The sequence below is a fragment of the Somniosus microcephalus genome, chromosome 2 (assembly GCF_052327205.1).
Source record: "Somniosus microcephalus isolate GS21.2 chromosome 2, FLI_Smic_1.0, whole genome shotgun sequence".
Classification (NCBI taxonomy): domain Eukaryota; kingdom Metazoa; phylum Chordata; class Chondrichthyes; order Squaliformes; family Somniosidae; genus Somniosus; species Somniosus microcephalus.
Window position 1 is genome coordinate 356,774,876 of NC_140988.1, and position 144,179 is coordinate 356,919,054.

The following is a 144,179-nucleotide window of genomic DNA, read 5'->3' on the forward strand; positions in this document are numbered from 1 at the left end:
ACCCTCTCCAAAGCTATCACATCCTTCCTGTAGTGTGGCGACCAGAACTGCACACAGTATTCCAGCTGTGGCCTAACCAGTGTTTTATACAGCTCCATCATAACCTCCTTGCTCTTATAGTCTATGCCTCGGCTAATGAAGGCAAGTATCCCATATGCCTTTTTTACCACCTTATCCACCTGTTCCGCCGCCTTCAGGGATCTGTGTACTTGCACACCCAGATCCCTCTGACCCTCCGTCTTGCCTAGGGTCTTACCATTCATTGTGTATTCCCTTGCCTTGTTAGTCCCCCCAAAGTGCATCACCTCGCACTTTTCCGGGTTAAATTCCATTTGCCACTGTTCCGCCCATCTGACCAACCCATCGATATCGTCCTGCAGACTGAGACTACCCTCCTCGCTATTTACCACCCTACCAATTTTTGTATCATCCGCGAACTTACTGATCATACCTTTTACATTCATATCCAAGTCATTAATATAGACCACAAACAGCAAGGGACCCAGCACCGATCCCTGTGGTACCCCACTGGCCACAGGCTTCCAGTCACAAAAACAACCTTCGCAAAAACAACCTTCGACCATCACCCTCTGCCTTCTGCCACTAAGCCAGTTTTGTATCCAACGTGCCAAGGCACCCTGGATTCCATGGGCTCTTACCTTCTTGACCAGTCTCCTGTGCGGGACTTTATCGAAGGCCTTATTGAAATCCATGTATACCACATCCACTGCGTTACCCTCATCCACACGCCTAGTCACCCCCTCAAAAACTTCTTTTGTTTCTTTTATTCTTTTGTCCGATCGCAGCCCTACCTCCGATCTATCTTTTCTTTCCAGTTTTGAAGAAGGGTTCGACCCGAAATGTCAACTCAAATTTCTGTCCACGGATGTTGCTTGACCTGCTGGGTTTTTCCAGCATTTTCTGTTGTTATTTTGAGTAGACTAGGCCTATATTCTCTAGAGTTTAGAAGAATGAGAGGTGATCTCATTGAAACATACAAAATTCTTACAGGGCTTGACAGGGTAGATGAAGGGAGGATGTTTTCCCTGGCTGGGGAGTCTAGAAGCAGGGGTCACAGTCTCAGAATAAGGGGTCGGCCATTTAGAACTGAGATGAGGAGAAATTTCTTCACTCAGAGGGTGGTGAATCTTTGCAATTCTCTACCCCAGAGGGCTGTGGAGACTTAATCATTGAGTATATTCAAGACAGAGAGCGATAGATTTTTGGATATTAAGGGAATCAAGGGGTATGTGGATTGGGAGGAAAGTGGAGATGAGGTAGAAGATCAGCCATGATCTTATTGAATGGTGGAGCAGGCTCGAGGGGCCGAGTTGCCCATTCCTGCTCCTAATTCTTATGTTCTTATGTAAAAGTACTTCATTGGCTGTAAAGCGCTTTGGGACATCCTGAGGTAGTGAATAGCTATAGAAATGTAAGTCTTTTTTCTTTCACAGCTGAGGAAGATCAAAGCAAGAAAAAAAATGATTGGCTCAGTGGGCTTGGACGTGGAATATTGTATAAAATCCAAAGGATTTATCCCAGCCAACAGACGAGAAAGCCCAGAGAATTACAGCTCAGCTGTGGGATCCCCTCCAGCATCACGTTGTAAAAGGAAGTGAGAATCCTCGATTGCAGCGAGAGTTCAGGGCTCCCCATCTCCTCACTCCTTCAGACATCAGCCAGGCATCCCTTCGGAAGCCTTTTGAGGATGAATTATGGGTGGAGTTGAATGTCCATCCACTCAATGGCTGCCCCCTGGACCCTGGCCAACTTTCCGGGACCGTGGCCATTTTAATGTTTTGGGTGGGCGGTAACTGCGGTGCTCTTGTGGCGCCTCCTTCACGTGAGGGGGCTATTTGCGGTGCTGCTGGGCACCGTTTTGTTGGGTAGTTTGACAATCATGTCAACCTGATGTCTGCACTGTGCTGTCGGACACCACCCTCTTAATTACAGCCCACTGGTGCCCACTGACAACTAACCCATTAGGGTAGCCTCGAGTGCCACTGTGGCATATCTGCCCCCCCATTCAAAGGCTGAGCCTGTGCCAGATCCTTCTAATGATGGCTCTTCCCGAATCTTTACCTCATAGTGTTTGCAGATGTTTTGCGAGGAGAATCAGTCCTTGTGTAAGGCATTAACCATTACATTTTACAAGGTAATATTAAAATCACTTACGAACCTTTTTACAGAAGCCCTGTTGAATAAAAAGTATTTTTTTAAACAAATCATCTATGCACCTAGGGCCTTTTCATCTTGGTTTTCAATAAATGGTGGAGCCAGGCCGAGAAATTGGATTGCGCCCGAATCTGGCTGCGATCCCGGCGTTGTGCATGCTGGACGGCACATCGCATGAGGCCGGCGGCAGGACCGCGGCAAATTGGCCTGCCAGCCTCGTTCGTTTATCACCGTGGACATCATTCGCTGTCCCAGAGTCTGTTCACCGGTCGTGGCGGGGGGTGCAAATTCTCTGGGAGCCCAGTAATTTGACCCAGTGAATTCCATTTTTCAAAAGATTTAATTTCAGGTTTGGTGGCATTGCAAAATGCCTGGGCGATATCAGTGAACCATGTGTACACTGCACTGGATTTATACTCCACGTGGTGTCAAACCGAAGCGGCGTGAGACGATCCGCTCCAGGGATTCTCACTCCGGAATCCGCTCGGATCCTGACTCCCAATTCACAACACATGGGATTGGGGGCAAGGTACTGACTTGGATAGAGAACTGGTTGGCAGACAGGAAGCAAAGAGTTGGAATAAACGGGTCTTTCTCCGAGTGGCAGGCAGTGACTAGTGGGGTACTGCAGGGATCGGTGCTAGGACCCCAGCTATTCACAAAATATATTAATGATCTAGACGAGGGAACTAGGTGTAATGTCTCCAAGTTTGCAGACGACACAAAGCTGGGTGGGCGTGTGTGCTGTGAGGAGGATGCTGAGAAACTCCAGTATGATTTGGACAGATTGGGTGATTGGGCAGATGCATGGCAGATGCAGTATAATGTGGATAAATGCGAGGTTATCCACTTTGGTGGCAAAAACAGGAAGGCAAATTATTATCTGAATGGCAATAGATTGGGAGAAGGGTAAGTGCAACGAGACCTGGGTGTCCTTGTGCACCAGTCGCTGAAGGTAAGCATGCAGGTGCAGCAGGCAGTTAAGAAGGCAAATGGTATGTTGGCCTTCGTAGTGAGAGGGTTTGAGTACAGGAACAAGGATGTCTTGCTGCAGTTGTACAGGGCCTTGGTGAGACCACACCTTGAGTATTGTGTGCAGTTTTGGTCACCTTATCTGAGGAAGGATGTTCTTGCTATGGAGGGAGTGCAGCGAAGATTCACCAGACTGATACCTGGAATGGCAAGAATGACGTATGAGGAGAGATTGGGTTGATTGGGCTTATACTCGCTGGAGTTTAGAAGAATGAGAGGGGGTCTCATTGAAACTTATAAAATTCTAACAGGACTAGACAGACTAGATGCAAGAAGGATGATCCCAATGGCGGGGGAGTCCAGACCTAAGGGTCACAGTCTACAGATAAGGGGTAAGCCATTTAGGACAGAGATGAGGAGGAATTTCTTCACCCAGAGAGTGGTGAACCTGTGGAATTCTCTACCACAGAAGGCAGTAGAGGCCAATTCATTAAATATATTCAAGAAGGAGTTAGATATATTTCTTAAGGCTAAAAGGCTCAAGGGATATGGGGAGAAGGCAGGGACAGGGTACTGAATTTGGATGATCAGCCATGATCTCATTAAATGGCGGAACAGGCTCGAGGGGCCGAATGGCCTACTCCTGCTCCTATCTTCTATGTTTCTATGTAACACCATGCTCAGTGTGGGTGCGGAAGCTGAAATTGATTCAAACCCTGTGCTAAACTGGCTGTGTATCGGAACCTTCAAATACCCATTTCTCTTTTTTTTTGATCTGATTTCATCAAAACGTTTGGGCTATTTATGTTCTGCTTGGTCAACTGTGCAGGAGTTATCATTGTAGCGATAAAATTACTGAAACTCCTCTCACATTGCAGCATAGTCAATGATTATGAATTGGAACAGCCCCATAAATCACAGCCAGTTGGCGTGGAGCAGCCTGCATGTGGCGGATACATGATTTAGCATTTGTCCAGCAGAGCAGGTAGATTACACTGCAGTTCCAGTGCGGTTTTATTTGCCAAACAGTATTATTACTGCAAATTGCTGGATACCTCTTATTTGAATCAGGCCCACTTTTTAACAACGGGTTTAATCGGTGCTGTAATCCATTTAGCGTTGCGTTTAATTGGCCCCCTTCGCCTGCTCGAAACCTAAACTTCTTATTTAGCAGAAAGGCTTGTGCGGCGCTCTTTGATTTAATTGCGGAAAAAAAAAGACAAATTCTGAGTTATTAAAACCTCAGTCGGGTTTATAGCCAAGTCACAAATTTACCATTGTATCTCCAGGAAAAGAATCAGGATGGATTATTCACTGCTGGCTGGATTCGGATGAGCGGAGAGCAGGAAATTGCAGCCCAGCAGAACCCTCCCCCGCCCCCGGGGAATTTTCAGGTCTCGGAGTTTCAGTGCTCCTGCCCAGTCACCAACTAATCTGTGCCTCGACCGTGCTTGCTGCTGGGGCTTTATGGCTTGTCCAATTCCCTTCCTCACCTTGTGAGCAAGAGCCCAACAATGCATGCCTGCTGCATACTAATGAAGGCATTTAAAAGTGCTGATATTTATCATCTGGCATTACAAGAAAGCAGCTGGCTACAATTCCAATATAAAGGGACAGAAGTAAATAATTGTGAACTTTTTTTTGGCTTGCTCTTCAGTTAGTGTTTCCCATAAAAAATATTGGCCTAGAAATTCACTTTGGGCCCGCCAGCTGGCGTGCGCCCAAAAGTTAGCGCTGAGCGCGGAGCCAGTTGCGCCCATCAGATATTCAGTTTTTGCGCCCCAAGTCGGAACCGGGCGCTATTCCAGGGTGTGCCCGCCCCCGCTTGGGGCGCTGAAACTGAATTTCAGCGCTCTAGGCGCCGCTATGCCACCCGCTGCGGAGCGGCAGGCTGCGGTACTGCAGGCCTCCTCCTTCTCTTAAGGGGGAGGTGCCTGCAACGGGGAGATCACCACTGGATAGTGCCGGCAAATGAGCCCGGCACCATGGAGAAGTGCCGGGTTCACAGAAAGCAGCCGGCAATGCCGCGGGGGGGGTGGGTGGAGGAGGCCGGGGAAGGAGGTGCGGGCAGGCGGCCGCTGAAAAAGCGGCCGGCCGCACCTCCACCTTAAAGCGCCCCACTAAGGCTACAGGACGGCCCCGTTTTCTGATCGCTGTTTGCGGCCGCTGCGGAAGAGGCGGCCGCAACTAAATATGGCGGTCGGGCCGGTAGCGGGGCGGTAGCGGGGCACTGCGCACACCGATGACGTCATCGGTGGCAGCGCAGCGCTACTGGCTAACGCCGCCATTACCGCAGCGCTGAATATCGGCGACAGCTCAGCAAGTGGCGCAAAAGCCCTCTTTGGGCGAAAACTGGGCGCAAAGCCTACTGAATTTCTAACCCATTAACTTTAAAATATTTTAGCCCTGTTCTATATTTTTTGTGTGTTTTGTGGAGGTTTTTACAAAATAAGAGGAGCAGCAGAACCAGTGTCTTTTAAAAATGTATTCTCAGGATATGGGCATCACTGGCAAGGCCAGCATTTATTGCCTATCCCTAATTGCTCTTGAGAAGGTGGCAGTGGGCCTTTTTTCTTGAACCGCTCCGCTGCAGCCTGTGTGGTGATGATACTCCCACAGTACTGTTAGGGAGGGAGTTCCAGGATTTTGACCCGGCGACGATGAAGGAACGGCCGATACATCTGCAAGTCAGGATGGTGTGTGACTTGGAGGGGAACTTGGAGGTGGTGGTGTTCCTATGCGTCTGCTGCCCTTGTCCTTCGAGGTGGTAGAGGCCTCAGGTTTTGGGAGGTGCTGCCGAAGAAGTCTTGGCGAGTTGCTGCAGTGCATCTTGTAGATGGTACACACTGCAGCCACGTTGGTGGAGGGAGTGACTGTTTACATAGAAACATAGAAGATAGGAGCAGGAGTATGTCATTCGGCCCTTCGAGCCTGCTCCGCCATTCAATGAGATCATGGCTGATCATCCAAGTTCAGTACCCTGTCCCTGCCTTCTCCCCATATCCCTTGATCCCTTTAGCCTTAAGAAATATATCCAACTCTTTCTTGAATATATTTAATGAACTGGCCTCCACCGCACTCTGTGGCAGAGAATTCCACAGGTTCACCACTCTCTGGGTGAAGAAATTCCTCCTCATTTCAGTCCTAAATGGCTTACCCCTTATCCTTAGACTATGACCCCTGGTTCTGGACTCCCCGGCCATCAGAAACATCCTTCCTGCATCTAGTCTGTCCAGGCCTGACAGAATTTTATAGGTTTCGATGAGATCCCCTCTCAATCTTCTAAACTCCAGTGAGTATAAGCCCAATCGACACAATCTCTCCTCATACGTCATTCCTGCCATCCCAGGTATCAGCCTGGTGAATATTCGCTGCACTCCTTCCATGGCAAGAACGTCCTTCCTCAGGTAAGGTGACCAAAACTGCACACAGTACTCAAGGTGCAGTCTCACCAAGGCCCTGTACAACTGTAGCAAGACATCCTTGTTCCTGTACTCGAACCCTCTTGCTACGAAGGCCAACATACCATTTGCCTTCTTAACCGCCTGCTGCACCTGCATGCTTACCTTCAGCGACTGGTGCACAAGAACACCCAGGTCTCTTTGCACTTCCCCTTCTCTCAATCTATTGCCATTCAAATAATAATCTGCCTTCCTGTTTTTGCCAGCAAAGTGGATAACATCACATTTTATAGTGCATTTGCCATTTTTCTGCGCAATCACCCAACCTGTCCAAATCGTACTGGAGTTTCACGACATCCTCCTCACAGCTTACCCTCCCACCCAGCTTTGTGTCGTCTGCAAATTTGGAGATATTACATCCAATTCCCTCATCCAGATCATTAATATATATTGTGAACAGCTGGGGTCCTAGGACCGATCCTTGCGGTACCCCACTAGTCACTGCCTGCCACTCGGAAAACGACCCGTTTATTCCAACTGTTTGCTTTCTGTCCACCAACCAGTTCTCTGTCCAAGTGAATACCTTGCCCCCAATCCCATGTGCCTTAATTTTGCACGCTAATCTCTTATGTGGGACCTTATCGAAAGCCTTCTGAAAGTCCAAATACATCACATCCACTGGTTCTCCCTTATCTATTTTACCAGTTACATCCTCAAAAAATTCCAGTAGATTAGTCAAGCATGATTTACCTTTTGTAAATCCATGTTGACTTTGTCCGATCTTGTCACTGCTTTCCAAGTGCTCTGCTATTACATCTTTTATAATAGACTCTAGCATTTTCCCCACTACCGATGTCAGGCTCTTTTTCTCTACCACCTTTTTTGAATAGTGGGGTAACATTAGCTACCCTCTAATCCATGTGTACTGCTCCAGAGTTTATCGAGTTCTGGAAGATGACCAGCAATGCATCTACTATTTCTAGTGTCACTTCCTTAAGTATCCTGGGATGTAGATTATCAGGCCCTGGGGATTTATCGGCCTTCAGTCACATCAATTTTCCTAACACCATTTCCCTACAAATACTGATTTCTTTCAGTTCCACCCTTTCATCAGACCCTCTGTTCCCCGGCATCTCTGGGAGGTTATTTGTGTCCTCCTTTGTGAAGACAGAACCAAAGTATGAATTTAGTTGGTCTGCCATTTCTTTGTTTCACATTATAAATTCCCCTGATTCTGACTGCAAGGGACCTACGCTTGACTTCACCAATCTTTTTCTCTTCACATATCTATAAAAGCTTTTACATCAGTTTTTATGTTCCCTGCAAGCTTACTCTCATATTCTATTTTCCCTTTCTTAATGAATCCCTTTGTCCTCCTTTTTTGAATCCTAAACTGCTCCCAATCCTCAGGATTATTGCTTTTTCTGGCCAATTTATATGTCGTCTCCTTGGATCTTATGCTATCCCTAATTTCCCTTGTTAGCCACGGTTGAATCACTGTAAGGGGTTTTAGATCGCAGAGGTTTCTCTCTCTAGAGGCCTCTCTCTCTTGCACAGTAAAACCTTGAGTGGTTCGACCCACTCGCCCCTTAGATTCTATACTCTGGACTTTGGGGCAGGAACTACAATGTAGAGAAAACTCTTGTAGACCAAGTTTGATGAAACAAAATGGAATTTTATTGCATAATGTAAAACAAATCAAATGCAAGCAAATAAGAGAGTACATGGGAGGGGAAAACACAAACAAATCATAATGACATAATACTAACTAAGGCAAATACAGGCATTTTATACTCTATAAAGATCATCATGAAATGGGGAAACACACGGAACATCGAGGGGCAACAACTCATGTTAATTATACCCTTAAATGTCCACCCCCTTAAACCTATCTAGATCTGATTATGAAGGGCCAGAAACATGCTCACCAATCCAACTAGGAAGTGTAAGGTTTTGAAACAGGTCTGCGTTTGATCCTTTCAGGCATCCCGTCTCCACGTGGTTGGTGGAGCCCCAGCGAGCTGCGCCATACCTCTCTCCTGAGGTGGGGGTCGGGGACGGCTGGACACGGCTGGTCTGGATGTCGGCGGGGTCGGGGATCGTCTGCTCGACCCCGGTCAGAGGAGCCTCGGGCTGGCCCCCATCGTTTCTTCTGTCGTTTTTTATTGCCTCTTCTCCCGAGCCGGAGTGGGTCGATGGCCTCCCGTTTCGTCAACGGCCCGGGGTTGGTCGATGATCTCCCGATGTTTTACCCCGGGGCGGGACGCCGGCTCGAACCGTCTTCTTCTCCTTCTTCTAACGATGACGCCACCATGATGGTAGCACCACGATGGCCGCTTTTTCTTTCTACCCCTGGGTTCCCAGATATACTTCTCATCAGAAGCCCTTATCTCGCGCCAAATCAGGTTAGTCTTTTGTTTTATTTTTGGCGGGCAGGAGCACAACGGGGTAGTTATTATATTTTAAACTGTACTTGGATGGCCGGTAAAGGGCCATCTCTGGTCTGGAATGACCTTCATTGTTTTTAATGTCCTGGTGATGTCCTTAACGGGTCCTTGATGCTCTTCTCATGAATATGAAACTGTTCCCTTTTGTCTGGGTAAACATTTAGATGGCCTTTATCTACAGGCCGATCTTGACTGGATCTGCATCCAATCTATATGTATATGTGGGTGTCTGGTTTCGTTCTCTCAGAAACGGCTTCCAGAACTTACTGTGGGCTGAATCCACAAAGCCGTCTGAGGACTGCAGGAACCATTTTAAAGTGTCCCAATAAGTTGGTCATGGGGTCTGGTGGCCATTTTGAATGCCCCTTTTTCCTAGGCTTCTTCTAAAACAGTCTTTAAAATCATGGCCTCTTCTGCCATTCGACCCTTTATAATATAAAGTTCAATTTTGCGAATCCTACATCACCTTTTTTGTTTTATTTTTATGCCAAACTGGGATGAACAAATTCTGTAGCTCATCCATTCGGTCTTTGAATGTTTGCCATTGCCTATCCACCGTCAACCCTTTGAGTGCCATTCCCCAATCAATCCTACCCAACTCGCTCCTCAGACCATCGTGGTTTCCTTAGTCTCTGAGTCAACTACTTCATTCTCCATCTTAATGAAGAATTCGATCATATTATGTTCGCTCTGACCCAAGGGGCCTCGTACAACAAGATTGCTAATTAATCCTTTCTCGTTACATAATACCCAGTCTAAGATGGCCTGATCTCTGGTTGGTTCCTCGACATATTGGTCCAGGAAACCATCCCATAAACACTCCAGGAATTCCTCCTTCACAGTATTGTTGTTACTAATTTGGTTGGCCCAATCTATATTTAGATTAAAGTCACCCATGATGACTGCTATGCCCTTATTGCACGCTTCTTTAATTTCCCTTTTAATGCCATCCCCAACCTCCGCCTTACTGTTGGGAGGTCTATATACCACACCCACTAATGTTTTTTCCCCTTAGTATTTCTCAATTCTACCCATACAGATTCCACATCATCAGAGCTAATATCCTTCATTACAATTGTATTAATCCCTTCTTTAACCAGTAATGCTACCCCACCTCCCTTTCCTTTTTGCCTATCTTTCCTGAATATCGAATACCCCTGGATGTTGAGTTCCCAGTCTTGGCCTTCCTTGAGCCACGTTTCCGTAATCCCAACCAAATCATATTCGTTTACCTCTATTTGCGCAGCCAATTTGTCCACGTTATTACAAATGCTCCTCGCATTAAGACACAAAGCCTTCAGGCTTGTTTTTTTAACGCTCTTAGACCTATTAGAATTATTATTTACTGTGGCCACGTTTGATTTAAACCGTTGATTTCTCTGACTGCCACTTTTGTTTTTCTCCTTCCTATCTTTTGCTTTTATCCCTGTTTCCCTTTCCTCTGTCTCCCTGCTCAGGTTCCCAACCCCCTGCCATTTTAATTTAAACCCCCCCGAACAGTGCTAGCAAACCCCCCTGCAAAGATATTTGTCCCGTTCTGGTTCAGGTGCAACCCGTCCGACTTGTACAAGTCCCACCTTCCCCAGAAGCAGGCCCAGTGATCCAGGAAACTAAAGCCCTCCCTCCTGCACCAACTCTTTAGCCACGCATTCATCTGCTCTGTCTTCCTACTCCTATACTCACTAGCACGTGGCACCGGGAGTAATCCAGAGATTACAACCTTTGAGGTCCTGCTCTTTAATCTGCTACCTAGCTCCCTAAATTCTTGCTGCAGGACCTCATCCCTCTTCCTACCCATGTCATTGGTCCCAATGTGAACCACGACCTCTGACTTTTCACCCTCCCCCTTCAGAATGCCCTGCAGCCATTCAATGACATCCTTGACCCTGGCACCAGGGAGGCAACAAACCATCCTGGAGTCACGTCTACGGCCACAGAAACGCATATCTGTTCCCCTTACGATGGAATCCCCTACCACTATTGCTCTCCCACTCTTTTTCCTCCCTTCCTGAGCAGCAGAAGCACCCCTGGTGCCAGGAAGTTGGCTGCTGCTGCCTTCCTCTGGTAAGTCATCCCACTCAACAGTATCCAAATCGGTATACCTGTTTGAGAGGTGGTGGATGGGGTGCCAATCAAGCAGGCTGCTTTGTCCTGGATGGTGTTGAGCTTTTTGAGTGTTGTTGGAGCTGCACTCACCCAGGCAAGTGGAGAGTATTTCGTTACACTCCTTACTTGTGCCTTGTAGATGATAGAAAGGCTTTGCGGAGTCAGGAGGTGAGTCACTCACCACAGAATACCCAGCCTCTGACCTGCTCTTGTAGACACAGCATTTATGTGGCTGGTCCAGTTCAGTTTCTGGTCAATAATGACTCCCAGGATGTTGATGTTGGGGGACTTGGTGATGGTAATGCCATTGAATGTTAAGGGGAGGTGGTTAAGCTCTCTCTTTTGTTGGAGATAGTCATTATCTGACATTTTATAGCACAAATGTTAATTGTTACTTATTAGCCCAAACCTGGATGTTGTCCAGGTATTGATGGATATGGGCACAGACTGCTTCATTGTCTGAGGAATTTCAAATAGAGCTGAACACTGAGCTATCATCAGTGAACAGCCCTACTTCTGGCCCTATGATGGAGGGAAGGTAATTGATAAAGCAGCTAAAGATAGTTGGGCCGAGGACACTGCCCTGAGGAACTCATGCAGACTGCTGTTCCAGGCCTACAATAAAGAAATCTGACTAATGTTACAGTGCTGTCTCCAGGAGACGTCCTTCAACAGAGTTTACAAGATACTAAGCATGTGCATTGTTTGTGTGGTTGTGTATGACGGCATAGGAGTAAGTGGAGGATGGGATGAGACAGAAGAACTGGATGGTACTAGCCCATAACTTCAGCCTCGCTTACCCCTTGATGTTCCTATAGGCAAGGTTGTTCAGGGTGGTCTCCTTCAAGGGAATCAAAGGCTTATCATTTATGAGAACTGATCCTGTTTGGCTCTATTCCATTGTATTGAATGCCATCTTGCCACTCAAGCAACAAAGTAGTCATGTTGGAAATTGAAGGAGTATCTGCAAAGTGACAGACCTGTGCTGAAGCTACAGCCACTCCTGAATGACTTTGCATTATGTAGCTAGGTTGTGTTATAATGCTTTTTACGTGTGAAGCCCTTTGAAGATGTATGTGCCTAGAGTTTCAATTGTAAGTTGCAGCTGTAATACCGGGCGTGCGTACTGTTCTTTAAGAAGGTCGAGGGCACCCTCATAGGTAGTCGCATCTTGGATGAGCGAATAAGCTTGGTGGTTCACCTTGGAGGTCAGAATTTTTAGTTTGTCGCCATCGTTTTGAACAGAATCAACGGAGGCTTCTAGGAAAAGTTCAAAGCATCGCAGCCAGTGTGCGAACTTGGTAGATGCATCCGCCTCTTGAGGGTCTAGTTCCAGGCATACTGGTTTGAGGATTTGCTCCATCGGAAAAAAATTTAGCTAATAAAATTGATGCGCTATCAATTACTGCGAAAGAATGGAAGTTAAGTGAGTAACAAACAGGCTTTTATTAGCTAAAGAACGAAGGCATGCCTCTAGTGGTCGACCGGTCCTGAATGCCTGGGGGACTGCAGAGCAGCCGCCTTTATACCAGGGCATATGGGTGGAGCCAGGGGTGGAGCCAGCTGAGGCATGCACAGACAGGTACAACAATGGGCAAGAGTGAACAACAGTGAAGTGAACAACAGTGAAGTGAACAACAGTGGTTTACCACAATGATCAACAATGAAAAAGCTGTATGGTTGTCTGAGGCTTAGTATGGACCAGCAGTAAATATGAAACAGGTTGCCCAGCAATGAAGCAGTCCGTGCCCATATCCATCAATACCTGGACAACATCCAGGTTTGGGCTAATAAGTAACAATTAACATTTGTGCTATAAAATGTCGGATAATGACTATCTCCAACAAAAAAGAGAGCTTAACCACCTCGTAGTGTGGATCCTGTACCTGGTAAATAGAACTACTGGGTAGGTTTACCTTATCAGCTTCCATAAGGTGTACCATTTTCTTACATGTCTGCTCCTAGGTCTTGTGAGTAGTGCACACAGTGTTGATCCTGACCTCCTGCAAGAATGCTGCCCTGGGTTTGGCAAACAAAACAACCTGCCACGTACCGCCCTCATTCAGCAGTACCTCCACTTTACCAGTACCTAAACAGGTGCAAAGCACCACTCCTTCCCAGAACCCACTGATTCCCTTTTCCACCAGCCATTTTCATGCCTCAAACAGCTTTTGACAACACTCAAACACTGAAAATATTTCCAGCCTATTTAAAGACTGGCACAATTTTTGCTCTCATATGTGGTTACATACTGTTCAATTTATCCATTATCTTTTCTGAGCAGCCTTTATTGTGCTCCTGTTCTCTCTAACCCACACGCCAATTGTAGCCAAGTTGGCACCTTGTTCTTGGCTTCTAGCAATGATGCTCTAAGTTGGCTGAGTGAGGCCGAAGAGTGGCCCAGAGATAATTTCCTCTTCAAGTCTCGCCCTCTCTTTGTGGGGAAGGAAGTACAATGTATGGCTTGGGTAGAAACTCCGATGAATGGTAGATCAAACCTGCATTCCCGAATTGCTATTTGGCACTGTCCATTGGTATTGCCTGTCATGTTCTTCACTCACCATTTAACCTGTCCAACAACATAGATGTGACTGTGTTGTATTTTTCCAGATGGAACCCAGATCAGCCAGTGGCAGCAGCACCTTTAATAAGCCAACAAAATTAGGTTAATTTTAAGATTGCCTTCGCCCCATTGGCGGCCGTGCCTTCAGCTGGCTAGGCCTAAAGCTCTGGAATTCCCTCCGTAAACCGTTTTACCCCTCTCTCCTCCTTTATGATGCTCCTTAAAACCTACCTCTTTGACCAAGCTTTTGGTCACCTGTCCTAATATCTCCTTGTGTCAAACTTTGTCTAATAACGCTCCTGTGAAGCTCCTTGGGACGTTTCACTATGTTGAATGCGCTATATAAACACAAGTTGTTGTTGTTAATTGTGTGGCAATGAGGTACTTGACCCTTTAAAGCCAAGCAGAAGTTCCTGCAAGCAGTCCAGAGGAATACAGTAAATAGTTAGTCAAAGTTTTCCTGGAAAATGGGCTCAGAGAATCTACAGTAAAGCACCTGATTGATGAGGTGCTTAAGTACAGGACAGCTATACTTGGCATTAGTTACTGTGTCCCCACTTCCACCAGTAATTGCTGTGTTTGAAATGTAATTGCAGCAATTAGAAGAGAGCATTTGATGGAATGTAAAACCCTCTTGGCTCTGTGTAGACTCGGACATTTTATGAATAGTTGGCTGGAGGTTACTGTAAGGGCCTATTAAAATGCAAGACTACCACTATCCCTTGCAGCTCATGTAAGAATGAATAGCTGGGGCACATAAAATAATGTGTCTCTTCATTTTCAACAGATACATCTACTGGTAGTATCACAAGTAACAGCAATCGGTAGGAACATTACAGATTTACCCACAAACAAAATCTAGCTTTTTGCCATTTTACATCTAATTGTCGATGTTTGACTCTGTTTTCAGTTCTGAGTTTAATAGTTTATTTTCTAACTCCCCAGCGTGGAGCTAAGCCATACATAGGCCGATAAGGTCCCAGGAATCTGGGTATCACTGATTAAAACCGCCATTTATTGCCCATTGAGTCTCCTGTGAACTCAAAGACAGAAAGCATCATACCGTCAAGCCACTTAGCACAGGCTACACTACTGGTCATATTTACTTACAAGTAAAAATGATTCAAAAAAGGAAAGACAAAAGCAAATTATTAAACAGCATAATACCTGTATAAGAGAACCGAAAACAGTACCCACAGGGTTAAAAAGCCTTTTCAGAATGCTGGTTTAAACTTTTCTTACATTTACTTTGAACGGAACAATTTATTGGATGAGTCTTGTCCCTTGGTATACAGTATGCAATTTTAAAGTATAATTTTCAGGATGTGATGATGCATGTGGAATACGTGAGCTGCAATCTCCTGGTTAAATCACATCTGGAGTTCTGGGCACCGCATCTTAGAAAAGATATAGTGGCCTTGGAAGAAGTGCAGCACAGATTCACCAGAATGTTACCAGGGCTCCCCAGTGTAGAGGAGACTGCATCCTGAGCAGCGAATACAGTATACTAAATTGAAAGTAAATCGCTGTTTCACCTGGAAGGAGTGTTTGGGGCATTGGACAATGTGAAGGGAGGAGGTAAAAGGGCAGGTGTCACATCTCCTGCGCTTGCATGGGAAGGTGTTGTACTCTGAAAGGGAGAATTTGGATTTTGGTCATATTCAATAGACGGTGCCGTGGGAATGGGAGGGGGTGTTGAAGAGTGGACCAGGGAGTCACAGAGGGAACAGTTCCCTCAGAATGCTGAAAGGGGAGGGGCAGATGTGTTTGGTGGTGGCAGCTCACTGGATGTGGCGTAAATGGCAAAGGATGCTCTGTTGAATGTGAAGGCTGGTGGGGTGAAAGGTGAGGACAAGGGGAACTCTATCGTGGTTCTCGGAGGGAGGGGAATGGCGAGAGCAAATGTGCGGGAAATGTGACGGACTCGGTCGAGGGCCATGTCAACCAAGGTGGAGGGATATCCTTGGTTGAGGAAAAAGGAGGAAATATTGGAAGCACTGGTATGGATGGCATCGTCAGAACAGATGTGACAGAGACGGAGAAACTGAGAGAATGGAATAGAGTCCTTACAGGTAGTGGGGTGGGAGGAAGTGTAGTCCAGGTAGCGGTGGGAATCAATGGGCATATAGTAAATATTCGTCGACAGCCTATCCCCAGAAATGGAGATGGAGAAGTCGAAGAAGGGAAGGGAAGAGTCGGAGATGGACCATGTGAAGGTGAGGGAAGGGTGGAAATTGGAAGCAAAATTGATGAAATTTTCCAGTGGGAGCAGGAAATGACAACAATACAGTCATCAATGTACCAGAAAAAGAGGTGAGGTGACGGGACCTGAGTAGGACTGGACTAAAGAATGTTCCACGAAAAGGCAGGCATAGCTAGGACCCATACGGGTTCCCATAGCAACACATTTTATTTGTAGGAAGTGAGTGGAGTCAAAGGAGAAGCTGTTCAATGTAAGAACAAGTTCAGGCAGGCAGAGAAGGGTGGTGGTGGAGGAGGCTGGTTGGGCCTCCTTTCAAGGAAGGAGCTGAGGTCCCTCAGGCTGTCCTGGTGGGGGATAGAGGTGTAGAGGGATTGGACGTCCATTGTGAAAAGAACAATTTACTTATTGTACTTTCAATTTAGTATATTGGATTCGCTGCTCAAGATGCAGTCTCCTCTACATTGGGGAGACCAAACACAGATTGGGTGATCGTTTTGCTGAACACCTCTGTCAGTCCATAAGCGTGACCCTGAGCTTCCAGTCGCTTGTCATTTTACTTGTCCGCCCCACTCCCACTTTGACCTCTCTATCCTCGGCCTCCTACACTGTTCCAATGAAGCTCAACGGAAGCTCGAGGAACAGCACCTCATCTTTGAATTAGACACTTTACAGCCTTCTAGACTCAACATTGAGTTCAACAATTTCAGATCATAACCTCTGCTCCCATTTTTTTGGACGACAGCTGTTGGCGACTCTGCTATTGCCATTTGCACCTCTTCTAGACCCACCTTTTCTTGCTTTGCTTGTCCCATTACCATTCCCTTTCACCTTGCCCCATCATCCCTTTTGTCATTTAATCTCTCCTGCCTTCCACCCGATCGCAGACCTTCCCTTTTGTTCTTTTCTCCCACAACCCCCCCTGCCCCCCCCCCACCCCACCCCACTACTTGCCCCTTTCCCCATCTCGGTACTTATTTAAAACCTGTTACATCTCTAACTTTGTTTCTGTCTCCACAGATGCTGTCTGACCGGCTGAGCATTTCCATTTTTATTTCAGATTTCGAGCATCCGCAGTATTTTGCTTTTACATAAACTAGGATTGTATTCCCTGGAATATAGAGGTTAAGGGGTGTTTTGATTGAGGTTTTTAGGATATTGATAGGGTAGATAGAGAGAAACATTTTCTGCTGGGAGAATCTAGGACAAGGGGACATAACTTTAAAATCAGAGCCATGTCATTCAGGAGAGGAAACACTTCTTCACACAATGGGTGGTAGAAGTGGGGAACACTCTCCCACAAAAAGCAATAGATGCTGGTTCAATTAATAATATTAAATCTGTGATCGATAGATTTTTGCTGGCCAAGGGTTTTAAGGGAAATGGGGGGAAAATTCAGTTGGTTTGCGCCTCCCGTTAGCACCTTAAGAGGGTGCTAATGGGGCGCAAAGCAACTAGCGCCCGGGCGCGGCGATGTTTGCGCCGCTCGTGAAATTAACCAGACATTTTGTGGTGGCGCTAAACACTACCGCCACGATCTCCTGCGCCGGCAGATCGTGACGTCAGTCGAGTGCGCAACACCCCGGTAGTGTCCCGGACTGGATATTGAGTGGCGCCCTCTGCCTTACCGCATGCCGCTAGCAACGGCAGGTTGAGCGGAGCGTTTTGCAGTCAGGAAGGGACTGAGGGAGCGCTATTTAAAGGCGACCACTTCTTGCCTTTTTTTGTTGGTGACATTTTTGCACCACGCATTCTGAGAGAGAGACTTCTGGAGAGATTCAATGCTGTGTGAAGGAGTTTTGGGTACTGAGCAGCACTTTGCAGGTTGATTTTGATTTGCCCTTCCTTGTATCGATTTAGAAGAGATTGTGGGGGCTGCATTCTGAGCTCTTTCCCTGGGCCTCTCCATTGTTCTTTCCAGCAGATTTAATGTACATGTCTCTCCAGGCAGAGATTCAAGGCTGCAATGAGCAGGATGTGGATGGAGAGCAAAATCAACCCTCCCCTTTAAGATAAAAACAGAAAATGTTGGAGAAACTCAGCAGGTCAAGCAGCAGCTGTGAAGAGAGAAACAGAGTTAACGTTTCAGGTTGATGACCTTTTGTCAGAACTCCCCTTTAAGAACTGGCCGGCGCCAGTGTGTCTGTGCTCCATTGCTGACTGACATCACATGAGCTTCGCCAGCGCTCTGAGGTAGCGCCTCGCTCCTCGGCCTTTGCGCCTTAAGACCGGTGTGAAGCGCCTGATTTAGTGCTCCAATCGCCTCCAGTGGTGATAAAAGCCAAGTTTGCCGTCAGAGGTGATAATTAGCGCCTGGCACTAAACGTTGCGCACGGCCGATAATGGCGACCCAAATGGGGTGATACTGAATTTTTCCCCCATGGAGTCAAGGTGGATGGATGGAGTTAGGATACAGATCAGCCATGATCTCATTGAATGGCAGAACAGGCTCGAGGGGCAGAATGGCCTACTCCTGTTCCTTTAAGTCTAGCAGCCTCAATGGAGACATTTATTCCTCTGATTGCCTTTGATTTAAATCTATTTAATTGAGCAAGTCAAGCAATAAAATAACAGTCTTCACACCTTGGCTGATAATTCAATAGAGGACATTAACTGTTTTGTTTCCTATCCTGCACTTTCCTACATTTCGATGAGACTTTTCTTGCCCCATGACAACAACTGGAAATTTAATATTAGTCTGGTAAACACTGTATCCAATTGCATTTTCATGCTGGCCCTGTTTACTAACTAATTCAAAATCATCTGCTCGTCCATGATGGAGCGCGTCTTCAGACCACCATGTTGTACTTAGTAAAGGTGCAGCCTCCATTTTAAACCCTTGCTTTTTAAACTGTGCGAAACCAAAATCAGAATATCATATTTTTGTCACAGATATCAGGGAAGGTTTTTTGAAACAGATAGTATCAATGAGCTTAAGATGCAATAAGATGTATTCCTGGAGAGTATTACATAGAATATACATTGCAGAAACAGGCCATTTGTCCAACTAATCTGTGCCAGCGATTACACTTCACACAAGTCGTACACGAGCAGGAATTGAGAGTGAGAAGCGTACATCGGGGGCTAAGATGCATCAAAAAGTGTCAGGCTTGTTGGGCCTAATATCGATTCCCAATTCCTAAACAGAAGAACATAAGAAATAGGAGCAGGACTAGGCCGCTCGGCCCTTTGAGCCTGCTCCACCATTCAATAAGATCATGGCTGATCTTCTACCTCGACTCCACCTTCCTGCACTATCCCCATATCGCTTGATTCCCTTAGTATCCAAAAATCTATTGTTCTCTGTCGTAGAGTCATAATGGCACAGAAGGAGGCCATTTGGCCTATTGAGTCCACGCCGGCTCACTGCAGAGCAATCCAGTCAGTCCCACTGCCCCGCTCTATCCCCGCAGCCCTGCAAGTTTATTTCCCTCAAGATAGAGTCATAGGGGGCGATTTTGCCAGCCCTGGGGGGGCGGGTATGGAGGTGGTACTGCTGGGAAAATGGCAGAATTTAGGGGGCGGGTGGCAAACCCGCCCCCAACCCACCTCCGTGCCATCTTCCCAGGAGGCGGGTTGCCGCCCCGCGCTGGGTCCTGTCTCCTTGGAGGCAGGAAGGGATTAAAGCCTATTAACTGCCTGTTAACAGGTAGAAAATAGGATTATCCCGTTTTTGCCCTCAAGTGCGGGCTTCCCGACGGCATCAAAACCTGCCAGGGTCACCGAGGCGAGTACTGGGTCAGCGGGGGTCGGGGGGGTGCAAAAGTGTGATGTGAAGGTAAGTTATGGGTGCAAGAGCATAGAGGTGAATATTTGAGGTAAGTCCTAAGTTTTTAAAAGTGTACTTACCTTTGTTTCTTCCTGCAGGTTTCAGTCTGCTTCTATACGGAGAGTCTCGCACCCTCCGTGTTGCAGATGAGAGATGTCCATTGCATTCTCAAATGCAACAAACATCTCAATTCTGTATGCAAGACCTCATCAAACTGCAGAGATTGTCACTGATTGACAGATGACACGTCATACGTTGACGTGCTCTGCAACCGTTTTTTCCCTTAATTGGGTGGGCTCAACAAGGTCAATCAAGGGAAAATAGCGTGGGTTGGCCACAACTCAATGGAGGCGGGACTGAAACCCAACAAACAACAGTCCCGCCTCCAACTCACCTCCATTCACAAAATCACCCCCATAGAGTCATAACGGCACAGAAGGAGGCCAACAACTGAGCATCCACAGCCCTCTGGGGCAGAGAATTCCAAAGATTCGCTACCCTCCGAGTGAAGAAATTTCTCCTCATCTCAGTCCTAAATGGCCGACCTCATCTTCTGAGACTGTGACCCCTGGTTCTAGACTCCCCAACCAGGGGAAACAACCTCCCTGCATCTAGCCTATGAAAATAAAAACATTTTACATTCTTATGATTTTAACAACATAGGAACATAGGCTACATGCACCTGCTCTGCTATTCAATTAGATCATGATCTATACGCTTTTCAAGCATTATGGCAGTAGCAGCGCATGAAACTTTATTTACCCCTAAGCTCCTAACACATAAGGACAGATTTTCCTCTTCAGCACCCAAACGTAAGAGCACGATGGGCAGAAGTACTCAACCCAAGTTTGGATATAAGCTACCCATGAATTTCCGTCTTGACTTTAATGGATAGAAAATGGTGAGGCGCCTGTGCCTGAATTTGCCAAGGTATCTGGGTTCTCAAGCAGAAAATCTGCCCCAGTGTGTCTTATGTTGCTGCCAGTGCTAACTTAAGCCATTTAACCATCAGGCATTAAGGAACGAAGTGAGCCAGAAGTGAAACTTGGAACCGCGCACCCCGCAATCGTGACAACAGAACTGACTGGACAATAGTGACCAGGGGAGCAAACAAGTAATTCAAGGAAGTTTGGATTCACTGAGCAAGCGGGATACTTTAGCGTATACTGACGCTATGTTAGGTGGCACAGTAAGTAGTGTAGGTGGGATGGGAGCAGAAAGTTGCAAAGTGACATTGATAGATTAAGTGAATCTGCAAAACTGTGGCTGATGGAGTTCAATGCGGGAAAGTTTGAGGTCATCCACTTTGAACCTAAGAAAAATAGATCAGAGTATTTTCTAAATGGCGAGAAGTTAGGAACTGTGGCTGAGCAGAGAGATTTATGGGCCCAAGTACAGGAATCACTAAAAGAGGACAGGAACAAAAAATAATTTAAAATGCTAATGAAGCGTTGGCCTTTATCTCGAGGGCTGGAATACAAAGGGGTGGAAGTTATGTTACAGCTGTACAGAGCTCTGTTTAGACCCCATCTGGAGCACTGCATTCAGTTCTGGGAACTGGCCTTGGAGGAGATGCAGCACAAATTTTATTTTTTCGTTCATGGGATGTGGGCATCGCTGGCAAGGCCAGCATTTATTACCCATCCCTAATTGCCCTTGAGAAGGTGGTGGTGAGCCGCTTTCTTGAACCGCTGCTGTCCGTGTGGTGAAGGTACTCCCACACTGCTGATATGGAGTGAGTTCCAGGATTTTGACCCAGCTACAATGACGGAGCAGCGATATACTTCCAAGCCAGGATGGTGTGTAACTTGGAGGGGAACTTGCAGGTGATAGTGTTCCCATGTGCCTGCTGCCCTAGTCCTTCTAGGTGATAGAGGTTGTGGGTTTGGGAGGTGCTGTCGAAGAAGCCTTGGTGAGTTGCTGCAGTGCATCTTGTAGATGGTACACACTGCAGCCACGGTACGCTGGTGGTGGAGGGAGTGAATGTTTAAGGTGGTGGATGGGGTGCCAATCAAGCGGGCTGCTTTGTCCTGGGTGGTGTTGAGCTTCTTGAGTGTTGTTGGAGCTGCACTCATCCAGGCAAGTGGAGAGTATTCCATCACACTCCTGACTTGTGTCTTGTAAATGGTGGAAAAGCTTTGAGGAGTCAGGAGGTGAGACACTCACCGCAGAATGCCTAGCCTCTGACCTGCTCTTTTTGCCACAGTATTTATGTGGTTGGTCCAGTTAAGTTTCCAATCAATGGTGACCCTCAGGATGTTGATGGTGGGCGATTCGACGATGATAATGCCGTTGAATGTCAAGGGGCGGTGGTTAGACTCTCGCTTGTTGGAGATAGTCATTGCCTGGCACTTCTGTGGCGTGAATGTTACCTGCCACATATCAGCCCAAGCCTGAATGTCATCCAGGTTTTTCTGCATGCGGGCATGGACTGCTTCATTATCTGAGGAGTTGTGAATGGCACTGAACACTGAGCAATCATCAGCAAACAACCCCACTTCTGACCTTAAGATGAAGGGAAGGTCATTGATGAAGCAGCTGTAGATGTCCTGGGGCTGTGATGATTGAACTCCAACAACCACAACCACATTCCTTTGTGCTAGGTATGACTCCAGCCAGTGGAGAGTTTTCCCCCTGATTCCCATTGACTTCAGTTTTACCAGGGCTCCTTGATGCCACACTCGGGTCAAATGCTGCCTTGATGTTAAGGGCAGTTACTCTCACCTCACCTCTGGAATTCAGCTCTTTTGTCCATGTTTGGACCAAGGCTGTATTGAGGTCTGGAGCTGAGTGGCCCTGGCAAAACCCAAACTGGGCATCGGTGAGCAGGTTATTGGTGAATAAGTGCCACTTGATAGCACTGTCGATGACATCTTCCATCACTTAGCTGATGATTGAGAGTAGACTGATGGGGCGGTAATTGGCAGTGTTGGATTTGTCCTGCTTTTTGTGGACAGGACATACCTGGGCAGTTTTCCACATTGTCGGATAGATGCCAGTGTTGTAGCTGTACTGGAACAGCTTGGATAGAGGCATGGCTAGGTCTGGAGCACGTCTTCAGCACAATAGCTGGGATGTTGTCGGGGCCCAGAGCCTTTGCTGTATCCAGTGCGTTGAGCCGTTTCTTGATATCACGTGGCATGAATCGAATTGGCTGAAGGCTGACTTTTGTGATGGTGGGGACCTCGGGAGTAGGCCAATATGGATCATCCATTCGGCAATTCTGGCTGAAGATGGTTGCAAATGCTTCAGCCTTATCTTTTTCACTCACGTGCTAGGCTCCGCCGTCATTGAGGATGGGGATGTTCTTGGAGCCTCCTCCTCCCGTTAGTTGTTTAATGGTGCACCACCATTCACGACTGGATGTGGAAGGACTGCAGAGCTTTGATCTGATCTGTTGATTGTGGGATCGCTTAGCTCTGTCTATAGCATGCTGCTTCTGCTTTTTAGCATGCATGTAGTCCTGTTTTGCAGCTTCCCCAGGTTGGCACCTCATTTTTAGGCACACCTGGTGCTGCTCCTGGCATGCTCTTCTACACTTCTTATTGAACCAGGGTTGGTCCCCTGGCTTGGTGGTAATGGTAGAGTGAGGGATATGCCGGGCCATGAGGTTACAGGTTGTGGTGTAATACAATTCTGCTGCTGCTGATGGCCCACAGCGCTTCACAGATGCCCAATTTTGAGCTGCTAGATCTGTTCTGAATTTATCCCATTTAGCACGGTGGTAGTGCCACACAACACGATGGAGGGTGTCCTTAGTGTGAAGATGGAACTTTGTCTCCACAATGACTGTGCGGTGGTCACTGCTCCCAATCCTATCATGGGCAGATGCATCTGCGACAGGTAGATTGGTGAGGACGAGGTCAAGTAGGTTTGTTCCTCATGTTGGTTCTCTCACCACCTGTCGCAGGCCCAGACTGGCAGTTATGTCTTTCAATTCACCAGAATGATACCGGGGATAAAAGGGTTAAATTATGAGGGCAGGTTGCATAGACTAGGCTTGTATTCCCTCAAGTATAGAAGATGAAGGGTTGATCTAATTGCCGTATTTAAGATGATTAAAGTCGATAGAGAGAAAATATTTACTCTGGTGGGAGAGTCCAGAACAAGGGGGCATAACCTTACAATTAGAGCTAGGCTGTTCAGGGGTAATGTCAGGAAGCACTTCTTCACATTTTTTCTCCCCTTGTCCAGTCTCTTCCCACCTACATCCGTGACTCTTCCAACGCCCGACGCCACTTTAACAGTTTCCAGTTTCCTGGCTCCAACCGTCTCCTTTTCACTATGGACGTCCAATCCCTCTACACCTCCATCCCCCACCAGGACGGCCTGAGGGCGCTCCACTTCTTCCTGGAACAGAGGCTCGACCAGTCCCCATCCACCACCACCCTCCTCCGCCTGGCTGAACTTGTTCTCACATTGAACAACTTCGCCTTTGACTCCACTCACTTCTTCCAAATTAAAGGTGTTGCTATGGGGACGCACATGGATCCCAGCTATGCCTGCCTTTTTGTGGGATATGTGGAACATTCTTTTTTCAAGTCCTACTCAGGTCCCTTCCCTCACCTCTTTTTCCACTTCATTGATGACTGTATCGGTGCTGTTTCCTGCTCTCACCCTGAACTAAAAATTTTCATTCACTTTGCTTCCAATTTCCACCCTTCCCTCACCTTCACATGGTCCATCTCCGACTCTTCCCTTCACTTCCTCGACTTCTCTGTTTCCATCTCTGGGGATAGGCTATTGATAAACATTCACTACAATCCCACTGACTCCCACAGCTACCTGGACTACACTTCCTCCCACCCGCTTCCTGTAAAGACTCTATTCCACTTTCCCAGTTTCTCCATCTCTGCCGCATCTGCTTTAATGATGCCACTTTCCACACCAGTGCTCCCGGCATGTCTTCCTTTATCCTCAACCGAGGATTCCCCTCTACCATGGTTGCCACGGCCCTTGACCGTGTCCGTTCTATTTCCCGCACTTCTGCTCTCACCCCTTCCCCCCCTCCCAGAACCACGATAGGGTTCCCCTTGTCCTCACCTTTCACCCCAACATCCTCCACATTCAACGGATTATCCTCCACCATTTCTACCATCTCCAGCATGATCCCATCACCAAACATATCTTCCCCTCACCTCCCCTTTCAGCATTCCGAAGGGACTGCTCCCTCCGCGACACCCTGGTCCACTCCTCTATCACCCCCAACACCCCTTCCCCTTCACCCGGCACCTTCCTGCGCAAGCACAGGAGATGCAACAGATGCCCTTTTACCTCCTCCCATCCCACTGTCCTGGGCCCCAAACACTCCTTCCAGGTGAAACAGCGATTTACTTGTACCTCTTGCAATTTAGTATACTGCATTCGCTGCTCACGATGTGGTCTCCTCTACATCGGGGAGACCAAACGTAGATTGGGTGACCACTTTGCGGAACACCTCCATTCAGTCCATAAGGTTGACCCCGAGCTTCCAGTCGCCTGTCACTTTAATTCTCGGTGTGGAGATGCCGGTGTTGGACTGGGGTGAACAAATGTAAGAAGTCACACAACACCAGGTTATAGTCCAACAGCTTTATTTGAAATCACAAGCTTTCGGAGCACTGCTCCTTCATCAGGTGAAGTGGAGAGATGCATAAAGACACAGCTTATATAGTCAGGGAATAATGCCAGATGATTACAGGTAATCTTTCTAACTGCCATTTATCACACCTCGGCATAGAGATAATCACAGCAAACAAAGGTGTGAATGGTGTCCAAACAGGTCAGTCAGGAAAACATTACATCAAAGAATAATGAGGTGGGGTCACAAGGGGTCAAATGTTGCAGATGCTGGGGTCTGTATGAAAAACAAAAAAACAGACAAAAGACATTTTTTTTTGCTGGAAATCACAGCAGGTCCGGCTGCATCTGTGAGGAGGGAACAAGCCAACGACGACTCGAGTCTGGATGACCCTACGTCAGGTGGGGTTACATGTAGCGTGACATGAACCCAAGATCCCGGTTGAGGCCGTCCTCATGAGTGCAGAACTTGGCTATCACTTTCTGCTCAACGATTTTGCGTTGTCATGTGTCTCGAAGGCCGCCTTGGAGAATGCTTACCCAAAGATCAGAGGCTGAATGTCATACTGCGACAACGGATGAATGGACACCGCGCAACAATCGCCAGGCAGGAGTGTTCCCTCCCAGTTGGGGAACACTTCAGCAGTCAAGGACATTTAGCCTCCGATCTTCGGGTAAGCATTCTCCAAGGCGGCCTTCGAGACACACGACAACGCAAAATCTTCGAGCAGAAACTGATAGCCAAGTTCCACACTCATGAGGACGGCCTCAACCGGGATCTTGGGTTCATGTCACGCTACATGTAACCCCACCTGACGTAGGGTTATCCAGACTTGAGTCATCGTTGGCTTGTTCCCTCTACACAGATGCAGCCGGACCTGCTGTGATTTCCTGCAAAAAAAAAGTCTTTTGTCTGTTTTTTGCTTTTCATACAGACCCCAGCATCTGCAACATTTGACCCCTTGTGACCCCACCTCATTGTTCTTTGATGTAATGTTTTCCTGACTGACCTGTTTGGACACCATTCACACCTTTGATTGCTGTGATTATCTCTATGCCGAGGTGTGATAAATGGCAGTTAGAGAGATTACCTATAATCATCTGGCATTATTCTCTGACTATATAAGCTGTGTCTTTATGCATCTCTCCACTTCACCTGACGAAGGAGCAGCGCTCCGAAAGCTTGTGATTTCAAATAAAGCTGTTGGACTATAACCTGGTGTTGTGTGACTTCTTACTTTAATTCTCCACTCCTCTCCCACTTAGACCTCACTGCCCTCGGCCTCTTACACTGTTCCAATGAAGCTCAACGTAAGCTCGAGGAACAGCACCTCATCTTTCGATTAGGCACTTTACAGTCTTCTGGACTCAACATAGAGTTCAACAATTTCAGACCATAACCTCTGCCGCTACCCTTTTTTTCCCATTTATTTTATTTTTATTTTTTATTTTTTTCTCTCTCCCACATGGCAGCTGTCTTTCATTCTGCTAGTGCCATCTACACTTCTCTAGAGCCATCTTTTGTTTCTTACCTTGTCCCATTACCATCTCCTTTTGCCTTGCACTATCTCTTAATCTCTCTTAATGTCTCTTAATCTCTCCTGCCTTTCATCCTATCACAGACCTTCCCTTTTGTTCTTTCCTCCCCTCCCCCCTTTCCCTGCCCCTACACTTGCTTAAAATCAGTTCCATCTCCAGCTTTTTCCAGTTCTGACGAAGGGTCATCGACCTGAAACTCTGTTTCTCTCTCCACAGATGCTGCCTGACCTGCTGAGTATTTCCAGCATTTTCTTGTTGTATCCGTGTGTTAATAGAGACACTGAAGGCAGGAGTTGGTTTCACAGGTGTTTACTGAACAAAGTCTGGAGGTGAACTAACTGATACAACACAATATACAGGCTTATATAGCCCGAGTGGCCATTACCGGCATTACAGTACACAGGGGGCTCTTAAAGGCACATACACTACAATTCCTCCCCTTTTAGCCAACCGGTACATAGTATTTTAAGTAATCATTATTACATGTTACAAGAACAATAATCTACACATTGCTGCAGTTAATCAATTACAAGTCAGTCTCTCTGGGGGCTTCCTGACTCGGTCCGGATAATGCCTCGGTGGTGTAGTAGTTTCTGGTGGTGTAGTAGGTTCTTTTGGCAAGGCTGATTCGGCTTGAATACCAGTGTCGGGTTCATCTGGTTCTAGTATCACCGGATCGGAGGTAGATACTATGGGTATCTCTATTTCATCATTAGGCGTAGAGAGTTGTGGTGTAGGTTGTCCCTTTTCAGATGACTCTATGATCTGGTCAGCATGGCGCCTTATTATGCTTTCTCCAATGTCCACGGTATACATCAGCGGTCCTAGTCGTGTGCAAATAGTTCCAGGCTGCCATTTCTCGGTATGGTAGTCCCGGGCCAAAACTTGTTGACCTATCTGGAAGGTTCTAGTTGGCCTTTCATTCATGCCTTGAAATTGCCGGTTCTCCACGTCCCTTCTGATGTTTGGCTTGATCAAATCCAGCCGGCATCTTTGGTTTCTATTGAAAAACATAATGGCGGGAGTTTGGTTTGTAACCATATGCGTTGCATTCCTGTATGCAAACAAGAAGTTATCTACCTTATGCTGAAGTTTTATGTCTTCATTACCCATGGCCTTTATGGCCTTCTTGAAGGTCTGGACAAACCTTTCAGCCAATCCATTGGTGGCGGGATGGTATGGGGCAGACGTGTAGTGCTTAACCCCATTGTTTTTTAAGAACTTCCTGAATTCTTCGGACACAAATTGCGGTCCATTATCAGAACAGATCTGTTCAGACAGCCCATTCCTGGCAAATATGGTCCTTAATACTGTGATGGTTTTTTCCGTGGTGGTGGAGGACATCTTTATTACCTCCGGCCACTTGGAGTGTGCATCAACTGCGATTAAGAACATTGAGTCCATAAATGGACCAGCAAAGTCGATGTGCACCCTTTGCCAGGGAGGTGAGGGCCACTCCCATGGATGTAGAGGGGCTTGTGGTGGAGCATTTTGGACCTTCTGGCATCCTAGGCAGCTCTTGGTCATTTCTTCGATGTCTCCATCGATACCTGGCCACCATACAAACGCCCTGGCTAGGTTCTTCATTTTCACTCCACCCAGATGCCCCTCGTGAAGCTCCTTTAGCACTTTATCCTGGAGTTTGGGTGGAATCACCACTTTGGATCCACACATCAAGGTTCCTTGGCACACTGACAGCTGTTCTCTTCTTTGCGAGAATGCTGGCAACAGTGGTTCGCCATGTGCTGGCCATCCTTTCACTGTTAAATCATAGACTCGTGAGAGAGTCGGGTCATTTCTCGCTTCCCTTTCAATGGCAGAATTTGTTACTGGTAGACATTCGACTATGGTAGAGTGGAACATCTCCACTGGGTCTACTGTAGGTGCCTCTTCTACCATTGGCAACGGTAGGCGCGATAAACCGTCAGCATTCCCATGCTGTTTTGATCCTTTGTATTCTATGTCATATTGGTGTGCCCCTAGAAAAAGGGACCACCTCTGTAGCCTTTGCGCTGTCATAATGGGAACACCCTTTTTAGGGTTGAATATGGAGATGAGGGGTTGATGGTCAGTCAACAAGGTAAATTTTTGTCCGTGTAGGTAATGGTTGAATTTCTTCACTCCCCATACCAGGCTGAGTGCTTCCCTGTCGATTTGGGCATAGTTACGCTCAGCTGAGTTCAATGAGCGTGATGCAAAAGCTATCGGCCGTTCCGAGCCATCAGCGAATCTATGCGATAATACCGCTCCTACGCCGTAAGGGGATGCATCGCACGCCAGTCTGATTGGCAGTGATGGGTTGTAATGAGCCAAAACTTCCTTGGACGTGATTAAGTCTTTGCATTTATGGAAGGCACGTTTACAGTCTTCGCTCCATTTCCAAATTACTCCTTTTTGTAGCAGTTCATTAAGAGGGTGCAGAAGAGTTGATAAGTTCGGTAAAAATTTATGATAGTAATTTATCAATCCCAGGAACGACCTTAATTGTGAAACATTTTCAGGTGCTGGGGCTTTTATGACCGCTTCAATTTTTTCAGGTGACTTATGCAACCCTTCCTTATTAATTATGTGGCCACAATATGATATTTGTTTCTGGAAAAATTCGCACTTGGGGCGATTTGCTCGTAGGCCCCGTTCTCTCAGCCTAGTGAGCACCTGCTCCAAATTGGCAAGGTGCTCGTTGTCGTTTTCTCCTGTTACAAGGATGTCGTCTAGGTAGCATTGAGTCCCCGGAATCCCTTGGAGGACTTGCTCCATAGCTCTTTGCCAGATAGCTGGAGCTGATGCTACTCCGAAAACCAGTCGATTGTACTGGTACAGGCCTTTGTGTGTATTTATCGTGAGATACTTTCTAGAGGCCTCTTCAACCTCCATCTGTAGATATGCCTGTGCCAAGTCAATTTTGGTGAAACGTTTCCCTCCGGATAGTGAGGCGAAAATATCTTCTATCCTCGGAAGGACCATGTGAAGGACCGGGTTTACAGTCACCTTGAAGTCTCCACAGATGCGAATTTTTCTCTGTTCTTCAGATTTATCATTATTCAACGTTTTCTTCATGACTGGAAAGATGGGTGTTGCCCACTCGCTCCAATCTATCTTGGATAATACACCTGCCTTTTCCAAATTCTCCAGCTCTGCCTCGACTGCTGGACGAATTGCGTATGGCACCGGCCTTGCCTTAAAAAACTTGGGAATTGCCGCATCTTCCACTTTTATTGAGGCGGTGATGCCTTTCAAGGTTCCTAGTTTCTCTTGAAACACTTCCTTGACGTTGGCCAAGATGTCTTTTAATCGTTCAGGTATGACGTCATCATCATTTTTTTTCTTACTGGTCACCGTCAGTGCCTGAGTGGAGTGCCAGTCTAAATGTATCTTCCTGATCCATTCACGTCCCAACAGCGGTGGACCACCATCTTGTAGAACGTATAAATACAACTTCTGTATTTCCTTGCCGTTGTATACAACAGGCACCCTTATTTTTCCTTTGGGGTATACTTTCTGCCCCGTATATGTTTTCAAGATAATGGATGTGTCTTTTAAAGGTATATGCGGAAATAACCGCTCGTAATCCCATCGATTTATGACGGTCAGAGCTGCTCTTGTATCTAGCTCCATTTTAACTGGGGACCCTGGTATCGTGAGGGTAACCCAAATGGTCTGGTAATCTTCTTTGGCAATTACATTATGTAATTTGAGACAGCTTAGTCTCTTGTTTCCGGAGTCGCTATCGCTCTTCTGGTCTTCGGAGCTACTGTCCGTCATCATTTGTACCTTTCTGTACTTTTCTTTATTGAATTTGTTTTTCCTGTCCGTGGATGTTTTTTGTCCAGATCGGCATACCCGTGCAATGTGTCCAATCTTTCCGCATTGCCTGCATGCTTTGTCCTTGAACCAGCAGTCCCTCTGGTCATGGGTGGACCTGCCGCAGCGATAACATCTCTCGAAACCCTGTGTCATTTCATGGGTGCTGAAGTCCTGTGTCTTTTGCTGTATCTCTGCAGATCCTCTTGCGGCTGCTTCGTATGATACAGCCATACTGAAAGCCTTGTCCAGTGTCAAATCTTTCTCAGAAAGCAGCCTTTTCTGTGTTCCTTCACTTAGGAGACCGCAGACGAATTTGTCTCGAAGCGAATCTGCCAGTCCTGCCCCAAATTGGCAGTGCTTTGATAGCTTTCTTAATTCGGTGAGGTAATCAGCGTTACTTTCATTCTTGTGCTGATTCCTCTTGAAGAATTTGAATCGTTCCGCTATCAGCAGCGGTGTTGGGTTTAAGTGCTCCTGTAGGGTATCAACAATTTCCTTAAAATTCTTGTCCTTTGGCTTGGCTGGAGTGATTAAGTTTCGTAACAGCCCGTATGTCTTTGCGCCCATTAGATTTAGAAGTACTGATGCCTTTTTATCATTTTCTATTCCATTTGCTGTGCAATATACCTCTACTCTTTCCACATATGTTGTCCAATCCTCTATATCATTATCAAAAGCATCAATATTGCCAGCCTTAGGCATCCTGGAAAAAAAAATGGCGCTTCCCGCTGTGTGTTATATTGAGAATTACTACACAGACCACAAGAGTAAAATGTAACAGGTCTTTACTAGTCGAAGGTCAGGGCAGAACTGCCCATTAAATCATTACACAGCACTTATATACTGGTGTGGTCACCACCGGTATTACAGTATACAGCAGCCAAGATAAAGTAGTGCAACTCTTAAAATAGTTCCCTTAAAGGTAGAACGGTTCTCTTAAAGGTGGAACGGTTACATACACTACAATCCTCCCTTTTTAGCTTAACAGTATATGTTTCCCATTAAACATAACATCATAACATATATACACAACTTCATGTAAAAACAGTTCACAGATTCAGTCTCTGCGGTGGCGCCTCCTGCGCTTCCTGACTCGGTCCAGATAACGCCTCGGTGGTGTAGTGGTTCTCGGTGGTGTAGTAGGTTCTCGTTGCTGGGGTGACTCATGTAATAGTCCTTCACTGGACTTAACAGCTTGAACTTTCGTAACTTCAGAACCAGCATTGCTGACTTCTAAAGGCTCGAGTACCTTGGGAAGTTTTTCTACTTCCAGACTGATTTGGCTCAGTTCGGAGGAACCACGTGCGTGACCTGGTAGGGGTGATAATGGTTCAGATGAGTCATCATCTTCTGCTTCTTTTCTATTGTCTTCTATTTCCTCCATCACTTCAGCTTTTGCCTCTGCCAATTTCAATTTTTCATCTGCTAAGTTCAATTTTTCATCTGCTAATTTCATCTGCTCAATTTTTTTGTTCTGACTGTAAGCTTTCCACTTGCAGCTTCAGCTTTTCATTGGAAAACTTAAGCTGCCTCATCTCCTCCATGCCCAGCTGGACGTTAGCCAGCTTTTGTTCCAAATACAGACATCTCTCCTGAAGAGACTTCTTCATGTGTTCAGCTTCATCCTGCTTTTTCTGGGCTTCCTGCAAGTCTTTTACTAATGACATCACTTGTGATTTCAATACTTCAACTTCATTCGGAGATTGATTGTTCGGACTATTCAATCCCTCTACTGGAGCAGCTGTTTCAGCGTTCTGTTGTTCTACATTGACGTGAGTCAGCGTACTCTTGGCATCCAAGGGCTGCTCTGCTGCAATCTTCTCAGTCTGTGTTGCAACCTCAGCTGTTTCAATAACTTTTGAGAGCTCCGAAACCCTTCCCTTTGAAGATTGAAGCTCGTGTTCAAATTTTTCCAATTTCAGAGTCTTGTCCCTCAGCATATGAAGGAGTTGGCTGACCGTTAACTCTCCTGACATCAGACGTTTCCCAGTATCGTCGTCATGTGTTTTTGACGTATAGGCTGCAGGGCTGTTTGTAACCTTGCACTGGGGGTCCTTTGTTGCTTTTAATTCGCCATCATCCGCAGCCTCCACCGTTCGAATTTCCACAAATGAATCGTCCGGTGATGCTGCACCCAACTTCAGTAGGAGCTCGGAATTCATGGCAACCAAATCAGCCTTTTCTGCCTGCAACCTGCTAACAAGCGCCTTCAGTTGCTGAACATCTTGCTCCACCAGATTAGAGCACGCACCTTCAGAAACCGAATCAGCTTTGATTCGTTTGGCCTCCTCGCGCAGACGGTTTGTGTGTTCCTGCTCCATTTTCTCCATCTGCTGCTTCTGCTGTCTTCCCAGATTCTCCAACTCTGTGTCAAAGAACTTTTTCTTTGCATTCATCTCTTGCTCAAAATGGCGAATCATTTGTTCTAATTGCTGTTGTAGTTTGAAATTGAGTTGAGTTCGAGCCCGGTGTTCCTCAGAAATGTGCATGTCTGTAGGCTGGACAGACTCAGAATTCTCTGTCAAACTATATTGTTGTTGTTCAGTGGAATTCTGTTCTGATACTTTGTTCTCTTCTGAAGCATTTATGCACTCCTTCGTTTTTCCATCATTAGTCTGCAAGTCCATTTTAGACTTGTCTTTTGCACATGGGCTGGTCTTACCATCATCAGTTCCAGAGTCTGAGCTGATTGTCTTCACCGAGTTCTCACTCTCTGCTTTGTCACTGTCACTGCTGCATATGCCCTCATCCAATATACTGGACAATCGTTCAGGTTTGACATCTTTTCTGTTTCCGGAATCTACCGTCATTGCTTTTAGGGAGTGCCAGTCCATATTTATTTTCCTGATCCACTCCCGTCCCAGAAGTGGTGGACCTCCCTCAGGTAGTACATATATGTCCATTCCTTGGTGTTCTTTGCCCTTGTGTATCACCTTGACTTTTATCTTTCCGATGGGGTATACTTTTTGCCCCGTGTATGTCTGCAATACTATCTCCGTATCCCGTAGGGGAATATGTGTGAATAACTTGTTGTAATCTTGCTTATTCATGACTGTCAACGTCGATCCGGTGTCCAATTCCATATTCACGTGGACTCCTGCTATCTGCAGTGTGACCCAGATAGTTTGTCGGTCAGCTTCCTTACTCACATTGTGAACTCTCAGACTACCCAGTTCCTGGCTGTTGGAGTCTGAATCCGAATTCTGTTCATCCGAACTCTTCTCAGCCACCTTATGTACCTTTCTGCACTTTTCCTGCGGTGACTTTTTGTAGCTGGTCTTCTTTCCTGACCGGCATACTTTAGCTATGTGACCAAGCTTGCCACATTTTCTACATTCCTGGTTTTTAAACCAGCATTGGTTCTGATCGCGTGTTGTCTTCTCACAACGATAACATTTCGTTGTACCCGAAGCCATTTGATCTACGCTGAGTACCGCTGCCTTCAGCTGCATTTCCGCAGTGCCTCTCGCTGCGGCTTCGTGCGATGCTGCAATAGTGACAGCCTTATCAAGTGTAAGATCATTCTCTTCAAGTAGCCGCTTTTGTGTTCCTTCTTTCGACAACCCACACACGAATTTGTCTCTCAGTGCCTCTGTCAGATTTTCCCCAAACTGACAGTATTTCACTAGCTTACGCAGTTCAATTAAGTACTCCGCGTTGCTTTCCTCTTTCAGTTGCGTTCTCGCATAAAATTTAAATCGTTCCGCTAACATCAGCGGTGTGGGGTTCAAATGATCCTTCAGGACAGCAACAATATTAGCGAAAGTCTGATCCGCCGGTTTAGCTGGTGATAGAAGATGCTTCAATAGCCCGTATGTCTTTGCACCCATTGAGTTTAGTAAGGTTAGTGCTTTATCTTCATTTGATATTTTATTTGCCTTACAATATATCTCTATGCGTTCTACATACGTGGCCCAATCTTCCACATCGGGATCGAAATCGTTGATGTTACCACGCTTAGGCATCCTCGCAATCTTCTTGAGAACAAAAATAAATTTTTCTTTGACTTTTTTTTTCAAAATGGCGGTTTCCCGCGCTTGTCTTCTTCCCCGCCTACTTTCAAAATGGCGGTTTCCCGCACTTGTCTTCTTCCCCGCCTCCGAAAATGGCGGCTTCCCGCATTTGCCTTTCTCTCCCGCTGGCTGTCTCTTGTCACTCCCGCTCGCTCGGTCTCGGTCTCCCTCGCTCGGTCTCCCTCGCTCGGTCTCGTTCTCCCTCGCTCGCTCGGTCTCCCTCGCTCGCACAGTCTCCCTCGCTCGCTCGGTCTCGTTCCCCCTCGCTCGCTCGGTCTCGTTCTCCCTCGCTCGCTCGGTCTCGTTCTCTCGCTCGGGCTCTGTCTCTCCCGCTCGCTCGGGCTCTGTCTCTCCCGCTCGCTCAGGCTCTGTCTCTCCCGCTGGCTGTAACGGCGATTGCCGTATTGCTGCGTTCGCCCTCCCCAGCGGTTTTCAATCGTGCCTCCCAGCCCCTCTTGCAGTCCGGTCCTTTCCCCCCCCCGGCTGCGGCTGAGTTCTCCGCGGTTTAAAAAAAAAATTCTCCCGCGCCTTGCTGTCCCGGTCGCTGCGCCTCGCGGCCTCGGTAGCTGCCCGGCCTGTTTCACCGGTCGCGGTCGAGCTTGCTCTCGACCTTATATCCTCCGATCTTCCCTCCCCTATTTCACAGCCAACGTGGCCGACTCGCTGTTCGTCGCTGATCGGCTTACCCACCACCGTGATAGAAGGGATGATCCTGCCTGTTGCTGATGGAAGGCTTCGTGTTAGAATTCTTCCTTTGCTCTGCAGACCCGAGTCTTCTCTCAGCAGAATGATGAGGGCGGATGCCTCTTCTCGACGCCCGTTAAACTGCCTTGGATGTATCTCTGCCGCAGGGTAAGATCGTACTCGTCGCCACTGTTAAGTCTGTGTGTTATATTGAGAATTACTACACAGACCACAAGAGTAAAATGTAACAGGTCTTTACTAGTCGAAGGTCAGGGCGGAACTGCCCAATAAATCATTACACAGCACTTATATACTGGTGTGGTCACCACCGGTATTACAGTATACAGCAGCCAAGATAAAGTAGTGCAACTCTTAAAATAGTTCCCTTAAAGGTAGAACGGTTCTCTTAAAGGTGGAACGGTTACATACACTACACCCGCGCTTTTCTTTCTTTCCTGCAGAAAAGATATGGCGCTTCCCACGCTTTCCCACCGCTGCTGCTGCTGACAAACGCTGTTTTCCGCGTTTTAAAAAAAAAAATTATTTACAGGTGGAGACTCGTTCCCGCTGGACTCTCTGGGACTTTTCCCCCCCTCTGCTAGGTCCGAACGCCGACCTGCTTTGCAGCGCCGGCCGTCTCCCGAGTGCTCCCCCCCGTCTGTTTCTGCTTGCCTCCGCCTTCGCCGCTTGGCCTCGCCGCAGAGCCAGCCGCTGGAGCCCCAGCCCGCCCAGGAAGGATTATTGCAGTACCTGCCACCAGCTCGGCTAGCTGGTGAAACCACAGTTTTTTTTTTCTTGCTTTTCTTCGACTTTGGACGTCTGAGGAATCGATGTCCTTGAGGTGCTGCCGAATTGCAGGTAAGTCCGTTTCCAATTCGTCGCCACTGTTGTATCCGTGTGTTAATAGAGACACTGAAGGCAGGAGTTGGTTTCACAGGTGTTTACTGAACAAAGCCTGGAGGTGAACTAACTGATACAACACAATATACAGGCTTATATAGCCCGAGTGGCCATTACCGGCATTACAGTACACAGGGGGCTCTTAAAGGCACATACACTACATTTCTGTTTTTATTTTAACACATCTTCACACAAAGGGGTAGTGGGAATCTGGAACTCTCTGCCCCAAAAAGCTGTGGAGACTGGGGTTCAATTGAAAATTTCAAAACTGAGATTGATAGATTTTTGTTAGGCAAGGGTATTAAGGGTTACGGAACCAAGAGATAGATGTCAGGACACTCCACGGCACGTTCTGATAAATGCAGATGCGCACGGCGAAAATGAAAGCGGTGAGCTTAAAATTCAGTAGATATTTATTGTACAGGAAACTTTCGATTTACCGGCACCTAAATAACCGGAAATCTCGGTTAACCGGCAAAATTCAGGAGTAGGTTCAGGTAACTTTTATTACTTGCCGTCCTCCATTTGTTGCTGTGCAAGGGTGTGGCTGCAGCTGTTGCTAAGCTACAGAGACGCTTGCAACTTATGGCCATTGTTCTGAAGCTAAGCAACAGGGTTTGTTGCTTTATACGGAGCTCTCAACTCCGTATCTTTTACTATAGCATTCGGTTATCCGGAATTTTTAATGAACCGGCACCACGTCGGTCCCATCCGTGCCGGATAAAAGAAAGTTTCCTGTACATCAGTAGCTAGATAACTTATTCAAAAGAATTTTTTTTTTTAACATATTGTTTCATTTTCTGTAACTTTGATACAAGTCTCTACTTATAAACTCGTTAGGCTACTGAGTAATATCATTAGCATTATAGTGGAGAAGCATCCCTGAACCACAGTTACAAAAAAAATGTTGTATAGCAAGACTGCATGAAAGACTTTTAATTACAGTAAGAGCCACAGGAATTCAGGTCAGAATATGGGACTGGATAAGAAGTTGGTTAAAAATAGGAACCAGGCGAAGAGCAGATGAAGCAGCGGGAGAGGGTAATGTCAACTTGGCAGGTGCTGTTGATTTGAGCTCTGCAGGGGCCAGTATTTGGACCCCTGTTGTTTCCAATCTATATAAATGATCTGAATATCAAAACCAAATATAAGCCTGTGAGATTCGTTGAGGGCATTAACTTAGGCAGAGTAATAGAAGCAAAGGGGGCAATTTTAACCTCACGCACCTTGCAGGAGAGCGACGGGATTGGGTGGAACACTGGATTTACACCCCTCCAGATATTCCTCCCCATTCACTTCAATAGAGAGTACAATCCGGCGCGGTGTAAAGCCTGCGTAGCACTCGAACCCGTCAGCTTCCCGACTGGTGGTTTAGGTTAAAATTGACCCTAAAGGGTCTGGGAGAGCGTGTCGGAGTCAGAGGCTGGGTAGAGGAGCTGGAACCTTGGGTCCTTTTTGTTCGATGGAGAAATTTGATGGGAGGGGACAGGTGCTTCTAGTGTCTGCCCCTCCCCACCCACCCCTTGCTGGTGTCATAAGAGTGGGTGTGATCGGCGGGATGATGTCACCCGCCAGTTCCGCCTCACTCGCCCCCTCATGCCAAGTCCGCCTGCCTGCCAAAACGACACCCACAGTGAGGTCCACATTGTTGGCCTCCTTATATCTGTCAATCGTATACTGATCACTTGCCTTTCGGAAAGGAGCAACGGGGGGCAATTTTAAACTAATTCAACTATTGGCAACCGCGCCTTCAGCTGCCTAAGCTCTGGAATTCCCTCCCTAAACCTCTCTGCTTCTCTACCTCTCTATCCTCCTTCAAGCGAGAGCGGGACCTGTTTCTGGCTGGGGCGGAGATCACCTCTTACAGAAGGTGGGTGCTGCAGGGAATTCAGAGCCAGAGTGATCTCCTGGACTAGTTTCGATCGCGTAGGTGGGTCGGAGAGGAATTTCCCAAATTTTTTATCCCCAAATGGGCCTGGATTTTTTTTTACCTGTTTCTTTTGCCTGTCCCAGGAGTTCACATGTTTTCAGATGGGGTGGAGATTATAAATTGTGATACACAAGATATCGCAATTGTGTGGGACAGGTTGGATGGGCCAAAGGGTCTTTACCTGTCCGTCATTGTTCGTATGTATAAGTCGTTCATTAAAGCCTGCCTCTTTGACTAAACGATTGGCCACCGGTCCTAATAACGCCGATGTGACAGTGTCAAATATTGTCTGATAACATTCTGCGAAGGCGCTCTGTGACGTAAGAAAACTACTAGGCACTTGGTCTAAGCGTTAAACAAAGTGTTATGAATCTTATGATCCATGAAGAAAGGCTCATGAAATAACACTGGATGGCCAGCTGGTGGCGCCGTCCAAGGAGTATAAATACTCGGGCGTGGGACCAGCTTTCCCAGGACATTTTGTAAACAGGAAATAGTGAAAGATAACTAGACCTCCATGTTCTGAAACAAGTTGATTAAAGCCTTGCTTTATACTCAAACCAAGTGCGTAGTGAGTTTTATTACATCACAAAGCTTTAATCAACTGTTTTACAACATGGAGGTCTAGTTGTGTCCTTCACTAGTTCCTGTTAAGAATGTCCTGCGCAAGCTGGGCCCGTGCCCGAGTATTTATACTCTCCCTGGACAGCACCACCCGCAGGCCACTCAGTATTATTTCATAAGTCTTTCTTTCATGAATGACTGATTCATGTCACTCTGTAAATGCAAGTTGTTGGTGTTGTAACTCACCTGGCGGAGAACTGACCGGATCGAGTGCAACGCTGGTTTTACAACCCACCTGGTGTTGCACTTCGTTAAAGTCAACGGAAAGCAATATCGTGCAAAACCAGCGTCGCACACAATCCCGTCAGTTTTCTGCAAGGTGCATTAGGTTGAAATGACCCCCGTCGCTTATTTTGAACAATCCTTCGGTCTTCCAACAGAGTGGGGCACACACTCGGGGCGCGGCATAAATGATGCAGTCACACGCCTGCACCCCCCCCCCACCCCGCCAACCCCTCTACTGCAGGTGACCCCCAACCCTGGGATTTAGGATGGGAAATCAGGGTTGAGCAGTCCCTTCCTGCCATTCTTCCGGCCACAGAGTGGGCCCCCGGGAACTTGAGGCCTAGAGAACTTTAGCAAAAGTTTGGCAGGGCTTCGATTGATCGTGCAATGGGGCAACCAGTGACGAATGAAATGTCACGCTGACAGTTGAAAAGTACGGCAGAATCCGCTGGTAGTGATCACGGCTTAAAGGGGTCAATTTTAATGCAGGGCAAGGCTCCGCACTGGGAGCCTGCAATTGGAACATTTACCCTGCAATGATCGTGCAGATATAATAAATGCTAAAAGCCCATTTGTCAAAAGCCATCTTTGTTCACTTGGTGCATTTCCCATGGGTTGCACTGATCAGTTTTATGTTGGGATCCCTGCTGTTTTTCCCTGCTGAAGAGCTGCTCCGTGCTTCAAACAACTGATTCATTAGTTGCTCAGCTTCTCCTTCTCGGCGCCTGCTCTCAGGATCAAAGCTGAAGAGGGACCACAGCCTCGCTGGACGGGAGGGCGGGTCAGAGAATCGGGGCTGCGTCCCCCGCTGTCCTCTCTCCGATTCGTGCTGCAAGAGCACGACCTCACTGCATTGATCCACAAATATCAGCTGCTTATATTAGGAACATTTAGCCCCAAAGAGCCTGTTCCTCCCATTCAATGAGATCATGGCTGATCTGTACCTCAACACCATATTGCACATTGGTCGAAAATGTCTGCATATCAAAAAATTAAACAAAATTGGGAGTAATGGTGTACTCATGACTTGTATGGGGAGATTTTCCTGGGTGCAATGAATATCGGAAAAGTGGACGTGTCGGAGAACACACCTGATGTTCCTTTCATGAATTCATTGGTTGGGTTGCTCTACAAGCATGTGGTCCTACCGGCCCAATTTTCTGATATTCACTGCACCTAGGGCAGAACCAGAAAGATCTTCCCTTTAATATGATGTAATCATTAAAAAGTAAATAGAATGCTGGGATATATTTGGAAAGAAAAGAAAGAACTTGCATTTATATAGCGCCTTTCACGACCTCAGGATATTCCAAAGCTCTTTACAGTCAATGAAGTACATTTGAAGTGTTGTCACTGGTGGAAACGTGGCAGCCAATTTGCGCACGGCAAGGTCCCACAAACTGCAATGAGATAAATGAGAGAATTTTTTTTTTTTAGCGATGTTGGTCGAGGGATAAATGGCTCGGACACTGGGCGGAACTCTCCTGCTCTGTTCCAACAAGTTTGTCTCACCTTCAACTTCAGTGTGATGTATTACTATCTTCTACACCAACCATCCTGTGTTTCTCTTGAATGCAACCGTCAATTTAGTGGCAATTAGGTTTGGGAGTGCAAATTTGCAGAATCGATACTATGGATGCTAAAAGTGCTGGTTTGTACTATTTGAAGAAGAGCAGGGAGTACGCCCCATGTCCTGGCCAATATTTGTCCTTCAACATTTTGACTAACCTCCTGTTTGTGGAACCAGTTTCAAAATATCCATGTGGATATCAAGAAACAGCTGAGTGCACTGAATACAGCAAAGGCTGTGGGCCCCGACAACATCCCGGCTATCGTGCTGAAGACTCGTGCTCCAGAATTAGTCGCGCCTCTAGTCAAGCTGTTCCAGTACAGCTACAACACTGGCATCTATCCGACAATGTGGAAAACTGCCCAGTGATGTCCTGTCCACAAAAAGCAGGACAAATCCAATCCGGCCAATTACTGCTCCATCAGTCTACTCTCAATCATCAGCAAAGTGATGGAAGGTGTCATCAACAGTGCTATGAAGCGGCACTTACTCACTAATAGCCTGCTCACTGATGCCCAGTTTGGGTTCCGCCAAGACGACTCAGCTCCCGACCTCATTACAGCCTTGGTCCAAACATGGGCTAAACAGCTGAATTCCAGAGGTGAGGTGGGAGTGACTGCCCTTGACATCAAGGCAGCATTTGACCGAGTGTGGCATCAAGGAGCCCTAATAAAACTGAAGTCAATGGGAATCGGGGGAAAACTCTCCACTGGCTGGAGTCATAACGAGCACAAAGGAAGACGGTTGTGGATGTTGGAGGTCAATCATCACAGCCCCAGGATATCGCTGCAGGAGTTCCTCAAGGCAATGTCTTAGGCCCAACCATCTTCAGCTGCTTCATCAATGGCCTTCCCTCCAGCATAAGGTCAGAAATGGGGATGTTTGTTGATGACTGCACAGTGTTCAGTGCCATTCACAACTCCTCAGGCCAGTATTGGGAGCAGTGAGAGCGGAGGTTCAGTGAGTATTTAAACTCACTTTTGTGGGCTTTTTTACAGAGGCTTACCAATCTCACAGACCGGCAGCAGCGTTCCAGAGCCACGTCACGATTTAAAATGTGACGCGGGCAGGAGGAAGCAGCTGATTGGGTAAGTACTTATACAGGTAGACTACCCTTTATCCGAAAACCTCGGGACCAGCCGTGTTTCGGTTTTCGGAAAATTTCGGATTTCGGAAGGTGAGCGAAAACACTTCGGTTTTCAGAGTAATTCAGTTTGCGGGAGTGCGGATAAAGGATACACTATCCCTTATCCGAAAGGGTGGGTGTCGGCGGGGGGGTCGGGGGTGGGGGTCGGCGGGGGGTTGTGGTCGGGGGGGGGTCGGGGGTGGGGGTCGGCGGGGGTGGGGTTTGGCGGGGGGGTCGGGGGTCGGTGGGGGTCGGGTTCGGCAGGGGGGGCGGGGGTCGGGGTCGTGCGCACGACTTACGCTGAGCGATTTCGGTTTTCAGAAGTCATGCTTTGCGCCACTTTCGGCTTTCAGAGGTTTTCTGGTTTCGGATGTGCGGATAAAGGATGGTACACTTACGCTGAGCGATTTCGGTTTTCAGAAGTGCGGAAAAATGCTACACTATCCCTTATCCGGCTAGGCCTGTAAGTCGTGCACCACTCTGGTCATGTCGTGCGCACGACTTACGCTGACCGAAAAAACCTTCGGTTTTTAGAGGGTTTCGGTTTTCGGAAGTTCGGATAAAGGGTAGTCTACCTGTACTACTCTATAGTTTGACAGTTAAGGTTCAAAGTTTATAAAGTTTAGAAGGTCTTAATTTTGTGGTTATAGTTTCTAAGGTCTCTGTTGTGTAGCGGGGAGTGTTAGGAAACAAGGGCCCTTGAGTACATCATTTAATTGTAGTATAATTGGTGGTATTGATTTAATTTAAATTAATTAAAGGGTAAGTTATGGCAGCAAAGCTCGGCCCTGTGGCATGCTCCTCCTACACTATGTGGGAAATCAGGGACACTTCCTGTGTCCCTGATGACCATGTGTGTGGGAAGTGTATCCAACTGCAGCTACTGGCAGACTGCATTGCGGCGCTGGAGCTGTGAATGGATACATACTGGAGCATTCGCGATGCTGAGGACGTCGTGGATATCACGTTTAATCAGTTGGTCACACCGCAGGTAAAGGCTGCACAGGCAGGAAGGGAATGGGTGACCGCCAGGCAGAGTAGTAGGCGCAGGCAGGTAGTGCAGTGGTCCCCTGTGTCCATCCCCCTCTCAAACAGACATACCACTTTGGATATTGTTGGGGAGGATGGCTTTTCGGGGGAAGGCAGCAGCAAAAAACTTCCTGGCACCATTGGTGGTTCTGCTGCATGGGATGGGAGGAAATAGAGCGGGAGAGCTATAGTGATAGGGGATTCTATTGTAAGGGGAATAGATAGGTGTTTCTGTGGCCACAAACGAGACTCCAGGATGGTGCGTTGCCACCCTGGTGCAAGGGTCAAGGATGTCTCGGAGCGGCTGCAGGGCATTCTGGAGGGGGAGGGTGAACAGCCAGTTGTCATGGTGCATATAGGTACCAACGATATAGGTAAAAAACGGGATGAGGTCCTAAAAGCTGAATATAGGGAGTTAGGGGGTAAATTTAAAAATAGGACCTCAAAGGTAGTAATTGCAGGATTGCTACCAGTACCACGTGCTAATCAGAGTAGAAATAGATGGATATTTCAGATGAATACGTGGCTAGAAGAATGGTGCAAGGGGGAGGGATTCAAATTCCTGGGACATTGGAAGCGATTCTGGGGGAGATGGGACCAGTACAAACTGGACGGTTTGCACTTGGGCAGGACTGGGAGCGATGCCTTAGGTGGAGTGTTTGCTGGTGCTGTTGAGGAGGGTTTAAACTAAAATGGCAGGGGGTTGGGAACCTGTGCAGGGAGACAGAGGAAAGGGAAGAAAGGTTAGAATCAAAAGACAGGAAGGAGAAAAGCGAAAGCGGAAGTCAGAGAAATCAAGGGTATAAATCAAACATGGCCACGGTAACCAATAATTCTAAAAGGTCTAAGAGTGTTAAAAAAACAAGCCTGAAGGCTTTGTGTCTTAATGCGGGGAGCATTCGTAATAAGGTGGATGAATTAGCTGCACAAATAGATGTAAACGGATATGATATAATTGGGATTACGGAGACATGGCTCCAGGGTGACCAAGGCTGGGAATTCAACATCCAGGGGTATTCAATATTCAGGAAGGACAGGCAAAAAGGAAAAGACGGTGGAGTAGCATTGCTGGTTAAAGAGGAGATTAACACAATAGTAAGAAAGGATATTAGCTCTGATGATGTGGAATCTGTATGGGTAGAGCTGAGAAATACCAAGGGGCAGAAAACGTTAGTGGGAGTTGTATACAGACCCCCAAACAGTAATGCCAAGGTTGGGGATGGCATTAAACAGGAAATTGCAGATGCTTGCAATAAGGGCACAGCAGTTATCATGGGTGACTTTAATCTACATATAGATTAGTCTAACCAAATTAGTAACAATACTGTGGAAGAGGAATTCCTAGAGTGTATACGGGATGGTTTCCTGGACCAATATGTTGAGGAACCAACTAGAGATCAGGCCATCTTAGACTGGGTATTATGCAATGAGAAATTATTAATTAGCAGTGTTGTTGTGCGAGTCCCCTTGGGGAAGAGCGATCATAATATGATAAAATTCTTCATTAACATTGTAAGATTCGAAATTTTCAGCAAAAATCACGCAAGAAAACCAGATAAAATTAGACTGTTTATTGACCAAAATAAGCTTGCACAGAAAAACCTTTGATAAAAGGGCATACAAAATGGCCGCCGGGCCTCGTGATCAGTTTTCTGGACCATTTTATTTCTGTTACTGCAAGCCAGACAGGCTTGTGGATTGAAGACAGTAAGCCCGCGAAAGCCAGTATCTGGGAACCGAAACTCAGGGAAACAGCATACATATTCAATGGATTCTAAGTACAGGATGGGGCCCATCAAGATATGGGCGGACAATGCAAAAACACTTATACCCATTTATTGTACAAAAGAAAAACCGTTTAACAGCCATCAAGGAAAATCTCCGGACCGATCAATATGCAAACCGAGTCGCGTTGACAATGTAAAAGACATTAAAAGACATTATCGGCCAGGAAGGCCAGTTAAGTTATCACCGGCTCCCGTTACAAGACAAAGCGCCCCTGCAGAGATTTCTGCCCGCCAAAATTAATACAAAGACAGGACTATGATTTGGCGGGAGATAAGACTGTCCCAAAAGAGTATAACTATGGATTGAAAGTCCATCTAAGTTACTTCTTCTTCTTCTTGGACGACTTCAGACTTCTACTTCTTCAAGAAACAGCTTCTTCTACAAGGAACGAACGGATGAACAAAGGAAGGACGGTGCCAGGATCGGCGCCTCTTCTACCTCGGTAGCTTCGGAATCGATGAAGACGCTTCATCTTTTTAAAGACGTTTCGGACGGACAATTTCGGTGAAAAGACAACGTGGTCGGTGTTCAGCCAGACAAGGCTCGGCCACGACGAGAAGACGACGAGGGTGGCCCGGGTACTGGGGTCGGGAGATCATCGACGACCCAGGCCGAAGGAGAAGAAACCCTCTGGAAAACCGACGATCCAGGCCGGAGAGATTCTCCCATGTGCAGGCAGTTCTTCAACAGCCTGTAGCTGATGGTCTGCTCCATGAACCCAAATCCACAATAATGGATCTCAACCTTGACGAGCGCTCATCGAGGCTGTGTCTACCCCGCCGCCTCGAGAGAGAGAGAGAGAATATCGACTGCGCCAGAAGTTTCCAAATCCACGTGACGACGGAAAGCGGTGCCAAAAGGCTGCGAACCCCCTTTTTCGCGATTTTGAGAGTGGTGAGCATGATCCCAAGTTCCCCAGGTCGAAACTTAGTTTAGGTATAGGGGAGGGAGTTAAGGGTAATTGTAATGTGTTTTCCCTTTTACGATGTGCCGTGTGTTCCCCATTTCCATAGAGTCAAGTTCATAAATTTGTGCATGATTGTAGTTAGTTTAATCTGTGCCTATGACATGTATTTTGTAATGCTTCAAACTGTTTAAAAATAAAAGCATCCATTTCGTGCTATTCAGCCTGGTCTATTGAGTCCTTTCTCTGCAGTACTGTTCTCTGCATCTAAGTCCAAGGTCTAGAACCGTAGGGGGAGTGGGTCGAACCACTCAAGGGTAATTATTGCACAAAGCCTGGCAGGAGACCAGAACGAGCAAGAGAAACCCCCTACAACATGGAGAGTGAAGTAGTTGATTCAGTGACTTGGGTACTGAATTTAAATAAAGGAAACTATGATGGTATGAGTTGCGAGTTGGCTAGGATGCCTTGGGGAATGTTTATTGAAGGGTTGACAGTGAATAGGCAATGGCAAACATTTAAAGATCGCATGGATGAACTACATAATGACTCAACATTGGCTAACAAGGGAAATTAGGGATAGCATAAGATCCAAGGAGAGGACATATAAATTGGCCAGAAAAAGCAGCAAACCTGAGGATTGGGAGCAGTTTAGGATTCAGCAAAGGAGGACAAAGGGATTAATTAAGAGGGGAAAAATAGAGTATGAGAGTAAGCTTGCAGGGAACATAAAAATCGACTGCAAAAGCTTCTATAGATATGTGAAGAGAAAAAGATTGGTAACGTCAAATGTAGGCCCCTTGCAGTCAGAATCAAAGGAATTTATAATGGGGAACAAAGACATGGCAGACCAATTAAATACATACTTTGGTTCTGTCTTCACAAAGGAGGACACAAATAAACTCCCAGAGATGTCTGGGAACATAGGGTCTAATGAGAGGGAGGAACTGAATGAAATCAGTATTTATAGGGAAATTGACAGGATTGAAGGCTGATAAATCCCCAGGGCCTGATAATCTACATCCTAGGGTACTTAAGGAAGTGGCCCTAGAAATAGTAGATGCATTGCTAGTCATCTTCCAAAATTCTATAGACTCTGGAAGAGTTCCCATGGATTGGAGGGTAGCTAATGTAACCCCACTATTTAAAAACTTGGTAGAGAGAAAATTTGGAATTGTAGACAAGTAAGCCTGACATCGGTAGTGGGGAAAATGCTAGAGTCCATTATAAAAGATGTAATAGCAGAGCACTTGGAAAACAGTGACTGGATCGGATAAAGTCAACATAGATTTACAAAAGGTAAATCATGCTTGACTAATCTACTGGAATTTTTTGAGGATGTAACTGGTAGAATAGATAAGGGAGAACCAGTAGATGTGGTGTATTTGGAGTTTCAGAAGGCTTTCGATAAGGTCCCGCATAAGGAGACTAGCATGCAAATTAAAAGCACATGGGATTGGGGGTAAGGCACTGACTTGGATAGAAAACTGGTTGGCAGACAGGAAGCAAAGATTTGGAATAAACGGGTCTTTTTCCGAGTGGAAGGCAGTGACTAGTGGGGTACCGCAGGGATCGGTGCTAGGACCCCAGTTATTCACAATATATACTAATGATCTAGACGAGGGAACTAGATGTAATATCTCCAAGTTTGCAGACGACACAAAGCTGGGTGGGCGTGTGTGCTGTGAGGAGGATGCAGAGGAACTCCAGCACGATTTGGACAGGTTGGGTGATTGGGCAGATGCATGACAGATGCAGTATAATGTGGATAAATGCGAGGTTATCCACTTTGGTGGCAAAAACAGGAAGGCAGATTATTATCTGAATGGCAAAAGATTGGGAAAAGGGGAAGTGCAACGAGACCTGGGTGTCCTTGTGCACCAGTCGCTGAAGGTAAGCATGCAGGTGCAGCAGGTGGTTAAGAAGGCAAATGGTATGCTGGCCTTCAAAGCGAGAGGATTCTAATACAGGAGAAAGGATGTCTTGCTGCAGTTGTACAGTGCCTTGGTGAGACCACACCTTGAGTATTGTGTGCAGTTTTGTTTGCATTATCTGAGGAAGGATGTTCTTGCCATGGAGGGAGTGCAGCGAAGCTTCAGCAGACTGATACCTGGGATGGCAGGAATGACATATGAGGAGAGATTGGGTCGATTAGGCTTATATTCGCTAGAGTTTGGAAGAATGAGAGGGGATCTCATTGAAACTTAGACAATTCTAACAGGACTAGACAGACTAGATGCAGGAAGGGTGTTCCCGATGGTGGGGGAGTCCAGAACCAGGGGTCACAGTCTAAGGATAAGGGGCAAGCCATTTAGGACAGAGATGAGAAGGAATTTCTTCACCCAGAGAGTGGTGAACCTGTGGAATTCTCTACCAGAGAAGACAGTTGAGGCCAATTCATTAAATATATTCAAGAAGGAGTTAGATATATTTCTTAAGGCTAAGGGGATCAAGGGATATGGGGAGAAAGCAGGGACCGGGTACTGAATTTGGATGATCAGCCATGATCTCATTGAATGGCGGAGCAAGCTTGTGGGGCCGAATGGCCTACTCCTGCTCCTATCTTCTATGTTTCTATGTTTCCTCAGGTAATGAAGCAGTCCCTGCCCGCATGCAACAAGGCCTGGACAACATTCAGGCTTGGGCTGATAAGTGGCAAGTAACTTTCGCGACTCAGAAGTGCCAGGCAATGATTATCTCCAACAAGCAAGAGTCTAAACATCACCCCTTGACATTCAATGGCAATACCATTGCTGAATCTCCCACCAGCAACCATTGACCAGACACTTAACTGGACCAGCCACATAAATACTGTGGCAACAAGAGCAGGTCAGAGGCTAGGTATTCTGCGGTGAGTGTCTCACTTCCTGACTCCCCAAAGCCTTTCCACCATGTACAAGGCACAAGTAAGGAGTGTGGTGGAATACTGTCCACTTGCCTGGATCAGTGCAGCTCCAACAACACTCAAGAAGCTCAACACCATCCAGGACAAAGCAGCCCGCTTGATTGGCACCCCCTCAACCACCTTAAACATTCACTCCCTCCACCAGCAGCGTACCGTGGCTGCAGTGTGTACCATCTACAAGATGCACTGCAGCAGCTCGCCAAGGCTTCTTTGGCAGCACCTCCCAAACCCACGACCTCTACCACCTAAAAGGACAAGGGCAGCACACGCATGGGAACACTACCAACTCCAAGTTCCCCTTCAAGACACACATCATCCTGACTTAGAAGTATATCGCCGATCCTTCATCGTCGCTGTGTCAAAATCCTGGAAATCCCTCCCTAACATCACTGAGGTAGTACCTTCACCACACGGACTGCAGCGGTTCAAGAAGGCGGCTCACCACCACCTTCTCAAGGGCAACTAGGGATGGGCAATAAATGCTGACCTTGCCAGCGACGCCCACATCCCATAAAAACAAATAAAATAAAACCATGCTATACACAAATTGACTGCTAAATTTGCCTACAAATCTACACTGACTGCACTTCAAAAAAAGTTGTTGGTGTGAAGCGCTTTGGAGGTTCTTGAGACAATGAAAGGCATTGTATAAATGCAAGTTCATTCTCTTCTATGTTTGATAACTCTGGGTGTCTTCAGCAAATATGTAGAAGCTGACCAGATGTTTCCAGATGATATCGCCAAAGACTGGTACATAAAAAGGACAATCTCATCAAAGATGACCAAGATTGAGACTAACCAAGCTCATTTATCATAGAACCTTTGTCCAGTGGGAAGTAAATAAGGGTCTATCCAACCATTGAGGTTTGGATTTAAACTCAACAACAACTTGCAATTATATGTAGAAAAACGTCCTAATGCGCTTCACAGAGGCCTACTTAGCCAAAAATAGATACCGATCCAAAGAATGAGGATTAGGAGTGGCCAAATGTTGGCCAAAGAGATGGGTTTTAAGGAGTGTCTTAAAGGAGTAAAGAGAGGTGGAAAGATTGAGTGAACTCCAGAGCATGGGGCCCAGATGGCTAAAGACACGCCCGCCAATGGTACGGACTCAGGTTCCTGAGGTGAAAGTAGAGTCATATTCATAGAGTCATAGAAATTTACAGCACAGAAGGAGGCCATTCGGCCCATCGCCTCTGTGCCGGCCGAAAGAACTCTCCAGCCTAATCCCACTTTACACTCCTGGCCTGTAATCCTGTAAGTTACGGCACTTCAAGTGCATATCCAAGTACTTATTAAATACGATGAGGGTGTCTGCCTCTACCACCCTTTCAGGCAGTGAGTTCCAGACCCCCACCACCCTCTGGGTGAAAAATGTTCTCTTCACCTTCCCTCTAATCCTTCTACCAATTACGTTACATCTATGCCCCCTGGATATTGACCCCTCTGCTTAGGGAAATAGGTCCTTCCTATCTATTCTATCCAGGCCCCTCATAACTTTATGGACACGACTGCTGCCAACGAGCTGGAAGTAGTTGCGCATGCGCAGTTCCAGTGAGGAATAAAGAAGCGAATAAAGAAAAATCTTGTTCAGTTGTAGTTTAATTTATGAATAGTGTGAATTGTAGAATTTATTCAGGTATGAGCCACTTGTTTGTGCACTAAATTGTGGTTAGTCAGAGTCAGTAGTTTTCAGGTGGGGGCTGGTTTTGACCCCAGCACTGTCTATTTTGTCTACGGGTAGTTGGGTTTGTTAATATTTTGCAAATTACTGTTCTGAGACTAGGAGCAACCGGAGATTCCTGTAACAGTCGTAGGGACGGTAAGATTGGGAATCTCTAACATTAATGAAACTTTATTAGTGATACATAGATACATAGATACATAGAAGATAGGAGCAGGAGTAGGCCATTCGGCCCTTCGTGCCTGCTCCGCCATTTAATGAGATCATGGCTGATCCTTTAATTCAGTATCCCGTCCCCGCCTTCTCTCCGTAACCCTTAACCCCTTTTGCCCGTAGAAATATATCTAATTCCCTCTTAAATATATTTAATGAGCTGGCGTACACTGCCCTCTGTGGCAATGAGTTCCACAGGTTCACCACTCTCTGAGTGAAGAAATTCCCCCTCATCTCTGTCCTAAATGGTTTAGCCCTTATCCTTAAATTATGTCCTCTAGTTCTGTTCTCACCCGCCAAGGGAAACATTCCTTCTGCATCCAGTCTGTCTAGACCTGTCAGAATTTTATACACTTCTATGAGGTCCCCTCTCAATCTTCTAAACTCCAGTGTGTACATCCCTAAACTACATAGTCTCTCCTCATAGGTCATTCCCGCCATTCCTGGTATCAGCCTGGTGAATCGCCGCTGCACCCCCTCCATGGCAAGAACATCCTTCCTCAGATGAGGCGACCAAAACTGTACACAGTACTCGAGGTGTGGTCTCACCAGTGCCCTGTACAGCTGCAGCAAGGTATCCCTGTTCCTGTATTCTAACCCTTTTGCTATGAAGGCCAGCATACCGTTTGCCTTCTTGACCGCCTGTTGCACCTGCATGCTCGCCTTCAGTGACTGGTGTACAAGAACACCCAGGTCTCTCTGTACTTCCCCCTCTCCCAATCTATTGCCATTTAAATAATAATTTGCCCTCCCGTTCCTGCACCCAAGGTGGATAACTTCGCACTTGTCCACATTATAGTGCATCTGCCATTTATCCGCCCAATCGCCCAGTCTGTCCAAATCGCTCTGGAGCTTCCTGGTCTCTTCCTCTGAGCCCACCCCACCTCCTAGTTTAGTGTCGTCTGCAAATTTGGAAATGCTGCATCCGACTCCCTGATCCAGGTCATTAATGTAAATTGTGAACAGCTGGGGGCCCAGGACAGATCCCTGTGGTACCCCACTTGTTACTGCCTGCCATTCAGAAAATGAGCCGTTTATTCCAACTCTCTGTTTTCTATCTGACAGCCAGTTCCCTATCCACGCCAAAACTTTCCCCTTTATCCCATGAGCCTCAATTTTCCATGCTAATCTTTTATGTGGGACCTTATCGAAGGCCTTTTGGAAGTCCAGGTACACCACATCTACTGGCTCTCCCCCATCTATTCTACCAGTTACTCCCTCAAAAAATTCCAATAGATTAGTCAAGCACGATTTACCCTTTGTAAATCCATGTTGACTCTGTCCTATCCTGTCCCCATTTGCTAAGTGCTCCGCTATTTCATCCTTAATGATGGACTCCAGCATTTTGCCCACAACTGATGTAAGGCTTACAGGTCTGTAATTACCTGCTTTTTCCCTACCCCCCTTTTTGAATAGTGGGGTAACGTTAGCTACCCTCCAATCCATCGGCACTGTTCCCGAGTCTAATGAATTCTGAAAAATCATCCTTAGTGCATCCGCTATCTCTAGGGCCACCTCCTTCAGTACCCTAGGATGCATGTTATCAGGCCCTGGGGATTTGTCCACCTTCAATCCCTTTAGCTTCCTTAACACCATATCCTTAGAGATATTGATTTGCGTCAGTTCCTCCTTTGCCAATGTCCCTATTTTTCCCGATATCCCAGATCCTCCGTCTGTTGTGGTGAACGTAATTTTTTAATTTGGGACCTGACAGTTTTGCGCAGAATGCTTCTGCACAGCTTCCGGTAGCTTTCGGTTCGTTGTCAGGAGTCACTCCGTAGTTTTATACACCTCAATTAAGTCTCCCCTCAGCCCCCACTGTTCCAAAGAAAACAACCCCATCCTATCCAATCTTTCCTCGTAGCTAAAATTCTCCAGTCCTGGCAACATCCTCCTGAATCTCTTTTTTAAAATTTTTATTCGTTCATCGGATCTGGGCGTCGCTGGCAAGGCCAGCATTTATTGCCCATCCCTAATTGTCCTTTAGGAGGCGGTGGTGAGCCACTTTCTTGAACCGCTGCAGTCCGTGTGGTGAAGGTACTCCCACAGTGCTGTTAGGGAGGGAGTTCCAGGATTTTGACCCAGTGGTGATGAAGGAATGGCGATATATTTCCAAGTCAGGATAGTGTGTGACTTGGAGGGGAACTTGGAGGTGGTGGTGTTCCCATGCACCTGCTGCCCTTGTCCTTCTAGGTGGAAGAGGTCGCGGGTTTGGGAGGTGCTGCCGAAGGAGCCTTGGCGAGTTGCTGCAGTGCATCTTGTAGATGGTACACACTGCAGCCACCGTACGCCGGTGGTGGAGGGAGTGAATGTTTAAGGTGGTGGATGGGGTGCCAATCAAGCGGGCTGCTTTGTCCTGGATGGTGTCAAGCTTCTTGAGTGTTGTTGGAACTGCACTCTTCCAGGCAAGTGGAGAGTATTCCATCACAATCTGTACTCTCTCCAGTGCAATCACAGTCATCTAACCAATTGCATCATGCAGCTCACCTGGAAATAGAACCTACTTTTTAAGCTTCACCTATCAATCCAGCGACGAGATGACAGGTTCATCACAAACTACCACTGACAGATTCAAGTGCCACGCACCCCAAAGGTTTTAACCCATGATCTTTAGGTTGATGAAGCACCTTCCTGGGAGGCACCTTTTGGACTACTGCGCCACTTCCTAATAGCAAACCACAAGCATCCCTCATCTGTCCCTGAGGCTTTGAAATGAATTGCGAGTAAAAGTCCACAAAGTTACTAAGTGGCAGGTTGAAAGGCCCAGACGCTACACTTAACAATCTAGAAGGTACGGCAGGTTGTCATTTCAGGCAGCAATTATTCCTACATTGTTAGTGTCAGGAATGTCTATTATGTCTGGGATGATTGATGTATTTAGTGACTCCTTTGCAGAAACACTTTCATTTTGCAGCATGGAATAAGGCTGTGCCCTTATAATGAGAACCCCTCGAAGAGTTGAATGCAATTTTCAGCGAAGCCAGCAAACATATTACATTAGAGTTTTGAAGAGAAAAATAAACAACTTGTGAAAGCCCTGAATGCCAGCAGTGCCGTAAGTTAGCTTAATTTCTGCAATACATAATAAGAAAGACTTGCGTAGAAATTACATAGAATGTACAGCACAGAAACAGGCCATTCAGCCCAACTGGTCCATTCGGCCCAACTGGTCCATGCCAGTGTTTATGCTCCACATGAGCCCCTTCTTCATCTAGCCATTTGAGAACAACCTTCTATTCCTTTCCCCTTTGTGGTTATCTCGCTTCTCCTTAAATGCATCTATGCTATTCGCCTCACCTGCTCCTGCAAGTTTCACATTCTCACCACCCTCTGGGTAAAGACGTTTCTCCTGAATTCCTTATTGGATTTATTGGTGGCTATCTTATATTGATGGTCCCCAGTTTTGGTTTCCCAACAAGTGGAAACATCTTCTCTACGTCTACCCTATCGAACCCTTTCATAATCTTAATGACCTCTAGCAGGTCACCCCGCAGCCTTTTCTTTTCTGGAGAAAAGAGCTCCAGCCTGTTCAATTTTTTATGAGGCGGGGTGGATGCAGATTCAATAGTATCTTTCAAAAGGGAATTAGATATATTGGAAAAGGAAAAAGAACTGTAGGACTATGGGGAAAGAGCAGAGGAGTGAGACTAATTGGCGAGCTCTTTCAAAGAGCCGACACAGGCACGATGGGCCGAATAGCCTTTTTCTGTGCTTTAAGATTCTATGATTCTAACAGTGCCACAGAAATTCTCCTGCTGCCTGCCGTATCTTAGCCATGAATGGCATTTACGGTGTTGGGATGTTTTACCACGTCAGAGGCATTACAGAAATGCGAGTTGTTGTTGATGTTGTTCCGTCAATTTTCCAGGGTTTCCGCGGCTCTTCCGGCGAAGATGCGGCAGACGATTAGGACAACCTCTGGCATCTGCTGATTTAGTTGATGAGCCATAAGGCCGTGATCTTACCTGAAAAGGCGAGTAGGGAGCGGGTCAGCTGACTTGCGGGTTCCAATCCCGTCCCCAACGACGCCCGATGCACAGACGCTATTTTGTGTCAATTGGCCTTGTTAAGCCTCGCCCTGCGGGCTTGCCGGCCAAGTAAGAGAAAGCTGGTGTCAGGTGACATCAGTTGATGACATGTCATCTGCCGGTTTTCTTAAAGGGGACACGCTCATTTTTGTTTGACAGGTGATGTTTCAGTGTTTGACAGCATTGAGGTGCTGCAAACACGGCCAATCACTGTACAAAGAGGAGCCCTTTCACCCAGGCTCTCCAGAGACTCCCTCCTTAGGATAAAACAGATGGCAGCTGCAGGTGAGGTTACAGAAGCGATCTGTCATTGGTGAGAGAGGTTCTCCCAATGAGGTAGGACTACACAAACACTTCAAACCTTATTACCTACAGAAAAGTCTAAATACATTAAAAATGATTTTCCCAGCGTTTTCTTACCTCTGAAACTCACCAGTTCACCATTGGATCCTTCATACTACTTCTGCAGCTGTCATCAATGAAGAAACACTGCAGCAGACTCACAACACGCCACACTTACCTGGCGTGGTGTCCGGAAGTCGGGAAGTCCTCAGCCGACCTACCAAAATTGGAAAAAGCCTCTTAACTGCCTATCAACTACCTGTTAACAAGCAGTTAAGTGGCTATAATCCTCTTCCTGCCGCTAGGAGTCGGGTCCCTGCGCAAATTGGGGACCCGACTTCTGGGAAGATTGTATGGAGGCGGGTTGGAAGCGAGTTCAGTACTCGCTGCCAATCTTTTTGATTTTGCCAGCAGCCCCGCCTCCAAACTGCTAGATCCGTGTATCTTAAGGTTGTGTCCTTCAATAATCAGACAACAGACTGCAGGGAACAATTCAACAGGTGTTTACTGACTGAGGATTACTCTAGAACTAACTATACAGATCACTACTCAGGGTTTATATACAGGTGTGGTCACTGCCGGTACTACAGTATACATGAGCTGTAAAAAGTAGTTCTCCCCTTAAAGGTACATACATTACAATTCCTCCCCTTTTAGATTAACAGTACCATAACACTCATTTAACAGTTAAATATCAAACTAATTACAATTAACACTTTTAACATGCAACATTAGCTGAAAATAGTCTATTTATAAATTCAGTCTTTGGGGAGGCTTCCTGATCCTTTCTGGATAGCGCCTTTCCCGAGTGTCTTGCTCTTGGTGTGGAGGCGATTCTGGCCCCCTGTCGTCGGTTGGTTCATCAGCTTCCGATGCTACTGTTTCTGGGGTAGATGCGACCTGTATGTCGGGTTCATCACCAGATACGTATCGGCGAGGCATGGGGTTGACTTGTTCCTGTGACTCTAGGATCTGGTCAGCATGGCGTCTCACGATGCTCTCCCCAACGTCCACTGTGTACATTAGTGGGCCCTGCCGTGTGCATATCGTTCCTGGCTGCCATTTTTCTGTTCAGTAGTCGCGGGCCAAGACTGGTTGCCCTACATTGAAGCTCCTTGTTGGCTTCTCATGGATGTGCTGGAATTGCTTACTCTCAACATCTCTTCGTACGTTTGGCCTGAGCAAATCCAGGCAAGATCTTAACCTTCGGTTAAAGAACATCATGGCTGGGGCCTGGTTGGTGACTGCATGTGTCACATTCCGGTAGGCGAACAGGAAATTGTCCACCTTGTGCTGCAGCGGAATGTTGTCATTGTACATAGCCTTTATTGCCTTCTTAAAGGTTTGTACAAACCTCTCAGCCAATCCATTTGTGGCTGGATGATACGGGGCAGATGTGTAATGCTTTACCCCATTCCTTTTCATAAATCTTCAAAACTCTTCGGACACAAACTGTGGTCCGTTATCAGAGCAAATCTACTCTGGCAAGCCGTTCCTGGCAAAAATGGTCCGTAGGACTGCAATAGTTTTCTCCGTGGTGGTGGAGGACATTTTGATCACCTCAGGCCATTTCAAGCGCGCATCCACGGCTATTAAAAACATTGAGTCCATGAATGGACCAGCAAAATCAATATGCACCCGTTGCCATGGAGATGAGGGCCACTCCCATGGGTGTAGAGGGGCATGTGGTGGTGCATTTTGGACCTTCTGGCATCCTGAGCAGCTCTTTGTCAGGTCCTCGATTTGCTGATCGATCCCTGGCCACCACACATAAGCCCTGGCTAGGCATTTCATTTTTACCCCTCCCAGATGACCTTCGTGAAGCTCATTGGGCACTCTCTCCCTTAACTTGGGTGGAATTACCACTCGGGATCCACACATCAAGGTCCACTGGCATACTGACAGCTGTTCTCTTCTGGATGAGAATGCTGGCAACAGTGAGTCGCCATATGCTGGCCATCCCTTCAACGTCAAATCATATACCCGAGACAGTGTCGGGTCATTTCGGGTCTCCTTCTCTATACCAGCGTTAGTTACTGGCAAGCATTCAATTATATTCGAATTAAATATTTCGACAGGATCCACTGCTGGTGCTTCCTCCGCAGTAGGCAGTGGCAGGCGTGATAGCCCATCAGCGTTTCCATGCTGTTTCGTGCCCTTATGCTCGATTTCATTTTGGTGCGCCCCTAGAAAAAGGGACCATCTTTGTAGCCGTTGCGCAGTCATCACCGGAACGCCCTTCTTTGGATTAAAGATGGAGACAAGCGGTTGGTGGTCAGTCAGCAAGGTGAACTTCTGCCCGTGCAGATAGTGATTGAACTTTTTCATTCCCCACACTAGGCTGAGGGCCTCCCTGTCAATCTGGGTGTAGTTACGCTCGGCTGAGGTTAGTGATCGTGACACAAAGGCTATTGGCCTCTCTGAGCTGCCCGAGAATTTGTGCGACAGCACCGCTCCAATGTCGTAGGGTGACGCATCACATGCCAACCGAATTGGTAATGCCGGGTTGTAATGGGCCAATACCTCTTTCGATGTGATTAGTGTTTTGCTCTTCTGGAAAGCTCGTCTACATTCGTCACTCCACTTCCATGGCACCCCAGTTTGCAGTAGGGTGTTCAGTGGGTGTAGTATTGTAGACAAATTTGGCAAGAACTTATGGTAGTAGTTTACCAGCCCGAGGAACGACCTCAGTTGTGACACATTTTCCGGTGCTGGAGCCTTGACTACTGCCTCAATCTTCTCTGGGGACTTATGTAACCCCTCTTTATCAGTAACGTGGTCACAATACGAGATCTGTTTTCTAAAAAACTCGCATTTGGGGCGGTTAGCTCGGAGCCCATATTCCTGCAATCTAGTGAGCACCTGCTCCAGGTTGGCAAGGTGATCACTGTCATTTTCGCCCGTGACCAGGATGTCGTCCAAATAACACTGGGTCCCTGGGATCCCCTGCAGGACTTGTTCCATTGCCCTCTGCCAAATAGCCGGAGCTGATGCTACCCCGAATACCAGCCGGTTGTATTGGTAGAGACCTTTATGGGTGTTGATTGTGAGGTTTTTTTTGATGCTTCTTCTACCTCCATTTGCAGATACGCCTGGGCCAGATCAATCTTAGTGAAGCGTTTCCCTCCAGATAGCGAGGCGAAAATGTCTTCAATCTGCGGAAGTGGATATTGTACGTTGTGAAGGACCGGGTTCACTGTTACCTTAAAGTCCCCACAGATGCGAACCTTCCTTGGTTCCCCAGGCGTGCTACTCAATGACTTTTTCATCACAGGGACGATGGGTGTAGCCCACTCGCTCCAGTCTACCTTGGAGAGTACACCTGAACGTTCCAGACTCTCCAGCTCTGCTTCGACGGCTGGGCGGATCGCATAAGTTACCGGTCTGGCCTTAAAAAATTTTGGGCTTGCGTTTTCTTCAATTTTAATCATCGCTGTCATGCCTTTTAGTGTTCCGAGTCCTTGCTGGAACACTTCTTTCGCGTCAGTTAGATTCTTTGACAGTCGCCCAGGTGTGACGTCATCATCCTTTTTGTCAGCCACAGTCAGTGCCTGTATGGAATGCCAATCTAGCTGTATCTTCCGGATCCATTCATGTCCTAGTAGTGGTGGTCCTCCATCTGGCAATACATATAGGTCCATTTTTGGTGTTTCCTTGCCGTTATATATAACGTTCACCCTTATTTTTCCTTTGGGGTAGACTTTTTGCCCCGTGTACATCTTCAAGACAATCTTTGTATCTCTCAAGGGTATATGTGAGAATAGCCGCTTGTAGTCCCTTCGGTTTATGACTGTTAGGGCTGATCCTGTGTCCAATTCCATTTTCACTTGGACTCCTGCTATCTTGAACGTGACCCAGATAGTTTGGTGATCCTCCGTTTTGATCACATTATGTAGTTTCAGACAACCCAGCTCCTTGCTTCCGGAGTCTGTATCACTTTTCTGTTCGTCTGAACTACTCTCCGTCACCTTATGTACCTTCTTGTACTTCTCCTGTGGCGATTTCTTGCTGCTGGTTTTCTTTCCCGACCTGCAGACTCTTGCTATGTGTCCTACTTTTCCACACTGTCTGCACACTCTGTCTTTGAACCAGCAATCATTATGGTCGTGTGTTGTTTTGCCGCAGCGATAGCACTTCACTGTTCCGTATGACATTTCATTTGTGCCATATTCTTGCGGTCTCCGTTGTATCTCTGCAGCGCCCCGTGCTGCTGCTTCATGTGATACTGCAATGCTGAAAGCCTTGTCCAGCGTAAGATCCTTTTCTGATAGAAGCCATTTCTGGGTTCCTTCACTTTGAAGCCCACACACAAACTTGTCCCTTAAAGTATCTGCTAGTCCCGTTCCAAACTGGCAGTGTTTCGATAGCTTGCGCAGTTCCGTTAAATACTCAGCATTACTTTCATCTTTATGCTGGTTCCTTTTGTGAAACTTAAATCTTTCTGCTATCAGCAGCGGTGTGGGGTTTAAGTGGTCCTGTAGGATTGACACTATGTTTTCAAAATCCTTTTCTACTGGCTTCTCTGGGGTAACTAGCTTTCGTAGTCAGCCATACGTTTTTGCACCCATTGAATTCAACAATACCAGCGCTTTCTTGTCATCTGGCACTTCATTCGCCTTGCAGTATACTTCTATGCATTCGACATATGTCATCCAATCTTCGACTTCATTGTCGAACGCTGTGATACTGCCACTCTTCGGCATTTTTGGGTGTGGTTAGACTGGCTTAAAATGGCGTCTCCCGCGCTTTCCTTTCTTCCCCGCTGTGGCGTAAAATGGCGTCTCCCGCGCTGCTGCCAACGCCGCTCTCGGCGGTCCTCGTGGCAAATGGCAACGCCCTGTGGGTTTCGTGCGCTGCTCCTGCGCTGCTGCCAATGCCGCTCTCTGCGGTCCTCATGGCAATGGCAGCGCCTTGCGTTTTCCTGCGCGCCTCTCTCCCCCATTGACGCTGCTCGGCCCTTGGACACCGGCTGCGCTCTGCTCTCTATCGTCTCTCTCCCCCGTTGACGCTGCTCGGCCCTTGAACACCGGCTGCGCTCTGCTCTCTCTCCCCCATTGACGCCGCTCGGTCCTGAACACCGGCTGCGCCCTGTGCGCTCTGCCCTCTCTCTCTCCCCTGTCGACGTTGCTCGGCCTTTTTCTGTGCCGCTCGGTCGGGCTCTAGCCCATCACTGTCCGGGAAGGGTCTGCGCAGTACCTGTTGCCAGCCCGTTTCGCTGGACCACCGTGACTGGAAAGCCAAGCCTGGCTCTCGACAGCCTCCCCTGTGATGCTCAAATCTCCGCTGGATGACTGGGCGGTTGCCCGTGGTCGACACCCGTGCTTGTGGACTCGACCTTCTTCCACTGTTCTCCAGGAGCGAATCCCTGGGAGGTGATGCAGAGTTGCAGGTAGGTTCGAACTTGTTCATCGCCACTGTTAGATCCGTGTATCTTAATGTTGTGTCCTTCAATAATCAGACAACAGACTGCAGGGAACGATTCAACAGGTGTTTACTGAATGAGGGTTACTCTAGAACTAACTATACAGATCACTACTCAGGGTTTATATACAGGTGTGGTCACTGCCGGTACTACAGTAAACAGGAGCTGTAAAAAGTAGTTCTCCCCTTAAAGATACATACATTACACAAACCTGACCCCTGAGCACCGGCAAAATCGCCCCCATAGAGTCATAGAGTCATAACAGCACAGAAGGAGTCCATTCGGCCCATCGAGTCCATGCTGGCTCTCTGTAGAGCAATCCAGTTAGTCCCATTCCCCTGCTCTATCCCCGTAGCCCTGCAAATTTATTTTCCTCAAATGCCTATCCAGTCTCCCCTTGAAAACGTTGAGTGTCTCCGCTTCCACCAATTCCGTCGGCAGTGAATTCCAGATCCTCACCACTCGCTACATAAAAATATTTTCCTCACATCCCTCCTGTATCTCTTGCCCAAAATCTTAAATCTGTGTTCCCTAGTCCTTGTACCATCAACTAATGGGAACAGCCTTTCCCGTCTAGCCTATCCAAACCCGTCATAATCTTGTACACCTCTATCAAATCACCCCTCAACCTCCTTTGCTCTAATGAAAACAAATCCAGCTTCTCTAACCTGTCCTTGTAGCTAAGATCCCCCATCCTCGGAACCATTCTAGTAAATCTCCTCTGCACCCTCTCAAGTGCCTTCACATCCTTCCTAAAGTGTGGTGACCAGAACTGGATGCGGTACTCGCAATGAGTCGGTATGGTGGCAGCTGCGAGTTCATTGTCCCACGGGGTGAGAGGTGGGTGGGTGGGAGGGTGCGGGGGTGGGTTGTCCCACGGGGTGAGAGGTGGGTGGGTGTGGGGGTGGGTGGGTGGGAGGGTGTGGGGGTGAGTTGTCCCATGGTGTGAGAGGTGGGTGGGTGGGAGGGTGCGGGGGTGGGTTGTCCCATGGGGTGAGAGGTAGGTGGGTGGGAGGGTGCGGGGGTGGGTTGTCCCATTGGGTGAGAGGTGGGTGGGTGGGAGGGTGCGGGGGTGAGTTGTCCCATGGTGTGAGAGGTGGGTGGGTGGGAGGGTGCGGGGGTGAGTTGTCCCACGGGGTGAGAGGTGGGTGGGTGGGAGGGTGCGGGGGTGGGTTGTCCCATGGGGTGAGAGGTAGGTGGGTGGGAGGGTGCGGGGGTGAGTTGTCCCACGGGGTGAGAGGTGGGTGGGTGGGAGGGTGCGGGGGTGAGTTGTCCCATGGTGTGAGAGGTGGGTGGGTGGGAGGGTGCGGGGGTGAGTTGTCCCACGGGGTGAGAGGTGGGTGGGTGGGAGGGTGCGGGGGTGGGTTGTCCCATGGGGTGAGAGGTGGGTGGGTGGGAGGGTGCGGGGGTGGGTTGTCCCACGGGGTGAGAGGTGGGTGGGTGGGAGGGTGCGGGGGTGGGTTGTCCCATGGGGTGAGAGGTAGGTGGGTGGGAGGGTGCGGGGGTGGGTTGTCCCACGGGGTGAGAGGTGGGTGGGTGGGAGGGTGCGGGGGTGGGTTGTCCCATGGGGTGAGAGGTAGGTGGGTGGGAGGGTGCGGGAGTGAGAACTCTGTGCCAGGAATTCCCAGTGACCCCTGCTGGGAGGGTGCGGGAGTGAGAACTCTGTGCCAGGAATTCCCAGTGACCCCTGCTGGGAGGCTGCACATATCGAATCTTCAAATGAAGCCAGGATTTGGTTGTCTCCATGACCCTCCACCCCGCACCACTTCCACCCAACCCTCCCTCCATGAGGAATTGCTAGCTGACAGCTCTAGTGTGACGCATGAAGACTGGCTACTTGGGTGAGGTACCAGTGCCCATGGACACGGAAAGGCAGCTAGAGTCAGCAGCCTCAGGAGAGAAGGAGACAAAAAGAAATGTACTTATATATATGGATGTTGATCAAAAGAATCTGTGTGGTTCAGAGTAGTAAGGCTGTAGAAGGTTTACTTCGCCTCTTGAGATAAGCCCACTCACCATATTTTTCATACAAATACTTGGAAGACTCATTGGACCAACTGTGTTGTGCGGGCGTGTGTGCAAGTGATGCAGCAGTAGAACAACACAGGTGAGACTGAGGTGTTGTGACAACGTAGCATCCAAATGTTAGTACAGATGCTACATTTATTTTTAGCTTGTTTAATGTGAATTTTGTGCGTCTCAATGTGAGGTATGTTGACGCCTGACGCTGGTGCCAATTGCCCAAGACAGAGAGTGTTCCATTTTTCCCCAGCACTAACTTCCCTCGCCTCGAGGAAGGCAAAAAATTCACTTTAAAAAAAGTCACTGAAATGTTTTTGTTTCTTTTTTAACGAAAATTGATTACTCTGCAGTCAAGTGTAAGGTTAAAAGAAGCAGCAAAAAGAAATGGTAACGGCCCCTGCCAGAGGCATTTGGTGAGCACTGTAATACTGCTACTGCCCATGGTAAACTTGACTGAATCTATAAGTGACCAAATGTACCGACAAGCTTTGAAGCAAGACACTTCTTAGCTAAAAAAACATGGGCCCAGAAATTCGGGTCAGAGGTTTCCCGCGGGTGCAAGCCTCCGACCTGCACTTACCTAGCGCGCCGGCCGTTGTGCTGTGGGCCCGCGTGGGATTCCGATCCTGGGCCTCCTCCAACTGCCGGCGCGCAGTGCTCACGTATCCCAGGGGCGCAGTTAGTTCGAAGCGTCCCCTGGGATCACGTGGGCCATGGAGAGCCAATGGTAGCAGGGAATCTGTATTCATAGATTTGACAGGAAGACTTGTCAAATCTATGAATACAATTCAGCCCCAAAACATCACTAAAACTTCAAATAAATTTTTTAAAAATCACATTTTTAAAATAACTTTAAATTATATAAAATAACTATTTTAAACAATAATTAAAATTTTTGAAAAAATTAATTACAGTTTTTAACAGGGCTAAAAATTAAATTACCTTTCTTTAAAGTATTTAAAAATAATAAACCTGTGGAAAAAATGTTTTAATTTTACTTAATTCACCACTTACCTTGTTAAAAGCAGGACTTGCGCCTGCTTTTTAAAAGCGTAGCTGCTGGAGACTTACCCTCCCGGAGAAACCTGCAAAAAAACCGGAAGTTCCAGGCATACGCGCCACCTCTCCGGCGCATGCGTTCAACCTGTGAACCCCTTCCTTTAAGGGAACGGAAGTTCCGGTTTCCCGCGCATGCGCAGTGCATGCACAAAACCGGCACTTTTGTTGGGCCTACGCGTGAGTACCCAGCGCATACTCACCCGTGGGGACCCGAGGTTCTGGCCCATTAATATGTGCTGGTATTTATCCTTCAAAAGATAAGGGGCCGTATTTTCCGATCGGAAGCCTCCTGCGTGCGGAGGCCTCCGATCTGGAAAAATCTACGGACTTACCTGAGGGCTCCCAGGGCGCCTACACTTCCGATGCTGGGCCTCTCCAGACTCCAAGTGTGCAGGGCCCACGTATCCCAGAGGCCCAGGCGGTTCGCAAGTGTCCCTGGGATCACGAGGGCCATGGAGAGCCAATCACAGGAGGGAATCTCCCTTCATACACTTGACAGATAGACCTGTCAAATATATGAATGGAGATCAATGAAAAAACATAGTAAAACTTTAAACAAATTTTTAAAAAACCATCACCTTTTTAAAATTAGTTGAAATTACAATAAATTAAATATTTTAAACAGAAATTTTAATTTTTTGAAAAAAATAATTAAAGTTTTTTACGGGGCTAAAATAAACTTATCTTTTTTAAAAGTATTTTTAAATGATAAATGACTGAAATTTTTTAATAAACTTTTTTCAACTCTTATCCTGGTAAAAGCAGGCCTTATGCCTGCTTTTACCAGGCGTAAGAATTGTAAGGGTTTTCTGCGGGCGGAGGGTCTCCAAAAAGCGTAACTATCCGCCCGCAGAGGCCCTTCTCCAGGGCAGCCGGAGGATCTGTCAAGAGCATTCTTGACAGATTGGAAATGCCAGTTTTCGGCGCATGTGCTTCGCATGCCTGAAACCGGCATTTCCGATGTCCCTACAGGTGTGTACACAGCTTGTACACACCCGTAGGGATCGGAATATCTGGGCCAAGATCTTGAGAGTTCTGTGAGAACCAGGAGTCAACATCCATCAGATGTGAAAACAGCGATTCTCTCCAACCATTGAATGTCTGGCCTTTGGTTAACTAAGCATCAAAACAGATAGAGAGAGAAAAATAACATTAATCACACAGTTTGGGACTCGAATGCTGTGGGTGAGTTGCCAAGTTTTGGGGTATAAGGGATGTTGTAGACTGACACACGTAGCTGCAGCCATGGGAAGACCGGGTCAGTTGCCAGTTAAAGTCATACGTCTCGTCATCGCTGAATTGGCCTCTCACTGGTGTTAGTACTTATGTGGTTTTGCTTATAATCACCTGAGCTTAAAGTAAATGATTTTAGATTCGTGCCTGCTTGCTTGTAATAAGTAAATGAATTGAGTACGGTTTGTATTTGATATTTGTAGCCTTTTGCTGATTTTTAAGTAAAGAATAGTTTACCCTGAAATCTTTGTCTTGAGTTGTCTGTTCCACGGGTCTGAACTCTATAAACTGTCAGACAATCAGAACGTCTTACAGCACGACAGGGACCGTGGAAGGTATCGGAGAAGCTCATGCTGTGCTCATGTCTGACTTCAGTTGGATTGAAAGAAGGAAGAACTTACATTTATATAGCACCTTTGACAACCTCAGGACATCCCAGAGTGCTTCACGGTCAATTTCTGCACAAACAGCAATGAGTTAATGACCAGATAGTCTGTTTTAGTAATGTTGGCTGTGGGTTAAGAGCAGGGGAGTGGGACTAATTGGATCGCTCTTTCAAAGAGCCGGCACAGGCATAATGGGCCGAATGGCCTCCTTCTGTACCGTACGGTTCCATGATGAATATTGGTCAGGTCATTGGGGAGAACTACCCTGATGTTCTTCGAAACGGTGTCATCATTCCTTTTACATCCACCTGAGAAAGCAGACGCGGCCTCAGTTTAACGGCTCATCGAAAGACGGCACCTCCAACAGTGCAGCACTCCCTCAGTGCCACATTGACGTATCAGCCTAGATTATGTGCTCATGGCTCTGGAGTGGTCTTGAACCCACAACCTCCTGATTCAGAAACGAGAGTGCTACTAACTGAGCCAAAATAATGAAGGAGCTAGCTCCAATCTATTATCTATCACAGAGAGAAACATGTTGTTCTGTAAACATTGTTACCAATACATTAGCAGTTATCCCCAGACTGGTTGAGTAGACTCTCCTCTCTCTGATGGCTCCAAGCGTTCTGTGAAATTAATTCTATCCGACCAATGTCAGTTTCTAGTGGCCATAGGCTTGCGACATTCACTGCACATAACTTGCTAGAAGTTTTTACCAGATTTTCAGAGACCTTGCCCGCTGCAGCACGCATTGGGAAACTGTGGGCAACTTGGCCATTACTTTTTGATACACAATGGCAAGTGGGTGAGGATGCAGGAAATCAATCTGATGGTTCAGAGACACAGGGACGGCTTCATGGAAAGTGCAAAAATTCACATCGGTTCAGTAGGAGGAGGCCTTATAAGGTCGGGAAATAAGTCATGTTGGGTTCAACTTCGGCGAGGGCGACAACAGGTCGACTGCCAATTATACACCCCGCCCGATTGACATCGATGGAAAGGAGAATTTGGTGTATAATGGGCAGCTGATCCACTACCTCTCGTTTTACACACTTCCCACAGTTGAAAGTTCCGCCCATGATTGAAGTAGAATAAGGAGAGTTTTAACCTGCATCTGACTGTGTAATACGACTATTTGTGGGTGCTCAGTGCTGGTGCTGGATAGCAACATTGGAAAAGGTGTCCATTCCCCAGCATTGCCATCTTTTGCCTTGATGAGCAGAAAACATATTTCAAAAAAGAGTTAGGAAAAATCTGCATTAAGTCCCACTTAGGTTTGAGTGGAGGAGATATCCCTTTAAATAGGAAGCACGATCCATTTTAGGCTACTGAGGTGAAATATTCGGTTGCTTTGCGCCTTCTGTTAGCGCCCCAAGTGGCGCAAAGCACCTAGTGCCCGGGCGCGGTGCCGCTAATGCCTCCTGTGAAATTCAGCACCGCTGTACTGCAGGCCTTCCTCCCCTTCTTAAAGGGGAGGGGCCTGGCATAGTGCGTCCCGGCGCCCAGCTGGGCCACCTACGAGGGGGCTTCACAGGGGCCGGGGACAACAACGGGGGCAGGTGCTGGCAGGCGGCCAGCAACAAAAATGGCCACCCACCACCTCCCCTTTAACTAGCGCTGCCCCGGCCGCAGGTAGGCCCCCTTGGCCCCATCGGACATAGTGCCCGGCGGTAAGTCGGGGAGCGCCACCCAATGTTACAGCCGGGGAGTGAGCGGGGCGCTGCGCACGATGATAATGTCACTGCCAGTGGCGCTAATTGTTAGCGCCACCGCTAACCTCCTGTTGAATTTCGTGGGAGGCGATAGCGGCGCCGCGCCCAGTCACTAGTTGATTTGCAGCCCATTAGCGCCCTCATAGGGTGCTAACGGGAGGCGCAAATCAACCGAATTTAGCCCCCAAAATGTTAAACTGGGGGAAGACCAATTTCAGTGGGATGAGAACGAATCTGGCTCGGGTAAACTGGAATCAAAGATTGGCAGGCAAAACTGTAATGGAACAATGGGCTGCCGTTAAAGAGGAAATAGTTCAGGTACAGTTCAGGTACATTCACACTGGGGGGAAAGGCAGAGCAACTAAAGTCAGGGCTCACTGGATGTCGAAAGAGATAGAGAATATGGTGAAGCAGAAAAAGAGCGTGTATGACAGATGTCAGGTTGCAAATACATCTGAGAATCAGGCTAAATATAGAAAGGTCAGAGGAGAAGTGAAAAAGAAAGTAAAAGGGGCAAAGAGAGGGTATGAGAATAGAATGGCAGTCAACATAAAAGGTAATCCAAAAATCTTCTATAGGCATATAAATAGTAAAAAGGTAGTAAGAGGAGGGATTAGGGACGCAAAAGAAGACCTATGCATGGAGGCAGGGGGTATGGCTGAGGTACTAAAGGAGCACTTTGCATATGTCTTCACCAAGGAAGAGGATGCTGCCATAGACATAGTGAAGGAGGAGGTAGTGGAGACACTTGATAGCATAAAAATTGATAAAGAGGAGGTATTAGAAAGGCTGGCTGTAATTAAAGTAGATAAGTCACATGGGGCAGATGGGGTGCCTCCTAGGATGCTGAGGGAATTGAGGGCAGAAATCGCAGAGATACTGGCCATAATATTCCAATCCTCCATAGATACGGGGGTGGTGCCAGAGGACTGGAGAATTGCAAATATTATACCATTGTTCAAAAAAGGGTGTTGTGGCGGAGCCACCAAAGGACTCAGAGCGGTTGTACATAATTCCTTTAACAGCAATGTAGTTACTGTCTGTGCCTGTACCTTTAATTACACTGTGTGACTGTACAATGTCTAGTTACCTTTACAGCGTGATTTCAACATGATGACGTCATGCCGTTAGTCACGTGATGCCCCGATGGCGGGAAGAACGTGATGACGTGATGACGTCATGCCGTTAGTCACGTGATGCCCCGATGGCGGGAAGAACGTGATGACGTCAGTCTTCTGACCAGAGGATCAGTCCTCGTGGAGCCCTCAGGGAGAGTCGACCTGTTATTGATGTGTTCGAGCAGTTTCCAGTTTAAACTCGTTTCCTTTCATTAAAGTTCATTATTTTAATTGACTGAGTCGAACTCAGTCTTTCTGATAGGAACCTCCGTTCCTACAGTGTAAAGATAAACCCAGCAACTGCAGGCCAGTCAGTTTAACCTCGGTAGTGGGAAGCTTTTAGTAACAGTAATCAGGGACAAAATTAACAGTCACTTGGATAGGTGTGGATTAATTAAGGAAAGCCAGCATGGATTTGTTAAAGGCAAATCGTGTTCAATGAACTTGATTGAGTTTTTTGATGAGGTAACAGAGAGGGTTGGTGAGGGCAATGTGGTTGACGTAGTGTACATGGATTTCCAAAAGGCGTTTGACAAAGTGCCACATAATAGGCTTGCCAGCAAAGTTGAAGCCCATGAAATAAAAGCACAGTGGCAGCATGGATACGAAATTGGCTCAGTGACACGAAACAGAGAGTAGTGGTGAACGGTTGTTTTTCGGACTGGAGGAAGGTACACAGTGTTGTTCCCCAGGGGTGGGTTCTAGGACCACTGCTTTTCTTGATATATATTAATGACTTAGACTCGGGTGTACAGGGCACAATTTCAAAATTTGCAGATGAAACAAAACTTGGAAGTACAGTGAACAGTGAGGAGGAAAGTGATAGACTTCAGGAAGACATAGACAGGCTGGTGAAATGGATGGACACGTGGCAGATGAAATTTAACGCAGAAAAGTGTGAAGTGATACATTTTGGTAGAAAGAATGTGGAGAGGCAATATAAACCAAAGGGTACAATTCTAAAGGTGGTGCTCAAACAGAAAGACCTAGGCGTATGTGTGCACAAGTCCTTGAAGGTGGCAGGGCAGGTTGAGAAAGCAGTTAAAAAGGCTTACGGGATTCTGGGCTTCATGAATAGAGGTATAGAGTACAAAAGTGTGGAAATTATGATGAACCTGTACAATACACTGGTTCAGCCCCAACTGGAGTACTGTGTCCAATTCTGGGCACCACACATTAGGAAGGATATGAAGTCCTTAGGGAGGGTGCAGAAAAGATTTACAAGAATTATTCCAGGAATGAGGGACTTCAGTTACATTGATAGACTGGAGAAGCTGGGGTTGTTTTCCTTGGAGCAGAGAAGTTTGAGAGGAGATTTGATAGAGGTGTTCAAAATCATGAGGGGTCTGGACAGAGTAGATAAAGAGAAACTGTTCCTAATTGCAGAACAGTCGAGAACCAGAGGACACAGGTTTAAGGTGATTGGAAAAGAACCAAAGGCGACGTAGGAAAAAACTTTTTAACGCAGCGAGTGGTTAAGTTCTGGAATGCACTGCCTGAAAGGATGGTGGAAGCGAACTCAATCTTATCTTTCAAAAGGGAGTTGGCTAAGTATCTGAAGGAAAAAAATTTGCAGGGCTACGGGGAAAGGGCGGGGGAGTGGGACTAGCTGAGAGCCGGCATGGACTCGACGGGCCAAATGGCCTTCTACCGTGCTGTAACCATTCTATGATTCTATGATTCAGCCCCTCGAATCCTTGCTGGTGCAGTTCCATATACTACTATGATGTACAGAGTAAATTCACAGATTCCGCACTTCCCACAGAGGCCAGGTTCAAGTGGCTCGCAGATCAGAGTTGGGGCCACAACATTGCAGTCTGGCTCAAAACTGAGAGCACGGGATTGGTGAACGTATCCTTATATACAATAGGCATGTTGAAACGGGTGTCATATGGACCCATAGTCTATCAAACAGGTAAGAAGAAGAAAGAAAGGCTTGCATTTGTATGGCACCTTTCACATCCTCTGGATGCCCCAAAGCTCTTTAAAGCCAATTAAGTTACTTTTGAAGTGTAGTCACTGTTGTAATGTAAGAAACGCGGCAGGCAATTTGCACACAGCAAGCTCCCACAAACAGCAATCTGGTAATGACCAGATAATCTGTCTATAGTGATTTTTGTTGAGGGATAAATATTGGCCAGCTTTCCAGGCGTAACTCCTTCGAATAGTGCCAGGGGATCTTTTACAGCCACCAGAGAGGGCAGACAGGGCCTCGGTTTAACATCATAGCAAAATACTGCGGATGCTGGAAATCTGAAATAACAACAGAAAAAGCTGGAAATACTCAGCAGGCCAGGCAGCATCCGTGGAGAGAGAAACAGAGTTAACGTTTCAGGTCTGGGACCCTTCATCAGAACTGGAAAAAGCTGGAGATGTAACAGATATTAAGCAGGTGCAAAGACGGGGGGGGTGGGGGGGGGGGACCGGAGGGGTTTAGGAGGGGAGGAAGGAATTGAAAGAACATCCTGTACTTTTGTAAGAGACAGGAAAGATAAAATGTTGCAAATGGGAGTAGCAAAAGTCTACTGTTATTCCTCGGTTTAACATCTCATCAGAAAGACGGCAACTCTGACAGTGCAGCAACTCCCTCAGCGCTGCACTGGAGCGTCAGCCTAGCTTTTTGCGCTTAATTCTCTGGAGTGGGACTTGAACCCACAACCTTCTGACCCAGAGGCAAGGGTGCAACCCAATGAGCCACAGCTGATGCTAAACCCTTGCACAGCGGTTTTGTTTCCATTAAGGAGAATCAGTAAGAACCATAACCTTTGGGCTTGAAAACGATACTCCGCTGAGACCCTGGTGAGCTGAGAGGTGAGCTGTTTTCCTGTTAACCACTGCAGCCTTCAATTTTAGGCAACAGGAATAGAGGGGATTAATTTTTCATAACCCTCTCAAACCAAATATTAACCCAATGTTAAATTCTTATTGCCTTGGGACATGCGTGTGAGTCACAAGATAGATTCATGCCTTGAGTGGTAGCACTTCTACCTCATGAGGCACTTTTTGTATTCTATTCCTTGCCTTGACTCAGACTTTGCCTCCAGGCATTATAGAACTAGTCAACTACGTGCAAGATTAAAATGAGTTGGAAGCAATGAAGCCCAGTGGTGGGTCCAAATCGAGATGAATGTGGGAAGCCTGCCTATAGGTCAAAGTGCATATGACAAACGGCACAAAGACTGCAGCACTCAAAATTGCTATTCCTCTTCCAATTCGGATTCTGGTGTCCACGAACTGGCCGCCAACATTTCCGCCTCTAAACCTGTTAGACACGTTACTGGTAAAATGCAGAGGGAGTTTTGCTCTGTATTTAAACAGTGCTGCATCTGATCTGGCTGTGCTTAATGAAACAAGGTAGATGCACCTGTCAAGCCTGTGCTATATTTGGCCTAGAAATGTTTGGATAACAACCTGAGGGTTGAAGTTCCTGTAAGGGTATTCAGTGCACGGAGTTAATGTGCTGGAGTTTGTGGTGGGTACTAACGGTGAACCAACAGAGTTTGCCATTATTACCCGTCTGAAACTGACTGCAACTTCAGGATGTGGCGCATGCGCCTCTAAACACGGAAATCCTGAAGTTGCGGCCTGTCATTGACTGCTCCGACACAGGCTGCGCTGTGACCCTCCCCAAACCGGCAATCAGTGAAGTCAGTGAAACTGGCGAAAACTTGAGCTTTTCCGCAGTAACACCGCTGCTAAATACCCCATTAAATGCTCGGCCTTTTTGGATTAGGGGTAACTGAGGTTTTAACAGTGTATTGACTGCTAAACAAACATGGTGGCCCTGCAAAACTAATTTTAATTTTGTGGAGTGTCAAATTTATCCATTATGATAAAAATTATAATTTTTTTAAAACTTAAAAGAAAAATTGTTTTGATCTCTGTAACTTTTTTTTTTAAGTCGGGCTAAAAGCAGGTTGTCATATTTTGCTTCCCTGACTGTGAGGGTTCTGCATTGTGATTGGCTGCTTAGACAGCTTGTTTACATCACAGCAGGTCGCGCGAGGGAATTCCCACTATACTGCACTGGAATCACTTACGTGTCGAAAGAGGAAACCTTCTCGCCACTGAGATCGCAAAATCAAGTGGGCAGCTTTCTTCGGGGCCAGTGGTGAACTGTCAAGAATTCTCTCGACAGATCCTTCGCATGCCCAAGAAAAGCGCCTCTGCGGGTGGAGAGTTGCGCTATTTGCTCAACTTCTGCCCGCTGAAAGGCCATAGAATTCTTTGCTTCGCCGCTGACCGCAAATTCCGGGCCATTGGCCATTGGCCACCAATTCCAGTGTCCACCATTTCAGTGAAGTAATTGATTTGGTGTGAATGGGTTAACCAATGTTCTGAAATAATGGCCCTGTATTTCCGATCGGAGGCTTCCGTGCGGGCGGATGCCTTCGATCAGAATTAATTCTACAAAATCACCTGCTGGTTCTGTAGATACCGAGGCTTGCGATCCTGGGCCTGTCCTCTTGGAAATGCGCAGAGGCCCAGGTATCCCAGGGGCACATGCGGTTAGCAAGCGCCCCTGGGGTCACATGGGCCAGCCCAACCAATGGAAAAAGGGAATCCCCCTTCATACTTTTGACAGTTCCGTACTTACGGAACTGTCAAAAGTATGAATGGGGATGACTGCAAAAATGCACCAACACACTGAAATAAATAAATAAAAACCATTACATATATAAAATTAATTAAAATGGCATTTAATTAAATATGTTAAACAAAAATTTAATTTTTTGAATTTTTTTTTAATATGTTTTAACGGGGCTTACTATAACCTTACCTTATTGGACGGGGTTTTTAATTTATAAGTGAGTGATAAAATCTTATTTTTCTATTTTTTTAAACTCTCATGGTGGTAAAAACAGGCCTTATGCCTGCTTTTACCAGGCGTAAGAATTCTATGGCCTTTCAGCGGGCGGAAGTTGAGCAAATAGCACAGCTCTCCACCCGCAGAGGCACTTTTATTGGGCATGCGGAGGATCAGTCGAGAGAATTCTTGACAGATCGCAAGTTCCGGGTTTCAGCACACGCGCTTCGCCTGCCTAAACCCGGAACTTGCGCGGCCCCTATGGGCACGTACACACCTCGTACACACCTGTGGGGGTCGGAAAATATGGGCCATTACTTAGTCGAACCATTGAGACAGAACATAGATGCTAGAACTGCAGGAAACATTAAGGAATTTTTTTTTGCCAGTATGTACCAGTGGTGCCTGCACAATATTTAGCGTGGCTGATTAATGAAACTCATATGAACATCGGGCTTCTGTATAAGTTTATTTTATAAGTAGTAAGGGGTTGCGTTCAATTAACATGCAGGTTGTAAATAACCATCAGAACCCCATCATGCAGGTGGATGCCAGGCACCTTCGAAGCAGCCAAAAAGCATTTATCCTGTTTAATCTACTATGCCATCATTACTTACTGGAATTTCAAGACTAGTTGAATGGATTCAGGATGTTCAGGGATATCTGTCCAAAATGCATGAAGCGTGGCTGAAAGCGAATATAATGAGGTACATGTCTCCACGGAACTATAACCAGAGCATACCACAGGCATACCGAAGGAAAGAATCCACTACCTAGACAGGTCTGGTGCTGTCCTATTCCACAGTCTCGAGAAGCTATAAGAAAGAAAGGAAGACTTGCATTTTTATAGCAGCTTTCACAACCTCAGGACGTCCCAAAGCGCTTCACAGCTAATGAAATATTTTTTGAAGTGTAGTCACTGTTGTAATGTAGGAAACACGACAGCCAATTTGCGCACAGCAAGCTCCCACAAACAGCAATGTGATAATGACCAGATCATCTTTCTGTTAGGCGTTGGTTGAGGGAAAAGTATTGGCCAGGACACTGAAAGAAAGAAAGACTTGCATTTATATAGTGCCTTTCATGAACACCGGACGTCCCAAAGTGCTTTACAGCCAATTAAGTGCTTTTAGAGTGTCTTCTTCTTCTTAGGCAGTCCCTCAGAACTGAGGATGACTTAGAGAGTAGTCAGTGTTGTAATGTAGGAAACGCAGCAGCCAATTTGCGCACAGCAAGCTCCCACAAACAGCAATGTGATAATGACCAGATAATCTGTTTTTTGTTACGTTGAGTGATGGATAAATATTGGCCAGGACACCGGGGATAACTCCCCTGCTCTTCTTCAAAATAGTGCCATGGGATCGTTTATGGCCACCTGAGAGAGCAGACGGGGCCTCGGTTTAACGTCTCATCCGAAAGACGGCACCTCCGACAGTGCAGCACTCCCTCAGCACTGCACTAGAGTATCAGCCTAGATTTTGTGCTCAGGTCTCTGAAGTGGGATATATGTTGCACAATTATAATCCCAGTCACCATCCAGCAGCTGGAAGAGGAGGATCCACATGGCTGTGGAGTTGACAGCTCCATTTGACCAGTAGCATGGAAGACAATCCCAACACCTAATAGAAAGCTCTCTCAAGATAATCTTAAAGTAACCTCAGCATAATCATTGCTGAGTACATACTACTGTTGGTGCAAGCCCCATACAGGTTCCTGCTTCTCTAGAGTCTAGAGCTAGGGGTCACCATCTCAGGATATGGGGTCGGCCATTTGGGACTGAGATGAGAAGAACTTTCTTCACTAAGATGATTGTGAATCTTTGGAATTCTCTACCACAGATGGGCTGTGGATGCTCAGCCATTGATTATATTCAAGGTTGAGATCGATAGATTTTTGGGCAGTAAAGGAATCAAGGGATGTGCGAAGGAATAGAAACATAGAAACATAGAGATAGGAACAGGAGTAGGCTATTCGGCCCTTCAAGCCTGCTCCGCCATTCAATGAGATCATGGCTGATCTTCGTCTGAGATCATAGCTGATCTTACCAGTTCAGTACCCCGTCCCCGCCTTTTCTCCGTAACCCTTAATCCCCTTAGCCTTCAGAAATATATCCAATTCTCTCTTGAAAATATTTATTGAATTAGCCTTCACAGCCCTCTGTGGCAGGGAATTCCACAGGCTCACCACTCTTTGAGTGAAGAAATTCTTTCTCATCTCTGTTTTAAATGATTTGCCCGCTATTTTTAGACTGTGGCCCCTGGTTCTGTGCTCCCCGGCCATTGGAAACATTCTCTCTGAATTCAGCCTGTCCAGGCCTGCCATAATTTTATATGTTTCGATGAGATCCCCTCTCAATCTTCTAAACTCCAGTGAGTACAAGCCCAAACTATTTAATCTCTCTTCGTAGGTCATTCCCGCCATTCCAGGTATCAGCCTGGTGAATCGCCGTTGCACTCTTTCCATGGCAAGAACATCCTTCCGCAGATGGGGCGACCAAAACTGTACACAATACTCCAGATGCGGTCTCACCAGCACCTTGTACAGCTGTAGTAAGGTATCCCTATTCCTATACTCGAACCCCCTTGATATGAAGGCCAACATACCATTTGCCTTCTTAATCGCCTGTTGCACCTGCATGCTCTCCTTCAGTGACTGGTGCACAAGAACACCCAGGTCCCTCTGCACTTCCCCATCTCCCAATCTATTGCCATTTAGATAATAATCTACCCTCCTGTTTTTACCCCCAAAGTGGATAACCTCGCATTTATCCACATTATAGTGCATCTGCCACGTATCCGCCCATTCCCCCAACCTGTCCAAATCGCACTGTAGCCTCCTGACATCCTCATCAGAGCCCACCCCTCCTCCTAGTTTAGTGTCGTCAGCGAATTTGGAAATATTGCATCCAATTCCCTGATCCAGATCATTTATATATATTGTGAACAGCTGGGGTCCCAGGACAGATCCTTGCGGCACCCCGCTGGTCACTGCCTGCCACTCCGAAAACGAGCCGTTTATTCCAACTCTCTGTTTTCTATCCGCCAGCCAGTTCTCTATCCACGTTAATACTTTGCCCCCAATCCCATGAGCCTTAATTTTGCATGATAATCTTTTGTGTGGAACCTTATCGAAGGCTTTCTGGAAGTCAAGGTACACCACATCCACTGGCTCTCCCCCATCTATTTTACCAGTTACTTCCTCAAAAAATTCCAGCAGATTAGTCAAACACGATTTACCCTTTGTAAATCCATGTTGACTCTGTCCGATCCTTTCCCCATTTGTCAAGTGCTCCGCTATTTTATCCTTAATAATGGACTCTAGCATTTTGCCCACAACCGATGTAAGGCTTACTGGTCTATAATTCCCTGCTTTCTCTCTACCCCCCTTTTTAAATATTGGGGTAACATTAGCTACCCTCCAATCCACGGGTACTGTTCCCGAGTCAATGGAGTTCCGGAAGATGATCCTTAGAGCATCTGCTATCTCCAGGGCCACCTCCTTAAGTACCCTAGGATGTAGTTTATCAGGCCCCGGGGATTTGTCGGCCTTCAGTCCCCTCAACTTACCCAACACCATATCCCTAGAGATACTAATTTCTGTCAGCTCCTCCCTCTCATTAGTCCCTATGTTTGCCGATATTCAGAAAAATACACCATTCTATGAAATAATTCTGGCCTTATTGTAACATGACAAACTGGGCTTGAAAATCTAAAAACCTAACAATGGAGAAGCTGTAAGCAGCATTGAGATAAGATAAATTGTTGACACTGAATCAATAACCTTATTGAAACAGGAGGTTGGAGGTTCCTGATCGTCTGAAGCCTTGGAAAGAACACAATGGTGCACCCGGTTGAGGTGTTTTAATGTACACATCGTAAAAAGACACAAACAGAAGACCTTGGTAAGAATGACATCCAATAGATGCATCTGCTGCACACTGTTTTTATGATTAGCTTCGAACACCTAAAGGTAGAGACATGATTCTTAATGCTACCAGCTGAACTGACTGTAAAAATAGCAGTGGTCAGCAGAAAAATGACTAGAGATAATTAGCTTACATCAGCAGAAAACTTCAAAGGACATACCACTGAAAATGGATATAAATATTGAACTTTCAAATGGGATGATAGTCTCGCTGTAAAGGGGCAAAGCGATTCTCGGCTTCAGAGGCAAGCTCTGTAAGTCTACAACCCCTTGTACCTCGGGGATCAAGGTATTGTACTGTATTTGATTTTGGTGGATATCCTGGAATAAGACAAAGAAATGTAAAAATGTAATGAAGTTAAGATTTGGGAATAAGGATCTCTGATAATAGAATTGTAAGATGTTTGTATTTGGAACTGTTAATGTTGCGATTGAATCACCAACTTTAAACTGCATGTCGGTTCTTTAATAAATCTATATATTTTTAGAATTGCCTCACATAGTACTTCTGTATCAAACTTGCAAACTCAATCTCTGAACGCTCTTTGGTGAGGAGTTGCAGAATTCTGAGGGAGTTTTCCAGACCCTCATAATATCCGGAAGGTTACAGTCTAGTTAAACTATTGAAAGTGCTATCTGGAGGACGGTAACATCTTCAGGTCGTTCCTTTCCTTTAGGGAGAGATAGTCTGGACCTTTAGACCCAATTAAGCATCTTTAGGGTTCGGCTACCTCATACTTTAGTTGAAAGTGAATGTCTGGGGAATATGCCTGATCTGGGGTAGCCCTAAAGGGGCTAGGACTAGTAATTATCCCTTCAGTGTGGGGATAGTGTGGGAAAGTGGAGATGATGTAAAAATCATCCATGACTTTATTGAATGGCGGAGAAGCCTCAAGGGTTCTCATGGCCTACTCCTCCTCCTATTTCTTATGTTCTCCGCTGCCACCACCACTTGCTCCTCCTCACTCTTGCTCATTGCTCCCCACTCAAGCTCACTACCTAAATCCCCCAGGGTGAATGTACCTGTGCTGGTTCGTGCAACAGGTGCTATGAGGGATGCTACAGGCTGTGAGCTGCCAGGTTCTTCAGTGTGACGGCAGCTTATAAAATTGTAGTATTTTACAGCATAGAAAGAGGCCATCTGGCCTGTCACGCCTGCCTCAGCTCTTAAACAGCTATCTACAGCTCCACTTCCCTGCTCTTTCACTGTATCCTTTTAATATTTTCTTTCTAAAATATTTATCCACGTAGGGTTTTAAAAGCCATAAAAGATTCTATTCCTGGCAGGGCATTCTATGTCCTAACAACCATCTGTGTAAAAAAACAAATTTTCTTAACCCTCAACTGGTGGTTGGGTCATGTGGCATACATACAGAAACAGGAGAGAAATGCAGGACACCCCTTTAACAAGTGTGAGGAGCTCATGGACTTCTTTATCACCAAGATTCAGACCGTCTGTTCAGCTGCCTCTGCCACTTCCCTCCCTTCCTCTAGTCCACCAAGCCAAACTTCCCCTAAGGTTTCCCCCGTCCTAGCCCTGAACACGCATCTTTCATCAGTTTCTCCCCTATCTTCCTTCATGCCCTCTCTGAGCTCATCTTGTCCATGAGACTCAACTCCTGCCCTCTCGACTCTATTCCCATCAACTGCTGGCCATCTCTGATGACTTCCTTGTATTGCGCTCTACCCACATCCCTCTTCCCTCCCCAAAACCTACTTCATTCTGTGTCCGCCCCTGAAAAAAACTCTCTCCCAACTCTCTTACAACTGCACTTACGAAATCCCAACTGTCCAGCCTTTGGCCCTCCATTCACTTTGACATTTCTGCAGCTACTGATCTGCTCAACCACACCCTCACCACCATCTTTAATGCCCTAGTCCCTATTAAAACAATTACTCTCTCTCACCCTGGCCACTCCCCCGGTACAGCCCTTATCTTCACACCTTTAAGTCGAAGGGATGCAGACTTGAACGGATATGGCGGACAACTGGTTTAGCCATTCACCACCAGATCTGGCTGGACCACATAAAGCACTATCGGGTCCTGCTCTCGTCCTCCAAAACTGCTCACTATTCCAGAATCTCTGAAATGCAAAGATAAACCCTCGCTTCTTTTCTCGCCTGCTAGCCATCTTCTTAAACCTCTCTGTCCTGTCTCCTCCACCCTCACCTCCGACAAGTGTGAGGAGCTCATGGGCTTCTTTGTTTCTATGATTGAGACCATCTGTTCAGCTGCCTCTGCCACTTCGCTTCCTTCCCCTAACCACCGGACCAAACTTCCTCTAAAACTCTCCCCTGCCCTAGCCCTGAACTCACATCTTTCTCCAGTTTCTCTCCAATCTTCCCTCATGACCTCTCCATGCTCATCTTGTCCATGAGACTCATTTCCTGATCCCTCGACCCTATTCCAACCAAACTACTGACCACCCAACTTCCTTTTCTGGCTCCCATGTTGTAGTGTCCGGGTATCAATAATACTCGGACTGCAGGAGAACAATAAAACAGGTATTTACTGAACAGAGGGGAACTCAAGACTGAAAAACAGAAGCCTGCTATGGCTTTATATACAGGGGTGGTCACTGCCGGTACTGCAGTATAGAATCAGTTCTTCTCTTAAAGGTACATACACAACAATTCCTCCCCTTTTAGATAAACAGTACATAACATTCATTTAACAACTAAATAATAACTAATTACAATTACAATTTTCTCTGTACTATATACATCAACTGAAATAATCATTTATAAGTTCAGTCTTTGAGGAGGCTTCCTGATCCTGACTGGATAGCGCCTTTCTCGAGTATCCTGTTCTTGCGGTGGAGTTGATTCTGGCTCATTGTCATTGGTTGGTTCGTCAGCTTCCAATACCACTGCTTCTGAGGTAGACGCAATCTGTACTTCGGGTTGATTACCAGATGCACCTGCTCGTGGTATGGGTTTGGCTTGTTCCTGTGACTCTAGAATCTGGTCAGCATGGTGTCTCACGATGCTCTCTCCAACGTCCACTGTGTACATTAGTGGTCCCTGCTGTGTGCATATCGTTCCTGGCTGCCATTTTTCTGTTCGGTAGTTGCGGGCCAAGACTGGTTGCCCTATCTTGAAGCTCCTGGTTGGCTTCTCATTTATGTGATGGAATTGCTTATCCTCAACATCTCGTCTTATGTTTGGTTTGAGCTAATCCAGGCGACATCTTAGCCTTCGGTTGAAGAACATTATGGCTGGAGCTTGGTTGGTGACTGCATGTGTCGCATTCCGGTAAGCAAACAAGAAATTATCCACCTTGTGTTGTAGTGGTATGTCATCATTATACATTGCCTTTATTGCCTTTTTAAAGGTCTGAACAAACCTCTCAGTCAATCCATTTGTGGCTGGATGATATGGGGCAGATGTGTAATGTTTCACCCCATTATTCCTCAGAAACCTCCGGAAATCCTCGGACACAAACTGTGGCCCATTGTCAGAGCAAATCTGTTCTGGCAAGCCATTCCTGGCGAAGATGGTCTGTAGGACTGCAATAGTTTTCTCCGTGGTGGTGGAGGACATTTTGGTGACCTCTGGCCATTTCGAATGGGCGTCCACAGCGATTAGGAACATTGAGTCCATAAATGGACCAGCAAAATCAATGTGTACCCGTTGCCATGGAGATGAGGGCCACTCCCATGGATGTAGCGGGGCCTGTGGTTGAGCGTTTTGGACCTTCTGGCATCCTGTGCATCTCTTGGTCATATCCTCGATTTCTTTATCGATTCCCGGCCACCACGCAAACGCCCTGGCTAGGCTCTTCATTTTTACCCCTCCCAGATGACCCTCATGAAGCTCATTGAGCACTCTATCTCTCAACTTGGGTGGAATTACCACTCGGGATCCACACATCAAGGTCCCCCGGCACACTGACAGCTGTTCTCTCCTTGGCGAGAATGCTGGCAACAGTGAGTCGCCATGTGCTGGCCATCCCTTCACCGTCAAATCATAGACCCGAGAGAATGTCGGGTCATTTCGAGTTTCCTTCTCTATACTTGAGTTTGTAACAGGTAGACATTCGACTATGTTCACATGGAATATCTCAAAAGGGTCCAGTGCAGGTGCTTCCTCTACCGTAGGCAACGGTAGGCGCGACAGCCCATCAGCGTTTCCATGCTGTTTCGTACCCTTGTACTCTATGTCGTACTGATGTGCCCCTAGAAAAAGTGACCATCTTTGCAGCCGTTGCGCTGTCATCACCGGAACGCCCTTCTTTGGGTTAAAAATGGAGACCAGGGGCTGATGATCAGTCAATAGGTTGAATTTCTGCCCGTGCAGATAGTGTTTGAACTTCTTCACCCCCCACACCAGGCTGAGGGCCTCCCTGTCAATCTGGGCGTAGTTACGCTCGGCTGAGGTTAACGAGCGCGACGCAAAGGCTATTGGCCTCTCTGAACCGTCAAGGAATTTGTGTGACAGCACCGCTCCGATGCCGTAGGGAGACGCATCACATGCTAACCGAATCGGTAGTGTTGGATTGTAGTGGGCCAATACTTCTTTTGAAGTGATTAGGCATTTACATTTCTGAAAGGCACGCTTACACTCATCACTCCATTTCCATGTTACTCCAGTTTGCAGCAGGGCGCTCAGTGGGTGCAGAATTGTAGATAAATTCGGCAAGAACTTATGGTAGTAGTTCACCAACCCGAGGAACGACCTCAATTGCGACACATTTTCCGGTGCTGGAGCCTTGACTACAGCCTCAATCTTGTCCGGCGACTTATGCAACCCTTCCTCATCAATCATGTGGCCACAATATGAGATTTGTCTCCTGAAGAACTCGCATTTGGGGCAGTTGGCTCGTAGCCCATATTCCTGTAATCTCGTGAGCACCTGCTCCAGGTTGGCAAGGTGTTCACTGTCATTTTCGCCCGTAACCAGGATGTCGTCCAAATAACACTGGGTCCCCGGGATCCCTTGCAGGACTTGTTCCATCACCCTCTGCCAAATAGCCGGGGCTGATGCTACTCCGAATACCAGTCGATTGTACTGGTAAAGGCCTTTGTGAGTGTTTATCATGAGGTATTTCCTAGATGCTTCTTCCACCTCCATTTGTAGATACGCTTGGGCCAGATCAATCTTTGTAAAGCGTTTCCCTCCAGATAGTGAGGCGAAAATATCTTCTATCCGTGGAAGTGGATATTGTACTGTGTGCAGGACTGGGTTCACAGTTACCTTGAAGTCCCCACAGATGCGAACCTTCTTCGGTTCCCCAGGCGTGCTGCTCAATGATTTCTTCATTACAGGAACGATGGGTGTGGGCCCACTTGCTCCAGTCTACCTTGGACAGCACACCCGAATGCTCCAGACTCTCCAGCTCTGCTTCAACGGCTGGGCGGATCGCGTAAGGTACCGGTCTGGCCTTAAAAAATTTTGGGTTTGCGTTATCTTCGATTTTTATCATTGCCGTTACTCCTTTTAGAGTCCCAAGTCCTTGTTGGAACACCTCTTTCGCGTCAGTTAGAATTTTTGACAGTCGTCCAGATGTGACGTCATCATCCTTTTTATCAGTCACAGTTAGCGCCTGAATGGAATGCCAATCCAATTGTATTTTTCGGATCCATTCACGTCCCAATAATGGTGGTCCTCCATCTGGTAGTATATATAGATACAGTTTCTGTGTTTCCTTGCCGTTGTATTCAACTGGCACCCTTATTTTTCCTCTGGGGTAGGCTTTTTGTCCCGTGTATGTCTTCAATACAATCGACATGTCCTTCAAGGGTATGTGTGAGAATAGCCGCTCATAGTCTCGTCGATTCATGACAGTTAGGGCTGATCCTGTGTCCAATTCCATCTTTACTGGGGACCCTGCTATCATGAGGGTGACCCAAATGGTTCGGTGATCCTCCTTTGCGATCACTTTGTGTAACTTTAGACAACTTAGTCTCCTGTTCCCGGAGTCATTATCACTCTCCTGATCTTACGAACTACTGTCTGTCAATTTCTTTACTTTCTTGTACTTTTCCTTAGTAGTTCTTGTCGTGTTGGTTTTCTTTCCCGACCTGCAGACTCTTGCTATGTGTCCCATTTTCCCACATTGCCTGCATACTTTGTCCTTAAACCAGCAGTCCTTCTGATCATGGGTTGTTCTGCCGCAGCGATAGCACTTTTCTGCTCCATACGCCATTTCCTTAGCGCTGTATTCCTGTGGCTCCCCGTGCTGCTGCTTCGTAGGATACTGCCACGCTGAAAGCCTGTTCTAGCGTCAGGTCCTTTTCCGAAAGTAGTCGTTTCTGGGTTCCTTCACTCTGGAGCCCGCAGACAAACTTATCCCGTAAGGTGTCTGCCAGTCCTGCTCCGAACTGGCAGTGCTTCGATAACTTGCGTAGTTCCGTAAGATAGTCAGCATTGCTCTCATCTTTGTGCTGGTTTCTTTTATGGAACTTGAATATTTCTGCTATCAGCAGCGGTGTAGGGTTTAGGTGTTCCTGTAAGATATTAACAATCTCTTCAAAACTTTTCTCCATTGGTTTAGCTGGGGTAATTAAATTCCGCAATAGGCCGTACGTTCTCGCGCCCATCAAATTTAATAATACCGACGCCTTCTTTCCATCGGCCACCTCATTTGCCACGCAGTACACTTCAATTCTTTCCACATACGTGGTCCAGTCTTCTACCTCATTGTCGAAAGCAGTGATACTGCCACTCTTCAGCATCTTGAATGATTTAAAATGGCGCCTCCCGCGCTTTTTCTTCTTCCCCAATGTAATAAAATGGCGCCTCCCGTGCTTTTCCTTCTTCCCCAATGGAATAAAATGGCGCCTCCTGCACTTTTCCTTCTTCCCCTTGCTGCCATGCTGCTCCTAGTGTTCTACAGGGTAATGGCGGCGACCCGCGGCTTCGGTGCGTATCACTTTTCCTTCCCCTCGTTCTATCCTGTCCACGCTGCCCGGTTCTTGAGCACCGACCACGCCCTGTGCGCTCCACCCTCTCTCTCTCTCTCTCTTCCTCCCGACGACGCTGCACGGCCCCTTTGCAGAGCCGCTCGATCGAGCCCGAGCCCGCCACAGTCCGGAAGGGTCAGTGCACTACCTGCTACCAGCACGACTTGCTGGAACACCTCGACTGGGGAGCCAGGCCCAGCTCTCCACAGCCTCCCCTGCAACTCTCCGAAGGATCCCTGGGCGGTTGCCCGCAGTCGACGCCCGCCATTCTGACTTCGACCTCCAAGAAGCTTCTCTTCAGGGAAAAGATCCCCGTGAGGTGATGCAGTACTGCAGGTGAGTTCGAACCTGCCCGTCGCCAGTGTAGTGTCCGGATATCAATAATACTCAGACTGCAGGAGAACAATAAAACAGGTATTTACTGAACAGAGGGGAACTCAAGACTGAAATACAGAAGCCTGCTATGGCTTTATATACAGGGGTGGTCACTGCCGGTACTGCAGTATAGAATCAGTTCTTCTCTTAAAGGTACATACACAACACATGTTTGCTGAAATTGTTAATGGTTCTCTCTCCTCAGGTACTGTCCCACTCTCCCTCAAATTTGTCGTTATCACCTCTTTCCTCAAAAAACAAACCCTTGACCCCTCCATCCTTGCAAACTACCGCCCCATCTCCAAACACCCTTTCCTCTCCAAAGTCCTTAAACGTTTTGTCGCCTCCTAAATCCGTTCCCATCTTTCCCGCAACTCTATGCGTGAACCTCTCCAATCAGTTTTCCACCCCTGCCACAGTACTGAAACGGCCCTTATAAAAGTCACAAACGACATCCTATGTGACTGTGACTGTGGTGCACTATCCATCCTCATCCTTCGTGACCTGCCTGCAGCTTTTAACATGGTTGACCACACCTTCCTTCTCCAATGCCTTTCCTCCGTCATCCAGTTGGGTGAGACTGGCCTTGCCTTGTTCCATTCCTATCTATCTAGGTGTAGTCAGAGAATCATCTGCAAAGGTTTCTCTTCCCACTCCTGCACCATTACTTCTGCAGTCCCCAAGGATCTATCCTTGGCCCCCTCTTATTTCTCATCTACAGGCTGCACCTCAAGACATCATCCGAAAACGTGACGTCAGTTTCCACATGTACGCTGATGACACCCAGCTCTACCTCACCACCACCTCTCTCGACCCCTACACTGCCTCTGATTTGTCAGACTGCTTGTCCAGCATCTAGTACAGGATGAGCAGCAACTTCCTCCAACTAAATATTGGGAAGGCTGAAGCCATTGCCTTCGGTCCCTGCCACAAACTCCGTTCCCTAGCTACCGACTCCATCCCTCTCCCTGGCTACCGTGTGAGGCTGAACCAGACCATTCGCAACCTTGGTGTCCTATTTGACCCTGAGATGAGCTTCCGACCCCATCACCAAGACCATCTACTTCCACCACTGTAACATCGCTGGACTCCGCCCTTGCCTGAGCTCATCCGTTGCTGAAACCCTCATCAATGCCTTTGTTACCTCTAGACTTGACTATTCCAACGCTCCTATCTTCCCCCCACCATAAACTTGAGCTCATCCAAAACACAGCTGCCCGTATCCTAACTCGCACCAAGTCCCATTCACTCATCACCCCTGTGCTCACTGACATACATTGTCTGCCGGTCCGGCAACACCTCGATTTAAAAATTCTCATCCTTGTTTTCTAATCCCTCCATGGCCTTTCCCCTCCCTAACTCTGTAACCTGCTCCAGCCACACAACCTCTCAAGATCTCTGCGCTCCTCCAATTCTGGCCTCTTGCGCATCACCAATTTTAATTGTTCCGCCATTGGCAGCCATGCCGTCAGCTGACTCGGCTCTAAATTTTGAAATTCTCTCCCTAAACCTGTCCATCTCTCTACCTCTCGCCCCTGCTTCACGACACTCCTTAAAACCTACCTCTTTGACCAAGCTGTTAGTCATCTGTCCTAATATCTCCTTATGTGGTCCAGCGTCAAATTTTGTTAGATAATGCTCCTGTGAAGTGCCTGGAGACATTTTACTACATTAAAGGTGCTATATAAATGCAAGATGTTGTTGTTGCATATGCTTGTGTGAGTGTGAGTTAGTTAGTGAATGAATGAATGAAATAACAGGAGAAAGATGCTATAAACCATGAGATTGGGGATATCCAACACTTCATCAAAAGTTCGGTATATAGGTGGTAAGTGTTATGGCTATCACAAAGATCCAGCATGCAACCCGAAAGCTGTCTTGGACTGGAGGCACTGGTGGACTAGTGGAGGGACTGGTTATACTTGTTACACTTGATATGAGAAGTGTGAGAAAAGATTATGAAGCCCATTAAACCTCATCTCATCTGCTAGACATTGCGATTTAAGAGCACTGCCTCCCAAACCATGTTAAATCTTGAGACAGGCAAAGCATGAAGAAGTGAGCGGTTTCAGGAAAAACTTTGGGGAATTTCTCAATTCTTCCATAAGGCAATCAGGCAAGCTCCAGGACACCATGGTTATCCAGGATGTATCAATAGATAAACATATATAATCCATACAACCTGCTGCATATAACATTCTCCGCTCTCAGGAAACTCTCAGCTCCCTTCCTGAGGGACACGAGCTTATCCATGCTTCTTATTAGAACTTGTTCTCAGGTTTGATGTTCACAACTGGTCCAAAAAAGCAGAAACTTTGCAATTCCTAGTCTAGCCCTTAGCTAACTGAACACAGTACACAGCCAAAAAAGAAGCGATGAGTCCAGAACTGAAGGGATAAGTGAATTCTAGGATATTCGGGTGCACAGATATAGTGATGTGCTTGTGTCACTACATAACTGTACTTGCACCATGTAGTCTGTGTGTTTTGCTGTATACAATACGAAGGTGCATCTTAAATATGCAATATGTGTTCTTCACTATACATACTGTAGGCTTCACTTTATACTGTAGCAAATGTGCATCTTCAGTGTTTGCATCCCTATACAGACAGAATGTTTCATTTTTTTTTAATGCGTTTATGGAATGTGGGTGTCACTGGCAAGGCCAGCATTTATTGCCCTTGAGGAGGTCGTGGTCAGCCGCCTTCTTGAACCGCTGCAGTCCGTGTGGTGAAGGTACTCCCACAGTGCTGTTAGGTAGGGAGTTCCAGGATTTTGACCCAGCGACAATGAAGGATCAGTGATATATTTCCAAGTCAGGGTGGTGTGTGGCTTGGAGGGGAATTTGGAGGTGGTGGTGTTCCCATGCGCCTGCTGCCCTTGTGTTTCTAGGTGGAAGAGGTCGCGGGTTTAGGAGGTGCTGCTGAAGAAGCCTCGGTGAGTTGCTGCAGTGCATCTTGTAGATAGTACACACTGTAGCCGTGGTACGCCGGTAGTGGAGGGAGTGAATGTTTAAGGTGGTGGATGGGGTGCCAATCAAGCGGGCTGCTTTTTTCTGGATGGTGTTGAACTTCTTGAGTGTTGTTGGAGCTGCACTCATCCAGGCAAGTGGAGATTATTCCATCACACTCCTGACTTGTGCCTTGTAGATGGAAAGACTTTGGGGAGTCAGGAGGTGAGACACTCGCCACAGAATACCTGCTCTTGTTGCCACAGTATTTATGTGGCTGGTCCAGTTAGGTTTCTGGTCAATGGTGACCCCCCAGGATGTTGATGGTGGGAGATTCGGCGATGGTAATGCCGTTGAATGTCAAGGGGCAGTGTTTAGACTCTCGCTTGTTGGAGATAGTCATTGCCTGGCACTTCTGTGGCACGAATGTTACTTGCCACTTATCAGCCCAAACCTGAATGTCCTCCAGGTCTTGTTACATGCGGGCATGGACTGCTTCATTATCTGAGGAGTTGTGAATGGCACTGAACACTGTGCAATCATCAGCAAACATCCCCATTTCTGACATATACAGTGGTTTACAAGCATCATTATTAAAATAATGTGTACACCATGTGGAATCTGTGCATTTTACTACATATTGTAGTGAATCTGCATATCCATAATATGATGAATATGTTTCACTATTATAATCCAATATGTCATGTTGGTAGTTAACTTTCCAAAATGGGTGTGTGCACTGGCTTTGATTTGTGTCTAAAGGCTTCCTAAAAAAAATCATATTTGAGAAGAGCTTTTCCATAAATATAATGACCCAGTGAAGGGGTTAATGGAGCACTGGACGGTAACTCAGCAGTGAAATTTATTTTTTCCTGGTTTGGAGATCCAACTTTTTTACTCCTTGAATATTAATTAGTGTGATGACCCATTATTCCTTAATTATACTATCATTAGCTCTCATATATTGCTAATGAATGCAACTGTATGCAATGTTTCTGCTCTGCCATTGCCCCATGGAGTTTAGAGTGAATCTCAATAAATTCAGGTTCGATGGATTGTCGGAAGATGTGGGGAATGATTTCGGAAGGTCATCTGAATCATATTGTTGAATAAGGATAAATGCTATCATCACCCTTGTTAAAGGAAGGTCACAATGACAGGTTAATTACTTAAATATAGAGATTTCAGCTGCACAACACATCTGAATTTCTAAACTTGATTGTTAAATTTCTGTATATTACTTCCTAAGTGATAGAGCTAATTGTCAGCTGGTCGCTCAACATTTATGCATTTGTATTCAATAACAAAAAAGGCCTAATTTAATTTGTTTTGTTAGTATCGTGAACGAGAGAATGTTCCTGCCAGTGTCAAAGAGTAGCATTGGACTAGAAGGTCCCAGGTTCAATCCCTGGTCTGCGATGAGTTAACTGATCCCAGTTGGGGTGCTACAATTGGCTTCAGCACCTTGGGTTAAGAAAGATCAGTCAGATTTCTATGCTCCTGGTTGTTATCCAGTGATGCTTACTGGTGTAGGATGTGTCCTAAAAAGTGATCTTTTAAGTGTCTTTCAAACTACATTACCTTAGAGGGAGTGCAACGAAGGTTCACCAGACTGATTCCTGGGATGGGGGGATTGTTCTATGAGGAGAGATTGAGGAGACTAGGCCTATATTCCTTAGAATTTAGAAGAATGAAAGGTAATCTCATTGAAATATATAACATTCTTACAGGGCTTGACAGGGTAGATGCAGGGAGGATGTTTCCCCTGGCTGGGGAGTCTAGAACCAGGGGTCACAGTTTCAGAATAAAGGGTCGGCCATTTAGGACTGAGATGAGGAGAAATTTCTTCACTCAGAGGGTTATGAATCTTTGGAATTCTCTCCCTTAGAGGGCTGTGGATGCTCAGTCATTGAGTATATTCAAGACAGTGGTCGATAGATATTTGGATATTAAGGGAATCAAGGGATATGGGGATAGTGCGGGAAGGTGGAGCTGAGGTAGCAGATCAGCCATGATCTTATTGAATGGCAGAGCAGGCTCGAAGGGCCAAATGGCCGATTCCTGCTTCAATTTCTTATGTTCTTATACACTGCTGAATTGTGGGAAAAGTCCTGACAATACTTTCAGAGCAAGAGACAGTGATCGGTGAGTCAGGGAGTTAGATGAGGAGTGGAAGGAGGAGCTCCTTTGCTTCACCTTTGTTTTTCCTAACTTTTCACCCTGTAGAAATTGGTTCTTACTTCACACCAAGGAAAGAGTCCAAGAGCGGGAGCAGTCAAACAACAACAACTGTGAAACCGCTAAAGTGATGTCACAACCAGGGAAGGAGCTGATTGGTAAGTAGGACTTGGTGAGTATTTCTACAGTCCAGTCGTTAAAGAAAAGTAAGGTCTCTAGTTTAGAGTAAGTAGTGTTTAAAGGGAAGTAAGGTCCCTAGTGTATTTAATATTCTTTAATTTAAAGGAAGTAAATGGAGTAAATTAAGGGTAGGACATGGCAGGGCAGCTCAGCAGCATGGAGTGCTCCTCCTGTGCTATGTGGGAAGTCAGGAACACTTTAGGTGTCCAGGGCGAACACATGTGCAGGAAGTGTCTCCAGCTGCAGCTACTCAAAATCCGCGTTTCAGAGCTGGAGCTGCGGCTGGAGTAACTGTGGTGCATCCGTGAAGCTGAGATCTTTGTGGATAGCATGTTTAATGAGGTGGTCACACCGCAGGTAAAGAGTGCACAGGCAGATAGGAAATGGGTGACCGCCAGATAGAGTAAAGGAACTAGGAAGGTAGTGCAGGAGGCCCCTGGGTCCATCTCCCTCTCCAACAGATTTTCAGTTTTGGATACTGATAGGGGAGATGGTTTCTCAGGGGAATGCAGCAAGAGCCAAGCCTGTGGCACTACGAGTGGCTTAGCTGCACAGGAGGGGAGGAAAAAGAGTGGGAGAGCAATAGTGATAGGGGATTCTATCGTAAGGGGAACAGATAGACGTGACTCCAGGATGGTATGTGACTCCCTGTGGCGAGGGTCAAGGATGTCATTGAACGGCTGCAGGGCATTCTGAAGGGGGAGGGCAAACAGTCAGAGGTCGTGGTTCACATTGGTACCAACAACATGGGTAGAAAGAGGGATGAGGTCCTGCAACAAGAATTTAGGGAGCTAGGTAACAGATTAAAAAGCAGGACCTCAAAGGTTGTAATCTCTGGATTACTCCCAATGCCACGTGCTAGTGAGTATAGGAATAGAAGGATAGAGCAGATGAATGCGTGGATAAAGCGTTGGTGCAGGAGGGAGGGCTTTAGTTTCCTGGATCACTGGGTCTGCTTCTGGAGAAGGTGGGACCTGTACAAGTCAGACAGATTGCACCTGAAACGGAACGGGACCAACATCCTTGCGGGGAGGTTTGCTAGTGCTGTTGGAGGGTGTTTAAACTAACTTGGCAGGGGGATGGGATAAGGAGTGGAGCTATAGTAGGGGGTGATGCACAGCCAAATATAGAGGAAAAACAAGTCAGCTGGGAAGGCAGACCAAATATGTAATGGCACAAGGGAATATGGCAAGGCTGGATGGCATTTATTTTAATGCAAGTAGTGTTGCGAGTAAGACAGATTAATTGAAGGTGTTGATGAACACATGGGAGTATGATATTGTTGCTATCACAGAGACATGGTTGAGGGAGGGGCAGGACAGGCAGCTCAATATTCCTGGGTATAGAATCTTCAGGCGAGACAGAGGGGGATGTAAAAGAGGAGGGGTGTCGCAATATTAATCAAGGAGCCAATTACTGCTGTAAGGAGGGATGATATCTCAGCAGGTTCCTCTAATGAGGCCATATGGGTAGAACTTAAAAACAAAAAGGGGGCAAGCACTTTGCTGGGAGTGTACCATAGGCCCCCAAACAGTCAGGGGGAGATAGAGGAACAGATATGCAGGCAACTGTCAGAGAAGTGTAGAAATAATAGGGTAATAATAGTAGGGGATTTCAACTTCCCCAATATTAATTGGGATAGTGAGAGTGTTGTGTCTGTGTGTTCATAGAGACACTGAAGACAGGAGTTGGTTTCATAGGTGTTTACTAAACAAAGTCTGGAGGGGAACTAACGGATACAACACAATATACAGGCTTATATAGCTCGAGTGGCCATTACTGGCATTACAGTACACATGGGGCTCTTAAAGGCACATACACTACAATTCCTCCCCTTTTAGCCAACCAGTACATAATATTTTAAGTAATTATTAATTACATGTTACAAGAAAAATAATATACACATTGCTGCAGTTAATTAATTATAAGTCAGTCTCTCTGGAGGCTTCCTGACTCGGTCCGGATAACGCCTCGGTGGTGTAGTAGTTTCTGGTGGTGTAGTAGGTTCTTTTGGCAAGGCTGATTCGGCTTGAATGCCAGTGTCGGGTTCATCGGGTTCCAGTATCACCGGATCGGAGGTAGATATGGGTATCTCTACTTCATCGTTAGGCGTATAGAGTTGTGGTGTAGGTTGTCCCTTTTCGGATGACTCTATGATTTGGTCAGCATGGCGCCTTATTATGCTTTCTCCGATGTCCACGGTATACATCAGCGGTCCTAGTCGTGTGCAGATAGTTCCAGGCTGCCATTTCTCGGTACGGTAGTCCCGGGCCAAAACTTGTTGACCTATCTGGAAGGTTCTAGTTGGCCTTTCATTCATGCCTTGAAATTGCCGGTTCTCCACGTCCCTCCTGATGTTGGGCTTGATCAAATCCAGCTGGCATCTTAGGCTTCTATTGAAGAACATCATGGCGGGAGTTTGGTTTGTAACCATATGTGTTGCATTCCTGTATGCGAACAAGAAGTTATCCACCTTGTGCTGAAGTTTTATGTCTTCATTACCCATGGCCTTTATGGCCTTCTTGAAGGTCTGGACAAACCTTTCAGCCAATCCATTGGTGGCGGGATGGTATGGGGCGGACGTGTAGTGCTTAACCCCATTGTTTTTTAAGAACTTCCTGAATTCTTCGGACACAAATTGCGGTCCATTATCAGAACAGATCTGTTCCGGCAGCCCATTCCTGGCAAATATGGTCCTTAATACTGTGATGGTTTTTTCCGTGGTGGTGGAGGACATCTTTATTACCTCCGGCCACTTGGAGTGTGCATCAACCGCGATTAAGAACATTGAGTCCATAAATGGACGAGCAAAGTCGATGTGCACCCTTTGCCAGGGAGATGAGGGCCACTCCCATGGATGTAGAAGGGCTTGGGGTGGAGCATTTTGGACCTTCTGGCATCCTAGGCAGCTCTTGGTCATTTCTTCGATGTCTCCATCGATACCTGGCCACCATACAAACGCTCTGGCTAGGTTCTTCATTTTCACTCCACCCAGATGCCCCTCGTGAAGCTCCTTTAGCACTTTATCCTGGAGTTTGGGTGGAATCACCACTCTGGATCCACACATCAAGGTTCCTCTGCACACTGACAGCTGTTCTCTTCTTTGCGAGAATGCTGGCAACAGTGGTTCGCCATGTGCTGGCCATCCCTTCACTGTTAAGTCGTAGACTCGTGAGAGAGTCGGGTCATTTCTCGTTTCCTTTTCAATGGCAGAATTTGTTACTGGTAGACATTCCACTATGGTTGAGTGGAACATCTCCACTGGGTCTACTGTAGGTGCCTCTTCTACCGTTGGCAACGGTAGGCGCGATAAACCGTCAGCATTCCCATGCTGTTTTGATCCTTTGTATTCTATGTTGTATTGGTGTGCCCCTAGAAAAAGGGACCACCTCTGTCGCCTTTGCGCTGTCATAATGGGAACACCCTTTTTAGGGTTGAATATGGAGATGAGGGGTTGATGGTCAGTCAACAAGGTAAATTATTGTCCGTGTAGGTAATGGTTGAATTTCTTCACTCCCCATACCAGGCTGAGTGCTTCCATGTCGATTTGGGCATAGTTACGCTCAGCTGAGTTCAATGAGCGTGACGCAAAAGCTATCGGCCGTTCCGAGCCATCAGGGAATTTATGCGATAATACTGCTCCTATGCCGTAAGGGGATGCATTGCATGCCAGTCTGATTGGCAGTGATGGGTTGTAATGAGCCAAAACTTCTTTGGACGTGATTAAGTCTTTGCATTTATGGAAGGCACGTTTACAGTCTTCGCTCCATTTCCAAATTACTCCTGTTTGTAGCAGTTCATTAAGAGGGCGTAGAAGAGTTGATAAGTTCGGTAAAAATTTATGATTGTAATTTATTAATCCCAGGAACGACCTTAATTGTGAAACATTTTCAGGTGCTGGGGCTTTTATGACCGCTTCAATTTTTTCAGGTGACTTATGCAACCCTTCCTTATTAATTATGTGGCCACAATATGATATTTGATTTTGGAAAAATTCGCACTTGGGGCGATTTGCTCATAGGCCCCGTTCTCTCAGCCTAGTGAGCACCTGCTCCAAATTGGCAAGGTGCTCGTTGTCGTTTTCTCCTGTTACAAGGATGTCGTCTAGGTAGCATTGAGTCCCCGGAATCCCTTGCAGGACTTGCTCCATAGCTCTTTGCCAGATAGCTGGAGCGGATGCTACTCCGAAAACCAGTCAATTGTACTGGTACAGACCTTTGTGTGTATTTATCGTGAGATATTTTTTAGAGGCCTCTTCAACCTCCATCTGTAGATATGCCTGTGCCAAGTCAATTTTGGTGAAACGTTTCCCTCCGGATAGTGAGGCGAAAATATCTTCTATCCTCGGAAGAGGATACTGTACCATGTGAAGGACCGGGTATACCGTCACCTTGAAGTCTCCACAGATGCAAATTTTTCTCTGTTCTTCAGATTTATCATTATTCAATGCTTTCTTCATGACTGGAACGATGGGTGTTGCCCACTCGCTCCAATCTATTTTGGATAATACGCCTGCATTTTCCAAATTCTCCAGCTCTGCCTCGACTGCTGGACGAATTGCTTTAAAAAACTTGGGAATTGCTGCATCTTCCACTTTTATTGAGGCGGTGATGCCTTTCAAGGTTCCTAGTTTCTCTTGAAACACTTCTTTGGCATTGGCCAAGATGTCTTTTAATCGTTCAGGTGTGACGTCATCATCGTTTTTTTTCTTACTGGTCACCGTCAGTGTCTGAATGGAGTGCCAGTCTAAACGTATTTTCCTGATCCATTCACATTCCAACAGCGGTGGGCCACCATCTTGTAGAATGTATAAATACAACTTTTGTATTTCTTTGCCGTTGTATACAACAGGCACCCTTATTTTTCCTTTGGGGTATACTTTCTGCCCCGTATATGTTTTCAAGATAATGGATGTGTCTTTTAAAGGTATATGCGGAAATAGCCGCTCGTAATCCCGTCGATTTATGATGGTCAGAGCTGATCCTGTATCTAGCTCCATTTTAACTGGGGACCCTGCTATCGTGAAGGTAACCCAAATGGTCTGGTAATCATCCTTGGCAATTACATTATGTAATTTGAGACAGCTTAGTCTCTTGTCTTCGGAGTCGCTATCGCTCTTCTGGTCTTCGGAGCTACTGTCCGTCATCATTTGTACCTTTCTGTACTTTTCTTTATTGATTTTTTTTTCCTGTCTGTGGATTTATTTTGTCCAGATCGGCATACCCGTGCAATGTGTCCAATCTTTCCGCATTGCCTGCATGCTTTGTCCTTGAACCAGCAGTCCCTCTGGTCATGGGTGGATCTGCCACAGCGATAACATCTCTCGAAACCCTGTGTCATTTCATGGGTGCCGAAGTCCTGTGTCTTTTGTTGTATCTCTGCAGCTCCTCTTGCGGCATGCTTCGTATGATACAGCCATACTGAAAGCCTTGTCCAGTGTTAAATCTTTTTCAGAAAGCAGCCTTTTCTGTGTTCCTTCACTTAAGAGACCGCAGACGAATTTGTCTAGAAGATAACCTGCTAGTCCTGCCCCGAATTGGCAGTGTTTTGATAGCTTTCTTAATTCGGTGAGGTAATCAGCGTTACTTTCATTCTTGTGTTGATTTCCCTTGAAGAACTTGAATCGTTCCGCTATCAGCAGCGGTGTTGGGTTTAAGTGCTCCTGTAGGGTATCAACAATTTCTTTAAAATTCTTGTCCTTTGGTTTGGCTGGAGTGATTAAATTTCGTAACAGCCCGTATGTCTTTGCGCCCATTAGATTTAGCAGTACTGAAGTTTTTTTTTCATCTTCTATTCCATTTGCGGTGCAATATAACTCCACTCTTTCCACATATGTGGTCCAATCCACTATCTCGTTATCAAAAGCATCAATATTGCCAGACTTAGGCATCTTAGAAAAGATATGGCGCTTCCCGTGCTTTTCTTTCTTTTCTGCAGAAAAGATATGGCGCTTCCCGTGCTTTCCCGCCGCTGCTGCCGATGACAACGCTGTTTCCCGCGGTTTCCGTTCTTTTTTTATTTATTTATTTATTTACAGTTGGAGACTCGTTCCCGCCGGACTTTCTCTCTAGGTCTGAACGCCGACCTGCTTGCAGCGCCGGCCGTCTCCCGAGTGCTCCCTCCCCATCTGTTACTGCTTGCCTCCGCTTTCGCTGCTTGGCCCAGCTGTAGAGCCAGCCGCTGGAGCCCCAGCCTGATGCCCAGGAAGGATTACTGCAGTACCTGCCACCAGCTTGGCCAACTGGTGAAACCACAGCTTCTTTCACTTCCTTGATTCTTCTGGACGCCAGAGGAATCGATGTCCTTGAGGTGCTGCCGAATTGCAGGTAAGTCCGTTTCCACTTCGTCACCACTGTTGTGTCTGTGTGTTCATAGAGACACTGAAGACAGGAGTTGGTTTCATAGGTGTTTACTAAACAAAGTCTGGAGGGGAACTAACGGATACAACACAATATACAGGCTTATATAGCCCGAGTGGCCATTACCGGCATTACAGTACACATGGGGCTCTTAAAGGCACATACACTACAGAGAGCATGAAAGGCTTAGAGGAGGCGGAATTCTTAAAGTGCATCCAGGAGAGCTTTTTGAGCCAGCATGTAGAAAGTCCTACAAGAGAGGGGACGGTACTGGGCCTAATTCTAGGCAATGTAGCCGGGCAAGTGGTAGAAGTGTCAGTAGGAGAGCATTTTGGTGACAGTGACCATAATTCGGTGAGATTTAAGGTAGTCATGGAAAAGGACAAAGATGGACCGGAAATAGGTTCTAAATTGGGGGAAGGCCGATTTTAATATGATAAGGCAGGATCTGGCCAAAGTGGACTGGGGTCAGCTACTTGTAGAAAAATCCACATCAGAGCAGTGGGAGTCTTTAAGAAAGGAAATAGAGAGAGTACAACACCTACATGTTCCCATAAAGGTCAAGGGTGGGACCAACAAACCCAGAGAACCCTGGATGTCAAGGGATATACAAGAATGGATTAGGGAAAAAAGGGAGGCTTTTGGCAGATACAAAGGACTAAAAACAGTGGAAGCCCTAGAGGAGTATAAAAAGTGCAGGGGGGTACTTAAAAAAGAAATTAGGAGAGCGAAGAGGGGGCATGAAAAAACACTAGCGGGCAAAATAAAGGAAAATCCCAAGGTGTTTTATAAGTATATTACGGGCAAGAGGATAACCAGCGAAAGAGTAGGGCCCATTAGGGACCAAAGTGGCAATCTGTGTGTAGAGCCGGAAGATGTAGGTGAGGTTTTAAATGATTATTTTGCACTTGTGTTCACTATGGAGAAGGACGGTGTAGGCATAGAAATCAAGCAGGGGGATTGTGATATACTTGAACAAATCAGTATTGAGAGGGAGGAGGTACTAGCGGTTTTAGCGGGCTTAAAAGTGGATCAATCCCCAGGCCCTGACGAGATGTATCCCAGGCTGCTATGTGAGGCAAGGGAGGAGATTGCAGGGGCTCTGACACAAATTTTCAGAACCTCTCTGGCCACAGGGGAGGTGCCGGAGGACTGGAGGACAGCTAACTTAGTATCATTATTCAAGAAGGGTAGTAAGGATAAACCAGGAAATTACAGGCCAGTGAGCCTAACATCAGTGGTAGGGAAATTATTGTAAAAAATTCTGAGGGACAATTAGTCTCCACTTGGAGAGGCAAGGATTAATCAAGGATAGTCAGCATGGCTTTGTCAGGGGGTGATCATGTCTAACCAATTTGATTGAATTTTTCGAGGGGGTGACTAGGTCTGTGGATGAGGGTAGTGCAGTTGATGTAGTCTACATGGACTTTAGTAAGGCTTTTGACAAATTCCCACATGGGAGACTGGTCAAGAAGGTAAGAGCCCATGGGATTCAGGGCGATTTGGCACATTGGATCCAAAATTGGCTTAGTGGCAGGAGGCAGAGGGTGATGGTCGAAGGCTGTTTTTGTGACTGGAAGCCTGTGTCCAGTGGTGTACCGCAGGGATCGGTGCTGGGTCCTTTGCTGTTTGTAGTTTACATTAATGATTTAGATATGAATGTAGGAGGTATGATCAGTAAGTTCGCAGATGACACGAAAATTGGTGGAGTGGTAAATAGCGAGAAGGGAAGCCTCAGGCTACAGGACGATATAGATGGGTTGGTTAGATGAGCAGAACCATGTCAAATGGAATTTAACCCTGAAAAGTGTGAGGTGATGCATTTTGGGATGACTAACAAGGCAAGGGAATGCATAATGAATGGTAGGACCCTAGGAAGGACAAAGGATCAGAGGGACCTTGGTGTGCATGTACATAGATGCCTGAAGGCAGCAGGACAGGTAGATAAGGTGGTTAAAAAGTCATATGAGATACTTGCCTTCATTAGCCGAGGCATAGAATATAAGAGCAGGGAGGTTATGATGGAGCTGTACAAAATGCTAGTTAGGCCACAGCTGGAATACTGTGTGCAGTTCTGATCGCCACACTATAGGAGGGATATGATTGCATTGGAGAGGGTGCAGAGGAGATTCACCAGGATGTTACATGGGCTGGTGCGCTTCTGCTATGAAGAGAGAATGGACAGGCTGGGGTTGTTTTCCTTACAGCAGAGAAGGCTGAAGGGGGACCTGATTGAGGTGTACAAAATTATGAGGGGCATATCTAGGGTAGATAGAAAGGAACTTTTCCCCTTAGTAGAGGGGTCAATAACCAGGGGGTATAGTTTCAAGGTAAGGAGCAGAAGGTTTAGAGGGGATTTGAGGAAAAACTTTTTAACCCAGAGGGTGGTTGGAATCTGGAACTCACTGCCTGAAAGGGTGGTAGAGGCAGGAACCCTCACAACATTCAAGAAGCATTTAGATGAGCACTTGAAATGCCATAGCATACAAGGCTATGGACGAAGTGCTGGAAAATGGGATTAGAATAGACGGGGCTTGATGGCCGGCGCGGACACGATGGGCCGAAGGGCCTATTTCTGTGCTGTATAACTCTATGACTCTATGGGTGAAAAATTCAGTATCACCCCATTTTGGGCGCCATTATCGGTTGTGCGGAAAGTTTAGCGCCTGGCGCTAATTATCGCCTCCAAATGCAAACTTGGCTTTTATCGCCCCTGGAGGTGATTGGAGCACTAAATCAGGCGATTCACACCTGTCTTAAGGCACAAAGGCCGAGGAGCGAGGCGCTACCTCAGAGCGCTGGCGAAGCTCATGTGATGTCAGTCAGCAATGGAACACAGACACACTGGCGCTGGCCAGTTCTTAAAGGGGAGGGTCGATCTTGCTCTCCATCCACATCCTGCTCATTGCAGGCCTGAATCTCGGTCTGGAGAGACCTGTACATCAAATCTGCTGGAAAGAACAATGGAGAGGCCCAGGGAAAGAGCTCTGAGTGCAACCCCCACAGTCTCTTCTAAATCAATACAAGGAAGGGCAAATCAAAATGAACCTGCAAAGTGCTGCTCAGTACCCAAAACTCCTTCACACAGCATTCTCTCCAGCAGTCTCTCTCTCTCAGAATGCATGTTGCAAAATTGTCACCAACAAAAAAAGGCAGGAAGTGGTCGACTTTAAATAGCGCCCCCCCTAGTCCATTCCTGACTGCAAAACGCGCCCCTCAACCTGTCGTTGCTAGCGGCAGGCGGTAAGGCAGGGGGCGCCACTCAATATCCGGTCCAGGGCGCTACCGGTGCGTTGCGCACTCGACTGACATCACGATCTGCCGGTGCAGGAGATCGTGGCGGTAGTGTTTAGCGCTGCCGCAAAATGTCGAGTTAATTTTGGGAGGGGCGCAAACATTGCCGCGCCCGGGCGCTAGTTGCTTTGTGCCCCATTAGCGCCCTCTTAAGGTGCTAACTGTAGGCGCAAACCCACTGAATTTTTCCCCCGTGACTCTAATGAGATTCTTGTAACTGGCAGAAGTTCATTCATAATAACAACAGAAAATGCTGGAAAAACTCAGCAGGCCAGGCAACATCCGTGGAGAGAAAATAGAGTCAACGTTTCGGGTGAACCCTTTGTCAAGACTAAAGAGGCACAGGAAATGAAATAGATTAAGAGGCCAGGCTGGGAGAGAACAAAAGAGAAGAAGAGACATTAAGAGGTATTCAAAACGAGATGAGATGGTGATAGGACTAATGGAGACAAAAGGCAGCTCTAGATCAGGTGTGAAATGTGCTGGCAGAATGGGAGACAGCTGCCATGTGGGAGAGAGAAGAAAAAAAAGAAGAAACGGGGGGAGAAGTTAATTCATGTTTGGCGCAAACTATAAAGATTATTGAATTAATTGGCTATTTTTCCTTGAAGAAAACAGTAATATTGAAAGTCTTCCCAAGGAAGGCCTGTAACAAGTACTACTGCCTGGTACTGTGATATAGATTGCTTAGAAACAGGGAGGGGGGAAAATTTGGTTGCTTTGCGCCTCCTGTTAGTGCCCTAAGAAAGCGGTTAGGGGGTGCAAAGCAACTAGTGCCGGGCGCGGCGCCACCAACACCTCCCACGAAATTCAGCGGGAGGTTAGCGGCAGCTGTAACCGGTAGCGGCCCCGATGATGTCATTGCCATACACAGCGCCCTGCTCACGCCCCAGCCACGATCTATGGGAGCGCCCCCTGACTTACTGCTGGACACTATGTCCGACGGGGTCAGGAGGGCCTACCTACGGCCGGGGAGGCGTTGTTTAAAGGCGAGGTGCGGGGCGGCCAGTTTTGTTGCTGGCCACCTGCCAGCACCTGCCTCCGTTCCTGTCCCCGGCCTCCTTACCCGTCCCCCCGCGGAGTGCCGGCTGCGCTCCATGAGGCCGGCACTCCTCTTGAGTGACGAGCTCTTTTGCCAGCACTTCCGATCCCCGGGAGCACATCTGGGCCCCGGGTCGTGCTGCGTAAGGCCCCTCCCCTTTAAGAAGGGGAGGAAGGCCTGCAATACTGCGGCGCGACGTGCCACAGTGCCTCGCAGCGCCCCAACAGGGAGTTGGGGCGCTTCGAGAAGCATCCTGCTTCCCTCTTGGAGCATTACCACTCAATTTCCATTGTGGGGGCGCCCCGGCGAAAAGTAAAAGTAGCGCCCCGGCGAAGTTAGTGCCCCAAGGGGGGCGCGACTCAATTTTTAGCCCAGAGTATCTTCACAATAGGTCCAGTCTTTGTCAACTAATTGGAATCAGGTCATGACAGGTTCCTGATGTAGCTGTTCAGAGTGAATGACATTTAACGTGAGATCTTGTGACAAAAGTATCACCTTAGAACATAAGAATATGAGAATTAAAAGCTGGAGTAGGCCATATGGCCCCTCGAGCCTGCTCCGCCATTCAATAAGATCATGGCTGATCTTCGACCTCAACTCTACTTTCCTGCTCTATCTCCATATCCTTTAAATCTTCTGGAGCCCAAAAATCTATCTATTTCAGCCTTGAATATTCTCAATGACTGTGCATCCACAGCACTTTAGGGCAGAGGATTCCAAAGATTCGCAACCCTCTGAGTAAAGAAGTTCCTCCTCATCTCAGTCATAAAAGGCCGGCCTCTTATCTTGAGATTATGCCCCCTAATTCTAGACTCTCCAGCCAGGGGAAACAAACTCTCAGCATCTACCCTGTCAATCCCCCTCAGAATCTTGTATGTTTCAATGAGATCACCTCTCATTCTTCTAAAATCCAGAGAGTATAGACCCATTCTACACAATCTCTCGTCATAGGACAGCCCTCTCATCTCAGGAATCAATCTGGTGAACCTTCATTGCACTGCCTCCAAGGCAAGTATATCCTTCCTTAAATAAGAAGACCAAAACTGTGCACAGTACTCCAGGTGTGGTCTCACCAGAGCTCTGCACAATTGTAGCAAGCCTTCCTTACTTTTGTACTCCAACCCTCTAGTGATAAAGGCCAACATGCCATTTGCCTTCCTTATTGCTTGCCGTACCTGCATGCTAGCTTTCTGTGTTTCTTGTACTAGGACACCCAAATCTCTCTGAACACCATCATTTAATAGTTCCTCACCATTTAAAAAATATTCTGTTTTTCTATTCTTCCTACCAAGGTGAATAACCTCACATTTCCCTACATTATATTCCATCTGTCACATTATTGCCCACTCACTTAGTCTATCTATATCCCTTTGCAGGCTCTTTGCATCCTCCCCACATCTTACTTTTCTACCTAGCTTTGTATCGTCAGCAAACTTGGATAAATTGAACTTGGTCCCTTTACCTAGGTCATTAATATAGATTGTAAATAGCTGATGTCCAAGCATTGATCCTTGTAGCACCCCACTAGTTACAGCCTGCCAATCTGAAAATGACACTTTTATCTCTACACTATGTATTCTGTCTGTTAACCAATCATTTACCCATACTAATACCTTACCCCTAACCCATGTGCCATTATTTTGCTTAACAACCTTTTATGTGGCACCTTATTGAATGCCTTTTGCAAATCCAAATATACTACATTCACAATATATATTAATGATCTAGACAAGGGAACTAGATGTAATATCTCCAAATTTGCAGACAACACAAAGCTGGGTGGGCGTGTGTGTTGTGAGGAGGATACCGAGAAACTCCAGGATGATTTGGACAGGTTGGGTGATTGGGCAAAAGCATGGCAGATGCAATATAATGTGGATAAATGTGAGGTTATCCACTTTGGTGGCCAAAACAGGAAGGCAGATTATTATCTGAATGGCAATAGATTGGGAGAAGGAGAAGTGCAACGAGACCTGGGTGTCCTTGTGCACCAGTCGCTGAAGGTAAGCATGCAGGTGCAGCAGGCGGTTAAGAAGGCAAATGGTATGTTGGCCTTCGTAGCGAGAGGGTTTGAGTACAGGAACAAGGATGTCTTGCTGCAGTTGTACAGGGCCTTGGTGAGACCACATCTTGAGTATTGTGTGCAGTTTTGGTCGCCTTATCTGAGGAAGGATGTTCTTGCCATGGAAGGAGTTCAGCGAAGATTCACCAGGCTGATACCTGGGATGGCAGGAATGATGTATGAAGAGAGATTGGGACGATTGTGCTTGTACTCGCTGGAGTTTAGAAGAATGAGAGGGGATCTCATTGAACCTTATAAAATTCTGACAGGACTGGACAGACTAGATGCAGGAAGGATGTTCCCGATGGTCAGGGAGTCCAGAACCAGGGGTCACAGTCTAAGGATAAGGGGTAAGCCATTTAGGACAGAAATGAGGAGGAATTTCTTCACCCAGAGAGTGGTGAACCTGTGGAATTCTCTACCACAGAAGGCAGTAGAAGCCAATTCATTAAAAATATTCAAGAAGGAGTTGGATATATTTCTTAAGGCTAAAGGGATCCAGGGGTATGGGGAGAAAGCAGGGACAGGGTACTGAAATTGGATTATCATCCATGATCGCATTGAATGGCGGATCAGGCTCGAAGGTCCGAATGGCCTACTCCTGCTCCTATCTTCTACGTCTATGTCTAAATCTATCCATTGGTTCACCTTTATCTACCCTGCTAGTTACATCCTCAAAACACTCTAATAAATTTATCAAACATGATTTCCCCTTCATAAAACCATTTTGACTCTACCTAATCATGTTATGATTTTCTAAGTGCCCTGAAACCACTTCCTTAATAAGTGGTGTGGGTTGGTTGGTTGCATAACAAATAGCCAGGGGGAAAAAGTGTTAACTTTTGTTAATAAGGAGATAAAATATGCCTGTTGACACCCACGACAGAAGAAGGTTCGGGGAATAAGTCCAGAAAGGCAAGTTTTTTGTGAAACAATAAGAAAAATACTCCAGATGCTGGAAATCTGAAGAAAGAAAGACTTGCAGTTATACAACGCCTTTCATGACCATTGGATGTCCCAAAGCGCTTTACAGCCAATGAAGTAGAACATGCTGGAGACACTCAGCAGGTTAGGCAGTATCCATTGAGTAAATAGTAGTCCGTTAAAGTTGCAGGTGTAAACCCTATATCAAGGTTCTTTTGAAAAGGTTTTTGTCTGGATGCTTTTTTTTATTCATTCACGTGGTATGGGCGTCGCCGTCAAGGCCAGCATTTATTGCCCATCCCTAACTGCCCTTGAGAAGGTGGTGGTGAGCCGCCTTCTTGGGTACAACTGAGTGAATTGCTCGGCCATTTCAGAGGGGCAATTCAGAGCCAGCTATATTGCTGTGGGTCTGGAGTCACATGTAGGCCAGGCCGGGTAAGGACAGCAGATTTCCTTCCCTAAAAGACATTAGTGAACCAGATGGATTTTGACAACAATCCGATACTTTCATGGTCACCATTACTGATACTAGCTTTTTAATCCAGATTTATGTAACTGAATTTAAATTTCCCAGCTCCCGTGGTGGGAATTAGAACTCATGTCTCTGGGTCATTAGGCCTCTGGATTACTAGTCCAGTAACATAAGCACTATGCTACCGCAGCGACTCGACAGATCTGAATGTTTTAATGTGTGTTATACCATTAAATAACAGTTCAAAGTCTCTGGGCTGGATTTTCCAGGGGGTCATCGGGCGCGATCAGTGACGGGTCGGTTGGGAAAGTATTTCTTTCCCCCAGTGGGTAGGGACCCCGCTGTGAACCCGCCGCCACATGCCTTTTCCTGATGTCGGGTCTGTCAGCGCTGAGCAGACCCAACACGCAGCGGCAGGGGACCCAATTCAAGTCATTATGACCTTGTTTAGAGATGATTAAGAACACATTTGAGCTCACCTTTTAATTTTACGTGCTCGTCCATGGGGTCCTTGCTGCTCGGGGATCACATCTGTTAAGCTGAGGTGGGAGTTCAGTGGCCATTGAATCAGCTGTTGAGTTGACAGCTTTAAATGTAAAGTAAAAGCTCCCACCTTACAGAGATATCTTCCCTCAGACACAAGCTCTTCCTCACTACATTTCCACAACAGATTTACCTTGCTGCAAGTCTTTACACAAATCTCCACCCAGTCGGACCTTATTACCTCTTGACACCATTGGCAGATCGCTTCTGTCATCTCTACTTCACCTGTCATCTATTCCATCAGCATGGGTGCCTTTTATACTCTCTCAGCTTGGTCCTCAGAATCCCACCACGATCAGCCCCAACACCAGCAGCACCAGGCACACCAGCAGCACCAACAATAACACCAACCTTCTTCGCAATCAATTGATGCTCCACAGGACAGAGGGCATCAGCACCCAACCACATTGCTGCCCGGGATGCCAGGGATGGCTTCACCATGGCCAGATTTACTTCACTTGATGCTGAACATCCTGGCTGCCACATGATGCGTCAGGTTGGCACCACCACACACCAACACCATAAAGCATCCCTATAATGCCCAAGCCATTCCTTTCATACTCATCACCATTGTGGGGGGTATCATTATGTCTCACCATTCACTGCAACTCACTAAGCCACTTCCAAAGGCGCACACAAATCTGTCCAAGAACGCAAAGTGTTGAAAATAAAGCTTTCAATGTTTGACACCACATTAACAGAAAATTCACATGAATATTGGCTAAAACATCCAAGTGCCTACTTTTGTATGTTGTTAGTTGGTATGATTGCAGTAGGATGAGGGTGAGTGTGAAGGGTGGCTAGTGAATGGGGAAGTGATAATGTAGATAGAGAGGGATGGGTGGAGGTGCAAGGTAAGTTGGTGTGAGTAAGGGTGTGCAGAAGTAGGGTAGGGAAGGCAGACTGATGGGGATGTGATGAGAGGCACAGGAGGATGAGGTTGAGTGTGGCTTTGTACTAACGTTTCGTGATCTACTGTGATCATTGAAAGGTTTGCGCCACTGCTCCCAGGTCCTCCTGACCACATCCCTGCTTGTGCCTTCCTCTGCAATATGCAACCAGGCTGTGTTGATCTTTTGGGGAGGTGTCTTCCGCCCATAGGAAGGGAAGAGGACCTCCCTGCATGCTGTGACTGCCTCCATAAGCATATGGAGGAAGTCATGGGAGAGCCTGGGTGCAGCCGTGCACCTTTGTGCAGTGCTTGTCAGTGCTGTAGAACACTGACAGCACAAGAAATTTGGCCATGGTCCCTTTAAGGAAACCGGCTGATGACGCGTCATCAAATGACGTCACCAGACCCGCTTCCTCTAATTGGCTGGGGAAATGCGCTGCGCGGGCTTAACAAACTCAATCAGGGGACATTCATTTCACAGCAGCGGGGTCGGGACCCGCCACACCAACATCGCCCACCACGGACCCGCCGAGGTGAGCAAAATCGCGGCCTCTGAGAACAGAAAGAGATAGAAAATGACTGTGTATAGCCAAACGAGGAATTACATGCATTCAAGATTAGCTATAGCAGGGTGAGAAGAGGGGAAGAATACTACGGCTACGGATGGAAATGAAACCATCAGGAACTCCCCGTGAGGGGAATCTGACTGTTCCAGATGGGAACTCTACCACAACCATTCCCAGGAGGGCCATTATATATATCACCAAGGGATAACATTGCTCGTAGATAGCAGCTTATCCACTGAAATAGATGCTAAACATAGTTGGGATGTACTTGTTCTTCAAAGCTGTTAACCTGTCAGCCAGACAAGGAATCTGAACACTAAATTACATTGTCAACCATACAATAATCTTGGACAATAGTACTTTTGTTGTTTTTGTATAAATCATCCTAGCTAAGATTGAGGTATTGATACATAAGAACATAAGAATGAAGAGCAGCAGTAGGCCATACAGCCCCTCGAGCCTGCTCCGCCATTCAATAAGATCATGGCTGATTATCGACCTCAACTCCACTTTCCTGCACTATTCCCATATCCCTTGATTCCCCGAGAATCCAAAAATCTATCTGTCTCAGCCTTGAATATACTCAAAGCCTCAGCATTCACAGCCCTCTGGGGCAGAGAATTCCAAAGATTCACAACCCTCTGAGTGGAGAAATTCCTCCCCATCTCAGTTTTAAATGGCCGACCCCTTATCCTGAGACTATGCCCCCTAGTTCTAGACTCTCCAGCCAGGGGAAACAACCTCTCAGCATCTACCCAGTCAATCCCCCTCAGAATCTTGTATGTTTCAATGAGATCACCTCTCATTCTTCTAAACTCCAGAGAGTATAGGCCCATTCTACACAATCTCTCATCATAGGACAGCCCTCTCATCCCAGGAATCAAACTAGTGAACCTTAGTCGCACCTCCTCCAAGGCACGTATATCCTTCCTTAGATAGGAGACCAAAACTGTGCACAGTACACTTAGGCTATGCTTCTGCTTGTAACAGTTCTTTGTACCGCTCAGGGTTGTAAAGTGCCTCGAGATATCCTGAGGTTGGGAAAAGTGCTGCAAAAATGTAATTTCTTTCTTTCGATAGCAAAATACTGCGGACGCTGGAAATCTGAAATAACAACAGAAAATGCTGGAAAAACTCAGCAGGCCAGGCAACATCCATGGAGAGAGAAATAGAGTCAACGTTTCAGGTCGAAACCCTTCGTCAGGATGAAGGGTTTCGACCTGAAACGTTGACTCTATTTATTTCTCCACGGATGTTGCCTGGCCTAATTTATTTCTTACCCTTCTTAGTCTTTTTGTTTTAGGCAGTCCCTCGGAACCGAGGATGACTTGCTTCCACATTAAAAATTAGTTCGCAGGTGACTGATGAGTCCAATGCGGGACCTACAGTCTCTGTCACAGGTGGGGCAGACGGTGGTTGAAGGGGCGGGAGGGTGGGGTGCTTGGGTTGACGTGCGCTCCTTGCGCTGCCTGCGCCTGGCTTCCGCTTGCACCCAGCGAAGAGACTCGAGGTGTTCGGTGCCTTCCCGGATGCTTCTCCTCCACTTTGTGCGGTCTTGGGCCAGGGATTCCCAGGTGTCGGTGGGGATGTTACACTTTTTCAAGGAGGCTTTGAGGGTGTCCTTGAAGCGTTTCCTCTGCCCACCTGGGGCTCTCTTGCCGTGCCGGAGCTCCGAATAGAGCGCTTGTTTTGGGAGTCTCGTATCGGGCATGCGGACAATGTAACCCGTCCATCGGAGTTGATTGAGCGTGGTCAGAGCTTCGATGCTGGGGATGTTGGTGTGGTAAACCATTGTTTGTATTCCACTGTGTACATGCCTGGACATGCCTCGGCTGACTCCTCCCACAAGTCCTAGTATAAAGGTGACTGCTCCCCAGCCCTTTGTATTTCTGGACCGGTCGACCACTCGAGGCAGACCTTCATTCTTTTGTTAATAAAAGCCTTTAGTTACTCTCTTAACTCTCAGTCTTTTATGAGTAATTGATAGCGCATCAATTTTATTAACAAAATTTTTATAATGGAGAAGATCCTCACACCAGCATGCCTGGACTTAGATCATCGGGAGGCGGACTCATCCACCAAGTTTACTCACTGGCTTAAGTGTTTCAAAAAATTCCTGACCGCCTCCGCAGCAATCAAATCGGACGAGGACAAACTGGATGTCCTGACCTCCAAAGTGAACCACCGAGTGTACTCGGTCATCCAAGACGCGACCTCGTACGCGGACGCTATCAAGCTCCTCAAGGACCAGTACACGCGCCCAGTGAACGAAGTGTACGCCAGGCACCTTCTGGGGAGTCGTAAACAACAACCTGGGGAATTGACCGTGGAATACCTTCAGGCACTGTCTGTGCTTGGCCGGGCCTGTGGTTGTAAAGATGTAAAGGCCGCCGTGTACACAGAGGAACTTATCCGGGACGCTTTTGTAGCGGGCCACAGATCCAATTACACCCGACAGCGGCTGTTGGAGCAGAGTGACCTCGACCTCAACAAGGCCTCTGAACTCGCACTATCATTGGATGCAGCCTACCGGGGCATGGATGCCTACTCCTCTGCACCGTGGACGCCGCGGGGAATGACAGCCTGGGACACGGTAGGACCGCCTCATAGCGCCGTGCCACCCCAGCCACACCCCAGCAACGGCCCAACTACTGTAGCAGTGTCCCAAGGCCAGACAGCAGTGCCCCAAGGCCAGAAATGCTACTTCTGTGGCCAGGCAAAACACCCCAGAGCGCGCTGCCCGGCGAAAAACACGATCTGCTCGGGCTGCGGGAAGAAGGGACACTACGCTAATGTCTGCAGGGCCAAAGCCACCCCGAACCCCAGCAGCGCCGTGTGTGGGCCATGCGGGCCGCCATCTTGGGCCTCCCCGGCCATGTGCGAACCACCGGTACAGCAGCCATTTTGGACGCCCCCAGCCACATGGGGATCATGGACGCCGCCATCTTGGATGACAGCCGGAACGCAGCAGGCCCCCAACACCGCCTCATCTGATACCCGCAGCGACACACCGACCCCTACGCTGGCATCCGTTACACTGGACCAAGCGAGACTGCACCAGCTGGCCAGTTCCACAATGGACATTAAGGTAAATGGCCACGATACAATCTGCCTTTTTGACTCTGGGAGCACGGAGAGCTTCATCCACCCCGACACGGTGCGGCGTTGCACTCTCCCAGTCCTGCCTGCGCACCAGCGGATTTCTATGGCCTCCGAGTCCCAGTCGGCGGACATCGGCGGCTACTGCGTAGTGACACTCGTAGTAGACGGGACCATGTACGATCATTTTAAACTTCTGGTCCTGCCCGACCTCTGCGCTGCCGTCCTGCTGGGGTTAGATTTTCAGTGCCACCTTAAAAGTGTTACGATGGCGTACGGTGGACCCCTACCCCCACTCACAGTCCGCAGCCAGCAGCTCCCAAATTGCCCGCTGCGCACCAGGTGCAACCTCTCCACACTCAGAGTCACCCCCCCCCCCCCACTGTTTGCTAACCTCACCCCCGACTGTAAGCCCATCGCCACAAAGAGCAGGCGATACAGTGCCGGGGACAGGGTTTTCATTAAAACCGAAGTGGAGCGGCTCCTGAAGGAAGGGATTATTGAGGGCAGCACCAGCCCCTGGCGAGCCCAGGTTGTGGTCGTTAAGACCGGCGAGAAGCAGCGCCTGGTCATCGACTACAGCCAGACAATAAATCGCTACACCCTGCTGGACGCCTACCCACTCCCCCGCATAGCTGATATGGTCAACCAGATCGCGCAGTACCGCGTCTTCTCGACCATTGACCTGAAATCAGCGTACCACCAGCTCCCTATCCACCCTGAGGACCGCCAGTATACTGCCTTTGAGGCAAACGGCCGCCTCTACCACTTCCTTAGGGTTCCCTTTGGCGTCACCAACGGGGTCTCCGTCTTCCAAAGGGAGATGGACCGGATGGTAGATCAAAATGCGTTGCAGGCCACTTTCCCATATCTGGACAATGTGACCATCTGTGGCCGTGACTTGCAGGACCATGACGCAAACCTCGAAAAATTCCTCCACACCGCCCAACTCCTGAACCTGACATATAACAAGGAGAAGTGCATATTCCACACAAACCGCCTCGCCATCCTTGGCTGTGTTGTGGAACACGGAGTCATCGGCCCCGACCCCGACCGGATGCGTCCCCTTATGGAACTCCCACTGCCCCACTGCCTCAAGGCCCTGAAGAGGTGCCTAGGGTTTTTCTCCTATTATGCCCAGTGGGTCCCCTACTATGCGGACAAGGCCCATCCGCTGATCAAGTCCACCTCTTTTCCCTTGATGGCAGAGGCCCGCTTAGCCTTCCACCGTATCAAGGAAGACATTGCCAAAGCCACCATGCACGCAGTGGACGAATCCATCCCCTTCCAGTGACATAGGTGCACCTAGCCTGCCAATGGATTTGCAGGATTTTGCGGAGGCAGCGTTGGTGGTACCTCTCCAGTGCTTTGAGGTGCCTGCTGTACATGGTCCATGTCTCTGAGGCATACAGCAGGGCAGGTATCACTGCTGCCCTGTAGGCCATGAGCTTAGTGCCGGGTTTGAAGTCCTGGTCTTCAAGCACTCTCTTCCTCAGGTGACCGAAGGCTGCACTGGCACACTGAAGGCGGTGTTGGACTTTGTCTTCGATGTCTGCCCTTGTTGACAGTAGGCTCCCGAGGTATGGAAAGTGGTCCACGTTGTCCAAGGCCTTGTCGTGGATTGGTGGGTGGAGAAAGCGCAGGAGATCCAGCAGCTAGCCGACAACCACGACGTGCGTGGATTCTTTAGCGCAGTCAAGACCATCTACGGCCCAAGCACCCAAGGCCCTTCCCCACTGCGAGCCAAGAATGGAGAGGTACTCATCAAGGACAGGGAAGCAGTCAGTGCCCGCTGGAAGGAGCACTTCGAAGATCTCCTTAACCACGACTCTGTCTTTGACACGAGTGTCCTCAACTCCATCCCACAGCATGCTACCCGCCACCACCTCAGCACAACCCCAGCCCGGCATGAGGTTGAAAAGGCCATCCGACAACTGAAGAACAACAAGGCCTCAGGAGCAGATGGAATCCCCACCGAGGTACTTAAGCATGGTGGAGAAGCACTACTGGCGCGAATTCATGAACTCATTTCTCTTATCTGGAAGGAGGAGAGCATGCCAGGGGATCTCAGAGACGCCGTAATTGTGACCATCTTCAAGAAAGGTGACAAGTCCGATTGTGGTAATTACAGAGGAGTTTCCCTGCTATCTGCCACAGGGAAAGTCATCGCAAGAATCCTCCTCAATCGCCTTCTCCCAGTGGCTGAAGAGCTCCTCCCAGAGTCGCAATGCGGATTCCGCCCACTAAGGGGCACAATGGACGTCAAGTACAAGAGAAATGCAGGGAAGAGCACCAACCACTGTTCATGGCCTTCTTTGATCTCACAAAGGCCTTCGACACTCAACCGTGAGGGATTATGGAGTGTCCTCCTCAAATTCGGCTGCCCTCAAAAGTTTGTCACTATCCTCCGCCTGCTTCATGACGACATGCAAGCCGTGATCCTTGTAGTGTATGTAACGTTCCACCTTTAAGAGAACTATTTTAAGGGTTGCACTACTTTATCTTGGCTGCTGTATACTGTAATACCGGTGGTGACCACACCGGTATATAAGTGCTGTGTGTCGTGGCGCTTCTTAGTTTCCAAACAGGCAGGCCACTGGGCTGTGGGGCTTTTAACATCGAGTAGACGCGTGTCGAAATAAAACGTTCCCAAGCGTAGCTTTGTCTTTTAAATGGTTTACTATAACACTTAACAAACAGAATTACAAAGCAAACACGTATAAACGAACACGGTCAAAAACTGTACTGCTCCAAACCTCACAGCTTCTGCCTCTTTCACCACGTGCAGTTTAAAACTGTAAGATGGCTGCACCCATGTGTGGCTTAGGGACTGTTCCATTGTGGCAAGAATGAAGGGGGTGTCGGACTATACTACTGGAGCAAGAAAATAGGGGGTTTCTTAATACAATAAGTCGTTCAGGTAAATTAACTGTATTATGCCATTTAGCCACTATTTTAAAGTATTTTCTTAAGCTTTTATGGCTCTTACATTCCAGCCCCTAATTGACTAGGCACATGAAGCATATCAATTACTCAAACATTAAGAGTCATAAACTAATGAGTTCAACATATTTACAATACAAGTGTCCACTTTTTTCTTTCGTTCAGGAGCTTTTCACACTGCTTCTTGTAGCAGGCAGAGCTTTGTGATCGGTCTCTCCAGGGTACTGGTCTTGGTTTGCAAACAGACGCGACGAACGACGCCTCTGGAGTCTGGCATGGTCTTAATTATTTTTCCCATCAACCAAGAATTTCTAGGGGCTGAATCATCCACAATTAAGACAATGTCTCTGACGATGAAGTTCCTCTTTATTTTGGACCATTTTTGACGCTCCTGTAGCAGAGGTAAGTATTCTCTTGTCCATCTGGTCCAGAAGAGGTCTGACATATACTGAACTTGCCTCCACTTCCGACGGGCATACAGATCTTGCTTTTTGAAGACTCCCGGGGGCATGGCTGGCTGTGTTTTCAACAACAACAGGTGGTTCGGAGTCAGGGCTTCGAGGTCATTGGGATCATCTGATGTCTTAGTTATCGGTCGGTCATTAATGATGGCTTCGACCTCGCACAGAACGGTTTGGAGTCCCTCGTTGTCCAGCGCTTGCTGCTTCAGTACAGAACTGAATAGTTTTCTTACGGTGCGTATCTGTCTTTCCCAGACACCTCCGTGGTGGGATGCAGCCGGAGGATTGAAGATCCACTTAATTCCTGTTTGCATCATGGCTTCCTGTATTTTAAGCTGATTCCAACCTTCAATAGCTTCCCGTAGTTCTCTCTCCGCTCCGACGAAATTAGTGCCATTATCAGAACGCATAATGGACACCTGTCCTCTTCTACAGACAAAGCGCCGCAAGGCGTTAATACAGGAATCAGTGTCAAGCGTGTGTGCCACCTCAATATGAACTGCTCTGATGGTCAAACAAGTGAAAAGCACACCATATCTCTTGACAAGGCTCCGTCCTCGCTTTACCTCGAAAGGCCCGAAATAGTCCACCCCTACGTTTGTAAATGGGGGCTTGTCTGGTAACAAACGGTCTTCAGGCAGGTCTGCCATTTTCTGCTCCCCAGCTCTAGCGTGTAACCGTCTGCAAACAATACATTCAGAGAGTATTTCTCTTATTACGGAATTAGCTCCTGGAATCCAGTATCTTTGTCTTAGCTTCGCAAGCACGTGATTCCTCCCACTGTGTCCAATACTCTGGTGTATATGCTGAAGAATGAGAGTAGCAACCCGGAGGTCCTTAGAAAGGATAGCAGGATGCTTGGCCTCCTCTGGCATAGCAGATTTGTTTAGTCTCCCTCCCACCCTCAGTACTCCATCTTGCAGTGTAGGGTCCAGCTTGTAGATATGACTACCTTTCTTGATTGGAGTATTTTGCTGTAGAGCTTCGGTTTCTTCTGGGTATCTTTGTCTTTGACTAAAGCAAACTATCTCCTTCTCAGCCTTGGCCAAATCCTCCACGGTCAATGAATTCTTGCTCAATGTGGTCTTGTGCTGATGCATATACTGCTGTAGAAGCATTCTCTGCTTATCAGGGTTACTTTCAGACTGACTGATAGTGGCTCGGTACTCTTTTCTCTTACCGCTCAGGTGTAGCAGCAACTCTTTCAACCTTAGAAACCATGCAACTGCTTTCCTCAACTGGTGCCATCCTGAGAAATGGTTAACAAGCTTGTTCACTGTGTCAAAGTTCTCTTTCGTAGTTATGAAATTTACTGTGACTGATCTCTTGACTTCGACGTCGTCTTCAGTAATCTGACTTGGCATATCTGGTCTTTCTGGCCATGATCTCTCTGTTTCCAGCAGATAACTTGGACCTTGTATCCAAGTTTCACTCCTCATGAAGTTTTCAGCCTTCAATCCCCGTGAGGCTTGATCTGCTGGGTTTAATGAGGTGTTTACATACCTCCATTGAGATGGTTGTGTAGCTTCTCTAATGGATGAGATTCTGTTTGCTACGAAGGTCTTGAAGCGTACCTTCTCATTCTCTATATACTTCAGCACCGTCGTGCTATCCGTCCAGAAGACAGATTCTTCTAATGGGAGCTGTAACTCTTTACGCATCACCTGGTCAACTTTAACTGCAACAACCGCTGCCGTCAATTCCAGTCTCGGGATGGTGACCTGCTTCAGCGGAGCCACCCTGGATTTTCCCATGAGGAAGGCACAATGTTTCTGGCCCTGTTGATTTGTCAGCAAGAGGTAGGTAGCCGTGCCACAGCCGTCCTCACTGGCGTCCGAGAAATGATGTAGTTGAGCCGTCTTTGTAACTCCAAAACTCGCGGGCTTGATGCATCTACTGACGTTGAAGCTAGAAAGTTGTTGCAAATCTGTCAGCCATCTGTGCCATCTCTGAGCTTGACCTTCTGGGATATCTTCATCCCATCCTCTCTTGTCTCTACACAGCTCTCGTAGCATCAGCTTCACCGGCAGAATGAGTGGTGCCAGGAATCCGAGAGGGTCGTAGATGGAACTGACCACGGAGAGAATCCCTCGTCTTGTGGATGGTCTTTCGTTCACCATTATCCTGAAGTTGAACGTGTCTGACTCGATGCACCATTGTACACCAAGAGCTCTCTCGATAGGAAGGACATCGTGGCTCAGGTCCAGATCTTTGACTTCAGTGGCTCTTTCCTTTTCTGGGATAGAAGCTAGAACTGCTCTGCTGTTGCTTATCCACTTAGTCAGATGGAATCCTCCATTCGAACACAGAGTTCTAAGGTCTCTTGACGGTGCGATGGCATCGTCTTCTGTTGACACGGACTTCAGACAGTCATCGACATAAAAGTTTCTGAAGATTGTCTCCACAGCCTCGGATGGTGCTTTGCCCTTGCCATCTTCTGCAGTTTTTCTGAGAGCGTAGCTTGCACAGCTGGGAGATGATGTGGCTCCAAACAGGTGTACGGCCATTCTACATTCCACCATCGCTTCAGTAACGTCGCCATCTGGCCACCAAAGGAAACGCAGAAGATCAGCATCTTCGTCAGGGATTCTGACTTGGTAGAACATTGATTCTATGTCTGCCATCATGGCAACGAGCTCTTGTCTAAACCTAGTCAAGACGCCAATGAGGGTATTAGTAAGATCAGGACCTTGAAGCAGCTGGTCATTCAATGAAGTTCCTCTGAATGAGGCGGCGCAGTCAAACACTACACGGATCTTTTTCTTCTTTGGGTGATACACCCCGTGATGAGGAATGTACCAGACCCTTCCATCGTCTCTGTTCAACTGTTCTTCGGGCACTTTTACAGCATAGCCTTTCGCTATGATGTTTCTCATGAAGTCTTTGTAGTCTCCGTGAAAGTCGGGGTTCTTGTTCAGCTTTCTCTTTAGATTGATGGCGCGTTGCTCTGCTATGCAGCGATTGTTCGGCATCTTCGCGGTCTGTCTTCTCAGTGGCAAACCAATGTGATAGTGGCCATCAATGAACTGTGTAGACCTTGTCATCAAACCCATGAACTGATGGTCTTCTTGTGACATCTCTGTCTTTTCCTCACAGCTGCGTTCTGAGAAGTCTGCGTTGAACTGCTGTATCAACAGCTCTTCAATGCTTGCGATAGAGATGCGATTAACTGTGACGTTTTGTCGTTCCTCCTTGTTCGACTTGTGGCCATCATCTCTCCTTACCGGTCCATTGATTACCCATCCAAGGGCTGTCCTGATGGTGTAGGGTCCGTCATCCTTGCTGTTTATCACCTGCCATGGCTCCATAGTTTTGTAGGCATTGGTTCCAATTAATAGGCCAATTTCTGCTTCAATGTATGGGAGACGCACCTTTTCTAGGTAGGGCCATCTATCCACATCCTTCTGCAGGGCTAGGTTCCCTATTCTAACAGGAATCTCCCTCTGTGTGAAAACATTAGGCAGGTCTATGAAGTCCTTCTCTTCAAGTCCACACACTTCTAGGTCTGACAGGATATAGCTTTGCATTGACTTCTCATGACCCATGGTGCGTAATAGGATTTCTGTTCTTCTGCCTCTAACGTTCAGCTGTCGCATGAGTGATTCTGTGCAGAACGTTGCTGAACTACCTGGATCCATGAAGGCGTAAGTCTCCACAACCTTCTCACTCCTCTTAGACTTGATCCTTACTGGTACAATGGCAAGAATACAGTCACTGTCACCGGCCCCAGTGAGTCCACAAGTCTCTGGTTCTAGCGACACCAGAGCACTTGAAACAACCTTCTCGTCGGTATTGTTTTCTTCACTCTTCTTAGAGACTTGTTCTTCTTTATGGATATGCAGCAGACTGGGATGTTTCCGAGTGCACTCTCTGCATGTTGTTCTTTGCTTACAGTTTCTACTCGGGTGCCCCTGAGAGAGACATCCAAAACATAGGCCGTTGTACTTCAGGAATTCGATTCTGTCCTTATGTGGCTGTGCTTTGATGTCGCTGCAGAAATCCAATGTATGATTCTTCTGGCAGAATAAGCATGGCTTCTGAAAGGCATTAGCAGGCGTCACTGTGCTGCTCTTTTTGGGAGATGAGTTCTGGGGCCTTTCTTCCTCGGCCTGAGTGACGATAGTTGCAAAGCTGCTTCCCCTGGAACCACCTTTCCTGAGAGTCTTTGATTCAGCAGGCTTGGCTTTCACTCTTCCATCGGTGGTCGGGCTGACATCCTGGATGTTTCCAAACAATGGGTCCCTAGCAATTTTAGCCTGTTTGTCTATGAAATTCACTAAGTCTGCAAACCTGGCTCTACTTTTCCGTCTCTCCATTATCTCAAAGGCTGTTCTTCTCCATTGTTCTCTCATCCTGTAAGGAAGCTTAGAGATGACGATTCTCATAGTCGTAGGATTGTCCATCTCTTCCATGAATTCAACATCCTCCATGGTGTTGCGACATCCTATGAGGAAGAGAACATATGCATTCAATGCCTCTCCGTCTTCCGATCTGATCTGTGGCCACTTGGTAGCCTTTTCGACATATGCAGTGGCTATCTTCAGCTCGTTACCATAGTGCTCCTGCAGCAACTTCCTGGCTTCTATGTATCCCCGGTCCGGTCTCATGTGTTCACAGCTTCTGACCAGGTCTTGTGGTTTACCACTGGTGTACTGTCCCAGGTAGTACAACTTATCACTGCTGCTCTCTGTCTTGGAGTCAATGGCTTGTTCAAAGGATCTGATGAAGGGCTTATACTTGAGTGGGTCGCCTTGGAACACTGGTATGTCTCTTTGAGGGAGTCGAAACAGATTCTGTTGTTTTACAAGCATCTCTGTAATTTTGTTCTGACGTTGCATCACTCGCTATAGGCTTCTCCCTGTGTCTTCAGGCCTCTGGTGGTCATCAGCAGGGTCTAGTCTAGACCGTCTGACGTCTGGGGTAGCATCACGTGCTCCTGTTAGTGGAGAGGCCACTCTTCCACGCTGTAATGCCGGGGAATTGCTTTCGGGCTCTGTTGTAACTCTTGAAGGTGCCCTGGATCCAACTCTATGTGGCAACGTTGACTGGCAGTGGCTCCCGCCGTCCCGTGAGCCTTCATAATCTTCGTACGCACTCAACCTGGCATCTGAGACCTCGATAGCTGTTTTCATCTCCAGCCGTTCTTTCTTTGCCTGCACCTGGGCCCGCTGGGCCTGCACTTGGGCCTGTTGGGCCTGCACTTGGGCCTGCAGTTGGGCCTGTAGTTGAGCCTGCAGTTGGGCCTGTTGGGCCTGCAGTTGGGCCTGCAGTTGGGCCTCTTGGACCTGCAGTTGGGCCTCTTCCCGTTCAAGAGCTTGCTTCTCATCTAAAGATGCTGCGCGCGCCATCAACGCCGCCCGTTCAGCCTCCGCTCTCATGCGTCGCGCCGAGCTTGTGGTAGAAGCGACTGACCTGCGTCCAGAAACAGAGCTACCTTCTTTTCGATTTTTGCTCGGTCTGGCGGAAGTCTCTGAAATGCTATCGTCTGGTCCGACTTCATCATCAACCTTATCTTTCTCTGCTGTATCAGCATCTTGACGAATTTTTAACATCCACTGCTCCGTGGCCTTGATATAGTCCTTAATGCTGGTTGATTTAAGATCAAACCAGTCGTGCTGATCAGTGTCTCCCTCTTCTTCAGACAGAAGTGCTAATACATCTTCATTGAGTATATTAAATTCTTCATGCAGCTTGGAGAAATCCTAATACATCATGTCTTCAGCTTTCTTAATATTAGCATTATCTTCCATGAGACGATCAATTATCTTCATTTTTCCAGTTATCTGAACTAATTTAGCCTTCCTTGCACCTATGCTTCTATGTAACTTCTCTTCCCTTGCCTTTGGGGTGAGCTTTATTTCCCTCTTTTGGCCAGCAATCCTTCTGGCTGGGGGAAGCTCCTGGCTCCGTAAGGCCTCGGCCATTTTACCCGCAGCTCTTATTTAGCTTCTCAACAGAATGAACAAAGCAAGTAACAGTCACTGTACCTTCGCTTTCTTAAATTGTCGTCTGGCTCCGTGACCATTCATGTATACGTTCGCCGACGATTCCGTCCCTTCCTTCTTAGGGAGCTAGTTTTTAACTAATGTAGTGGCGCTTCTTAGTTTCCAAACAGGCAGGCCACTGGGCTGTGGGGCTTTTAACATCGAGTAGACGCGTGTCGAAATAAAACGTTCCCAAACGTAGCTTTGTCTTTTAAATGGTTTACTATAACACTTAACAAACAGAATTACAAAGCAAACACGTATAAACGAACACGGTCAAAAACTGTACTGCTCCAAACCTCACAGCTTCTGCCTCTTTCACCACGTGCAGTTTAAAACTGTAAGATGGCTGCACCCATGTGTGGCTTAGGGACTGTTCCATTGTGGCAAGAATGAAGGGGGTGTCGGACTATACTACTGGAGCAAGAAAATAGGGGGTTTCTTAATACAATAAGTTGTTCAGGTAAATTAACTGTATTATGCCATTTAGCCACTATTTTAAAGTATTTTCTTAAGCTTTTATGGCTCTTACACTGTGTAATGATTTATTGGGCAGTTCCGCTCTGACCTTCGACTAGTAAAGACCTGTTAAATTTTACTCTTGTGGTCTGTGTATTAATTCTCAATATAACACACAGACTTAACAATCCTGACCAACGGTTCCACCACAGACCCAATTCACGTACGAACCGGGGTCAAGCAAGGCTGTGTCATCGCACCAACGCTCTTCTCAATCTTCCTTGCTGCAATGCTCCATCTCACCCTCAGTAAGCTCTCCACTGGAGTGGAGCTAATTTACAGAACAAACGGGAAACTGTTCAACCTCCGTCGCCTCCAGTCCAGATCCAAGGTCATCCCATCCTCTGTCATCGAATTACAGTATGCAGACGATGCTTGCGTCTGCGCTCACTCGGCGGTCAAACTCCAAACCATCGTAAACACCTTCACCGAAGCATACGAGAGCATGGGCCTTACACTAAACATCCGTAAGACAAAGGTCCTCTACCAACCTGCCCCCGCCACACAGTGCTGCCCCCCGATTATCTTAGTCTTAAACTCATTCTATATACACACTTTGAAGATTTGCTATATGTTTAATGGCAGAAAACAGGTAGGATATTTGGGCTTTTGAGAATCAAGGTTCAGAGGAGAGAGGCCCCCAACCTAAATAAGCCTCAAATTAAAACTAAAAAGATGGGCGGAAGGTTCTCCCCTGTTTGGCATTTTGCAGCAAAATCTTAAAAGTATCATACAAATGTCTTGATAATTTCACTAGAAACTTCAAACAGAAGGAATTTTCCCCATGGAACCCCATGAAACATTATAGTGAAATTAGAATTATAATGAACCTCCCTCCTCTTTCAGCTGAGAACTTCCATTGCGAGGGTCTGATGAAAGGGAGGAACTGAAAGAAATCAGTATTTGTAGGGAAATGGTGTTAGGGAAATTGATGGAATTGAAGGCTGATAAATCCCCAAGGCCTGATAATCTACATCCTAGGGTACTTAAGGAAGTGGCCCTAGAAATAGTAGATGCATTGCTGATCATCTTCCAACATGCGATGGAATCTGGAACAGTACCCATGGATTGGAGGGTAGCTAATGTTACCCCACTATTCAAAAAGGTGCTGGAGAGAAAACGGGGAATTACAGACCGGTAAGCTTGACATCGGTAGTGGGGAAAATGCTAGAGTCCATTATAAAAGATGTAATAACAGAGCACTTGGAAAACAGTGACAGGATTGGACAAAGTCAACATGGATTTACAAAAGGTAAATCATGCTTGACTAATCTACTGGAATTTTTTGAGGATGTAACTGGTAGAATAGATAAGGGAGAACCAGTGGATGTGGTGTATTTGGACTTTCAGAAGGCTTTCGATAAGGTCCCACATAAGAGATTAGCGTGTAAAGTTAAGGCACATGGGATTGCAGGCAAGGTATTGACTTGGATAGAGAACTGGTTGGCAGATAGAAAGCAAAGAGTTGGAATAAACGGGTCTTTTTCCGAGTGGCAGGCAGTGACTAGTGGGGTACCGCAGGGAACGGTCCTTGGACCCCAGTTATTCACAATATATATTAATGATCTAGATAAGGGAACTAGATGTAATATCTCCAAATTTGCAGACAACACACAGCGTGTGTGCTGTGAGGAGGATGCTGAGAAACGACAGGATGATTTGGACAGGTTGGTTGATTGGGCAGAAGCATGGCAGATGCAATATCACGTGGATAAATGTGAGGTTATCCACTTTGGTGGCAAAAACAGGAAGGCAGATTATTATCTGAATGGCAATAGCTTGGGAGAAGGGGAAGTGCAACGAGACCTGGGTGTCCTTGTGCACCAGACGCTGAAGGTAGGCATGCAGGTGCAGCAGACGGTTAAGAAGGCAAATGGTATGTTGGCCGTCGTAGCGAGAGGGTTTAAGTACAGGAACAAGGATGTCTTGCTGCAGTTGTTCATGGCCTTGGTGAGACCACATCTTGAGTATTGTGTGCAGTTTTGGTCACCTTATCTGAGGAAGGATATTCTTGCCATGGAAGGAGTTCAGCGAAGATTCACCAGGCTGATACCTGGGATGGCAGGAATGATGTATGAGGAGAGATTGGGACGATTGGGCTTGTACTCGCTGGAGAGTTCAGAAGAATGAGAGGCGATCGCATTGAAACTTATAAAATTCTGGTAGGACTGGACAGACTAGATGCAGGGAGGATGTTCCCGATGGTCGGGGAGTCCAGAACCAGGGGTCACAGTCTAAGGATAAGGGGTAGGCCTTTTAGGACAGAAATGAGGAGGAATTTCTTCACCCAGAGAGTGGTGAACCTGTGGAATTCTCTACCACAGAAGGCAGTAGAGGCCAATACATTAAATATATTCAAGAAGGAGTTGGATATATTTCTTAAGGCTAAAGGGATCCAGGGGTATGGGGAGAAAGCAGGGACCGGGTACTGAACTTGGATGATCAGCCATGATCGCATTGAATGGCGGAGCAGGCTCGAGGGGCCGAATGGCCTACTCCTGCTCCTATCTTCTATGTTTCTATGTTTCTAGGAAGCTTACGATGCTTGTAAGGGAAGTCTCTCTAGCAATGCTCTACTTGTACACTATGACACAGAGTGTGAGCTTAATTTAGCATGTGATGCTTGTAGCTATGGTGTGGGAGCTGTCATAAGCCTCATAATGGATGACGGCCAAGAGAAACCAATTGCGTTTGCATCATGAACCCTCACAAAGAGCGAAAGAAACTGCGTGCAAATTGAAAAAGAAGCACTCGCCATAGAGTTTGGTATCAAGAAATTCCAACAGTTCATGATCGGCAGAAAGTTTACCCTGATAACCAGTCACAAACCACTCCTAGCAATATTGGGGCCCAAATCTGCCATCCCTGCAATGATTGCATCAAGAATGCAATGCTGGGCAGTGTTGTTGTGACAATATGACTACACGATTGAATATCGCACTACGAGGATAGAGCGGGGGGATGGGACTGACTGGATTGCTGTACAGAGAGCTGGCATGGACTCGATGGGTCGAATGGCCTCCTTCTGTGCCGTTATGACTCTATGGGGGAATAATTCCGTTGATTTGCACCTCCCGTTAGCGCCCTAAGAGGGTGCTAATGGGACGCAAAGCAACTCTCGCCCGGGCCCAGCGATGTTTGCGCCACTCACGAGATTGACCAGACAGTTTGCGGCGGTGCTAAACACTACTGCCACGATCTCCTGTGCCCGCAGATCATGACGTCAGTTGAGCGTGCAACGCCCCGGTAGTGCCCCGGACCGGATATTGAGTGGCGCCCCCTGCCTTAGCACCTGCCGCTAGCAACGACAGGTTGAGGGGAACATTTTGCAGTCGGGAAGAGACTGGGGGAGCGTTATTTAAAGTCGGCTGCTTCCTGCCTTTTTTTGTCGGCGACATTTCTGCACCACGCATTCTGAGAGAGAGAGAGAGACTTCTGGAGAGATTCAACGCTGTGTGAAGGAGTTTTGGGTACTGAGCAGCCCTTTGCAGGTTCATTTTGATTTGACCTTCCTTACATCAATTTAGAAGAGACTATGGGGGCTACACTCTGTGCTCTTTCTCTAGGGATTCTCCATTGTTCTTTCCAGCAGAATTGATGTACAGGTCTCTCCAGGCCGAGATTCAAGTCTGCAATGAGCAGGGTGTGGATGGAGAGCAAGATCGACCCTCCCCTTTAAGAACTGGCCAGCGCCAGTGTGTCTGTGTTCCATTGCTGACTGACAACACATGAGCTTCGTCTGCGCTCTGAGGTAGCGCCTCACTCCTCTGCGTTAGCGCCTTAAGAAAGGTGTGTAGCACCTGATTTAGCGCTCAAATCACCTCCAGGGGCGATAGAAGCCAAGTTTGTAGTCAGAAACGATAATTAGCGCCAGGCGCTAAACTTTGCGCCCAGCCGATAATTGCGCCCCACACAGGACGATACCGAATTTCTTCCCCTGGGACTCTAAGCGGAGAAAGCAGGAGATGAAAAAGCAGAAGAGGTAAAAGCAGAAGAGGAAAAAGAAGAAGAAACAAAAGCAGAAGGAAGGATGCAACCCAGACTGGCCGGGATTGAATCGTTCACCTGTCGTACCAGTGAACACAACCCCAATTCCCCTTTCAGCATTAGTCCCACACTTTACTTTCCCTCTGTTACTGATCGTCACTGCGTCCACTTGGCCACAATGCTGAAATAAAAGCCACCACAAAGCAAAATTTCCAATCCAACTTTGCACATTTATGCATCCAATATTACTTCAAAGATCAACTAATCATCCTTGTGCAGTCCCCTAGTATCTGTCTGGCATGTGCCTTTGCCTATCCTAGTGATGATGTGTAGTCCTATCCCAGTGGCTGCAGCATGGCTGGTGGAAGGCTGCTGGATTTCAGTGGGGGACACTGCAGATGGACTTGCAGGATGACCTCGAGGAACTGGTGGCTGGGATTGTCAAATCGAGTGTCGGTGTTTCTTCTTTTTCTTTACTCTCCTCTCCCTCTTCTTGGCCAACCAATGGCTGGGCGGGCTAGATTACTTGGGTGTCTTAATGAGGAAGGCACAAGGGTAGCATTGTGGTGCGGGGAGGGCAGGGGTAAAGCAAGAGGTGCATTCTTACACCATGTACAGCTTGTAAATCAGCAGAGATTGTGGGATGAGGGGGTTGTGGGATGTGAGAAGGAGGATAACTTATGAGGATACCAGCATCTTATATTTTTTCAGTCCCGCCGCTGACCAAAGGCTCAGCCATGCCCCGCCAAGAGTGGCCAGCACCGTCTCCTCCAAGGGGGTGGGGTGAAACTAGGAATGTGAGGTGTGCCTCGTGTTTGCTAGAGATTGTTGGTAGGTGAGTGATGCGGAGTGGGTCATTAAATTCAGCAGTATGTGAGGCTAGTGGTGCAGTTGGTAGGAGGCGGCTTTTGAAGATGCATTCACTCGCCTTGACCACTCGTCTGAGGTCATGATACTTCTTTGGGCACTGGAGCCAGGTCCTGGGAACAACACTGCTGGCAGTGACCGCCTCAGCCACCTGGTCCCACTCCTTCTTTCTAAAGGGCCTCCTGGCCCCCTGTGGCTAGAGGACCACTCTTCCAGTGTTGACCACCTTCACAAAGCTGGAGTGCTGCATCTGAGACCCTGGGTGCCCTTTCCCTGGCCTGTTGAGCAATGTGTGTTAGTGCTGAAGCACTTAAAATTTTTCATAGAAACATAGAATGATTGCAGCACAGAAGGAAGCCATTCAGCCCATCGAGCCTGTGGCGATTCTCTGCAAGAGCACTTCAGCTAGTCCCACTCCCCCACCCTTTCCTCGTAGTACTGCAATTTTTTTTCTTTCAGTTACTTATCCAATTCCCTTTTGAAAGCCACTGTTGAATCTGCCTCCACCACCCTTTCAACTGCTCGCTGAGTAAAAATGTTTTTCCTCATGTCGACTTTGGTTCTTCTGCCAATCACCTTAAATCTGTGTCCTCTGGTTTGCGACCCTTCCCCCAATGGGAACAGTTTCTCTCTATCTACTCTGTCTTAACACCTCATGATTTTGAACACCTCTATCATATCTCATCTCAACCTTCTCTGCTCTAAGGAGAAGTGTATTGATTTCCTTGTGGGTTCAATGATGAGACATTTATATAAATGAGAATAACTTTTAATCTAAGGTTTGTTCAAGAATTCATACAGCTTTTCAGGAGACCATGCTTCTAGCTGCAGCTAAAAATGAAACTGAAACTCTCAGCCTGCTTGTCTGTGTCACATGACCTCTGCTGCTCAGGCACAAGCAATCAAACACAGACAAGTATGCTGTAAGGCATAAGTAATCAAACACAGACAAATATCATCACTATTTGCTGATATCATTACATCTCCCTTTCTTAAAACAAAAGTATTTTACTTTTAACTAACAACATGTTTTCTTTATATTAATCTGCATTTTAACTGTAACATTTAATGAACTTACATTATCATTATCATGATCAAGGTTTTTTACCCTTGCTTTGTGTGTTCACATGAAATATGTCAATACACTAGAACTTGAAGAATGAATAAGATAACATTACTTCCTTCTATAACAATAGTCCTTAAATTTGCTCAATGAGTCTCTCAGGAGGCTTCACGTGTCTTGAGGATTTTCTGATTGATTGTCCTTGAATCTGAGTTGTTGCCTCAGATGATTGGTTCGCAGCTGTGTGATCCGGTTGTTCAACAGTATCAGTCTCTTGACCTGCTGTGTGATCAGGTTGTTCAACAGTATCAGTCTTTTGACCTGCTGTGGCTGGTTCCATGAGAAGATCTCGACGATTTCTTCTCAGAACAGCACCCTCATCTGTCTGAATGGTGTATGATCTTGGTTGAACTTCACTCAGGACAGTTCCCTTCTCCGTCCATGTGTTTGTTTTGTCTTTGAACCTTATTTGGTCACCAGTGTGGAGTTCAGGTAGGTTTTGTGTTCCTCTGTCATAATAGTACTTTTGCTTTTCTTTCTGTTGTTCTTTGAACTTCCTCACTTTCACCCCCTCTTTTGTTTTCAGGAGGTTCTCCGGGATGGGTAGGTTTGACCTTAGCCGACATCCCATCAGGAGTTGGGCTGGTGACATACCACACTCGAGCGGCGTTGTGCGGTATACAAGCATGCTTTGGTAAAAGTCAGTTCCACTGTCTTTTGCCTTGTACATCAGCCTTTTCACTGTCTGGACCGATTTTTCCACTAGTCCATTGGACTGTGGATAGTGAGGACTTGACGTTGTGTGGACAAAGTCCCACTCTTTGGCAAAGTGTCGGAAATTTGCATTGTTAAACTGGGATCCGTTGTCTGTGAAGACCTCGCTTGCCACGCCATGTCTGGAGAATATGGCTTTCATACTTCTTATCACAGCTTCTGCTGTGGTGGTGTACAGTCTACAAACCTCTGGATACAGGGAGTAATAGTCTGTGACGACAAGATAGTCCTTCCCTTGACATATGAATAGGTCAGCGCCTACCTTCTGGTAAGGTCTGTCTGGTGCTGGGTGTGGCTTTAGTGGTTCTACCGGATTGCTTGCTCGATATTTCAGGCATATTGTGCAGTTTGACACCTCATTTGTCACATCTTGGTTCATTCGTGGCCAGTACGTCACCTCTCGTGCTCTTTTCTTACACTTTTCGATTCCCAGATGTCCTCCATGGATCTTTTTTAGCATCTCTTTTCTCAGACTCTTTGGGATAAGTATTTTACTTCCTTTGTAGATGATGTCTTCGACCACTGCTAGTTCCGCCCTGCAGTTCCAGTACTCTGCTATGTCAGGTGAGCAGTCTTGCTTCATGTTGGGCCATCCATCCAAGGTGCTTTTCTTCAGTCGTCTCATCGTTTCATCTTTCTTTGTCTCAGTCTTTATGAGCTCCATTTTTGCATCTGCTATGGGCAGTGCACTTGTGATCATGTCCACGTAGGCGTTCACTTTTTCATCCATTGTGGTGTTTGCGGGCTCCTTTGGGTCTACAGCTCTGGACAATGTGTCTGCTGTACACATCAGCTTACCCGGTGTGTACGCAACATTCAGTGTATAGCATTGCAGCCTGATCATCATTCTTTGTATTCTAAGCGGACAGTTATTTAGTGGCTTTTGGAACAATGCAATCAAGGGCTTATGGTCAGTCTCTACACTGATTGCTTGTCCTGCCACAAACTGGTGAAATCTTTCACAGGCGTATGAGTGCGATGCATATGCAATAGGTTGCCAGTAGTCATATTGTTGCAGAAGAACGGCACCGAGCCCACTCTGTGATGCATCTGATGATATCTTGATGGGTCTCGCTGGGTCATAAAACCTCAGAACTGGTTCCTCTGTGAGCAGTTTCTTTAGATCGCTCCATGACTTCTCATGCTCATGATTCCATTCCCATTCTATGTTCTTTTCAGTTAGTCTTCTCAGTGGTGCTATTTTTTCTGAGAGGTTGGATATGAATTTACCCATGTAGTTGATCATTCCATTAAACCTCTGCACATCCTTTTTGCATTGTGGCCTTGGCATATTCTCAATGGCGGACACCTTTCTGGGATCTGGTCTGATGCCCTCACTGCTAAGGATATCTCCCACGAATGTCAGTTCTGTCACCCCGAGCTGGCATTTCTCTCTATTCAGCTTCAGGTTTGTTTTCCTTGTTGCTTCCAGCACTTTTTTCAGTCTCTCGTTATGCTCAGTTCTCGTGGTTCCCCATACTATGATGTCATCCATTGATGTATCAACTCCCTCCAGGTGCTCATAGATCATATGGATAGTCTTGTGATACACTTCAGGAGCTGAGGCAATGCCAAATGGTAACCTTAGGAATCTGTATCTGCCATATAGAGTGTTGAACGTGCACAGTCTTGAACTTGCTTCGTCCAGCTTCATCTGCCAAAATCCTGAGGATGCATCTAACTTGCTGAAATATTTTGCATTTGCAAACTGTGCCATGATTTCCTAACGTGTAGGAAGCTTGAAGTGCTCTCTCTTTATTGCTCTGTTTAGATCTCTTGGATCCAGGCAAATTCTGAGCTTTCCATTCTTTTTGTCCACTACGACGAGGGAACTCACCCACTCAGTTGGCTCATCTATCTTCTGAATCACGTTCAGGCTTTCCATCCTGTCCAACTCTGCCTTCAGTTGCTTTTGAAGAGCAAACCGAACTTTTCTGCAAGGATGTATGACCGGTGTCATACTTTTATCTACTCTGATCGTGTGTTCTCCTGGAATGCAGCCTGGACCCTTAAATAGGTCTTTGTACTCTTTCATGAGTTCATCATAGACTGTCTCTCCTTCACTTTCCACAACGAGGACTCTCTTTACCAGGTTCAGTCTCTCACAGGCTTTTAAACCTAGTATGGCTTGCACATCCTTTGGCACCACGATTAATGCTAGCATGTGCTCTCTGTCCTTGTGTGTTACTTTGACAATGCATTTTCCTTTCACTGGTATATCAGTACCTGAGTATCCGGTCACTTTCACTTGTATTCCATGTAACTTTGGTCTGGGTCTAATTCTCTTAAAATCGGTCTCTGATATCACATTAACTTGTGCTCCAGTATCCAATTTAAATGGAATGTGTATGTCATTCACTTTTAGTGTCAACATCCAGTCTCTTTCTTCTTTTTTGTCTTCAGACACAACATCTACATTGAATTCCTCTATCTCGCTTTCATCTACTGTATGGACCTTGCTTTGTTGCGCTTGGTTCTTACAGCAACGGGCATAATGGTTGTTTTTGTTGCATCTATTGCATGTTTTACCATATGCTGGACACTTTCTTGGTGGATGCTGTGTACCGCATCGACTACATGACTTCCGATTGTCCCTTTCATTTTCGTTTGCTGGCCACGTCTCTTTTTTCACATTGGCGCTCTCTTTGTTAAACGGTTTGTATCCGTTCTTTCTCATTGCATCCACGTTGCAGCTACTGTCACTGAACAGCTCCTTTGCCTGCAACTTCACAGTCTCTGTAGCCCTACACAGTGCTATGGCTTTTCCCAGGTCTAGATCTTGCTCTCGTAGCAGTCTTTCCCTTAGACCATTATCTGGAATACCACACACCAGTCTGTCTTTTATCAGCGAGTCTGTGAGTCCCCCAAATTCACACGATTTGCTTCGGTTTCTCAGTTCAGTCACATACTGATCAATAGTCGCGCCGATTTTCTGTACACATGTGAAAAATTTGTGCCTCTCAAAGGTCACGTTGCGTTTAGGTATGCAATAGGCCTCAAACTGTTCCATTATTTTATCTAGCTTCATTTTGTCTCCATCAACAGCAAATATGAAATTATTATATACCTCCAGCGCTGCATCACCCACTACATGTAAGAACACGGACGATTTCTGTTTATCACTTTTCTCGTCAGCTCCGGTTGCCGCTAAATACAACTCTAAACGTTGTTTGAACCTTCTCCAATTTTCAGCCACATTACCTGTTAATTGAAGCGTCGCCGGTGGGAGTAAACCTTCCATTTTTCACTTCGTTAGCTATTCTCTAATGGTAAGCAACGATGTTCTCTTCTGGCTTGCTAATATGTGGAGAGCTGATTTAACTTACTTGCCACAACTCCTTTCACTGTCCCATCGAGTTGCTAACTTCCGATTTTTTCTCTGCATCTCTTTCAATCGAGCCACTTCTGACACCATGTATTGATTTCCTTGTGGGTTCAATGATGAGACATTTATATAAATGAGAATAACTTTTAATCTAAGGTTTGTTCAAGAATTCATACAGCTTTTCAGGAGACCATGCTTCTAGCTGCAGCTAAAAATGAAACTGAAACTCTCAGCCTGCTTGTCTGTGTCACATGACCTCTGCTGCTCAGGCACAAGCAATCAAACACAGACAAGTATGCTGTAAGGCATAAGTAATCAAACACAGACAAATGTCATCACTATTTGCTGATATCATTACAAGAAGAACCCCAGCTTCTCCAGTCTATCCACGTAACTGAAGTCCCTCATCCCTGGAACCATTCTTGTATATTTTTTCTGCACCCTCTCTAAAGCCTTCACATCTGTGCCCAGAATTGGACACAATACTCCAGTTGAAGCCGAACCAGTGTTTTATAAAGGTTCATCTTAACTTCCTTGCTTTTGTACTCTGTGCCTTTATTTATGAAGCCCAGGATCCCATATGCTTTTTTAACCACTTTCTCAACCTGCCCTGCTGCCTTCAATGATTTGTGCACATACACCCCCTTCTCTCTGTTTGTGCACCCCCTTTAGAATTATACCCTTTAGTTTATATTGCCTCTCCTCATTCTTCCTACCAAAAAGTATCACTTCGCACTTTTCTGTGTTAAATTTCATCTGCCACGTGTCCACCCATTCCACCAGCCTGTCTATGTCCTCTTGAAGTCTATCACTATCCTCCTCACTGTTCACTATACTTCCAAGTTTTGTGTCATCTGCAAATTTTGAAATTGTGCCCTGTACACCCAAATCTAAGTCATTAATATATATCAAGAAAAGCAGTGGTAAGACCTCACTCCTGAGACGTACAGGTTGCTGTTTCGTACTTGAGATTTACGAGAAATTACATGAGACACACGAGTTCCGTCTTTAAGATTTTATTGTCCTTAAGGCAGATTCAAAACCCCTATCACTATTGCTATGAATTTGAGCAGTACACCAATAATGTTACAAGAGATCCTACATACAACTACCCGCATATGATCAGTCCAGCATTGATTGTAGGTCCTCGTAGGCGAGAGGACTGGCCAGGCCACCTCCTTCCGACTGCACCGCTGATATCATTTAGTCACTGTCTTTTATATAGTTCTTGTTCTTCTCCCTAAATTTCCATCATGCAGGCTGTGAGGGGCGTTCCTCCAATGTTCGGTTTAAGTTGTCTGAGCTGTCAATCTCTCAAACATACACATCTTGTGTCTGCCGACCATTGTTATTTGCAGACGTGTTCGGCTGACCATTTGGTCATAATACACATTGTGCAAAACTCGTTAACTCGTGTCCTGCTTTGCAGAACTCCCGAGGTCTGTCTCCTGCCTTCAGCTACAGATGTCTCGTTTCATGACCCCAAGAGCCCAAGGCCGTTCACACCATTGTAAAGGGTTTTCTCTCTGAGATCGCAGAGGTTTCTCTCGCCAGAGGCCTCTCTCTCTCTCTTTTGCACAGTAAAACCTTGAGTGGTTCGACCCACTCGCCCCTTAGATTCTAGACACTGGACTTAGGTGCAGGAACTACAATGCAGAGAAGACTCTGATAGACCAAGTTTAATGAATCAAAATGGAATTTTATTGCATATGGAAAAACAAATCAAATGCAAGCAAATAAGAGGGTACATGGGAGGGAAAAACAAATCATAACAATACAGTACTAGCTAAAATAGATACAGGCATATTATACCTTACAACAGTCATTATGAAATGGGGAAACACACGGAACATCGAGGGACAACAGCTCATGTTAATTATACCCAAAATGACCACTATCTAGATCCGATTATGAAGGGCCAGAAACATGCTCACCAATCCAGTTGGAAAAGTATAGAGTTTTGAAACAGGTCTGCGTTTTGATCCCCTCAGGCGTCCTGTTTCCTCGTGGTCAGTGGAGCCACAGCGGGCTGCGCCACACCTCACTCTCTCTCTCTCTCTCTCTCTCTCTCGAGGTGAAGGTCACGGACAGGCTGGACACTGACGGGCCTGGATGTCGGCGGAGATCATCTGCTTGACCACGGTTGGAAGCCCCTAGCCGGCTTTCATATAGCATTCTTCTGTAGTTTTACTACCTCCCGTTTCGTCAGCGGCCCGGGGTTGGTCGATGATCTCCCGATGTTTTACCCCGGGGCGGGACGCCGGCTCGAACCATCTTCTTCTCCGAACTCCAGCTGCTATCGAAGGTAACGGCTATTACCGAAGATCCCACGAAGATGATGAAGGAACCTCTCTCTTCCCAATATCTAAGATGAAGCTTTTTTTTCGCTACCCCCGGTGTCTCCAATTATACTTCTCAGAAGAAGCCTCTATCTCCCGCCAAACCAAGGTTAGTCTTTGTTTAACTTTTGGCAGGCTTATGGCACAGCGGGGTAGTTATTATATTTAAACTGCTTTCGGGATGGCCGGTGATGGCCATCTCTGGTCTGGAATGACCTGGTAATGTTTTAATGTCTTCTTGATGTCTTTAACGGGTCCTTGATGCGTTCTTTATGAATATGGAACTGTTTCCCTTTGTCTGGGTAAACATTTAGATGGCCTTTATCTACAGGCCAATCTAACTTGATCTGCATCCAATCTTTATGTATGTGTGGGTGTCTGGTTTCGTTCTCTCAGAAATGGCTTCCAGAACTTACTGTGGGTTGAATCCACAACAGCTGTCTGGGGACTGCAGGAACCATTTTAAAGTGTCCCAATAAGTCAGTCACGGGGTCTGGTGGCCATTTTGTGTGCCCCTTTTCTGGGCTTCTTTTAAAACAGTCTTTTTAAAATCAAGGCCTCTTCTGCCAGAGGACCCTTATAATACAATATTAATTTTGCGAATTCTACACCATTTGCCAGAAGATGTACCAATCTTTGTAAGGCCCAGCTGTTTGTTCCTGCTCAGGGTCTGTCACTTCCTTAACTGATTAACAGCTTGCAGCCTTCACAGCTCACAGTCGCCACAGTTAATTTTACATTTGTTCAGCAGAAACCCTTTCAAGGAATGCTGGTACATTAAATTTGGTCAACCTTTAAGTTTGGTCAAGTTACAGCAAACCTTTACAGCAAAAGATTACAGCACATGCTTATTTTCTTACAGTCCACCCCCAAGTGACTGTGCACCCAGGTTTTGGGTTACAGGCACATATCCTAAAGCACCCTATGTTTTCTGCAGCAGCCTGACTGTTCCTTGTTGCTTGCACCATCTCTTGACACAGCAAGTTATTGTTAACAGGTATAACATAATTACCAGCTGAACGATGACCAAAACATGGGAGATGATTTTTATCCATAGCTGGATCTCAATATTCATACCGATATCCCACAAAGATGAATCATCCCCAACCTTAGGTATTTCTTTCCTTATTTCATGATTCTTCTGGGTCCTTCTTCTTCTAGATGTAATATCTCCAAGTTTGCAGACGACACAAAGCTGGGTGGGCGTGTGTGCTGCGAGGAGGATGCTGAGAAACTCCAGGATGATAAGGACAGGTTGGGTGATTGGGCAGAAGCATGGCAGATGCAATATAATGTGGATAAATGTGAGGTTATCCACTTTGGTGGCAAAAACAGGAAGGCAGATTATTATCTGAATGGCAATAGATTGGGAGAAGGGGAAGTGCAACGAGACCTGGGTGTCCTTGTGCACCAGTCGCTGAAGGTAAGCATGCAGGTGCAGCAGGTGGTTAAGAAGGCAAATGGTATGTTGGCCTTCGTAGCGAGATTGTTTGAGTACAGGAGCAAGGATGTCTTGCTACAGTTGTACAGGGGCTTGGTGAGACCACATCTTGAGTATTGTGTGCAGTTTTGGTCGCCTTATCTGAGGAAGGATGTTCTTGCCATGGAAGGAGTTCAGCGAAGATTCACCAGGCTGATACCTGGGATGGCAGGAATGACGTATGAGGAGAGATTGGGTCGATTGGGCTTATACTCGCTGGAGTTTAGAAGAATGAGAGGGGATCTAATTGAAACTTATAAAATTCTGACAGGACTGGACAGACTAGATGCAGGAAGGATGTTCCCGATGGTTGGTGAGTCCAGAACCAGGGGTCACAGTCTAAGGATTAGGGGTAAGCCATTTAGGACAGAAATGAGGAGGAATTTCTTCACCCAGAGAGTGTGAACCTATGGAATTCTCTGCCACAGAAGGCAGTAGAGGCCAATACATTAAATATATTCAAGAAGGAGTTGGATATATTTCTTAAGGCTAAAGGGATCAAGGGGTATGGGGAGAAAGCAGGGACCGGGTACTGAATTTGGATGATCAGCCATGATCACATTGAATGGCGGAGCAGGCTCGAGGGGCCGAATGGCCTACTCCTGCTCCTATCTTCTATGTTTCTATGTTGCGTTGCGTTGCGTTGATTAGGCAGAGATGTGCTGTGAGTTTCCACCAAGTCTTCTGCTCCGGGACATCCAGCGTGCATTAGTTCACTGAGTGTAATGGAGACGAAAATTGCCTCTTGTTGAATTTTTCCTGTACCCTGCCTCTGAATATCAGCACCAGGACTTGCCAATTCACTTCCACCCATTGATTTCTTAATTTGGTTGTTATTGTACATTAATTTAGCAGCACCTTGATTTACTGCTTGGGGGAGTGCAAGCAGTTTGGAAATAAAAATGAGGTAGGTTTGATTTCAGTGTATGAGAGTGCATTTTTATTGATTCAGTTTCATTGACGCTCCTTCATTTTCACATTCAATAGATAAAGTAGTTCTTTATGAAGCCAAAGAATTAATTCATGCCATTACAACTGCAGAAGAATTTTTTTTGTTAAACCCAGTACTCATGATGATTTTATTGTGATTTTACAGGATTTCTCAAGTCCTGGCTTCTCACTGATTTAATTAATACTGCATGGGAATTTTCATTCTATCAAGTCCAAAATTAGCAAAAAAATACCATCGGGATCATTGCAACTGATTGATCAACCATGTTGAATCAGCTTGGTTCATACAGATGCAGCACGCACATACAAGGCACAGTATGGAGACCCGTGGTTTATGATTTATATGCCACCAGTAGGCTGACCTGATAACTCATGAATAACAAAGTCACGAGCGAGCTATGATTAATGACATTAGTGGCATATAATCATATCCCTCAGCTCTCCAGAGTACACTTTGTTTATGCTATACATTAAACATTAATTAGGTAAAATTATTCAGGTAAAGAAGTAATAAAGGGTTTAATGGTGCACATTCATCTGGTACAGCTGAAGGACTGGACACCAGTCTCTTATGCTAGAATATTTTTGGCTCTCATATCTTCGATTGTTCTCATTTCCAACTCCCCCAAGTTCTCGAGGCTATCTATCATGCCTTGAGATCTCGGTCATATTTTGGTATTGGTAAACACTTTTTGGTAATTGCGTTTAGGTACTGAATTATTTTGTGCCTCCATACTATTGTACTTCAGTCTTCAATAGCAATAGACTATCACAGAGAACCTCATTCAAAGTTGAACATGTGAAGTGAATTTACTACACATATATTAAACCACCTTTTTGGTGGTTTAGGTCGTGGGGCTGGGAGGCCCTCTCAAAGTAAGCTTAGTGAAATGCCACAATGCATGCTGTAGATGGTACATACTACAGCTACAGTGCACCAGTGGTGGATAACCTGACTGTGATATAATATAATTGACATGAATCTTGTCATTCATGTGGAAATGACTTATGAAATAATACTGGGCGGCCTGCTGGTGGCGCTGTCCAGGGAGAGTATAAATACTCGGGCATGGGCCCAGCTTGCTCAGGACATTCTTAAACAGGAACTAGTGAAGGACACAACTATGTTCTCCATGTTGAGAAACAATTGATTAAAGCCTTGTTTAATGCTCAGATCAAGTGCCTAGTAGTTTTCTTACGTCAATAATTATACTATGTCTGGTGATGCTTGCAAAGTCCCATTTATTGCCTATCCCTAGTTACCCTAAGAAAGTGGTTGTTTTTTAAAAAATATATTCATACATGGGATGTGGGCATCGCTGGCAAGGCCAGCATTTATTGTCCATCCCTAATTGCCCTTGAGAAGGTGGTGGTGATCCTCCTTCTTGAACCGCTGCAGTCTGTGTGGTGAAGGTACTCCCACAGTGCTGTTAAGTAGGAAGTTCTAGGATATTAACTCAGCGGCAATGAAGGAATGACAAAATATTTCCAAGTCAGGATGGTGTGTGACTTGGAGGGGAACTCGGAGGTGTTCCCATGCGCTTGCTGCCCTTGTCCTTCTAGTTGGTAGAAGTCGTGAGTTTGGGAGGTGCTGTCGAAGAAACCTTGGCGAGTTACTGCAGTGCATCTTGCAGATGTGGGCCTTCTTGAACTGCTGCAGTCTTTGTGGTGATGGTGCTCCCACAATGGTGTTAGGTTAGGAATCCTAGGGTTTTGATCCAGCCACGATGAAGGAGCAGTGTGAGTACATGTCCAAGCCAGGGTGGTGTGTGGTTTGAAGGAGAATCTGGCAGTGATGGTGTTCCCATGACATTGCCCTTCTTGTCCTTCTCGGTGGTCAAGATTGCAGGACTCGGATGTGCTGTCAAAGTATGGTTGGCGAGCTGCTGCAATGCTCCAGATTATACATACTGTAGCCACAATGTGCCTGTGGTGGAGGGGGTGGTTATTGAGTTCAGTGGCTGCGTTACCAATCAAGTGGACTGCTTTGTAAGATGGCATCAAGCTTCTTGAGTGTTGCTGCAGTTGCTTCCATCCAGAGGAGCGCTGAGTATTCCATTACAATTCTGACTCGAGCCTTGTAGATAGTGGAAGTGCATTGAGGGGTCAGGAGATGAGCTACTCATCACAGAGTACTCAGGCTCTGCCCTGTCCTCATAGCCACAGTGTTGCTATGGATAGTTCAGTTAAGTTTCTGATCAATGGTGACCCCCAAGCAGTTGATGGTGGGGGACTCAGCCATGGTGGTGCCATGGAAGGTCAAGGAGAGATGGTTGGGTCTTTTCTTGTTGGCGATGGCCATTGCCTGTGACTTATGTAGCGCAAATATCATCTGCCGCTTGTTAGCCCAAGCCTGGATGTTATCCCATGTACCGCAGTAGACTGACCTGGGCTCCATTATCGAAAGAGTTGTGAATAGAGCTGCGCCCTGTAGAATTATTAGCAAATAGCCCCACTCATGACCGTATGATGGAGGGAAGGTCATTTAAGAAGCAGCTGATGTTGGTTGGGCCAAGAATGCTGCCCTGAGGAATTCAGGCAGTGAAGTCCTGGGACTTCAATGATTTTCCTCTCACCAACTTCCTGTGTGTCAGGTATAACTCCAGCTACTGAAGGGTTTTCCCACTGACCTTCATTGGCCTCCATTTTCTTAGGGTTCCTTCATGCCGCACTCAACCAATTATTGCCTTGATTTCAACAGTCGAACATATTTTAACCAGTAGATAAAATGATTTAAAAAAAGAATCTGAGTAGAATTTCCATGAAATCTTCTGCTATAGCATTAGTGGAAGCCCCAGAGAAGGTATAAATGGCCATCCATGCCCTTTCTCCATGGCTTCCATCAATCTTCTGCCAAAGTTATGGCAGGAGACGGAGAAGGCACCCTTGGAAATTCTACCCCAATTGAATATGTAGTTGAACAGGAAAAATTTGCAGGGCTTTGGGGAAAGAGCAGGGGAATGGGACTAACTGAATAGCTCTTTCAAAGAGCCGGCACAGGCTGAACGGTTTTCTTCTGTGCTGTCTGATTCTAACTCTTAAGAAGTAAAGCTTTTCAAGATAACTTCATAATATACATCGTATTTCTCTGTTCTTTCTGGAATATCAACCTGCCAGTTCTTTGCAAATTGTCTCTTCATTGTTCTTCTGAGGTTTTTAAATTGGCTCTTGTCATGAGAATCTTCAACTGCCATCTGTCCTTTAGAACAGAACAGGTAACTTTCATGCCACACAAGTGCCAGGTAATGACTATCTCCAACAAGTGAGAATCTAACTGTAAAGTCTGTGGGTTGTACTGTTAATAACGACACAGACTTCAGGACTAACAAACAAACGGGTCTTTACTATTCGAAGGTCAGGGCGAATCTGCCCCAGCAATCCTGCCACAACACTTATATACTGGTGTGGTCACTGTCGGTATTACAGTATACAGAAGCCAAACAAGTAGTGCCACACCTAAAGTAGTTCTCTTAAAGGTGAACGGTTACATACAATAGTTTCCTTAAAGGTAGACGGGTACATACACTACAATCCTCCCTTTTTAGCTTATTACTTACAGAGTCCCATTAACATACATATCTTCAACTTCATATAAAACACTTTACAGATATAATCTCGGTGGGAAACAGTCCACAAAGTCAGTCTCTGCGGGAACAGTTCACAGATTCAGTCTCCGATCTTGACTTGGTCCGAACAACATCTCTTTGGTGTAGCCGGTTCACATGGATAGTGTGACTCCTCCATAGCCTTTTCCTTGACGTAACAGCTTGAACTTTCATCCTGTTGAACCGGCAGTGCCGACTTTTATAACCAACTGGCTGTCTTGATAATTTCCCACTTTTCAACTAATTTAGCTCCTTTCGTAGGTCCCCTCCTGAGCTGGTAGAAGTGATAATATTTTAGATAGTTATTGTCTTCTGCCTCTTCTTTTTCTTTTCTGCCTTTTTGAGACTCTCGGGGCTCCTTTCTCGGCTGCCAGCTGTAGCGCCACCAACTCTCTATGTTCCTTAGACCTTAAGTGTTTCATCCTGATTTCAGCACTTTGGGAGTTTTCCTCACAACTTGGGCAGACCACATCCTCGTAATATACAGTGTCACTCAACAGGTCATGGTAATATTCGGGTTCGTCCTGAGTTAGGCCAGCGAGAGGGCCTTCTACTTCCTCCTTACCCATCTGGACGTTAGCTGACTGTGGTTCCTTCCCTAGACATCTTTCTTGAAAAGACTTCTTCATGCATTCATCTTCATCCCGCTCTTCCTGGGTTTCCTGCAAATCCTTCACTAATGACCTCATTTGTGATTTCAATACTTCCCCTTCCCTCGGGGATTGATTGATCGGGCTATTCAATCCTTCTACTGGAGCAGCTGTTTCAACATTCTGTTGTTCACATAGACGCGATTCAGCGTACTTTTGGCATCCCAGTAAAGTCTGTTTTGCAACCTCAGCTATTTCCCAAACTTTTGAGAGCTCCGAAATCCTTCCCGTTGAAGATTGAAGCTCGTGTTCAGATTGTTCCCATTGCAGAGTCTTTTCCCTCAGCATATGAAGGAGTTGGCTGACCGTTAACTCTTCCACGGGAACACTGTGGATCAGAGTCTTCTCCATTTCATCCACCTTTTCCTCCAATGCTTCCACCTTCTGTTCCTCTTGTACTTTGGCTTTCAGCGCTCGGAAAAGTTGCGCCCTGATGCTCTCTAGCTCATGTTCAGGGACCATTCTTACAGTCTCTGTGTTTCTTACAGTTTCCTTTTCTTCCACTGAAAGGATTCCCAGTTGAATCTGTTCTTCAAGTTGTTGAACCTCGGACATTGCCGCCTCATATTTGTCTTGGGTTTCCTTCAATATTTTTATGAGTTCTTGGACATCTTGTCTTTCATGTTCTGCCATGTCTTTCACCTCTAATTTCTCATCTATGGATGGAACTTCTACCGATGAGTCTGTCTTGGCCTTGAGCTCATCAAGAATTTCCTGCAGCCTTTGGACTTCTTGCTCATGTTCAACCTTTAGTTGTTCATATGCTTCTACTGAAGCTAGCTTTTCGGAGGTTGCCGAGTTAACCCCCTCCAGAATTGTAGCCTGGGCCTGTTCATACTGTTCTTTCAACTTCTCACACTCTGCTTGTAAGGAGTCGTAGAGAAGAACTGGAATAACATCCTGGCTTCCTGAAGATTCCTCTTCATTTGCTTCTTTCGCAATTTCCTGTTGGAGTTCAGCCAAGGCTGCTATGCTATCTGCCTCTCGAAGTCTCACTGCCATCAAATCTTCTTTATTCTTGCAGTCTATCTCAGCCATTTTCCCTTTACTTTCATTTAACTGAGTGAGTAGTCCCTTATTCTGGGCTGAGAGATATTGCACCTTCTCATGTAGACCATAGCACTCCTTCTCTGCTCGACATAGCTGGTTACTGCTGATTTGGTTCTGTGTTTCAAGCTCCAACATCCTTTGCTTAGCTTCTTTCAGTTTTGCCCCTATAAGCTCCTCTTGCAACACGGCCACATTATTCACATCAGGTAAAGAAGCGTTTCTCTTTTCCATGTCCAAGATTTTTTTCTGCATATCTTTAAGTGCACACTGCGATTCAGCTTCTCTGAACCTTGCTTGCACTAGCTCCGTCTCCAATTGCAGAACAAAATCCTCAGTGTAGCGTGGTTTGCCTTTATGCTGTATCTCTAGATCATGCAAATATTCTAACTCCTGAACATCATAAGGGAGATGTGATCGGTAATTGGTCACGATGGCTCTATGGTCGCTCTTTGCTTGAGCTAGCTGCCTCTGCTGTCTTTCCAGGTTCTCCCATTCGGTGTCCCAGAACTTTTCCATTGTTTTCATCTCTTGTACGAGACGGTAACTCAACTGTTCTAATTGTTGTCGTACTTTGAAATAAGTTTGAGTCCGAGTTCGGTGTTCTTCCGTCGTGGATAAGTCCTTAACTTGAACAGGCTCAGAATTCTTTGTCAAACTGGAGTTCTGCTCTGAAGCTTTATTCTTCTCGGTAGCATAAGCCTTTATGCATGTCTTCGTTTTCTCCACCATAGTCGGCAAGTTCATTTTAGCCTTGTCTTCCATATTTGAGTTGGTCTTATCGTCATCCGTTTCAGAATCTGAGCTGATAGCTTGCACCGAGTCCTCACTCATTATGGCTTTTAGATAGTGCCATTCCATGTCTATTTTCTTGATCCACTCTCGTCCTAGAAGTGGTGGTCCTCCCTCAGATAATACGTACAAGTTCATTCTTGGGTGTTCTTTACCCCTATCTCTCACCTTGACTCTTATCTTCCCCATGGGGTATACCTTATGCCCCATGTATGTCTGTAATACGAACTTGGTATTCCTTAAGGGTATGTGAGAGAATAGCCGGTGGTAGTCCCTTCGATTGATGACTGATAGAGCTGATCCAGTGTCCAACTCCATTCTTACTTGGACTCCAGCTATTCTTAGCATGACCCAGATAGTTTGTAGATCAGCTTCCCTCCCCACATTGTGAATTCTCAGACCACCCAGCTCCTGGTTGTCTGAATTCTGTTCGTCTGAACTCTTCTCAGCCACCTTGTGTACCTTGCTGTACTTTTCTTGTGGTGGCTTCCTTTGGTTGTTGGTCTTCTTCCCTGACCGGCATACCTTTGCGATGTGACCCAGTTTGCCACATTTTCTACATTCTTGGTTCTTAAACCAGCATTGATTCTGGTCGTGCGTTGTCTTCCCACAACGATAGCATTTTGTTGTATTCGAGGTAATTTGGTCCACCCCGAGTGCCGCCGCCTTCAGCTGCATTTCTGTCGCTCCTTTCGCTGCGGCTTCGTGCGATGCAGCTATAAGAACAGCCCTGTCTAGTGTGAGGTCATTCTCTTCCAGTAGTCGCTTTTGCGTCCCTTCTTTGGACAATCCACATACGAACTTGTCTCGCAGTGCCTCTGTCAGATTCCCTCCGAACTGGCAGCATTTCGCTAGCCTACGCAGTTCGACCAAATATTCCGCGTTGCTTTCGTCTTTCCGTTGCGTTCTTGCATAGAATTTGAATCGTTCAGCCAACATCAACGGTGTGGGGTTCAAGTGGTCCTTCAGAACAGCCACAATCCCTTCGAAAGTCTGATCCGCCGGTTTAGCTGGTGCTAGTAGATGCTTCAAGAGCCCGTATGTCTTTGCGCCCATCGAGTTTAGCAATGTTATCGCTTTGTCGTCTTCCTCTATTTTGTTGGCTTCACAATAGATCTCGATGCATTCCACGTACGTGGCCCAGTCTTCTATCTCAGAATTAAAATCGTTAATATTCCCTCGCTTAGGCATCTTCCTTTCCTTGGGAGCAGCACAAGTATTTCTTTAAATTCTTATTTATTATTTATTTATTTCTAAGATGGCGGTTTTTCCCACGAAAATGGCGGTTTCCCGCTCTTTCCTTCTCTCCCCGCCCCTTCAATGGCGGTCTCCCGCGTCTGTCGTCTTCTCCGCCTAATGGCGGCTTCCCGCGTTTCTTCCCTGGTGGGAGGGGTACGCTTTCCCCACAGCGGACAGGTTCAGCCGCTGGGCTGGCTTCCGCACAGCTCCCCTTACTCGGCTCTGTCTTTCTCTCCCGCTCGCACGGCTCTACCGGCGCTGGGTACCCCGTTCACGGAGAACAGTTCAGCCGCTGGACTGGCTCTCGCGCAGTCTCTCTCCCCTTGCTCGGCTCTGTCTCTCTCTCCCCCACGTTCGGCTCTACCGGCGCTGGGTACCCCGTTGGTGGAGAGCAGTTCAGCCGCTGGACTGGCTCTCGCGCAGCCTCCTTTGGTCGGCTCTGCCTCTCCTACACGCCCGGCTCCCGTTCGCCTCCCAGCCCTCACGCAGTCCGGTGCTTCCCTCCCCGGCTGCGGCTGAGTTTCTCTCTTCCCGCGCCTACTCCCGGTCTCAGCGCTTCGTGGCTTCGGTCGCTGCCCGGCTTTTCCCGCCGATCGCTGTCCGGCTATCTCACGACGCCGTTGGACCCGACTTCCTGACCAGCTCTGCTCCCCCTCGACCGTGGTCGAGTGCACAGCCCTTATCCTCCGGATTTCGTTACACTTTTCCCTACTCACAGTCTCCGCGGCCGCCTTGTTTCCTGCTGATCGGCTCGCTCCGCACCGTGGTAGAAGGGTAGTCAGTGCCTGTTGCTGATGGAAGCTTTTGTTGCTAAAGTCTTCTTCCTTTCTATTGCTGCAGCCTTGTGTTTTCTCCCAGCATAACGACGAGGGCGGTTGCCTCTCTTCGACGCTCTTTAGTTGCTTTGGTAGTCTTGCCGCAGGGTACGATCGGACTCGTCGCCACTGTAAAGTCTGTGGGTTGTACTGTTAATAACGACACAGACTTCAGGAGTAACAAACAAACGGGTCTTTACTATTCGAAGGTCAGGGCGAATCTGCCCCAGCAATCCTGCCACAACACTTATATACTGGTGTGGTCACTGTCGGTATTACAGTATACAGAAGCCAAACAAGTAGTGCCACACCTAAAGTAGTTCTCTTAAAGGTGAACGGTTACATACAATAGTTTCCTTAAAGGTAGACGGGTACATACACTACACTAACCACTGCCCCTTGACATTCAACAGCATTACCATCGCCGAATCCCCCACCATCAATATCCTGGGGGTCATCATTCACCAGAAACTTAACTGGACCAGCCACATAAATACTGTAGCAACAAGAGCAGGTCAGAGGCTAGGAATTCTCACCTCCTGACTCCACAAAGCCTTTCCACCATCTACAAGACACAAGTCAGGAGTGTGATGGAATACTCTCCACTTGCCTGGATCAGTGCAGCTCCAGCAACACTCAAGAAGCTCGACACCATCCAGGGCAAAGCAGCCCGCTTGATTGGCACCACCTCCACCACCTTAAACATTCACTCCCTCCACCACCAGCATACCTTGGCTGCAGTGTGTACCATCTACAAGATGCACTGCCGCAACTCACCAAGGCTTCTTCGGCAGCACCTCCCAAACCCATGACCTCTACCAACTAGAATGACAAGAGCAGCAAGCGCATTGGAACTCATCACCTCCAAGTTCCTCTCCAAGTCACACACCATCCTGATTTGGAAGTATATCTCCGATCCTTCATCATCGCTGGGTCATAATCCTGGAGCTCCCTACCTAACAGCAATGTGGGAGTACCTTCACCACACGGACTGCAGCGGTTCAAGAAGGCGGCTCACCACCACCTTCTCAAATGCAATTAGGGATGGGCAATAAATGCTGGCTTTGCCAGCGACGCCCACATCCCATAAACGAATTTTAAAAAATATCCTCTACATATCCTGGAAAAGAATTACTGGGATTTCCTCAATTTTGAATACCCGACCTCTCAAAAAAGAATGCAAAATACTGCGGATGCTGGAAATCTGAAATAAAAACAGAAAATCCTGGAAAAACTCAGCAGCATCTGTGGAGGGAGAAGTAGAGATAACGGGCAGGATTTTCATTGAGCTGTGGAGGTGGGATTGGAGGCGTGTGGGGGGTTAAAATCTTGAAATCGGGGGGCATGAAGCCACCCCGCCCCCAACCTGCCTCCATGCCAGTTTCAAAGGAGGCGGGTACCTGACCCGCACTGGGCCCCACCTCCCTGAGGCGGGAAGGGGATTAGTGCCAATTAACTGCATGTTAACAGGTAGTTAACAGGCAGTTTTTAGCCTAATCCCTATTTTCATTCTTGAAGTGTGGGATTCCCGACAGCTGCAAACCACGCCAAGTTAGCGAGGCGGGCCGTCGGGCTGAAAGGCTTGGAGGGGTCGAGATGTCCGGTGTTCAGGTGAGTGATGGGTGCATGAGTGCAGAGGTAAGTGTGTTTGGTGTGTTTAAAGTGTTTAAAGAAGTTTTACTTACCTTTACAGCCTTCCTTCCTTCAGGTCTCAGGAGTCCCTCATCTCAGCGGCACAGAAAGCAGAATGGCCGCGATCTGTCAAAAATTGCAGCATTCAGCTTTCTGTTCCGGAGAGATCTCTAAATCACCCTGAGAGGAAGGAAGTAACTTAGAGTACAGTTTGTCAGTGTTTGACAGCTTCAAACAGCTGTCAAACGCTGATATTTCATCTGTCAAAAGGTCTTGACAGATGAAATGTCAATCTGTGACGTCACCTGTTGCCGGGTGGCCCTTAATTGGCCTGCTGAGCCCGCTGGGCAGGCTCAACAAGGTCAATCTAGTCAAAATCGCGTGGGTTGGCTACAACTTGATGGAGGTGGGACTACAATCCCGAAAGTTGTAGTCCCGCCTCCTACCCGCCTCCTCAATAAAAATCCAGCCCAACATTTCAGGTCGATGATTTTATGTCGATTGGCTTTGTTAAGCCTGCCCTGTGGGCTTGCCGGCCAATTAAGAGGAAGCCGGTGTCAGATGATGTCATTTGATGAGGTGTCATCTGCCATTTTCTTAAAGGGACCACTCACAATTTTTTTTGGCAGTTGATTTTTCAGTGTTTGACAGCATTGAGGGGCTGCAAACACTGTCAATCACTGTACAAAGGTGGGCTCTTGCACCTGGGCTCCCCAGTGACTCCCTCCTTAGGCTAGAATAGATGGCAGCTGCAGGCGAGGTTACAGAAGCGATCTGTCACTGGTGAGAGCGGTTCTCCCAATGAGGTGGGACTACACAAACACTTCAAAACTTGTTACATACAGAAAAGTTAAAATGCATTAAAAATGGATTTCCCTACATCTTCTTACCTCTGAAACTCACCAGTGCACCATTGGATCCGTCACACCACTTCTGCAGCTATCGTCAATTCATAAACATTACTGCAGACTCACAACACGCCACACTTACCTGGCCTGGTGTCTGGACAGTGAGAAGCCTGCAGTAGAAGTGTCAAAATTGGAAAAAGCCTGTTAACTGTCTGTTAATAAGCAGTTAACAAGCAGTTAAGCGGTTATAATCCTCTTCCTGCCACTAGGTGTTGAGTCCATGCGTAAACCCGACACTTGGGAAGATTGATTGGAGGCGGGTTGGCAGCAGGTTTTTGACCCGCTGTCAATCTTTCCGATTTTGCCGGATGTCCCGCCTCCAAACCCGCCCCCTGACCGTCGGCAAAATTCCGGTCGTTAACTCTGTTTCCCTCCCAAAAAGGAACAGTCAGATAAATCCAGATTGAACCAATCACAAAGTCTGTATATATTTGAAAGTTGTGTGTTTAGCTCCATCAGGAGCCTGTTACCAAGGAGACTATACCAACAAGCATTATATTGAAGTAAACCCAGTAGAAGACTCTTGTTTTGCTGACTTTTAACCTCCCTAAGGACAATAACTGCGGCTGATTTGAAGGACTTCCACCTGGCATTAACCTGGTGGTGGCCTGGAAATGGTGCCGGGTCACTTATCACCTCACTTACACTGGTGCTGCGGCCTCCGCCATCATGGTTCAGACCCCAATTGCAATTTTACTGGAGGAAATTTTTACTGGAGAAATTTTTTCACTCAAAGGGTTGTGAATCTTTGGAATTCTCTACCCCAGAGAGCTC